General features: G+C 39.4%; 1 protein-coding gene and 1 long non-coding RNA gene across 2 annotated transcripts; one reads left to right on the top strand and one right to left on the bottom strand.

Moving 5' to 3' along the window:
- Positions 1–21,732: 21,732 nt before the first annotated feature.
- On the bottom strand, positions 21,733–64,535 carry TAF1B (TATA-box binding protein associated factor, RNA polymerase I subunit B). The gene is made up of 15 exons (XM_081943654.1): positions 63,876–64,535; positions 62,795–62,893; positions 62,513–62,603; positions 61,230–61,327; positions 59,947–60,045; positions 57,080–57,203; positions 54,194–54,347; positions 53,501–53,600; positions 36,207–36,354; positions 34,598–34,775; positions 33,804–33,850; positions 32,962–33,052; positions 27,708–27,778; positions 25,246–25,468; positions 21,733–22,587 (listed from the first exon to the last, which is right to left on the bottom strand). Exons 1-15 carry the CDS (start codon positions 63,891–63,893, stop codon positions 22,395–22,397), a joined length of 1,734 nt encoding a protein of 577 aa, XP_081799780.1. The 5' UTR covers positions 63,894–64,535; the 3' UTR covers positions 21,733–22,394.
- LOC309387258 lies at positions 63,970–97,360 on the top strand. Its single transcript, XR_014174568.1, has 7 exons — positions 63,970–64,020; positions 66,608–66,662; positions 67,735–67,821; positions 79,219–79,461; positions 88,436–88,569; positions 91,281–91,425; positions 95,246–97,360. It is a non-coding gene; the product is annotated as an uncharacterized lncRNA (long non-coding RNA).
- The last annotated feature ends 29,360 nt before the right edge of the window (positions 97,361–126,720 follow it).

A 126,720-nucleotide genomic window follows, 5' to 3' on the forward strand; every position in this document is an offset into this window, starting at 1 on the left:
TAAATCAACATTTTGGTTCATTTGATTCATACATGTATGCGTATGCATTGTATATAGGGTATGTATATGTATGTCAATTCTGAGTCTTGGACAAACTTTTTGTAATCAAACTTAACTGTTTGTAATTTTTCCAGAATTTCCATAAAATCATCATTTTATTGGTAAAAATAAAATGCTTTGTTCTTAAGGAGCTCAGAGTGATCCATTATTTGATCCTCTCAACAAAGGATGGGGCTGCAAGAGAGGGATTAAGCCAAATCATCCAGTGAGACTCGTGATGATGGGAGGACTTGAACCTGATTCCCCCAGTCCAACTCTTTAGCCGCCCCAGTAGCTCTTTGTGGCCTTTATCAATGGTATGTATCTCACTCATAAAAGAAAAAAAGAATGCTGTCTCTTATAGTAGAAGGTGGCCATTCAATTAAAAGTTTGAAACAGCACCCTAGAAAAATCCAATGGCAAACCACTCCTATATTATCTAACAAAATGATTTTTAAATGCTACATTAATTTTAGACTTCTCATGCCATAACCGTTCCATCCAAATCTCAATTCATGATGTTCTAATTCCAATTGCCTTTTATTTTTTTAAAGTAACCCCCTTTTTCAGCAAGGAAATATGGACAATGTCACCCCAGGTGCAGAGAGGAGGAAGAGGAGGAGGAGGAGAAAAATAAAGAAGAGGGAAGAGAGACAAAATGGGTTAAACCAGGGGTGAAATCCAGCAGGTTCTGACAGGTTCTGAAGAACTGGTAGCAGAAATTTTAAGTAGTTTGGAGAACCGGCAAATGCCACCTCTGGCTGGCCCCAGAAAGGGGTGGGAATTGATATTTTGCAGTATCCTCCCCCCGCCACACCCACTAAGCCCCGCCCACAGAACTGGTAGTAAAATATTTTGAATTTCACCACTGGGTTAAACTATCTTCTCACAAAGAAGTGCAAATCTGGGAAAGTACTTAGGTGGTTGTTTTTACACTGCCTTTTCATATCTCCCTCTATTCCCAAAATGCCAAACACGTGCCTCTAAATTTGTTTGAATTAAACGGTCAGAAGAAAGCTGCAGCTCCCACGTCAGCCAGGCTGATTCATCAGTGACTCCATTCACAGAGCTGCTTTCAGTGGAGTAACACTCTTTTATTGCACAGACTGGGTGGCTGCAACACATTTGACTAATGGGCCAAGCAAAGGTAAACGGCTTGTAACATTGTTGTAATTGCCCTGCAGTTGAGAAAAGTTGTTTAGAGCTCTGGTTTTCAATCTTTCTTTCAATTCCTATTGATCATTTTCTGTGAAAGCATGTTAGGTGCCACAGTGAGAGAACCAAAAGTCCTCCTTCCCCAAGGACATTTGCCTGGTATTATTATTTGTGGCTTAAAGATTTCATTGAATTCTACATGACTTATTTAACAGATTAAGAGAGTTGGAAGGGACCTTGTAGGTCATCTAGTCGTCCACCACCCTTGTCCAAGCAGGAGACCATACACCATTTCTGACAGGTGGAAGTCCAGTCTCTTCTTGAAAGCTTCCAGTGGTGAAGCTCCCACAACTTCTGAAGGCAAGCTGTTCCATTGGTTGATTGCTCTCATTGTCAGAAAATTTCTCCTTATTTTCAGGTTGAATCTCTCCTTGTTCAGTTTCCATCTTGTGTCCCACATAGATTACTTCTGAGATTCACTGATAAAAAACATGTTACCAATTGAGAACTACTGTTTCATGGCACAAGGCCGCTCTAAAGACATACTGTAATTACGATTGCACGTAGAAACCTCCAGCATTCACAGATTAGGCTGGTCCTTTCTAACTCATCAATAGAGGAAGAACATTACCAAGGAAAGTGAAGCAGTCATGATAGCAGCCAACTTTTATTTTATTATTGTAATAGATTGGGCAATGAGCCATCATATGTCTTTATATCAGTAAATCAAATAGTTTAACCATTTCAAAACATTGGAGCATACTTTTTTTGAAGCACTTTTTTCTCTGTAAGGGCTTGGTGTCCTTTGAGCTTGGTTGTTTTCTCCCAGACATTTCATTACCCAATGGTAACATCATCAGAACATTGATGATGTTAGCTAGTTGGATAATGAAATGTCTGCAAAAAGACAAGCAAGCTCAGAGACCACCAAGGACTCCATAAAAGCTTCCATGAAGCTCCATGAAGAAGCTTCTTGGATGAGAAGCGAAACATCTTTAAAGAAAAACCAGAAAGTCCAGTTGCCTCTTGAAAAAGCATCTTTGGGACAACCATGACCTGGATGACATAGAATCTCCATAGACAAGGACTCCATAGTTCAGCTACGGAGCTACAAATATTCTCTTCTTTTGCTATTATTTTCTCTTACTTCTTCCAATCTCCACTGTCTCTTCTCAATTCTGTCTTGTTTGCAACAGGGGAAACAAGCTGTCATGGAACAATGTTCACAATTTGATTTATGGTAAATCAGAAAGGTCGGCAATTTGGCGGTTCGAATCCCAAAGTGCCACGTAATGGAGTGAGCTCCCGTTACTTGTCCCAGCTTCTGCCAATCTAGCAGTTCAAAAGCATGTAAAAATGCAAATAGTAAAATAGGAACCACTTTTGATGGGAAGGTAACAGTGTTCCATGTGCCTTCAGCATTTAGTCATGCCATCCACATGACCACGGAGACGTCTTCGGCAGCACTGGCTCTTCAGCTTTGAAATGGAGATGAGCACTGCCCCCTAGAGTCGGGAATGACTAGCATGCATGTGCGAGAAGAACCTTTACCTTAAATTTATTTAATAGTTATTTGAATGCACCCATGATATGCTCTGAGAATTTCCAACGTACTCAAAGATTATCTCCTTTTCTAGAACAAAAAAATCAGCCTGCAGTGCACATAAAACCTTTTTCATGCTGATCAACTCTAGAAACACAGGGTAGACCTTGTATTGGCATAGTTACCATAATATTTAATCTTTTTCTTACAGCCAGCATAGTTATCTCGTTTTTTGTTACTGAAAATAAAATTGGCAGCAGTAGCGCAGTGTGCCCTCTATTATTTTTGTTAATGATTTAAGCCTGTCGGTTTGTTTGACTCATATTGTTCATATTGCTATTAGAATATCTTCAATTCATCACTCATCATTTGATGCTCACAGCAATCACGTTACTATTGGAAGTGGAATCCCCAAGGAATAAGTGTTTGAAAAATGTGTTACTGTTGGATATTTTTAATCTGTGACTTTAGTAATCTCCTTCTCTCCCTTTTAATGTGTCTTTGTTTTGCCATCAGAAATGGCAATCTAGTTTTCTGCTTATGGTAGAGGGTATTCTGCTAACTCTATTTAGAAGAATTTGGAACTTCTGCTCTATATTCCTGCCTTGATGGTAACCTCAGCAGAGAAAGATGCCAACAGTTGCTGATTCTTCAGAGGATTCCATGTGACTGCAGTGGCACTGTTTCAAGTCATAATCACACAATTTTTAGTTCTGCATAATCAGTTCCCAAATGGAGCTAACCCAACAGATTCTCTACTTGATTACAGTTTGATTTCAGGCCAAACAACATCCAGGTTTGTTCCTGCGTAATTTATGTAGGAGACTTGTTGTGAAATTCTCAGAGAAACTGCAATCTCAAATGTGCTTTTTAAATATAGCATTTTCCAACTGCTACACACTGTTACTATATGGGATTTTCTGCTGCACATTGTTCTCGCAATTTATTCTGTGTAAAAGGAAAATATGGATTTAAAATTAAAATTGCTCATTTGCAGCTGTTGTTATGTGGTCTTCTTCCACCAGGTGAATTATACAGTATATCTTATTGATCTTTAGATCCTTTTTGGGACTCACAAAATGTAGACAGCCAAGTAATGGGGGCATATTTAATAAGGGTATCCATACTTCAAAAAGGTTTTGGAAAAATCTTCAGGTCTCACACAGACACTTTTTTCAGGTTTCTTGCACCTAGATTGGTTTAATCAAAGGTAGAGAAGCACTGGGCTTGTGCCTGGTCCAAAATAATGATTCCATATAATTTTCAAAGTGTGTATAGTCCTAACATTTAACACATTACTCAAAGCTGTCCCATATATTACAAAAGAAATCAACATTAATGTTTTTATTGATAATCCATGATGTCTGGAGGATTTTCCTTTCTAGAGGCAGGGGCACTGCATATTGTCCAAGGTCAAATATTGTAAGAAAAACATACATCAACCTACAGAGAAATGGATATTTAGTCTTTGTTTTAAAGTGTGATAAATGGGAAATATCTTAAAGTTAGCAATAGAATTTGCCAACGTGTAGAATATTTGTTAGTAGTCTGTTCAATCATTCTTCAAACTTTATCAGAGGCCTTAGGATGGATGGATGTTGGACAGATTTATGTATTCTTCTATTTATACTTAGAGGAATTAAACATTGGTTTATTTATTTTTTTCATTATAAATGCAGACACACAATGAGATCAAACCACTAATGTCTCTTTCATAAGTTTACAGGGTGTAACTGCAATTTTATGGTAAGCTGAGCCAAGAGTAAAGTTATCTAAATTCACTAAGGCTTTATTTATTCTTACTTCATCAATTCATCTTTCAGAACCCACAGAAGAACTTCAGCCACTTTTAACATTGAATTGTTTATATCAAAATTTGTGAAATGGTACTATTTACGATAGAACCTGGCTAACGCGTCTCAAAGAAAAAAGGAATATCTAAGCTCTGCTTCCTTATGGGCTGTGCTCTTGGATTTCCCCCCTTCTCCCCCCCCCCACTTCTGTGACGAATACATCTTTTCCTTCTCTTGGGACAAATACAATTGGAAGGTTTTCTACTAGTTTATTCACCTGCTAGCACAAAGAGAGACTATTACCCTACTGATTTGGGAGATAACACCATCCTGCTTTGAAAAATGTCCTAAAGCTTTGTTGTCCTCCCACTTTACTCTATTTTAAGAATCTGAAGATGGATCTTGTTCATGGCACCCCTTACTGTACCGCTTTACGAAAGTATGAAAGAGCTACCTACATCCACAGGGTGAGAATTATCTGAGCCTCGTTTTGCTTCTGAATGCTTGGGTGTCATCTCCTGGCTTTAGGAACTGTTGTCAAGCTTAAGCTAGATCAGACCAGGTGATGGTAATCTAAGCCTAACAATATACTCCCATGTATATCTAATCAGAAGTAAGTTCTATTTTGTTTCCTGCCTTATTTCCAAATAAGCATAGGACTTCAACCTCACTTAGACATCATTGGACTGTTGCAACACTCAGAGGTGGGTTACTACCGGTTCGCACTGGTTTGGGTGAACCGGTAGTGGAAAGTGCAACTGGGTCACTGAACTGGTAAGGACAGCAGGCCCTCCATGCCCCCGAACCGGTTCCCTGGTCACCGCAGCATGGTGGTTTTTTTGACATTTTTAATGTTCTGCTAATGCGCAAACATATTTACAGACAATTGCGCACGCATACGGAGCAAGTCGTGTGCGCACCGAACCAGCACTAATGCCGGCAGAAACCCACTCCTGGCAACTTCCTCTTCATAGGACTGTCATTCAAAGATTTCAGCTGTGGAAATTGTAGCCAGCAAGAATATGGCGGCAAAAAATCAGAACTGTAGATCTATACCTGTAATCTGTATTACAATGAATTTCTCCCAATGTACTTTAGCTATAAGTGCAATTTGTAGTATTTATTACTGCAGTTAGTACAGATCTAGGATACCTAACAGGTTATCTGAGCCATGGTGGCCCAATGATTAGAATGCAGTATTGCAGGCTAATAGACTGCTCACTGCCAGGAGTTCGATCCTGACTGGTTCAAGGTTGACTCAGCCTTCCATCCTTCCGAGGTTCGTAAAATGAGGACCCAGATTGTTAGGGGCAATAGCCTGTTTTTTTAAACTGCTTTGAGAGTGCTGTAAAGCACTGTGAAGCAGCGTATAAGTTTAAACGCTTTTGCTACTGGGCCCTATTATTCCTTTAAATCTATGTTTTTCAAAGTTGGCAACTTGAAGACATGAAGTTGGGGAATTCTGGGAGTTGAAGTTGGCACTTCAAGTTGCCAACTTTGAAAAACACTGCATTAAATTTAGTATGGGAAATTATTTTATACATTCTGCTGATTATCACAACATAGTAGTTTGTTGCCCAAATCTAGACAAATTATTCTCTCCAGATGCGCCTGATTACAGAATGGAATTTGCTTCCTGGGAAACTCAACACAGACACACCCCGCTCCTGTTCAAGATGGAGTTGTTCTAGCAGGCATTTTTCTTAATGAGCTGAATAGTTTCAATATGCAAATGTCATTTCTTAAAATCAGAGTTTCCTTTTCCAAGATGATACATAGTATTTGTCTGTTGCGATAGTTTATTAATGTGGCATGTGTGCATATTTTTAAACTGTTCAAAGCCACCTGGACTTTTTTCTGACAGGAAGATTGATTTTTCTATACAATAGAGTGTATTTGAGCCTAATTAGCAAAGGATGCTAAAATACTGCTTACGGTATTAGTGTTCTTTATCTGAAGCAAGGAGTACTGCTATTAAATCAAAAGTAGAACTGGAGACACACTGTTAAAAAAAATTACCAACAATCATTATTAATGATTTAAATTAATTATAGCTGCCCGCACCCATAGACTCTTGGTGGCTTACAAATACAAGACAATAAAAACAGTTAAAAACATACATTCCTACAGGCAGCCCAGGCTAAAACAATCAAACGATAACAAATCAAACGAAACCAGCCCCCCTCCTCCAAACCTCATGAAGTCTAGGCCTGGGACCAAGGCCAGATTTTAAGAGCTTTCCAGAACTCTAGGAGAGAGGAGGTGTCTGAATCTTGGGGGTGGGTGGGTGGGTGGGTGGAAATGATGTTCCAGAGAGCAAAGATGGTGACAGACAAAGCATACTTCCTTAGTACCACAAGATAACTGTATTTAATAGGAAGGGCGTGCGCATAATCCTTCTGCCAGAACGTACTGGGCAGGTGGAAAAAATTGGAGATTGGTGGTCCCTCAGGTATCCAGGATTCAGAATGCAGCCCAGATTGTCCTCGACATACAACAGTTCGCTTAGTGACCGTTCCAAGTTACAATGGCATTGAAAAAAGTGACTTATGATCATTTTTCACACTTACGACCATGGCAGCATCCCCGTGGTCACTTGATTTACATTTGGATGCTTGACAACGGATTCTATTTATGACGGTTGCAGTGTCCCAGGGCCACGTGATCCACCTTTTGCAACCTTCTGACAAGCAAAGTCAAAGGGGAAGCCAGATTCATTTAACAAACGTGTTACTAATTTAACAACTGCAGTGATTCATTTAACAAATGTGGCAAGAAAAGTCAAAAAATGGGGCAAAACTCACTTAACAAATTTCTCACTCAGCAACAGAAATGTTGGGCTCAATTGTGGGCATTAGGATTACCTGTATAACAGAGCTGGAAGGGACCCTTGGATGTCTTCTGGTCCAATCCCCTGCCCAAGTAGGAGACCCTATACTCGTGATGGCGAACCTATGGCACACGTGCCACAGGTGGCTCACAGAGCCATATCTGCCGACTTGCAAGCCGTAAGCTCCAACACGCGAGTGCCAGCCAGCTGATGTTTGGCCTTCTGGGGGGCCAGCGGAGGCCATTTTCGGCCACCCCAGGCTTCAGGAAAGCCTCCAAAGCCTGGAGAGAGCGAAAAACAGGCCCAATGGGCCAAACGGAAGTTTGGAAATGATCCGTTTCCGGCTTCCGGAGGGCCTCCGGGGGGGCTAGGGTAGGCAGTTTTCACCCTCCCCAGGCTCCAGGAAAGCCTCCGGAGCCTGGGGAGGGCAAAAAACAGGCCCAACGGGCAAACCGGAAGTTCCTTTTTGGACCTCCGGTTGGCCCCTTGGGCCCATTTTTCACCCTCCCCGGGCTACGGAGGCTTTCCTGGAGCCTGGGGAAGGCGAAAATGCCCCCCCCCCCGCCACCAGAGGAAATACCAAGCTCACCTTGGAGGCGAGCAGTGCAGTATGCGTGGGGGGGAGTGTGGGGAGGGGATGTGCATGCATGCGCATGTGGGGGTGCGCTTTGCATTATTGGTGCTGGCACACACTTGTGCATTTTTGGAACCCAACAACAAAAAGGTTTGCCATCACTGCCCTCTACCATTCTAGACAAATGGTTGCCCTGTCATCCTTTTTCCCCACCCACCCACTTCTAACCCAATATAAATGAACAAGTTCTGTCATTCTCAGTTTCCTTATCAACCTCATTGTGATCTTCATTATTCAGTGTTTTCCAGAGAGGTTGAAGCAGAGCACAAGATGACAAAGAAGGAAACAAAAATTCAAGAAATTGTGAAACAGAAATGAACTGCTGATTCCAAAGAAGAGTACATAGGTAGCTCAGGGTTGAATTGTAAAGTCCTTGGTGCTTTCTGAGTTTGGTTGTTCAGTTGCACACATTTCATTACTTGAGTAGGTGACTTCATCAGTGCTAGTTGGGTGTGGGGTTGCTCCTTATTTACATACAACAGTTTGTGTTGGTGAGGGATTAGTTTTCTACTTGGTAGTTCCTTAATTAGAGTATTGTTTTCTGTTTGATTGTTTATCTGATATTAATCCCAGTTTATTTAGCTGTAGGCTGCTGGAGTAGATGTATTTTGGTCTGTTTCTTTCGTAGCTTTTTATTGTTTCTTTTGAATAGTGTGTAAATGTAAATTATCTCTATGTGTCTATTAATGGCTGATTTGGCAGAATACTGTGTTCCCAAGAATTCCCTAGTGGCTTTGAATTTAGCTTCCTCTAGGATGCTCAGTTTCCCATACAAAGCTGTGGTTGAGTCTGTCCATGTGTTGTAACTTTTCATTGTGTCTTGTGACTGTTAGTTGGTATTCACTGTTGTGGTGTACTATCTTCTGTCTTCTATCATACAGAGTGGGTACTACAGTCCTTACATTATATGTTGCAAATAACTTCTGAGGTTTTTTTGTTTACATTTGTATAGTTGCCCACCTCACACGAAAGCGACTCTGAGCAGTGTTGTTCTTGATCTATACTGTGGTTCACTAGAGATGTTTTGAAGGGCTTTACTTGATTCATGTGCTATGGCGTTTGGTTGTTTCTAAAATGTCTTTCTTGTAGGACAGTGTTATCCTTTCCATGACTTGTATTAATTGTTCTGTAGCGAGTTAAATACTGTACTTTTCGGAGTATAAGACGCACCTTTTCCCCCCAAGAGATGGCAAAAATCTGGGTGCCTCTTATACACTGAATGCAGCATTTTTGGCCTCCCGAAACCCTGCCCTCTTCACAAAAATGGACGTGCAGGTTTGGGTGGCCTGCAAAGTGCTCCTGGGGGCTAGGGAGGGCACAAACGAGCAAAAAATGGGCCATTTTTTTGCTCATTTTAATACAATACAATAGTAGAGTTGGAAGGGACCTTGGAGGTCTTCTAGTCCAACCCCCTGCCTAGGCAGGAAACCCTATACCGTTTCAGACAGATGGCTATCCAACATCTTCTTAAAGACTTCCAGTGTTGGGGCATTCACAACTTCTGGAGGCAAGCTGTTCCACTGATTAATTGTTCGAACTGTCAGGAAATTTTCCTTAGTTCTAAGTTGCTTCTCTCCTTGATTAGTTTCCACCCATTACTTCTTGGTCAACCCTCAGGTGCTTTGGATAATACTTTGACTCCCTCTTCTTTGTGGCAACTCCTGAGATATTGGAACAGTGCTATCATGTCTCCCCTAGTCCTTCTTTCTCTTAAGCTAGATATACCCAGTTCCTGCAACCGTTCTTCATATGTTTTAGTCTCCAGTCCCCTAATCATCTTTGTTGCTCTTCTTTGCACTCTTTCTAGAGTCTCCACATCTTTTCTACATCGTGGCGACCAGAACTGAATGCAGTATTCCAAGTGTGGCCTTACCAAGGCATTATAAAGTGGTATTAACACTTCACGTGATCTTGATTCTATCCCTTTGTTTATGCAGCCTAGAACTGTGTTGGCTTTTTTGGCAGCTGCTGCACACTGCTGGCTCATATTTAAATGGTTGTCCACTAGGACTCCAAGATCCCTTTCACAGTTACTACTACTGAGCAAGGTATCATCTATACTGTACCTGTGCATTCCATTTTTGTTGCCTAAATGTAGAACCTTACTCTTTTCACCATTGAATTTCATTTTATTAGATAGTGCCCAATGTTCAAGTTTGTCAAGATCCTTCTGTATCTTAAGCCTATCTTCTGGAGTGTTGGCTATTCCTGACAGCTTGGTGTCATCTGCAAATTTGATGAGTTCCCCATTTATTCTCTCATCCAAATCATTGATGAAGATGTTGAAGAGTACTGGCCTAAAACAGAGCCTTGGGCTACTCCACTGCATACTTCCCTCCATGTAGATGCAGTTCCATTGAGCTCTACACGTTGAGTGCGGTTGGTCAGCCAGTTACAAATCCATCTGGTGGTGATGCTGTCTAACCCACATTCTTCTACTTTATCTAGTAGTAGGTTATGGTCTGCCTTATCAAGCCTTACTGAAGTCCAAGTAAACTATATCGACGGCATTCCTCTGGTCCACTAATTTTGTCACATTATCAAAGAATGCAATAAGATTAGTCTGTCATTTGTTTTTGACAAATCCATGTTGGCTTTTGGCTATTACTTTGTTTGCTTCTAGGTGTTCGCAAATTCGTTGCTTGATTATTTTTTCCAGAATCTTTCCTGGTATTGAGGTCAGGCTGATAGGTCTGTAGTTTCCTGAATCTATTTTTTCCCCTTTTTTGAAGATGGGAACCACATCAGCTCTTTTCCAGTCCTCTGGTAGTTCCCCGGTGTTCCAGGATCTCTGAAAGATATAATTCAGTGGTTCTAAGATCTCGTCTGCTAATTCCTTCAGAACTCTGGGGTGTAATCCATCCGGTCCTGGTGATTTGAACTCGTCTAGGGTAGAAAGGTGCTCACTTACCATTTTCTTCCCTATTTCAATTTGTGTTCCTAATCTGATTTTTGTGGTGCTGCTTTTGATAGGTTGGACTGTTATATCCCTTTGTGTAAAGACAGATGCAAAACATGAGTTAAATAGTTCTGCTTTCTCCCTGTTGCTTGCCACCTTCTCCTAGCAATGGACCAATTGTTTCCTTAACTTTTTTCTTGTTTTTAACATGTTGGAAGAAGCTTTTTTTTGTTAATTTTTACTTTTGTGGCAAGCCTTTCTTCATTTTGAGCCTTAGCTTTCCTCACTTCATCTTTACAGGCTCGGGCTATTTGCTGATATTCTGCCTTAGTTATGTCCCCCTCCTTCCACTTTTTATACTTACCTTTTTTGTCTTTCAGTTTGTCAGAGAGTTCTTTATGCAGCCATGCTGTTTTCTTTTGGGAGCTGTTATTTTTCTTCTTCATTGGTATTGTGCTAGACTGGGCTTTTGTAATCTCATTTTTCAAAATTTCCCAAGCTTCTTGAGTTGTTTTCCCCTTGAGGATTCTAATCCATGGAATTTTTCCCAGGGTCTCTCTAAGTTTATTGAAACTAGCTTTCTTAAAGTCCAAGACTCTAGTTTGACTTTGTTCTACTACTTGTGTTTGCATAATGTTGAATTCCAATATTGCATGGTCACTTGCCCCCAGGGTTCCTATGGCTTCAACACCTTCTATCATTTCCTCTCTGTTAGTGAGAATTAAGTCCAATATGGCTGATCCCCTTGTTCCCTTCTCTACTTTTTGGAAAACAAAGTTGTCTGCTAGATTTGTTAGGAACCTGTTGGATCTTCCACTTGGTGCAGAGTTTGTTTCCCAGTTGATGTCAGGGTAGTTAAAATCCCCCACTACTATTGTGGTGTGCTTCCTACATACCTTAGTTAGCTGACTAGCAAAAAGTTCATCTACTTCCTCTGCTTGGTTGGGTGGCCTGTAGTATAGACCTATGGCAATGTCATTTCCCCCACAACCTTTAATATTGACCCAAATGCATTCAAGATAGTTCTCATCATTGTTGTGCTCATTTTTGCTCCCCCAACCCCCAGGAGCACTCTACAAGCCCCCTAAAGGCTATGCATGCCCTCTTTCTTTTTTTGGCAAAAAACGGGCCCGTTTTCATGAAAAATAGGGTGGTTTTGCTCCCCCCCCCCAGCCCTCTGAAGCATTTTGCAGGCATCTCAAACTCTTTGCATGCCCAGTTTTTCACAAAAAATGAGACGGGCAGAGGGTTTGGGAGGTCTGCAGAATGCAAAAAACTTTTTTTTTTAAAAAATTACCTCTTCAAAATCTTGGTGCATCTAATACTCTGAAAAATGCGGTACCTAATCAGGCACATTTTTTTTGTTTTTTAAAATATTTTATTTTGTTTGTACAAACTTCACATCTTTGCAACACATTGCATTTTTTTACATATCTGTTGTGATTCTTTTATCTATACAGGTAAATCTTTTATAACTATAACTTTATATATTTGTGCATTTACATTATTTCATACATTTTTCCCCATTCTATATATAATATTCTCTATATTCTATATATAACAATTTTTACTACATTTAAGTTATTTTGTATAATATTTATTTGGTATAGTCTATCTCATATTTCTATCCTTTAGTCATTTTCCGGTTTTGTAGTTGTCTATTGATTTGTTAATCTTCCTTTCTTTTTGCTTTCCTGCTTCCCACCCCCCCTTTCCTCTAGCCAGTAGTATTCAGATTCTTCTTTCTCTTTTAGTTCTTTCGTGAGCCTATCCATCTCTGCACATTCAAATATTTTTTTTATTACATTTTCTTCTGTTGGTGTATAATTATTTTTCCAGTTTTAATTATGCATAGAATTAAGCATCTAATATTTTTTTCATAATTTTCTTTTATAATTCCTAACAAAAATAATTCAGGTTTTAGTGCAATTTGGTGTTTAGTAATCTCCTCTAGTCAATCTTTTGTTTTTTTCTAATACTTTTTATGTGCACGTCCACCACATATGGTATTACGTTCCATGTTGTTGGTTGCATTTCCAACAGATAGGTGAACACTCTGAGAACATTTTCGCAATTCTCGCTAATTCTCGCTGGTGGAAGGTGCCATCTGTAGAACATCTTGTACATGTTCTCTCTATATGCTGTTGTCATAGTTAATTTGTAATTTATTTCCCAAATTTTTTCCCATTCCACCAATTCTATACTATACCCAACATTTATCGCCCATTTTGTCATCATTTCTTTCACATTTTCTTCTTCCATTTTGAATTTTAATAAATAGCGATATATTTTTTTAATCAATTTCTTCGGTTCCCTGTAGAATTTTATCCAGCTCTTGCGGCTCCTTATAAAATCCATCCCTTTCTCTGTCTTTCTTATACCTTGCCTGTATTTGTAAATAGGGCCACCAGCCTATATCTATTCCCTTATCTTTCAATTCTTGCCTTGTTTTCAGTCTATCTTTATATCTTATCTTGTTTATGTCCAATACATTTGGGTATATCAGAACTTCCATGGTGGATAGCCAGATTGGGATTTTGTTGTAGTGTGTTGTTTTGATTTTTAACCATATTTGTAGTAGAGCTTTTCTAATTAAATATTTTTGGAAATAGCTATGTATTTTATCTTTCCCATCCCAGATGAAGGCGTGCCAACCTAGTTCCAAATTATAACCTTCTATTGTTAGTAATCTTCTGGTTTTTTTAATTGATCCAGTCCCTTATCCAGATGAGAGCCGCTGATTGATAATAAAGCTCCCAATCGGGAAGTCCAAATCCTCCTCTTTCTCCTATCCTGTAACAATTTAAATTTAATTTGTGGTTTTTTCCCTGACCAAATAAAATGTGCAATTAATGTGTTTAAATCTATGAAAAAGTTTTTCCCTAGGCTAATCGGTACCACTTGAAATAAAAATAAAATTTTTGGTAGTATTCATTTTAACGATGGCAATTCTTCCCATTAATGATATTTGTAGTTTCCTCCAATTTTCCAGATCTTAATTTTCTGAATCATTTTAACATAATTATTTTCCTCAATTGTTGAACACTTCCCTGTCAGCCAAATTCCTAAATATTTTACTTTTTTTACTATTTGCATTTTTTCCTCTAATTCTTGCTCGTTTTTTGGTGAAATTCTTCGTGCTGATCTTTGTTTTGTTCTTATTAATTTTAAGTCCCGCTATCTTACCAAATTCCTCTATTTTTTGAAAATTAATTTAATTCCTGATTTTAATGGATCCTCTAATATGAATACCATATTGTCCGCAAATGCCTGTGTTTCATATTCCTCTTTTTAAATTTTTAATCCCTTTATTTCTTGTTTCTAATTTATGTTAATAGAACTTCCAGTGTTAGTATAAATAATAAATGTGATAATGGACACCCCTGTCTCACTCCTTTCCATATTTTAAATTCTTCTGTAGTGTCACTATTTATTATTACTTTTGCTCTCTGAGCCGAATAAATTGATTCTATCATTTTTATAAATTTTTCTCCAAATCTCATTTTTAACTGTGTGATAATGAAATGCCAATTCAAGTTATCAAAGGCTTTTGGGTGTCTAAAAAGACCAGTGCAACTTGTTTTCTCGGATTCTCTTCATAATATTCTAGTGTGTTTATAATTATCCTCATATTATTTTTTAATTGGCATTCTGGTAAGAAGCTTTTTTGATCTGTGTGAATGATTTCGTTTAATATTTTTTAAATTTGCTCTGCCATTATTGATGTAAAGATTTTATAATCTGCGTTTAGTAAAGAGATTGGTCTGTAATTTTTTATTTGTTGATGGTCTGAATCCTCTTTGGGTATCAATGTTATATATGCTTCCCTCCATGATTTTGGTAGCTTCGCTTCTGTAAATGCTTCATTAAATAGATCTAAAATCACTGTTTCTGTCTGCTCTTGTATGGTTTTATACAATTCTACAGATATACTGTCTGGGCCCGGTGTTTTATTATTTTTTTCTCTTCAATGCTTCCTTTAATTCTATCACCGTGATTTTTTTGTTTAGCATTTCTATTTTCCTCAATTTCATGTAGATTCTTTTTATTTAAGTATTGTTCGATATTGTCTTATAATATATTTTCTTTGCTGTATAATTTCTCGAAAAACTTCTGTACTATATATTTTTTCCTCTTTCTGGTTTGAATGTTTCCCCTTTCATCTTGTAGTTGATGTATTTTTCTTTTTTCTTTTTTTAATTTGTGTGCTAACCATCTTCGTGGTTTATTCACATTTTCAAAATAGTTTTGTTTTGCAAATTTGATTTTTTGGGGCCGTCTCTTCTTGTGTCATCAAATTTAATTTGTGTTTTATTAGTTATTTTTTCTCTTTTATTTTTGCTTCTTGTGGATTTTTTTGCAGGTCCATTTCCAATTTTTTAAGTTCTTTCTCTAATACTTCTTGTTTTTGTCTATTTTCCTTGTTTTTTCTTGACAAAAATGCTATTGTCAACCCTCTTGTAAAAGCCTTTGTAGTGTCCCATAGGTTTTGTAACTATGTTTCTTCTTCCTTATTTACTTTATAGAAAAGTTTCAATTCCCTTTCTATCATTTTTATATATTCTTTAGCTTTCAATATTCTTTGATTCATTGTCCATCTCTTTTTCTTTTTTGGTCCTTTCCATGTTATTTTTATTGGATTGTGATCTGCCCAAGTGTTTATCATTATTTCAATCTCTTCTGTATCTCTTCTCAATTCTTGGGTTGACCAAATCATATCTATCCTTGACCATGATTTGTGGGGATTTGAATAATATGTAAATTGTTTGTTTCCTATGTTCCTTTCTCTCCATACATCTTTCAGGTTCAGTTCCTGCACCATTTCGAAAAAGTTAAATGGTAGCATTCTTTTTTTCTTATTTCTTTGGTTACTCTTGTAGTCATCGTTGATATCTGTTATAGCATTAAAGTCGCCAATTAGACATATATCCTCATATTCTATTTCTTTTATTTTTTGGTGTATCTTCTTGTAAAATTCTTTTTGATTTTTATTTGGGGCGTATATTGCTGAGAATATTTCTTTGTTGTTTCTATTTCTATCATTAAAATCCTCCCTCTGCATATATATTTTTTGCATTATCCATTCTTTAATGTATATTGCAATTCCTCTTTTTTTTGTGCTAGTGTTGTAAATAATTTTCCTAACTTTGGATATTCTAGTAGCTTGTTATATTGGCTTTTGATATGTACCTCTTGAAGGCATACTATGTCCATATTCATTTTTTGTAATCTGGTCAAAGTTTGCCTTCTCTTTTCCGGTGAGTTTAACCCATTTATATTTAGTGAGAGTAACTTAATTTCTTGTTCCATTGTGTTAGTTGTGTGCCGCCCTTAGTTTCCTTGCGTTTCTTGTCTCTATTCCTATTCTTCTTGTTCTATTTGTTCTCCTTCCTGACTTCTTCTTCTTTCTTCTCTTTCTCCCTCCCTATTTTCAACTGACTGTTCTTCTTGGCTTCTACTCTCTGGTTCCTCTCTACTCTCTTGTTCTTCCTCAACGGTGAAGTGATGTTCAAAGAACTCATGCGCTTTCTCAACTGTGTCTATTTTATATCTTTTATCTTGCCAGGTAATCATCCCTCCCTTTGGTGTTAGCCATCTGAACATTACATTGTACCTTATTGTTGTGTAAGAACTGATATTATTAATTGTTGTGTAAGGAACTGATATTAGTCAGGCACATTTTGATAATGTTGCATGGTGATCCATTCTCTTGAAAGATGTATAGGCAGTCTGTTTCCTTTTTCCGGTGTTCTGGGTTAATGCAGTGTATTTGTACTCATCTGAATAATGTTCTTATACAGCTTCTTTTGTGGGGCATTGGTTGTTACCTTGGCAATAGAGCACTTGGTGAGTATGGGTTATTTTTTAATTGGCTTGTTTTTCTAATTTGCTGTCATTTCTTCTGCTGGTCAGGATATGTAGGGAGGGTAGTGAATTGTTGCTTTTATTCATTTCAAAATGCTGTTGATTGCTTTATGTATCTTTTCCAATTGTTCCTTTTTTATTATGATGGAGATGTCATCTACATACTGGATCCATACTTTTAGTTGCACATGTTGGAGTGCTAGTTTCTTGATGTTGGATTAAGGCTCTGCTGAGCCTTAAATGTGATGATCCCATGGGCGTTGCTCTGATTTGTTGGTCTATTTGTCTGTCAAACTGAAAGTTGGTAGTGAGTCAGAGATCGATGAGGCGTATGATTCTGGTTATTTCAGTCTTAGTGTATTGGACTAGGTTGGTGTTGCATAGTTGTGCTGCTGTGGACCTTTCACTCCTTCTAGAATTTAGATCTATAGGAATAAAGAAGGCTGTGACATCAAATGAAACCATACTTTCATTTTCTGTTTTTACATCTTTGATTTTTCTGGAGCCACTATAGTGGGGAGTCGATAGAATATTTGTTCTCCTCTATGAGATGTCCAAGCTTTGGACATGTCCAAACTGCTGATTCTGCATTTGGAAAGAGAACAAAGAATGCTAATCTGAATGCAAACAGAAATGTAGTTAAGTTTTTTTTTTTAGAGTTATTATTTAGAGTCTCACACCTTACCCCCAGGTGATTACACTTTTAGCTGCTTGAGAAATACAGCTCCACCTCAGCATAATGTGAAGTGGACTTAAAGCATTTGGTATTCTAGGCTCGTATACATAAAATCAGTTTCCTTAACTTCTGGGCCTTTCAGAACTACATGGAATGTATGAAGTTTTCTTGGCCTCTTATAGAAGTGGTTTGCTACTGGATATTTTTTCCACTTTCTATTTTCCCTTAAACCTAATCCCCAGAAAGATTATTACTCTGCCTTTTATTTGTGATTTAATTCATAAAATGCTGAATGCTTGAACTGAGATCAATTGCTTAAGAATTGTGGCACCTTTTATTTGTAAATCCTGGATTGTTTACACCAAAATGCAAGGACTAAAAGAAAGTTTTAGTTTTATATACCGGATATTAACTGCTCCAGCATCCCCAAAAGAATACAACAAATTGCTTGGGCCACAACTGGTTTAAGATAAGCAGAAGGACAAATAGAATTGACTCCCTGTAGTTCCAAAATAAAGTTGTATCTGTCATTAAATACACCCAATTTTTCAAAGGAGGTAAGCAATTAAAACACATCTACACAATTAGCTAAAAGTTAATATTGTATCTCAGACACAGGGTGGAGTTTAACTTGAAATTGTAAGGTCCAGGAAAACCAATTTTGAACCTGTAGTAGTCCAGTATTACAAGTTTAACTTGAATAGTGTAAAACAAAAATCTGACTAGGCACGACCGCTGTTCCACACTTATTTTAGAACCTTAAAATACTATAGCAAGAAGAAGCCACTTAGGCCATGGAGCCCAACCCTTCTTCAATTTAGGAAACCAAGAGAACAAAATTCTAACAGAAACTAATACAGAATAAAAGAGAACAAATGGGAGGGGGAGAAAACCCAATATACAAAAGAAAGAAGCTTCCAATTTCCTTTTTAGCAAATGAGTACAAAGCTATCTCTTACCTGATGATACAAAAAACCCCACCTTTTTCTATCCACTTTTTTCTAATCATCAAAACTGAAAATCAAAAGTACATTTTTTGTTTTATGCAAAAATATGAGATTTTTAATCAGCCATAAATGTAGACCATGGGTCATCAACCTGGTCCCTACCGTCCACTAGTGGGCGTTTTGGGATTCCAGGTGGGGGGTGGGGATTTCAGAGGTTAAAACCTCCTTTTGAACTAACGTGCGCGAGAATGCGTGCGTTAGGGATTTTGGAGGTTAAAACCTCCTTTTGAACTAACGCGCATGAGAATGCGTGCGTTGGGGATTTTGGAGGTTAAAACCTTTTGAACTAACGCGCACGAGAATGCGTGCGTTAGGGATTTCGGAGGTTAAAACCTCCTTTTGTGCGAGTGGGCAGGCGAGCGCAAGCGCGTGCACAAGCAAACACATGGGAAGAGGAAGGGGAGGAGTAGAAACTATTAGCAGGGACAGGCAGAAACGGAGCAGAGCAGTTGCAAAATAGGAGAAAGAAAAGGCAGGAGAGAATTGTTGGCTAATAATAATAAGTGGGCTAACTAGCTCAGCCTTACTTTTGTACATAGCCCTAAGGAAGATTTTAAAAAAAGGAGATAAAAAGGAAAAGCACTGTGTGGAGTGAGGATCAAAACATGAGAGTAAAAGTAGTTGTTAAATTGTGAAACAAATTTAGAACCCATGTCTGAAAAAAAGAAATATGCTCGTGGTTATTTACCAGAGTACCTGAAGATGGGTTTCATTGAATCTGTTACAAATAAACAGCTTCCAATGTGTTTACTGTGCCACAAGACATTATCTAATGAAGCAATGAAGCCAAGTCGATTGCGAGAACATCTTGCTACAAAGCATTCGCAAGATAAAGATAAGCCCATTGAATATTTTCAAGAAATCTATAAAAGATTTCAAAATCGTTCAACAATAGCTGCATCATTTAAAAAACAACATGCAAAAAATGAGGATGGATTAACTGCAGCTTATCGTATATCACAATTGCAAAAAGTGGTAAAAGTCATAATATTGGAGAAACTTTGATAATACCCTCTATCAAAGAATTTATCTCAACAGTAATGCATAAAGTAGAAATAAGAAGATAAATGTATGTACATTTCTTTTTTTTTAAAACACCCTCCTTTCTAAAAAATATTCTGCACTTGCGCAAAAACTGGTGGGCGGTAAGGAAATTTTTCCATCAAGAAAGATCCATTAGTGGGTGGTAGGTAGAAAAGGGTTGACTACCACTGATGTAGACAAATGTATTTTCTCTAATCCCCCCCAAAAAAATTTTTTTTAGCTGTCTCTGCAAGTTCCACCAGCGTATGATAATTTTGCTACAAGTGTCATATATAAGAATAAAGATTCATGCCTTTTTTCAAGTTGCCTATTAGTTCCGAAAGAAAGCCTTTGGTTTCAATTGTATTTTAATCTTTAAAACGTTCTTAATTAATGTACTGTATGAATTTTGTACCCATTTTTTAAAGCTTTTTTACATGATAAAATGTCCTTTCCTGTCCTCCTTTCTGCTAGCTCTTTCTATATTCAGTTCTACTCTCACTGATTTACAGGTGAAACTCAAAAAATTAGAATATCGTGCAAAAGTTCATTTATTTCAGTAATGCAACTTAAAAGGTGAAACTAATATATGAGATAAGACTCATTACATGCAAAGCAAGGTAGTTCAAGCCGTGATGTGTCATAATTGTGATGATTATGGCGTACAGCTCATGAAAACCCCAAATCCACCATCTCAGAAAATTAGAATATTACATGCAATCAATAAAACAAGGATTGTACATAGAACAATATCGGACTTCTGAAAAGTATAAGCATGCATATGTACTCAGTACTTGGGTTTGGGCCCCTTTTGCAGCAATTACTGCCTCAATGCGGTGTGGCATGGAAGCTATCAGCCTGTGACACTGCTGAGGTGTTATGGAAGACCAGAATGCTTCAATAGCGGCCTTCAGCTCTTCTGCATTGTTTGGTCTCATGTCTCTCATCTTTCTCTTGGCAATGCCCCATAGATTCTCTATGGGGTTCAGGTCAGGCGAGTTTGCTGGCCAATCAAGCACAGTAATCCCACGTCATTGAACCAGGTTTTGGTGCTTTTGGCAGTGTGGGCAGCTGGAAAATGAAGTCAGCATCCCCATAAATCTTGTCTGCAGAAGGAAGCATGAAGTGCTCCAAAATCTCCTGGTAGACGGCTGCGTTGACCCTGGTCTTAATGAAGCACAGTGGTCCAAAGTCCTGTTGCTCAGTGGTCCAAAGTCCTCTTTTCTGATGAGAAACTTTTGCCAAAAGCACCAAAAACTGGTTCAATGACCATGGGATTACTGTGCTTGATTGGCCTCTCCATTCTTCCTCCATATTCTGGGTCCTCAGTTTCCAAATGAGATGCAAATGTAATTCTAATTTTCTGAGATGGTGGATTTGGGGTTTTCATGAGCTGTACACCATAATCATCACAATTATGACAAATCACGGCTTGAACTATCTTGCTTTGCATGTAATGAGTCTTATCTCATATATTAGCTTCACCTTTTAAGTTGCATTACTGAAATAAATGAACTTTTGCATGATATTCTAATTTTTCAAGTTTCACCTGTATTAGGATACTTTTTCCTTCTAGAATTTAATGGTTATCTACCTTTCTATTGCTTAAATTGTTATACCAGGTCTTACATGATGGAATAATCTGTGCGGCATTCTTTCAGTGTTTGAAGAATCCCTTCAGCCTTTCTTTAACCCGATGGTCCTAAGTTTATTTTATCTTTTGACAGGATTCTGTTCTTAGTCCTCACTGCCCTTCTCTGCACCGATCCAATTCATATAAAACATTATTTGAAACAAGGCATCCAGACTACAGGAGCTGAGGCTGGGGATCTGACCAAATACAGAATAAGTGGATGATTTCTTATGTCTAAGAAACAGCTCTTCTGTTTAATCAGCCTAAAATTGCATTTTTCTGCTTTGGGAACCTCTGTTCACTCACATTTAGTTTGTAATCAACTATTCCAAGTTCTTCAAATGTATTGTTAGGGAGTGAAATATTCCTGATCCTCTCTCAAGTATATTTGATTTGACTCTCCTCCCCAAGACAAACAAACAAACAAAAATCCTTTACCTATCGATGTTATGGCCATGTTTAGCTGCTTTTATGAGTAACCTCATAAAGAGAGAATTAGGAAGGGAATGAGTCTGAAATTGTTCAGAGAATCAGATTGAAAAGTCGAAAGCTGCCTCTGCATTTTGAGACAGGGCATTATAACAAATGACCTTCGGTTTCATTAGATTCAGATTTATTCTTAATTTCCAAAAAGGTAACATTTGAATATATCAAGTTTTATTGTGTTCAGTAATAAATACACTTCAATGAAAAAAATATTACAGAAGTATATAAAGAAAATATCTACAATGTTTATATTATACAATATAAATAAATGTATGAACATTTTACAACATCCTTGGTGTTGCATAGAAAAAAACAACATTTGGTAGTCAGATCTCATCTTTTCTACAATTTACCTGATGAATGGATGTGCAAGATTCAGTTCCAACATATTACTTATCCAACAAATTCAGCTTGTAAACTCAGTTTGTATGAATCACAAACTCAAAAGTTTCCCAAACTGGATGTTTAGGAAATGAGGGTCTTCCCAGTATTATGTGCATTTTGTGGAAAACTGTTATTTAACAAACTGGTTCATCTTTTACAAAACAAAGACTGCTAAGCAGGAGAGACCTGAGAAAACAGAGGTAGTGTTCAAACTCATCATTGATTTTTTTTTTCTTCACAAAGCTTGGTTATTAGATTGGGCGTTTGATTTCTGAAGCTGACCTAAATATAAACTAATTGCAGACAGGATGCATCTATCTTAACCCGATGATTTCCATGGAATTAATGAGATTGAGCATGAAACTTACACGGATTATTTTTGGTTACTATAGGTCTTCATTACAATGGACACTGGTCTTACGACTTTTCACGTTTTTTGAACTTTGAATATTCTGGACTTCATATGCAATTTGGAATGAAACAGTTTATGTTCTATTGTAGATACTTCTTCATGGATGAGATAGGGCTGAACTCTCAGGAGGAAGGAAAACAGATCTAGCACAAAGCGATAGGTATGGGGGAAATCTGATTCATTGTACCGTCCGTGAGGACTGCGCGCCCTAACAAAGAAAGAAATAATGTGGTAAGAAAAGTAGCACAAATGTATTCTAAAATTAAAATGTTCAGAAAAAAAAGACCAAATCACAAATACTAATCATCTTATGGGCTTAAAATAAAGAAAGATTCCCAAGTCAATTTCCTTGGAGGAAAAGCAAAATATAAATACAAATAAATAACAGACAAGATAAGTTAATTAAGACTGAGCTATCTATTTGGTTCTTAGTTTTAATGTCTATGTACTACTTCTGAAATCACAGGAATTATGTCCAAAATACCTGCCGATAAAAGACAACGGGGAAGAGGGCTATTGTTCCCCTGTCCATGTTTATTAGCTTCTTGAATGCATCTCCTTAGTCATAATGCTAGACCAGATGGCCCTCAATGAAACCATTACAGATCATCTGATGCTCTTTACTGCAAAACACAGTAATACAACCAAGAGTAGTGGTATCGGATAGAGGTCATTCCATCAGTAGAACAAATCATAATTTCAGATTCATGTTTCTTCCCCTAAAATATATATTTTCCAAAGCAGAACTGGGATACATTTAGGAAATGAGTGAAAGTAAAGTGAGGAATCCATAATACTGGATGTAGTCTATAATCTTTTGCATTGTTTGCCTTCAAAATAAATCTGTAAAGCCATACAATCCCCATCTACATAGAGATTGTTGACACTCTGAGGCCGAAACTTAGATAAGGATCCAGAAACATAAGTGTTTGAAGATTGTAACTTCAACTCAGTCAGTCATATAAACGGGGGAAAAGATGGAGTGGTTGAGGAGTTGTTTGAAATGCAAACCACACAGTATATACACATTATATGTATATACTACATATAATTAGAAATATTTAGCTGCTTTTGTGTAGAAGTTTTCATTCTCATTTTGGTACTGGAAAATATAAGCTCTCATTGTCTCTAATGGCAAAATTAAAGGAAACGAAACTACACAATTCTCCTTAAAAACTGAGTTTAATGACTAATTGGATTGACAGAGTTGTCTGAGTCTGATTTATTTCCAACAGTCACCATACTATATTCATGTAGATGTATCACAGGCAGAGCATTTTTGTTTGACTGTTCTAACCAGGCAACCCTGTAAATCTCTCAAATTCAAGAGCTGGTACACTAACTGTTTTTCCAATATTTTCCAATATTTTGAGGCACAGCAGACAAAACTATGCTATCAGAACGTTAAGATTTTCAATGATAGTGACAACATAATTTTTTCAGAGTTTATTAGATATGCTTACGTCTATTTGATTGTTTATATGCCATTTTTGTTTGGTTTTCCACTGAAAACTGATGGGAAATCTCTGCTGTTTATCATTTGTCACAATTTTTGCTAACCGCACTTAACATCTATAGTATTTAAAAAATAGATTTGGTGGCCATATGGAGCCCTGGGACTTCCAAATTTATATTATGGACAAAGTTTACAAGACAATTCAAAGTAATCTATTCTATTCATTATTAAGTTCATAATATAATTAATCCGATACTTGTGGAAAATGTCTCTAAGAGTTTCTATGGCCTTATTGGAGAGTACTTTAAAAAAAAATTAAACTTGAATATAAATTTCTATTTATATAAAAATGTACATAAATAACTAATAACAATATAAAAGACAAAATCAAAAGAAAAGCAATGTAAAATAAAACCCAAAATGTATCATTTGCACCTAAAATTAATTAAAATGCTCACAGTTAATAGGATTCCCCTCAGATCATATGATTAATAATATTCCTCATTGGTCATTTTAAAAATTATGTTTATTTGGTTAACAACTCATAGGAAGCAACTCATAAGAGAAGGAGTGGCAAAAACTGGGGGACTGAGTCAAAAGAGAAATCTGCCTAGAGTCTCTATGTGGTCACAAATAGACTAATTGACCCATATTGAGAGCCAAAATAGCGTTAACCATTAGCTGAATAGATTCCTGTGCCATAAGCATGATGTCAGTTTAACTGGAACATCACGCCTCAAACAATTTTTGGCAATCTCTTGATTGGCTCACCAACCACACTAGGACTTCAGTTTGTGTACTGGTGCCAGCAGAGTTGGACACTGAGAAGGTTGGGGAGGAACATGGGCCAGTCTTGGGGGCTGAGGAAAGCTCCGACGAGGGCTCTGTATCGGAGGCAGAGAGGGAGCTAGACAGCAGGGAGGCAGAGGAACAGCTGGAGCCTGTTCCCAGTGTGCACATGAGCAAGAGCTGCCAGAAGAAAAGAACAATTAAGAAAGCAGGGTCGATTTAGGATTAAAGCCACACCTTGGAGGTGATTGCCCCTCCCATAGGAAATAAAAAAGAGGAGCAAACAGGGAGTAGGCTTTTGCAGAAAAAATTCGTTCATTCGGTCATTTCAAGAGTGGAAAGGTCTGTTTGTGACTATATAAAAGACTCTGTGCCAAGTTTTGCCTTGCCCTGAGTTTGGAAACTAGTTATTTGGCAGCTCGCCAAACGAGATAAGGTTCGTTTTGATAAACCTTCCTCTGAAAGACTGTTTGTTAAGCCTTGCAGACTGTGAATGAAAGGAATTCACAGTCATGTAAATAAAAGGGGTTTTGCTGGGACCAAGAATCTGCTTCTTGCTTTTTATGGAAGCGTGGGTCAGAACAAGAACATACATTTTCAACAAAAGCATTAAATATTTACCTCTTGCGCTTTTTAACTGAACACAACCAATAGTCTCTGTTCAGAGGGGTAAAGATGTCCCCTTTTTGTTGCAAAAATGCTCCGAGACTGTGATCATGAAAACAGTCCTTTTTTGTGCTTTCTTCAGTCCAGTTGAACTGGAAAAGGGAAGGTTTTCGCTTCTCAGTTAGTTCCGAGCAGCCTGTCAGGGTACGAAACTGCCTCTGAAGATCCATTACCATCTCTGTTCAAAACAAAATACTACAATAATAAAGTACAACCATTCAAGATTTGTTTTAGGTACATCCAAACATCTCAGATTGTATGAAGGAAACAACCTTCACATAGCACATTCAAATCCTTTGTAAAAATTGCCTCAAGATTCAGACGAGATAGAGGCGGTTAAAGCATTATTAAAACCTGCAAGACTATGGGCGTCTCACAATGTGCATTTTAATTTAATGTCAATTCACACAAATAGTTCTCACAAATAGTTGAGTGGATGCAAACAAACTTGGAAAATCTTATCCTTTTAAGAAAGGATGACATACATTTCCTCCTCGTGAATTTCTGTTCTTGGAGTCTCACAAGTAACTTCAAGAGGGTAGCTCCAGGAGCAAGTGAGGAAGGATCCAATTTCTAATTTTGTCTCATTTGTTTATGGGTTTCAATTTAGCTACTATCTGATCCTAAACCAACCATGGTCAGCTAGAAAAATTATAAGCAATAAAAACAAAATACAACACAAAACAAATGGGATCTAATTGGTCTACACAAGGATTGTCCTAAAAAAATCTCAAAGGGAGCCATCTCAATTCTTAGATCAGACTGAAAGAACAGTGAAGTAGCTCAATCTAGCACTAACATATGTCTGAAATGAAAAGCTCTAACAACAGGAGCTGTCAACAAATAGTTAAGAATAGAATAGTTAAGCAATATAAGGAAAAAAATGCAAAACAGGAATTTCCAAGAATGCTGTTTAATGTTAATTTGTTGTTAAGTTTGTGGTCCTTTGTTGTTATAACTTTCTGGTCTTAGAAAAAAAAAAGATGGCCAAACTCTTTCCATGGCACTTAAGAGAATAGAAATTGACAGTAAGGAAATTATGCGTGCTTCCTGCGCTCGCCTTTTCCCTCTCCCCCTGCTTCAAAAGGAGCATGTGCAATCTTGGGATTTAAGAAAGCATTAGAAAGAAGTCTTCCAATTGTCAAACGTTTCTGCACCACTACTTTCAGAAGAAAACGTATAGCCAAAACAGCTGTAGCCAGGCCAAAAAAGGTTAGTGAAGAAGGGCATAATAAAACTCAAGTCCTGGTCTACATAGCTACTATGAAGGAAGCTTAAACCACATCTAATCTATCTAGAAATGGAAAAGGGAAATCTTAGTAGCCAAGGACCTCCCAGGAATAGCCACAAAAATATGTGGCACAATTCTTTCTGGAAGAATTCAAGTGATCTGTGCAATTGTTGCCAACGCTATATTTCGCTTGAGGAGGAAAAGAATGCAGGCAAAGTTAAAAGAGTACTTTTTTGTGCATGGAGGAATTATACTGATCTCAGCAAGGAACTATCAACTGAGAAATTTCAGCTGGAAGCCTAGTTTCTGGCCAGATGATTTCAATTACAGATGATACAGGGAAACTTCGCAAAGCAATTTCTATGGCTGCCAGAGTTGTTGGCAACCCTACAAACATAAAAGGTAAAGACTGAAAAAAAAAGTTTAATTCAGTGTGACAGACCCTGGATAGTAAATAAAACTAAATGATCTAATCTGAATAAATGGGGGGAATAAAAGGAAAAACCTACTCAGCAGAAGCTATTCAATGCTAATTCTTATATGTTAAGGAATTAAAAGTGAAATCTTTTAACAAATCTGGCCTACAGATTATTACAAAAACCATCTCCTGAGTCCAGCGATTTTCTGAACTGAACACCATGGAAGAAAGCTGTTCATTAGAAATCTCGCAGCCCCTACAGAAGAACGTCTCTTTGATTCTAACAACATTCAAAGTGGTGAGTTCTTGGGGAATTCTATTCCACTCAGCTCACAAAGCAGGACTAGAGTGGGGATCTTTCTGTTGAGTTAAAATGAGAAATCAGACTTTGTTCTTTCTGGAAGGAGATACTCTTCTAAAGTGTTCTTATTAGGGCGCAGAATGGGAAAGAGCCTAGAAATGGATTCCCTGGAAGGAATAGTTCAAGGAAATGCTTAATGTTATCTACTGGGAAAGATTAGAGTGAGTGACCTAGCAAGAGGGGATCTGCTCCTCTAATCTTGATATGGCACACATACTCTGGTAAATCACCTCGCAAGTCACCTGTGTAAGAGGAGCAGTCATATCAATCATATCAATCAACAAATATACAAATGAATAAAATTGATTTTATAATGGTAGAGCAAGTTATTTTGGCTTCTCGTTCTCTGAACAAAAAGTAATACGATGTGTATTTTAGGAAAGGGAAGTAACAGTAAGTATACTCACGTTTCTTCTTGAGGACAACATATTTTTCAGAGGCTGAATATAATAGTGGCTTCTCACATCGCCATAAACGCCTAAAAATGAAATACTGGCTGTGGGTGCATGGAGGAAACATCTAAATAGCCCCAAATGGTCATGTTACAATCAAACCGATATACAGGTCCCCTTCCCTTAAATTCTGAGAGCTGAGATACACGCAGAGCTTACATTATGTCATGCTCCCACATATAGAGTTTTACACGACTTCTAACTTTTATCGTTCTCTCTTTAGTAGCATTATTCTTTCCTCAAATGGAAAATGTTCCAACTTGACTAGTTGACCAGTACTGGCCTCAACTGTTAACAGGGAATATTGCATGCAGGCTTGATGCAACTGAAGCTTATAACTTAGGCTACATCCTTCCAAATCACTGGAAAATATTTGGGGAAAGTTTAATTGGCTAAAGCCGTGATACATGGTAGAGTCGAGTACTTAATGGTCTACCTGGTGACTATGGCAAATGGAAGATTACCACATAGATCAGAGGTCCACAACACCCATCCCATGGCCCACTATTAGGCCGTGAGCTCTTCAGAACAGGGCTGCCCAAAGCAGTGTGCAAGCGCAGGCACATCCGCACTTATGCAAGCAGCGTGCGAGCATGCGCATGCATGTTCCATTTGCACAGGGAGCAGGCACGTATGCCTGCCACTCACACAAATGGAGCTGTGCATGCATGTGGGTGCTTGCCCATTGCTCACACAGAATTATTCCCTTCCCACAGTCCGCAAAGCCAAAAAGGTTGGGGAACTCTGACATAGAGAATAAATGGACTCAATGATAAATACCATTAACTAACAGAAAAAATTAAAAACAGTTTGATGTGTTGTATGTATGTGAAACTAAGGGAAACCAAAAGAATGTCAATCTGAATGATCTTGATATTAAAGTTGATAAAAACAGACATGAAAGCAAAAGTATAGGTTTGATTATGAATGAAATAGCTAACCTGTGGTTTAGAGTAAAACTCCAGAAGACGAGACAAGCTGTGCGTGTTAGGACATTTATTTTATTACATTATATGAATGAGTGGATATGAACAAAATGAGGGAGGACAAAACAAAAGTGCTTTTGGCAATTCAGAGGCTCCAAAATGAATACCAATGGTGAGTATTTGATGAGCTCCTTCTTGGAAAAGTTATCTTCAATAGCAATAGCAGTAGGACTTAGAGTTATATACTGCTTTACAGTGCTTTACAGCCCTCTTTAAGTGGTTTAGACAGTATATTGCTCCCAACAATCTGGGTCTTCATTTTACCAACCTCAGAAGAATGGAAGGCTGAGTCAACTTTGAGCCTGTGAGAATTAAACCGCTGGCGGTCAGCAGAGTTAGTCTGCATTACTGCATTCTAACCACTGAGCCACCACGGCTCATGTCTGTTTAATTGTATGTATAGAAAAATAGTCAATAAATGATAAGTGTATTTAAAAAAGACTGAGTGCATTAATGAAGGATACGAGAACAATGAGCGTTTAAAATGTGGGATCATTAGTTGATACATAGGGGACCTTGGGGAAAAACATAAAAAAAAAAAAGAAATGAAAAAAAAAAACCCAAAATGAAAATTGAAAGCCTGCAGGAAGATAAAATATTAACCCCCATATGAAAAGGGAGTAGCAATATAATTTCCCAACACAATAAATAGAAAATAGATGAAAAGATGTGGAAATCCTTTGGAATAGACTGAAACAAATTAAAGTACAGAATACGATAGAAAACTCCATAGAGTTATAGATATGAAAAAGAATACTAGGCAGAATGACTAAGTGTAAGTCTTTGTGGATGAGGAACAGAACAGAACAGACAGAATAGAATCAGTGAGAGGAATTTGTGAACTTTTTAGAATTATCCATAATGCTGTATAATATTATGGCCTGCAGGAATTGAAATTCGTCCAATTCCACCTAATAGATATTCTGTTTAAATAAACCTCACAGAAGCAGCGCACTTCATTGTTTGTTTAAGCAGACTCTCTTTACTGCGATTCAGATAACCTCTGACACAGTAGTACAATATTACGCATAGTTCTGAAGAATTTACACTATAGTATATTAGCTAATGATTGCTGCAAAATTATAAAAGAAGCACAAATATAATGTGAAATACAGAAGGTTGCAATGAACAAAAACAAACAGAGCAAGAATTAGTTAAACAAGCGAATGCTTAAAGTAGGCTGGGTAAGGGAAAACAATTTCGATTATAATAAAACATAGTTCTTCAAGTGAATGAAAATGGCCAATAAGGAATCTTCGGCAGAATGAGTTGATTTAAAAATAAAAATCATGAAATAATTTGGGATAAAACTGACATGAGGGAATATTTGGAATATTTTTGAACTCCATAGGGGAATGATAATTATTTGCCAAAAAATGGGAACAAAATGAACATCCAGGCAAAACACAGATGAAAATGACCATTGGCTTACCTGAATGGTCGTTCTCTAGGCGCTGCGGGAGTGTCCAAGCATGGGTTAACTTCAGCTTGCTGCCCAAGGACTGCGTTTAAATCTTTAGTGTAGCCACGCCTCCTGCTCCCTTTGGAGGTCAGTTTGAAAAACGAGGAGGTGAAGTCCAGAAGGATGTCGAAGAAGGTGAACTATGACTTCAGGAGAGGTGATTTGGCTCCACCAGATTACCCCAGGGTGGGGTTGGACACTCCCGCAGCGCCTAGAGAACAACCATTCAGTAAGCCAAAGGTCTTTCTCCTAGGTGCTGCTTGGAGTGTCCAAGCATGGGACATACCCAAGCTATATAGTCCCAGGGTGGGAAACAGAAACATTCCATTGTTCCGGAGCCACTAAGACTCGCTGCAGGACTCTCCTTCCAAAGGAGGCATCCGCTGCTGCAAAGGAGTCCAATTTATAGTTATGAACAAATGGCTTATATATGCGTATTGCCCGTCGTACGTCATGTTTGTGCCAGACCCGCTCTCTGGGATGTCTGGGATGCGGGCAGAAATCAGGGAGAAGCACCTCCTGTGACCGGTGGAACAAGGTGTTGACTTTTGGGATGAAGGCCGAGGAATGACCCTGTCCGGATGCACAACACAAAGGTCCTCCCTGATCGACAGAATTCAGAGATTCTGCGAGCCAAAGTGATTGCAATGAGAAATGCAGTCTTAAATGACGTGGCATAAAGAGACAGAATGAACTGGTTCAAATGGAGCAGAAGTCATTGTCTGCAGAACAACTGCCAGGTCCCAAGTCGGGTATCGGTGGACCGTCGGCACCCTTGGCCACAAGATTGGGCTTGCTGCGCTTGCTGCTGGTAGGCCTGCCTGATTTGCGGCCTTCTCCACACTCTTGCTGGCCATGGTGAACTCTCAGCCCTCAAACCTTGGTATTCAGAAGTTTGCTTGGAATAAGTAGAGTCCCAATAAGAGATGAATCTCTGAGGCAATGTCTCAGCAGGGAGTGCAGCAACAAAATGGCGCCAATAGGAGAAGTCATCAGGGCGCTGCAGATCCGCACTGTTAATAAAGACAAGGAATGCCCCAGAAAGCCAACCTCCTTGTGGCCGCCAATCAAGATCTTTGGGGGAGGGGGAGGCCTGCCCGGCGACCCAGAGCAAGGCCACTTGACCAGCACCCCTCCCGGCGGCGATTTCCTAAGGGACCAGGCTGCAGTAGAGTGAACGGGAAAAAAGCGGCTTGGATTTAAAGCACATACTTTTTTCCCCTCCCAAAATGGCTGTCGCGCATTTTGGAGTGACACCGGGCTGCCGTCGGAGATCCGGAGTGCCCAGTAGAGCCTCTGGAGCTAAGATGAGTCTTCTGACGGACTGAAGGGTACCCGACTTCCCTACCTGACCCCAAGGCTCGCCAGCGGCCACTAACAAGCCTCCCGGTGCTGCCAGAGCCTCGTGGAAACGAGGAAGGCTGTAATGCTCCCAGCAGCCTGGTCCGCGTGTGAGGAAGCAATTAGACGAAGGAAACTCTGTTCGTTGGTAAAAACAAAAAAAACCTAGGTCTATCTAAGACTACCAGAGTGGGGGGGAAAACAATAAAAAGGCTATTAGGAGAAATCCAGCTTTCTAGTCAAGGACTGGAAATCTCAAACACATCCTTTTAGGGCAACCGAGTTTTTCAAACTGACCTCCAAAAGGAGCAGGAGGCGTGGCTACACTAAAGATTTAAATTCAGTCCTTGGGCAGCAAGCTGAAGTTAACCCATGCTTGGACACTCCAAGCAGCGCCTAGGAGAAGGAAACATAAATATAGTGGGAATGTTGAGAAATCAGAAGACTGCATGTGTAGAATATATATTAAAGAAATGTGAAAATACACACATGCTTGTAAAGTGGCGAGTTGACATATAAGTATTAAAGACTGTGCCTGAAAATTGAAATATAACACCAACAATATCTGATAGGGAACTTAAACTTAAAGAACAGCAGCAATGGCAAAACTAATAGCATATATCCACAACAGAAGTCTAACATGAATCCATATATACAACTTATCATGCAACTAGGCAAATACAACCATTTACAGGATATCTTCAAAGGAGCTCTAAATGTTTATACTCACTGCAAATTGGTCTGAGTACAAAAAATGGGGAGGATAGAGGGGGGAGGAAATCACAGCAAACAGTTAAATGTAGTAGCGTAGCTTGAAATAATGTTTTGCAATATGTATTAAAGATAGAAAGTGAAGACATTTGAAGATGAGCCAGTGATGTTATGTGATTTTGTTGCAAGGAATAAACCTTTGTTTAAAAAGTGAAATGGCTACATTTAGGAGAAGGCCAGGAAGTGAGAGTTGGGTGTGTCAGGGAAACAAGTGGAATGTCGTGGAAAGCGGGTATTTAAGAAGGCTGACATGCAAAATAAAAAGAGATAATAGTCATGACTGAAGAAGATGGTCCAAATATTAAAAGTGAGTGATGTACACTAAGCCGGTTTAGTTGTTCAAACAGAATGAATGAGGGTCGAGTTCCAAAAGAAATATATGAAGGATGAATAGGTTGAGAGTAACAGGAAGACCGATAAAACTATTATTGACTGAAGTTGATGAGAAACTGAAAAAAGGGAAGATTAAAGGAGTGAAAAAATGGATGAAGCAGTGTATGGATATAAAGAGATGCAATGATTGGTGTTGGTATAAACTACATTAAGCTGTATTTTCTTTTCTTATAATGCCCTATTTCCTTTGACTCACTATTTCTTACTTCTTTGCTTTGTTTTGCATAACTAGGAGAATGTATTTTAAGAAATATACCTGATTCTTTCTTCATTATATTTTTTCTGCTCCACATCCAGAATATTCTTTACAACCATGTACCATTTTCTAATATCAAAAATGGGACAACCTGTAGAATAAGACAACTTGTAACTCTCCTCTTAAAAGCATTCAATAGAGAAACAAACTCAGAAAGAGACAGGCCTTATTACACAAACAAACCATGTTAACTCTCTCCACTTTGTAATTAAATGTGCTACACTGATTTTCCAATATCCTAGGATTAAGCGCATATATTAACTAATATAAACAAGTTACTTCCTAATGCAGATTTTTAAAGATAATGATTTAATCCCAAACAACCTACACCGAAGCCTATAAAATGATTTCACCAGCTTTGTCACCCTGTGACAAAACAATCTTCATTAAACCATAATAGCTCTCGGACACACAGCGCTCCATTGACCAAAACATGTAGGTCATCAAAACAGTTTAATACTGATCACAGCTATGGACAGCAGGAACGTTTGAGGGGAAACTGCCTCAAAAGAGTGAGAGACTGTGAGAAAGAAAAGCATAAACTTGCAGCCAGTCTGTGAATGCCTGTGACTGAAGAACTGGTTGATTCATATGATCTCTGAAATCACTGACTCAAAACTTATACTCTATAAGTAACAACTCTAAAATTCAGGCAATCCCTTGAATATTTTTAAAGTCATCTGCCAACATATTACAAACATTGCAGAGTTTTTTGGTTTTCTCTTTCCTAATTTCGAATATTTTTCAGATGAGTCTTCACAAGTATGCCATAGATACTTTAAGAGGAATGGTTGAAATTACAAAACGTAATCTATTTTGCTCTTTTTAAAAAGCTTGGTTACCTTCTTCATTTTTTTTGTTTCTTTCCTCCGCGTAGTTTGCTAGCAACCTGGAAGTACAAAATACGAATCAGATTGGCTTATTTATTGGAATCATGACCCTGAGTTTAAACTTATCAAATGTATTTAATATTTGAATTACTGCCCCTGGGCTGTTTAAAATTTTAACCGGCTAGAAAAGTACTGTCGTCTGTCAGCCTTATATTTTACATTACGTACAAATGAGCACCTGCGGCCATCAAAGAGAGGCATCGCTAAATTTTCACATGTAGAAATTCAGGTTGCCAGTGCAGCCCAAATATTAAACTTCACTGCATCGAAACAATTTTTATCTGCCTGCACATAAGATAAATAATACTTTGATTAATATTCGGTTCAATAAATTCTGACACTATTAGAGCTTTAATGAACACAATTTGTCGTAGGAAAATGGCAAAAGGAAATGCAAGTTGCAATTTATTTATTTATTTATTATATTTATTAGGTTGGTGTATTGTCTCTTGTATAGGAGCTCAAGACTGTACCTAGTGCTGACTCCTTTTTTCCCTACAATAACAATCTGGTGAAGAAGGCTGGGCTGAGAGAAACTGACTCACCCAAGTCAGTATCCAGTCAGTATCCAGTCAGAGGCATGGTTGAAAATTAATATTAACCAAACAAGAAGCTATCTTTTATCTAAACCATTTTCAATTTTTAAAGATTTTTATAATTAAGAACATTTGACTAATAACTTTACAATTCAGAGTTGCAAAGTTAAATATTCTTTTTTAAAAAAAAATAAAGATAAGGACACTTACCACTCATATTCATCATCCAACAAGAATAGAATTTTCAGCACTACTATAATAATAGCTACAGCAAGTATATCATATTTCACTTTCCAAGTGGATTTATTGCCAGGATGAAGTGTCAGAAAGTCTGTTTCACCAACACCAATTTTTTTTATCACTCTACAAGTCCATTTATTCATTTCATCTGAATGGGAAAAAAAGATTGGGAGCAGCCTCAAATGTTACAGAATGCAACATTCTGAAATAGTCACACCAACCAATGAGTTACATAGTGTCTCTCTGAAATAGTTACATAGTTGCAAGTAAACGTGTTTAGCCTTTAGGAATTAGTATTTCAGATAAAATGGATAATCATATTAGAATATCTCCCAGCACAAAATAGCCCAGCTCAGTAAAAATAAAACTCTAACAACTGGTTATTTTGGCACTACAAAACCAAAGTAAAACTCCATAAACTTCCAACGAATTTGTTAGAAAGTATAAGTAATCAGAAACTTAACACACTAAGTAAAATTAAATTACAGTTCACGGTCAGGTCAAAAATTAAATTTAAAAAAGTATGTGTTGAGGTTTTATAGACTGATAGTATGATAGCTTAATTGTTCTTGGTTTTCTTTTTAAGCTATTACACTAAATTCAGAGCATAATGTAAGAATCTTTCTGACTTTTCAAGTTAGCAAGGATGTCACAAACCTTCACTAGATCCAGTGATGGTCTGAATAGATGTGATAGATCAGTGATGGCGAACCTATGGCATGCGTGCCACAAGTGGCACGCGGAGCCATTTGTCAGGGCACGTGAGGCGCTGCCCTGATGCGCGCGCTGGCCAGCTGAGTTCACCTTTTTAAAAGCTATTTTTTGCCTTCCCCAGGCTCCAGAGGCTTTATAGGAGCCTGGGGAGGGCGAAAAGAGCCCCCCGCCCCCCCCCCGGAGGCTTCAGGGACCGTCCAGAGGCTTCCCTGAAGCCTTCGGAATGCTTAAAACGACCCTCTGAGCAAACCGGAAGTGACTTCCGGGTTGCTCAGAGGGTCGTTTTAAGCGTTCCGAAGGCTTCAGGGACCGTCCGGAGGCTTCCCTGACGCCTTCGGAGCACTTAAAACGACCCTCCGAGCAACCCGGAAGTCACTTCCGGTTTGCTCGGAGGGTCGTTTTAAGCGTTCCGAAGGCTTCAGGGAAGCCTCCAGATGGTCCCTGAAGCCTCCGGAGGGCCTCCGGGGGGGTGGGGGAGGCTCTTTTCGCCCTCCCCAGGCTCCTATAAAGCCTCTGCAGCCTGGGGAGGGCGAAAAAAGCATGTAAAAATGGGGGGGGGGTGTCACGCACTGTGCGCGCATGCGCACTGGGGGGTCATGCGTTGCATTATGGGTGTGGCACGCCTGCACACAACCCCCCTGCGCTCCCCCTTGTGGCACGCGAGCCAAAAAAGGTTCGCCATCGCTGTGATAGATGATAGATAGACAAAGATCTTTATTTTTGTTTTGTAAAGGTCCAATTGCCTGTTCATTGTACCCATTATCTTGTTTTACTATAGGATCCCCTGTTTCAAAAAATAAGGTTTTGACCAAGAACATATAAACAACTAGAAGATACTAAAGTAGACTACTAAATATTCCCTCACCAGGCAAGTTGATTTCCATCATGTATTTCATGCAAAGAATATTTGGATGAAGAAAGCTGCCCTCTGTTATATCTGGAAAACAAGGCAGGTCCATGAAATCTGCAAGGGCATGCATTTTTTTATAAATATCATCATACTTAGGCCAAGACTGAAAAACAAAATATGTAAATAAATATTAGAATGAACAAACTCATTTTCTACAGGATCTTTTCCTCATCTTGCTCAAAACAGATGCCTATGTTTTCTTAGCTACCCTACAGAGCTCCAAGTATTATGCAGAATTCCTCCAGCATCAACTTTAATCCATTATGCTCTTTTGAAAAATACATAGCCAAAACATAAATATCACAGGAACAAATTAAACAACTTTAATTTTAAATTATTTGTTCGCAATAGCTTCAGACTATATAATCATTATTATCATGCACTTACTGATATATACTATAGAAACATACATAGATACATTTACACACACAGGGGAACAAATTAAATAACTTTAATTTTAAATTATATGTTCGCAATAACTTCAGACTATATAATCATTATTATCATGCACTTACTGATATATACTGTAGAAACATACAGAGAGAGAGAGAGAGAGAGAGAGAGAGAAGCAGGATAAATGTAATATTATTGTTCGCCATACAGATGTTTAAACTGGATTTTGAATTTTTGTCTACCTGTCCAGGGAAAGAAAACTCTATGGGATAGATCCAGATTACCTTAATTTCACAAAGGTAAAACAGAATAGGAAAAATATCCCATGGATATTCACAAATGTTGCCTTTGCTTTTTTAGACACTTATTTTTTGTGTTATCACACCATTTCTCCTTTTTTCTCTGACATACGTATCTAGAGTGCTCCGGACACACAAGTGACCTGTTATTATAGTTGTTGGTCAGCAGACATGATAAAAACGCCTTAATTTCCCAACACATGGACAGACTTAACATACTTTCCACTTGGAAACTCTGAGCATCTTAGGCCAAGCCAAGTTTCAAAATGCTAGAGGATTTCTGGAAACTTGGTACTCAGACAAATTGGCCATCAACAGACACATAGAAATAAATAACATCTACATACCATTCAAGAGAGGCAACCAAAAAGGAAACAAAGACCAAAACACTTTCTCACTAGCAATGAAAATCCAGATGAACAGACATTAACACCGAGATTAACACTAGACAAAAATCAAGAATACTCCAATCAAGGAAACACAAAATAGAAAATACCATTCCCAGCAATACTGACAGTCAACCACTAGTACATAAAACAAGAGAAAACCCCATTCCCTTCTAGAACTGATGATGTTATCCAGCATGATAATGAAACATCTACAAGAAAACAACCAAGCTCAGAGAGCACCAAGGACCTTATAAGAGCCAGCTTCCCCTGGCCTTTTCCTACTCAAGAGATACGTATTGGTGTAGCATAAGCAGCAACGGAATAGAAGACATTTCACTAAAGAAGCTTCCATGTGCTGAAGATTCTCCATTCCCATTTTACAAATTATGCGACTGAATAAAATACTTACATTACCAAATTGGACAAAAAAAGGGGAAACAATGCAGAAATATTTTTATCTATGACATAACAGTTTTTCTTTCCTTGTTTTTTGTTATTCAAATTTTTATTGGTTTTTAAAAAGATTTCAGGGAAAAAGGGTTATAGGGTATAAAACATTTTGACAGCTACATCATGCGGGGAGAAGCCCCCCCAGGTCTTGCAACTTACAAACAATGATAGAAAAATATCAGCATTAACCTAAGTATTAGCAGTTTAAAATTAGACACAAAATCATCAGTATGTTTCAATCATTTGTTTTGTATCACTTCCATAAAATACATTGTAGCAACAATTGCAATAGTATTCCAAATCACTTTTGTGATCTGAGTCTTCTAGCTGTTGCATCCTCTCTCCCATCCACCGGCTGAGCCTCAGGCCCTCCCTCCCTTGTTTCTTGTGTGACATCCCCCGTTTCACCTAAAATAGCACTATGTTTTTTAGCGAAAGCCTCTGCTTCCGCTGGTGTGTGAATTCTAATTCTGCTGCCCTCCCAAAGAATCAGCATGCCTTCTGGAAAAAGCCATCTGAACCAGACCCCATTATTATATAATTTTTTTGCTAAGAAGGAATATTTCCTTCTATTATCTCTTACTTTTTGGGGGATCTGTTTAAGAATGGTTATCTCTTTATCTTTATATTTTAGTGGTCCTCCCCTTTGAGCTCCTAGAACCTCATCTCTTGTAGTTTTTCTAAGAAATTTAATATGAGCTTCCCTTGGGACGTTATGTGTTCTTGCGTAGGCCGAATTAACCCTATAAATCAGGTCAATGTCCCACCAAAGCTGTTGTTTCTCTCTATTAATATACTCTGCTAGTATTGTGGTCATAATCTCCTTGAGATCTTCATTCTCAGCTTCTGGCAAATTTTGGAACCTAAGAAAAAAAGACATCCTTTCAAATTCCATTTTTAACATCTGGTTCCCAAATTCTGTATTCCCCCTCTGGATTGTCTTCATCTCATCTCTAATCCCAACCACCCCCTCCTCCAGCACACCAATCCTCTGTTCATTCCGTGTGGTTTGCTGGTTCGTCTCTCTGAGCTCTTCCTTTAAGTCCTGCAATTGTTGTTTAATTTCGTCCTGTCCCTTTAAGATGTTTTGAAGCATCTGCTGAGTAGACAGGTCTTTTGCACTCTCTTCAGAGGCCTTGGGTTGTAGGAAAGATCCCATTTGTGACTGGTGTGCAGGGCTAGACGTTGAAGATTTTGGGGCCGACGAGGCCTTACCAGGTGGTAATTTCTTAGGACCCATCATAAGGCTCAGAGTTAATTGTTATTCTGTACAAAGAAATGGTGTCTGTGGGAGAGCACAGGCGGCAGGGATCACCAAACAAGCAAGTCCAAAGGAGAACAGGTCCTCTAGCAGAGAAGTTAAAACAAATAGGTGGGTCAAAATATTCCAAGTCCAGGGGAGTAACGTATTTGAAGAGGGTCCTGGAGGTCTCTGGGGTGGAAGTTAGTTGAAAGCCATAAAGTTTTCCAAGGGAGGAGTCTCATTCATAAAGACAAAGAAGAAGGAGGAAGTTGGCCATCTTGGGTCAGCCAGTATAGGTGATCAGAAAAACAACAAAGTCAAAATTTCCATAAGTAGTTTAAAAAAGAATCAGTTCAACCATCCTTTCTCTCGCAATTGTAGCCAAAGAAAAAGATCCCCCCCCCCCATTATTTAAAGAAAAGATTTATACCCGAACATAAATAGAAGCTGTATTACTATAGTCATGAATGTTCAGATCAGCAACTTTTTTTTCAAAGTATCTTTCTTATCTGGAGGTTTTTCTTGAAAAACCAGAAATATTTGTATTACCAGACTTTTGTGCATTGGGTTTAGGCTGGCCTTCAGACACGTCAGGACATTAGTTTAAAAGCAGGATTTAACCATAGGAATTACAAGCTGGAAGCAACATCCTTTCCTAATATCTATGACATCTCTGTACATAATCTCTCCAAAAATTTTAAAAATATAAGATTTTAATTAATATAAAATGAACCAAACGTGTAGGTTTTATTCTGAAACATATGAATTGAAATAGCATTTTTTCAATGCTAAACAATGAGGCACATAAAGATTCATGTGTGTATTGAAACAAATGGTTTAAGGAAGACGAATATTTTTTTAATAGAGAAAATTATACAGTCATTTTCATGACTATAAAAGTTTCTAGGCTTAGGCAAAACTGTAAGTAGTCTATTGCTTTAAGTGGAAATCCCTGGAGTAAAAGTGACACCACTATACTGTAGGAAACCAAAATTGCCACCAAATTAATTTGTGCATATTGTAGGGAAGGCATATTTTATTCCATCATAGTCCACCATTGGTGGAAAGAGACAGTACACATGAAAAATGTACCCATTTAGTAGTCATTCACAGCACCAGTCTGATCTCATAGAAATTCAAAGGGAAAGAGTCTATAGCAAATTGCAACAGGCCCCCACTCTACACACACCTACACACACACACACACACACACGTACATATCACATATATTCAGAAATACAATTTCTTACAATTCAGCTTGCCTTAATATGAGAGAACTACAGCAACATACAGTACATGAAATTTCTGAGCTTTTGCTTTTATAGGCAGCTTAAATATACTTTCAAGAAACAACTATCAACCTATCTCCAGAACAAAATTTCAGAAAAATCTACAACTTGTCATTAAGATAATTAATACGATAATTATCTAAAGGCTTTAAAGAAGGCTTTAGAGAAATATTTAACGTAATTTTTAGGTGCTAAACAATTCTACTGGGCTAGAGCCATTCATTTAAAGAAAGCTAACTAAAAGCCATCATGAACATTTTAACTACAAAAGGCATTTAAATATATACCAAGCCATATTTTTTTAAAAAAAATGGTATATACAGGAAATGGTGAGGACCACATTCATCCCACCCAAAGCTACGTGAATAATTTTCCTGTTCACATCCATAATACTGACATTTTCACTGACATTAGCAAAAATTAGTCACATTTATAATGTAGCTACAGACCACCAGAGAGACAGGAGGCATAATCCAAGCAAATCAGAGATTTCTGTAAACAATATAATTTTTCTGCAGCTATTTAGCTGCCAAGGCTTTCTCTTCAAAAACAATAGAAGCAATTTGGCCATCCAGCAAAGTAATGAAATATAGTAAGACTGTTCAAGCAAAGAAAGCATTTATACAAATTTGGATATGCCAAATATATGCACACTAAGATGAAGTTCAGAACAGAAGAACTTTAAAGCCCAACACCAACATTTAGAGCAACCTATAAAAAATTGATTAGCCTATTGCAAGCATGGAACTGTGGTCTATTGACAAATGAGTTGGAAGGAGCTGGAAGAGCCAAGTTTTAGTCCATCTTCAAACAAGGAAAATCACCTGATGGCTCTAAACTAATCTCAGGCCCACCTTCCTCATAGGGTTGCGGGGAGAAATATATATATACCGCAGTTAGATGTCAATATGTATTTTAAAAAATACCAAAATACTACTGACGAGACACATCACTAGAAGCCAATCATAAGACTACATCTGATTTATCTTGGCCATGTCATGCATGCAAATTCATTGGAGAATCAATGATGCTAGGAATAGCTAGTGGAACAAGAAGAAGGGGCAACCAGAGAACATGCTGGCTTGATAACATGAAATCTGATACAAAGGTGAGCATCCAACAACTGAAAGAAGCTGTACTTGACAGGGTAGCATGGAGAGTCCTTGCCTATAAAATCACCAAGAGTCAGACACGACTGAATGGTTAAAACAACAACAAACAAACAAACAAAATGTGAACAGTAATTATACTACTTCAGTACAAGCAAAAAGATTATGTCATTACATTTGACTCTTCGCAATCGCATAAGATACATTTTCTCTGCAACAATCTAGGCCAGTGATGGCTAATCTTTTTGTCCTCGCGTGCCCACACCCATTATGCGCACCACTCTCTCTGTGCGCACCGACCTGGCACATGCCTGTGCACCCCCGCATCCCGTTTTGGGCCTAGCAGGCCTCCCTGAAGCCTCCTGGGACCAAAAATGGTTTGCGGGGGGACATCCACCCCAACCCGTGCAAGATCCCCCACTGCTGCACATGCATGTACATCTCCCGCATGCAGAGACCCGAAAATCAGATGGCTGGGGGGAGGCATGCGCACATGCACGGTGGAGCCTCCATATGCCACCTGTAGCACGTGTGCCTTAGGTTCACCATCACGGATCTAGGCTTAATCATTTCTTTCAGATCTCCCAACAATGCACTCATTGCCACCGTGGTCCTGGTCATGCTCTTCTCTTTCCTTCCATCTTTCCCAGCATGAGAGCCTTTTCTAATGAGATAGGTCTTTGCATAATTTGTCCCAAGTTGGATAATTTGTCATTTGTATTGCAAACTGCATTGTTTTGTTTAATGATCCTCTGCTTTGTTTTCTTGCCGGTCCCCAATATTGTCAGGAGTCTTTTCCAATACCCAAGTTTAAAAGTGTCAATATTCTTCCTGTTTTACATCTATAAAATCTAACTCTCACATCCAATAGAGTGTCACAAAGAAAACCATGTTTGCAGATTGCTGATCTTTGTAGATATGGACACATCACAACACTTGAGTATCTTTTTGAAGACCTTCTCCATGTTTGCTTTACTAAATGCTAATCTTCAGTATATTTCTTGACTCCTTGTTCTTTTATTATTGTTGATTGGTCCTAAAAGCCAGAAACTACCCAAGAAACTTCCTTAGCTTGTTGCCAAATCTAAGACTGGCTGTTCTACTTGTATTCATTGATTTGGTCTTTATGTTTTAGTCCCTTTATTTTTTCACTGTACTCTTTGACTTTTGGTATTAGGGTTTCCAGAGCCTTTGTATTTACAGCTATCAGTGCAGTGTCACCAGCATAGCACATGTTATTGATGTTTCTTCTGCCAGAGGGATTCATAGACATAATACTTTTTAATTAAGTCTAGGTATGAGTCTTGAAAACTCTATTTTGTCGTACTGCTCAGATAGTTCTGGTTGACTATCCAGTGCACAGCCATTCCAGAGACTGCTTCTCTTTTGTAAGACTTAATACTTAAATACTACGAGAAATGTTGCAATGTTGCATTCTCTTAAGATCATCCCACATTATATTACTCAGTATTGATGTTTCCATCTAATAGGATCTGAGCATTTATAGCTCTACAATGTCTTTCTTTGTCTAGTTTACGCTCACTAAATAAAATTCGTTCTAAGTACAGGTAATCCTCCACTTACAACAGTTTGTTCGTTCAAGTTACAACGGCACTGAAAATAGTGACTTATGACCATTTTTCACATTTATAACCATTGTAACATCCTCATGGTCACATGATTTAATTTGGATGCTTCACAATTGACTCATATTTATGACGGTTGCAGTGTCCTGGAGTCATGTGATCTTCTTTTGTGACTCTCTGACAAACAGTCAATGGGGAAACAGATTCACTTACCAACCATGTTGCTAATTTAACAACTGCAGTGATTCACTTAACAAACGTGGCAAGAAAAGTTGGAAAATGGGGGGAAAATCACTTAACAAATTTCTCAATAAGCAACATAAATTTTGGGCTCAAGGGTGGTCGTAAGTTGAGGATTACCTATATATATATGAAGAAGCAACAATTCTAGGCTTCTCTTCAAAAGTAAACCAACCTTCATTGCTAGCAGTAAAAAATTCTAATTTTCATACTTTTCAAGTAAGCCTTGGCTATGTGTATCAACTTTATGGAAATAACTGATAATTTGGGAGGGGATTTCTACAGGTTTGCATTATCTCCATTTCCGGCTTCTCTAGAGCAAAATACTGACGACTGTGTGTTTTAGTGTACGTGGATATGACTTCTCCTTTTTAGACATACTATAGTACTATGGGAAAATGCCAGGGTCTTGGCTCAAAGGAAAGCATTCTATTTCCTTGTGCCTTGAAGCAATGTTTATTTTTTTCTTACAGAAACACCACTTTTGTCCCCTATGAATGTTTCTTTGTTTTTATTCTTTTGTGCCTTTGAGTCAGTATTGACTTGTGGCAACTGCCTGCACTAATCCTTATAGTTCCCTTGGCAAGATTTTAGAAGTAGATTGCTATTGCCTCCATCCTAGGATTGAGAGAAAGTGACTGCTCAATATCACCCAGCTGACTTCGTGCCCAAGGCAAGACTAGAAATCCCAGTTTCTAGTCTGACACCTTAATCACTACACCAAACTGGTCCTTGGATATGTTTATTTATTGTAGTACTGGAAAACTCCATATACAGAAAGCTGTGATACAAGGGCTTCTAGTGCAGTCAGCTGACAATTATGAAAAAGTGTATTGATAATATCATCAATGATTACACCAGATTTAACACTTACACCCAAAACAATACATGACTTTGTGACTTAAGCTCACACTGTAAAATATAGATCAGATTAAAATTCCTTGGCTATGCATGTCATTGTAATCTTATTTTTCTGTAGCTCATCAACCTGATGAAATAGAATGCAGCTGGTATTGCATGAACTATGTAACATCAAAAGTCAGAAGTGCTCAAAGGATACACTGCTGTTTTGTAATGAGGCATACTGATCCTTTTAAGAGCCATCTTTTCTTTACAACTCTTCATTTACTTTCAATGACTATGGTGGCAATTTTGTTTAGTTGGCAGTAAAACATATTAATATTCCTATATTTTATATGGCAATATACCATTTTTCCTCATTACATTCAATCCCAGAATGGTTAACCAAATAATATTTTAATTTCTCTCTAATATGGATATTTCTGGAGGTTTTCTTTCAACTGATATATTGATGAAGGGTTTTTAATTATTTCTCCTTGGCCAAAACAGCAGAGTACTGCAGGAGGCCGTCCTGGCCAAAAACGGGGTGCGGGGGGGGGGGGGGGGGAGATACATGCAGTCCCCACACCCCGGTTTGGCCGGCAAGGTGCTGCAGGAGTCATCCATCCCATCTCCCTTCCCCCAAGCTGGCCCGTTGAGAACTACAATGCTGATCCCGTTTGTGTGTTGGGCTGTTTTTCGCCCACTAGAGGCTTCAGGGAAGCCTCCGAGGGAGAAAAACAGGCCAACAGGCAATCCAGACATCCATTCACAAACTTCCAGTTTGGTGTTGGGCTGTTTTTCGCCCTACCCAGGTTCCTAGAAAGCCTGTGGAACCTGGGGAAGGCGAAAAACGGACCTACCAGGCCCACTGAAAGTTGGAAAATGGGCTGTTTCCAGCCTCCAGAGGGTCTCTGGGAGACGGGAGGCCTTTTTTGCCCCCACAGGCTCCAAAAAAATCTGTGCGTGCATGCGCGGAGCAGGATCACAAGTGTATACACAGGGGTCACAGTGCAGGGGGGGGGCATTAAATTATTGGGCACATGAGCGCACGTATGTGTGCTTTTGGCACCGAAGGCAAAAAAGGTTCGCCATCACTGTACTGTTGAGAATGAGGCTGCAAATATTGTCTACCACAACTGAATTCCTCCAATATCATTAATGTTAATTTTAATCTCAACTCTAATTCACCCTCCTTTTATCCTTTATTGTTACTTTTACGGGGGATTGTATGTGTATTTTATTCATGCAGGTTGGTGTAAGATTATAATAAACCTTATACTCCTTTTCCTTCCTAGCAAGTGTTTGGAATAAGAGAATAGATTTCTCCATCATTTTTTTTTAACATTCACTGTAGAAATCTGCGTATATTAAAGTGGTCTTTCAGTAACCTAGATCCCAAGCCATAGAAGGCTTTATAGATTCAAACGTTGAAGTTGTAACTTAAAAACCAGGAGACAGTGACATTCTTTTAGGAACTCCTCAAACCTATAGCATTATTCTCTTTTTCCATTCATCAGCATAGTTACTGTATGTTGGAAAAAATGTCACTTAAGTACAGGTAGTCCTCAACTTAAGACCACAATTGAGCCCAAAATTTCTGTTGTTAATGAAACATTTGTTAAATGAATTTTGCCCCATTTTATGATCTTTCTGGCCACAGTTGTTAAGTGAATCATTGCAGTTGTTAAGTTAGTAACGTGGCGGTTAAGTGAACCTGCCTTCCCCATTGACTTTGCTTGTAAGGAGGTTGCATAATTGGATCACATGACCCCCCCAGGGCACTGCAATTGTCATAAATCAGGAGTCAGTTGCCAAGCATCCAAATGTTGATCATGTGGCCATGGGGATGTTGCAATGGTTGTAAGTGTGGAAAATGGTCTTAAGTCACTTTCTTCACTGCTGTTGTAACATTGAATGATCATTAAATGAACTGTTGTAAGTCAAAGACTACCTCCTTGACTTAAAATCAATTCACAATGCTATCAAGAAGGGATGTGTTGAACATAACGCATGAATGTAGGTTTCAAACAAATGAAGAGTTTGCACCTTCCCATTCTTTCTCCCTCCACCCCAAAAACAAGCAAAAAAAAAGAGGAGGAGGGGAAACTGGGCAAAGACAAAAATGAGCTTTATGACACCACCTTCAGTGCTTAGAAAATACTGTAATACAGCCAGTCAGAGCTACGTTTGGTATGTATACATTTTTTCATGTCATACCATTTAATCTGGCCAAACAGGTTTGGCAGATATTTGTAAGGCTTCGCAAATGTGGTTCATTAGCAATGACAGTGGAAGAAGAGAAATGAGCAGATGTAATGATTGCATAAATAGGCTATCATACCACCTGCAATGTACTTGACAAAAAAGAACCCAAAAGTGCCACAAAAGTGAGAATACCGTAGCAGTTCGTGATCTTACATTATATTAAAGCTAATTACATCTTTATTTTGATTTGATAAAAAGGCTAAACATAAAACATTAATATTGCCTTACCCTGTCAATGTGATTAGTGATGCTTTCAAAATGCCTTACAATGAATACTGACAATCTTGAGATAATTTTGATTGATCTATTTTATTTATGATATGTCATGTTTTCTATAGTTTGCTTTTATTTCCCTTCTTCCTAAAAACCAACGCTGCTTACGACAACTACCAAAACAAAGCACAATAATATGCTAGGGCCTTTGGCACGGGAGTTAATTCCTCCCTCAGTGGGACTGTGAATATTTTTTAAAAAGCCATTCAACTGAAATGTTGCATTTATTGTGATTCATCTACTGGCAAAACAAAACTTGCTGGCAGAATAATTCTATCTTCTTTCCCTATATAACCTAAACTCCAAAGATGAATCCACCCATTTTTTTATATATATAATGAAAAAAAATGTATACAAAACCAGACTCCACCATATGAATAACTGTTTACTATTTTTTTAAAATGTTGTGTCACATTTGGCTCAATATTAAAAACTGCTGTAGGTTTCTCATCGTCCAATATGATTATTTTTAAAATGCTAAATACAGAGCAGGTATGAATTACTTAAGGAATACAGAGAAGGAAAGAAAAGGAAGACCCTTACCTTCTAAGACTTAGGAGGCACGTGCTCACACGATGTAACAACTTAGGGTGTGCCATGGATTATTAAAGGACAACTGAGGGTAGAAAAGAACAACTATGTGGGCGAAACACCTACTGCTTAACTTGGAGAACTGCTTAATATCCTGAATCGCTCCAAGGAATAAGCAATATATAGTACAAAGAGCAATAGAAATAGCTCATAGACAAAATTTTCTCAATGTCACAAATTACCAGGCCTGGCAATACCAGTGAAATGCAACTGTCTTGAGAGGGAGGGAGAAGAAGAAAAACAAGTGACAGAAAGTGACAGTGGGAGAAGCAAACATAATTCATATAGATCAAGGCTTAACAAAGGAAAGCAAAATTTGGAGTGGGGGGGAATATTGAACTTAAAAGCAATTCAGTTGTGTTGGGCATGATCATTTTAATAGCTAAGTCTGCTCTCACCCCACTTTTAACCCATTCTTATTTTAATCTGGAGCAGATGTTCCATCCTAATTGGGATGCTTCATCAGTCACGAGAGGTATCAAAAGACTATCAGGGTCCAATTCAGATTATGAAAATATAACTGCTCTGTTTAAGGCTCATTGTGTCTCTCACATGCTAAGCTTCTTTGTTGCCTTCAATTCTGCAATCCAAATCACAGATCCTTTAGGCAATCTGCACCATTAGGAAAGAAATGATGTATAGGGGCATCAGTTATGCCATGCAATTCTAAATTACCACCACAACTACATATGAATTCTAGTGAGCAGAGGAAACATGTAAATTCCACATGGATGTTTAGAGTAGCAGCCACTGTTTACTGCTATTGACAATGCTCGGATTAACGTTATTTAACTAGCAAATATATTGGGAAGCCTATAAAGCCACAACAGTTTTTAAGGCAATAATGTAGCGTCATTCCCTCGGAGACACAAAGATAGATATTAAATGACACACGTCTCAGTCAACCCATTTTCCTTCTCTATTAAGCAACACTTCAACAGGTAAGGACAAGCAAGAGTTTCTGTTACACAACAGCAGATCCCAATGATAAACCTGATTAAAATAAATGTCAGAAGTGAACTTCCTCCTCAGCTCTTTTTAAAGAGCCTCACCCTTGCTTACTGTCATTTTTGAAGTTGCTTCAAGAGAGAGAGACAATGAAATGCTACCTGTCCACCTTCTGATTTCATGATTATAAATCTTAGAAAATAAAGGGTCTTTCCTTTCATTATTGGTCTATATTTCTTAAATACAGCAAGAGAACATTTGAAAATACAGACGAAAAAGTGCTTCAATTTCCAAAATATTAATTGGATAGATGAGAAAGTTATTAAATGGCATGAAAGGAGAAAAAAAAAACAGAATTCTGATTACTTGACTTGCTAGCTCATATAGGCATTACAAGAAAATAGCACTGGCCAAAATGTAGATAGTCTCAAAGCGCGTAAGCATCTCATTAAAATGAGCACAGTATGTCATGTTAGGGAGAACTTTAAACATTTAAAATGACAAACACCTGCACCCGGAACTTCCTGTTTATCTCCATAGAGCCACCTCACATTGAGCTGGCAATCATGCTCTATTGACCAACTTGCTAAATGCTATTGACTTGGAGCAGGAGGAAGGTATTGGGGGGAAAAAACACAGCTAGATGCCGGCAAACTGGACTCTAATATGGACCTATGATCTGACCATTTTTATAGTCCATCAAAATCAAGACTCTAGATAGGTTATAACACGTTAAGAATTGCTTTTAAAAAAAGAGCAACAAAACACACACACAAAGACAAACACACACACCACCACCAGGGGTCAATGTCAGGTTTGAAATCCCAGTGGAATGTGAAATACCAGGGGAAAAACAGCTTAATGAACTGTTTGGAGCTACGGAGTGCCAAAGCCGGAGTTTTCCCCACAAAAAGTATATCATCTCATCCACGGAGTCACTTCTAATGAGATGGGCAACTATAATAGATAGATGATAGATAGATAGATAGATGATAGATAGATAGATAGATAGATAGATAGATAGATAGATACTGACTGACTGACTGACTGACTGACTTTCAATAGAGAGGGGGGGTCTTAACAACTCTTCTCAAGATGCTTCCATTGGACAGGGAGATTCAATTTTGGAAGGGGTGAAACAGGTTGTGCAAAAGAATCGACTTTTGGGGGGAGATGTGTTTTCTTATAATTTTCAAACAATCCTTTTTTTCTCAAAACTCAACTTAGAGAAAGTGAGCGTAAGGACCTGTAGCACAAAATGATTCTGACAGACAGGGAAGTAGCATGGAAGGTTCAGCCAGTTGTACAATTCTTATAAAAAAATAAACAAAATAAATGAGATGATGATGCTTTACTGGAAGAGAAAGAATAAACCAAGAAATGTGGGTGAAAACTATAGTCTGTACAGGCTCAGCAAATCATTTTGTTGAAGGATTGACGGGCAGAATATTGTACATATAGTCCCTATTAAGCAACTGCCTCATTTAGCAACAATTTGGACCTACAATGAGGATGAAAATGAAACTGTATGACCAATCCTTGCATTTACAAACGTCACAAGTTTGTACAAGTAGTCCTCAACTTACAACCACAACTGGGGCTGGAAAATTCATCAGTAAGCAATGTGGTCATTAAATGAGACATTACATTCTACAACCACTTTTGCAGCAATTGTCATACAAGACATCACGTGATCATGATTTACAATCTTCCCTGCTACTTCCCCGTTGACTTTGCTTATTGAAAACTGGCTGGGAAAGTTGCAAATGGCGATCGTGTAACCCAGGGTGCTGCATCATAATCATGTGATTGTGAGAATACTGCAACAGTCGGGTGAGGTCTGATCGTAAGTAATTTTTTTTTAGTACTGTTGTACCTTCAGACAATTGCTAAATGAATGGTCGTAAGTTGAGAATGACCTGTACAGCAAAGTTGAAGTGAGATCATGAGTACAGTGGCGGTTTTATTTAATGACTGCTTTGCTTAATGACTTCAGTTGCTGGGCTCAACTGGAAAAAAAAGACTACCTGTAGTTTTACAAAAACCACATGAACAAAGTTGTAATGAATTGACTTCTTGTATGCACTATGGCAAGAGAATAACACTTGGCAATAGCACTTAAGACTTATATACCACTTCACAATGCTTTACAATTCTTAAGTGGTTTAGAGTCAGCATATTGCCCCCAACAATCTGAGTCCTCATTTTACTGACCTCGGAAGGATGGAAAGCTGAGTCAACCTGGAGCCAGTCAGGATTGAACTCTTGACAGTTGGCAGAGTTAGCCTGCAATACTACATTCTAACCATTGTGCCACTTTTGCTTTGCTGCTTTTATTGGTTAATCATACAGTTTTGCAAATGGAATAGCCACTGGATCCAAGTTGGTGTAATCTCGCCAGAATAAAGGAGAGATCATTGAGATTATTCATGTTATTCAGGCAAGCTGCTCCTCACAAGTAGACCGCAGAAAGGTGTTTTTTTTTTAAAGAGTTGGCTTATGGTGAAGTGACTGAGAGTTACATCAATTTCCAAGTTTCAACTTGCAAAGTAGCCTTTATGGATACTAGGCTTGACCTTAATCACTTTTTTGGATTATTTTCTGTACTATTTGTATTTTGCAATCTAAGATCCTTCAGCCTGGCAAGGTTCTATTGCATTCGTTGGATGAGTTTCCTTCTCCTTAAAAGATTATGATGCAAATTTGATTTTGATGCACAGATTTCACAATAAATCTTCTTTTGTGGTGAAATATCTTTTTTTCTTCTGCCTTGTTTTCAGTATATAAATTACAACACATAGGGATTTATGTATGTCGTAGAAGCAAATGCGAGAAGGATCTAGGACTCCTAGTAGACAAAATCACTTAAATATGAGACAGCAGTGTGCTGCAGCCACCAAGAAAGCCAATGCAATCCTAGACTTCATTAACAGAGGGACAGAATCAAGATTGCGTGAACTGTTAGTACTGCTTTATAAAGTCTTGATAAGACCATAGAATAGAATATTGCATCCGGTTTTAGTAACCACAATATAAAAATGATGTTGATACTTTAGAAAGTGTGCAGAGAAGAGCAACAAAGATGATTAGGGGACTGGAGGTTAAAACATATGAAGAATGGTTGCAGGAACTGGGTATGTCTTGTCTAATGAAAAGAAGGACCAGGAGTGATATGACAGCATTTGAGGGGCTGCCACAAAGAGGGGTGAACCTATTTTCCAAAACACCAGAAGACAAGAAACAATGGATGGCAACTAATCAAGGAAAGAATCAACCTAGAACTAAGGAGAAATTTCCTTAGAACAATTAACCAGTGGAACTACTTGTCTTCAGAAGTTGTGGGTGCTCCTTCACTGGAGGTTTTTAAGAAGAGATTTGACAGCCATTTGTCTGAAATGGTCTACCTCAGTGGTGGGCAACCTTTTTTTTCAACTGAGCCAAATCTCGCCAAAACCACGATTGAAATTTATTTTAAGAGCCACATTTTTAAAACCGAAAATACATAGGATGGTACACTGTTTTTAGTTTCAATAAACTCTGGCATTTGAAGCACGCAAGTTTTAAAGCTGTCAAGTTACAAGATCCTTGCATCCCTAACCCTTTAGGAAAAAAACACCAAGGGGTCTTCAAACCTGACAGCTTTAAGACTTGTGGACTTCAACTCCCAGAATTCCTCCTCCAGTCATGTTGGCTCAGGAACTCTGGCATTGAAGCATGCAAGTCTTAAAGCTGTCAAGTTGCAAGACCCTCACACCCCCAACCCTTTAGAAAAAAAACCCAGGGTCTTCAAACCTGACAGCTTGAAGACTTGTGGACTTCAACTCCCAGAATTCTGAGAATTGAAGTCCACCAAGGGCATCAATCATATTAGCCCAGGGATCTGCAAAATTGGCTCTTAAGACTGGTGGACTTCAACTCCCAGAATTCTGAGAATTGAAGTCCACCAGTCTTAAAACAGCCAATTGTTACCTCTTAAAACTCCCCCATTGGTGGAGCCCCAAGAAGCAAGGAGGGAGAAAAAGAGACGGAGGCCAAGGAGCTTCCCCCCCGCCCCCTCCCAGCAAAAATCTAACTGGGGAGCCGGGCGGGCAGTAGCAAATTAGCCGATCACGCACGCGGCATGATCGGCTAATTTGCTACTGCCCGCCCGGCTCCCCGGTTAGATTTTTGCTGGGAGGAGGCAGGGGGGGGGAAGCTCCTTAGCCTCCGTTTCTTTTTCTGCCTCCTCGCTTCTCGTCCCGCCCAACTTCAGGATCCTCCACACAGCGTGATCGGCTAATTTGCTACTGCCCGCCCGGCTCCCTGGTTAGATTTTTGCTGGGAGGGGGCGGGGGGAAGCTCCTTAGCCTCCGTTTCTTTTTCACCCTCCTCGCTTCTCGTCCCCGCCCGACTTCAGGATCCTCCCTAATCATTGTGGGTCGAAAAGAAAAAAGGGAAAGGGGCGCTTGTTTTGAAGTGCCCGAGAGGAGGGAGGGTAGCAGGCGCCCGGCACACAGAAGAGCCGCATTAAAATGTGTAAAGAGCCGCGTGTGGCTCGCGAGCCGCGGCTTGCCGACCACTGGTATAAGGTTTCGTGCTTGAGCCCTCCAAGGTCCTTCCGACTCTGTTATTTTGTTATATAACCAGTATACACTTCAGTAATAGTTGGGATATATAAAAACCTAATGCAAATAATTCATATAGAGGAACACTGAAAGATTATCATTGTTAACAAAACTGCATGATCAGTTGTTGACAGTTGTAAAAAGCGTGATCAAATGACTAGATTGAATTTTATGACCTTTTTTGTGGTGGTTGTAAAATGAATGTCATGGTCATTAAGCGAACCCATTGTTTACTAAAGGCTGGTTTTTGCAGAACCAGAAATAAATGTCTGCTTCCAGCAAAACTATCATAAATCACGCTCATGTGACTGTGGAGCACTGCAAATGGCTGTAAACAAATCTCAGTTCCAAGTGCCCTAACAGCAATAGTATTCATATACCTCTTCATAGTCCTTTGTAGCACTCTCTGAGAGGTTTACAGAGTCAACCTATTGCCCCAACAATCTGGGTCATCATTCTACCGACCTCGAGAGGATGGAAGGCTGAGTCAACTCTTGAGCCAGTCAGGACTGAACTCCAAGCTGTGGGGCAGAATTAGCTTGCAACACTGCATTCTAACCACTGCGCCACCAGGGCTCTTTACCTAACCTGTAAAAAGATGACTATGCGGTACTTTCAATTCAATCTCAAATCAGCTATTTTAACATACCCCTGTGCCCTCAGAAATTGAATCCAAAATGCAGTAGAGTCCTAACAAATATTCATATATTACGTATCAGTAAGTCACCTGCACACGAAAGATCTTAAAGTCAGATCCATACATCTTCATCTCCTCTGGGAACTCTTTAAAAGCATTCAAGTAAGGAATGTGATCGTCCATTACCAACCTGGGTTAAGGAGATTAAAGTAAAATCAGCACATGCATTACAGTTTAGTTCACAACACAGAACAAATGTTAGTTTTATAAACTTTTTTAAAGATGTGCTCATTTCTGACATTCCCTAATGCATGATAAATATTATATTAAAATATCTTAACTTATCAGGGCTAGTCTTTCTGGCTGCATTCTACTAGCTGAGATAGCTCTACATGCCAGGCCTGTTTCACGCAGCACGGACTGAGTATTTGGAGACAGACCAATGCAGAAATGTGAATTAGTTCAATGACCCCTTTTCAAAGGCACTTTGAAAGGCACTTTTGTCCTGCTTGGAGTTTGCAATTAATGACCAGTACTAGTTCATATTATTTTGTTTGAATAGCACATACGTGTATTTGTAATTGATCCTGTAAGTTAAAAAGGCAATCAAAGAATATTTTAAGTATGTACTGTAAATCTACCAATTCACAGCTGAATAAAGAAGTGACATGTTTTACTCAGTGCAACTAATGATTTTCTACCTGATGCATAACACTGTACATTCAATGCAGAAGTAGAAGTAGGATTATAACCCAAATATTTATTAGACGTTACTTTTATTACCTTAAAAGATCTGCTAATGTAATGGATTCCCTCAGCCATAGCAATGCCAGAGAACAGAAAGCCAGAGTAAGCGGCATGGACAAGCTCAGATCCCCTTTCTTCTTTTTCTGTAAATACGAACCGCCGTCCACTGATCCGGACCAGCCAGACTTTGCTAAGGAAAAGAGTTCCATAAGGTAAAGAAAGTTAATCTTTCTACAGTGCATCCAAGTTGAAAAAGGCTGTGGGAATAACACACCATGCCTGTTTTAAAAGGATCACATTAGCATCTCTTCACTGGTTTAATTTTTCAGCCAAGCAAGTAGGATAGCAAAGGGGCATACATAAACTTTAAAGATTAATACACATAATTAAGCCTACATGGCTTCACTTGAAGCACAGCTTGCATATTACCAATTAAACTGATTTATACAGTTAAAAGTAAGGATCATAAGTATTTATTTGTCGAAAATAAAAAAAATATCTATAGCTACAAATAATCATTTAATATGCATACAACAGAGGAAACATTTCATCAATGAAATATGAGCATTCAATCGTAAGATCAGTAGGAGGAAAAGCAGTAATTCTTTCTTGCCTCTGCACCCACAGTATAAAAGGCACTATAAAATTAGCATCTGTTCCACCTTAGGAACTCCTATTTAAAATTGCAGGGAGATCTATTGGACAGTCAATCAACAAGACACAAATCGCACAAATAATGTTTCAAAATTATACCTGTTCACAGCTTTTACAATAAATATATGGATTATAAGAAATGCGTATGTGAATTAATTTACATATAGAAAGAGTAAGCTGAGAATCCAAGACAACTTCCAGATAGCACATCAGTCTTGAGAAGGAACTGCTACCTCATCAAAGACCAGAAATAATGGAATTTTAGTTCAAAACATCTGGAAGGTATCCTATTGGCCAATTTAGCAAATTAGCTATAAAGGCTCATTTTTTTGATGTATACAGTACATTTAACCTCTACCATAAATAGTTTGAACATATATTTTATGTATCTTATAGCATATTTAATATTAATCACACTGAGAGACATTGCAATTTAGTCGTTAACAAGTCTAACGGTAGGGAGCCCCATGTCCTAGTCCATCTTCAACCATGCAATCTATGGATTACTCTTACAGTTCAAACCCAAAGGTGTTTTTTCAGTAGGCAACTGGACCTTCTTGTTTTTCTTTTGAAGATGTTTCACTTCTCATCCAAGAAGCTTCTTCAGCTCTGACAGGATAGTGGGGAATGGAAGAGTCTCTACAGACTCTTACAGTTCAAAGTACCTCACACCATTGGGGTGGTGGGTAAAAAACAGGAGGAGGAAACATTATGCCTTATGCTTTTGAATGAAATTCGGGACACAAATATAACAAATTAAAAGCTAGCAACATCTTACCCAGAAACATATTACAAAATCTCAATGGGACTATAATATAGCTTCCCATCTTTTCCAAAATCTAGCAATGAAGATTGCAAGCTATTCATATGTTTTATTTTTGATGTATTTAATTAAATCCATTAATAGCAGCTCTATCACAATATCAAGCTGCCTTTACTTGTCTCTGTTTAAACACAAAGTCCCTTTGTTTAGATTGAATATAGTTACTAAGAAAATATTCTCTAGATCATGGCTTCTAAAAACTAGAAGGAAGCATAAGAATTGTTTTGGGTATGATGCATATATGACTCACAAAATAAAAACTATGAAGCCCAGTTAATCTTTTCAGTGATCTGTTCTGCCTTTTTTTTTTTTTACACACAGGCTCTGTCTTTAAAATATTGCTGATATAACTCCTATCACTAACTCCAGATTAAGTTCAAAATGCAATTGTGCTGTTTGTAGCCATCATGCTAAATACATCACGCCAACAGTCTTTCATTTTATTTGTTCTAGGTTATATAAAACAAATTAGACAGTCAGCGCTAAATCTAATTCAACATACTATATGTCTTGACAAGCCACACATTGAATGTGCTTCCCAATAATGTCTACGCACCTGCATCAGGTGGAAAATTTCAACTTGCCATTTTTGTTAACAGTAAAATCAACATTTTAAAAACCCAAGATCCCATAACACCTAACTGGTAGAGAAATCTCCCAACCACAAGAACAGTATTAGAAAGATGAAATTAACTTTTGAGGATTCAGATTTAATTTTCCCTGCATTATATTTACCCATATAATTTACTTTTAGACCTAGATCCTAATTTATTCAACGTACACAGTAAAAAGAACGATTACAGTGTTGATGGTCTTCCAGATTATATTATTAGAACTCCTACTGTAATAATTAGACGGTTTACATGTAATTTTATACTACTGTTTGTTAATCCTATTGGACAGCCTGCATAATTTATCAATGCATATTAAATGAACCTTCAGGTAAAAACACACATTTTGGGGCAGCTGGTGGCAATGTAATAGACTACACCTTCAGGTGGCAGCATGACCTATAAAACCTATCTTCTCCCTGGTATTTGCTTTAGCACTTAGATGAGCCACAAAACTGACTTGTTCAAGCAGTGCTCGTGTGCCTTCCAAATGGGTTGGAATATGTCTTCCTTCATCTCTAGATAGATTGACCATACTTTGAATTGTGTGCCTAAATCTACTGAGAGAGTTCTAAATGGGAAATATTGCTCAAGAAGACTTTCCTGGAGCTTTCTGCAATGTACAGGAATTGCCAGTCTGGAAATCAAAAAATTGTTTCTGTATAATTTGTTTATTCCCCCATTATTCTTCGGATTCTTAGATCATGTTGTCTATAATTTTTCTACGTAGATATGAAGACTGTTTGCTTAAATCTCCAAAGTAATCAAATCGAAATATATTTTCGTATCTCAAATAACTACACAAGGAACTAAATAGGGTACATTTGCTCTTACCTGATGCTTTGCTAACAGAAGAAGAAGCAGCAGCGCTAAATTCTGATATCACATCTATATCACTTGTTGAACAAATCAAGTTAATCGGGCTAGTTCTTTCAACTTCTGTCTCAGTGTCTGTGTGCTGTTTAAAAAATAGTTGAATAAGAATATTGTTAATCTAGAATTCAAAGGGATTCTTTCTTCTTTATTAAATCAAGCCTTATTATTCAAAAACTTTAATTTGCTAAGCAAAATATCAATACAAAATGATTTCCGTAAAAACTAAAAACTGTCAATGAGTTGCTTGCTTTTTACTGATTTTCTTACCAGATGCAAGTAGAAATAAAACAAAAAACACAAAAATGTACTATCAACAATTCAACCAAAACTATGTATTAGGAAAACTAAAGACATCAAATAAGATACCCAAAAAATGGAATAAACATTTTATACATAGAAAGTGTAAATTAGTTGTAGAATATTTTAAGACATCCTTACATCTATACCAACTGATACATGTAATGTATCAGATGTAAGAGTAAAAAAGGCACATTGTTTTCTTTGAGTTATTAAGCTCATGTCAACACAGGTAGTCCTTGCTTAACAACCCTAATTGGGACCAGCAACTCTGTCACTAAGCAAAGTGGTCACTAAGTAGGAAATCATGTGACTTGCCATTGTGCTTTTGACTGGAAGGAGACAAGGCTAGTCAATTCCACATCTTCTGCTTTTGTTTGCCTCCTAACTCCTCCCCACCCTTTGGAATGCTCCAGTGCCTGCTTATTGTCTTGCACATCAAAAGCAACACAATCATGCCACAGCCTGGGACTGGAAGCCATTGCCATGCTACTCAAATAGTCTCTTATTCTTTTGAAATACCTTGGTTTCCAATTTCTCCAATCTGGATGGCAGTGAGAGGGAAAAAAGCAAGTGAATTCTCTCCTTTGCCTGATTTTCTCACTGCCAGCATGAATTTCTGCGGAGCAGAAACATCTTCCTTTCCTCTCCAATTTCTTTACTCTGTGTATGTGTGTGTGTCAGGCAAAACAGAGATTGCCTAGAGAAATGGTTCTACCTCCACCCACAGAGCAGAGAGATTAGAGAAAGGTATTTCAAGAAAGTACTGTAAGCTGTTTGCATAGCGTGCCTATGGCTTCCAGTCCCAGGCTGCTGGCTGAATTGCACTGCTTGCGAGAAGAGGAAATAGCTTGTTTTTCTGCAATCCCTTTCTCCAGATTTGCTGCTTTGAAAGGGAGAAAAGAAAGAAAAAACCCCAAGATCAGGCACAGGACATACTGATTCTACTGATGATCATGTGATTGAGGTATTTTGAAGGTCGTAAATTTCAATACTGTTGTAACTTAGAAGAGTGGCTACATGAGTAGTCAGTAAGCAAAGACTACTTGCAGTCTCATGTGGTCACAATTATAAGCATTTATATATAATCTATGTTTACATTACTGAATTTAATAAGAGCATGAATATGCTTCGATGGCAGTACTCTTCCCATCTACAGGTAGTCACTGCTTATAACCCAGTCAAGGTTATAACCATTCAGTCATAATAGCCAAGGAAGGGCTGTTTGATCCCAGATGTTGTGTTGCCCTCCCCCAATGATGTGATTGCATTTCGGGTGCTTGGCAAGCTCTGCATTTACAAATGGTTGCCAAGTTCCCTGTGATCGCCATTTGCAAAATTCTCTGCCAGCTTCCCCAGAAGGTTAATGATGAAGTTCAGCATGGGAAGGGTTGCTGTGCAACTGCGTAAATAAGCATGGGAGAAGGGCTGCATCACACAAGTGTGGGAATGTGTAAGTTACAGAGTGTAGGTGGTTAAGCACATGCTATGGAGTGCAAGATTCCTGAGCGCCTCCTCTGGAGGAAAAGCAAGGAAACGATTTATAGGAATGACCTTTGACTTTCCCTGCCAGATTTCCATTGGCTTTGTTTGTGGGAAGCTGGCAAAAGTCACAAATGCAAATCATGTAACCGCAGGACACTGCAATCATCGTTTAAGTGTGAGTTGATTCCAAGCACCTGGATCACGATCACAGGAACGTATGGGTCCTGGAACAGCCAGAACTTTGAGGACTGGTTATAAGCCCCTTCATGCTCAGCCCCATCACAATTTCAGTTGCTGAACAAGTGTAATTAACTGAGGACCACCTCATCATTGTACCTTTCATCACTAAAGTACCAATGTACTTAAAAAGCAACACCAAGCAGTATGGAATCTTAAAGGATGATAAACTATGCAACAATGTAAATTTTCATGGACTTCAACCCATCTATGAATTACATCGGATGATGTACACAAAAGGTTGTGCTTCAATACCTGTCAATACTTGAAAACATCACAAGCACTGCTGCTTTTGCTACATCAAATGAATAGCTACCTTCTAGAAACACATATTTTAACTATTATCCAATAAGACTTTGGAAAATGTTCTGGAAACCAGAATATTTAAGAATTGTTAAAATGTACTATAAAATTAGCTTATTTTCTCAAATATAGTAGCAAATGTACATTTTCAAGGCACTGCAAGGTAAGCGTGATTTGTAATGTAAGCGTTGGATGTAATGTGTTTATATAGCAATAGCACTTAGACTTAAACACTACTTCACAGTGCTTTACAGCCCTGTCTAAGCAGTTTACAAAATCAACATATTGCCCCCAACAATCAGGCTCTTCATTTCACTGACCTAAGAAGAATGGGAGGATGACTCAACCTTGAGCCAGTGAGACTCAAACTGCTGAACTGGTGGCAGTTTTAGTCTGCAATACTGCATTTTAGCCACTGCTCCACCACGGCTCGTATATAAGTGCTATATAACTCTATAGGTGTAAAAAAGGTAGTTATTATTTCTCTTGAATTTTATACTTACAGATGAAATATCATGAGTAACATCACTGAGAGGCTTGTCATTATATCCCTGTTTGCTCTTGTGAAGATATCGTCTCCAAAAATTATACAGAACTTCATCCTGATAAGAGCCAGCATATTATTCATTAATATCAGTACATAGGAGGCTTTCTCATTCATCCATTTTGATGAGGTTTTAATGCGATGGAACTCAGATTAAACTATGGATTTTAATATTTTAATACAGAAAGGGAAAAAAGGAAAATATAAAAAGGAAAAAAGTGGATATACAGTATTGCTAGTTTGCAATATTCCTCAACCAATAATTCAAATTGGTTAGAAATATCGATGAGTAATAAGCTCACATAAAGCATTAGTATCTCTGTTTTTATTTTTATTGCCCAGAGTCGCTCTGTAAATGAGATGGGTGATCTCTAAGTTTGGTAAATAAATGTTAACCCATGAATTTTAAAAGGTTTACACACTTGAGTGGGAGGTCCTTAATTACTCATGTCCTAACCATCTCTCAACAACTCCATCACTAAAGCAATTACTCTTCATGGGGCTGCCCTTGAAAACCACTTTACAGCTGGCCCAGACAGCAATGGACATGTTATGTTCTGGTTATATATCAACTCTGCTTCATGAACAGCACTGGTTGCCAGCTGGCTTCTGGGTTCAATTCATGGGCCTGGTCACTACCAGGGCCTGTTTATTTGAGGGTCTATCTGTGTCGGATAATTTCTGACTGCCCAGTGAGCTCAACCAGAGTACATACATTGCAGGTCCAATCAATTAAACTGAGTCTTCTTAAGACCTAACCAAATAAATATTATTGTATTGTATTGTCTGTTTGGTGTTTGCTTGGTTATTTATTTTTTCAGGCATGGATGCTTTTTTATTGACTGATCTTTCTGTTTTTATTGTAAGCCGCCCATAGTTTTCTGTAAGTTGGACAATGTGCAAATTTGATAATAAATAAATGCTATGACACCCCAAATGTCAAATAATAATAATACAAACAAAAAACTTTTAGAAAACTTTTTCTTTCACATAAAGCGTTCCTACAGGATATCACTTACTTGAAATGTGCATAACAGATATTTGGGAGATTTTTCCTTATTCTAAATCAAGATTCCATATTATATATAAAAAACCCTGGGCTTTTTATGTTTTGGTTTGCTTAGTGTATGTTGCAGGAACCTAGCCATAGTCTAGCAGACTGTGTAAACCCAGAAAAGTACTTTATTTTTCAAATGCTTAAGCAAACTGTGATTAACTTCATTACTGAAAACAGCAAAATACCTTCATCTGAGAAGAAACTCCTAAAGATTGTAGAGCCTCAGCTTGTTTTCGAAGAATATACTGAAAACCTTCACATATAAACCATTCCCAGCCTTTATCTGAAAATTAAGAAAAAGTGAGATCTTATGAGTAGCTTATATTTGTCAGAGATCAAATTATATCAGTTAGAAACTTTAAGAATAGGTTCGTAAACATACTTACTAGGGAGCAAATATTGAAAACAGACAAAGATAAATTGCACAATCAACATCTACCTACCAGATAGATCTAAAAGATGACAATGACAAACCACCTTTGTACAGTATCATACCAAAAATCCTACATGATGTGTATTATCAGCATACTGGTTATACCCTATCCCAAAATGGCAGGCGATCTTATCCAGGAGATTCATACTGATTTCAAACAGAAGGGGCAAGAGTTTCTAGCCTTATGGCAGTCTATTTCTCAGGGGCGTTAAGCTCAATTTCTGCCTTCCAACAATATCTGAAAGCAACCATGAAGAAAGGAAAACCCATGTACCAGTGTCTCCTATACCTCATTCCTGCAGGTGGTCCAGAAGGATACCTTGATCTATAGTTAAAGCCCTTGAAGACTCTTCAGCAATCAATAATTAAGGTCCTTGCACCACCCCCTTCCCAACTCCAATAGAAATAACTGAAATAGATGATCAGTGCTGTTTCAGCTAACACAGGTGGTCCTTAGCTTACAACCACTTATTCAGTGACTTTTCAAATTTGCACAAGGGAGACTTCTGATAGGTCCTGCGTTCTGGTTGTTGTAGCAAGCTGCCATAACGTTATCATGACTGCCAACATGCCCTGCATCACTTAGCAATGACTGTTCCAGGCCCTATTCCTGTCAGAACTCGAGAACTACCTGTATTCCAATCCAAAACACAATTGAAAAGATTTGAGATAATCCATTTTCTCCAGGGGGGGGGATTGTTTTCTGCATACACCTGCCGCTTGTGAAAAACACCCCCCACACACACACTGCTTGCACAGGCCAGTTCTCAATGGGCCACAGCCTAATACCCCTGGTCTAGTTACATAAGCTAATGCTAAAACTCCAGTTATGAATAAACCTATAACCCACAGATTATATTTATTATAAACTTATAACCTACAGATTGTTTTTATTACCCCCACTGAAGAACTGATATAAACAAGCCCAACATATTGGATGAGAAGGCTGTAAACCTGTTCAGCATTAGCTGTTATATGATGAGAAAAATCAATATTTTATACTTTTATAACAAACTGATAAAAAATAAAACTTACCAAATTTATTCTTCCTTTTTCTTAATCCTCTAGAGATAGACTGTGCCCTTGCATTAGTAATAACATCACCAGTTTGAACTTCTCTAGTCTTCTGCAAGTTTTGAAAACATGCAATTGTTAATACACATGCCCAAACTTATTCAGTTAAAACAACAAGACCAGATCTATAACTACTGTATTTAAGTTCATAGATTGCATTCATGTATTTGATGTTAATAATTAATATTTAAAGATGTACACTTAGTGAGTTTCAAAATTGGAAAAAAATAACAGAAACCTTACTTCTATGACAGTGTGGCAAGATGTGCAGTAAAATCTGCCTTCTTCTGTTATGCTCCAGCTGACAGCAGAACAATATCCACAAGGTTCATTGTAGTCTCTCTAAAACAATGTGAAAATGTCTATATTTTTCATTTTATCCAAATGCACAATGCAATAAATATTTAAGGGGGAAAATCAGTATTAACAACAAGCATCCTATTTAGTTCTAATATACCGTCTGCATGTAACATGGCTTTTTAAAACTACTATAGTCCTGCATATCTGCAAATAAATTCAGGGCCATTTCCTTCAACTAAGCATGAATAAAATTGCACTTGATTTTTGCGGCATACAACCCTATGTATGTTTACTAGACAAGGGCCCCTTCATTGCAATGAAGTTTATTTTATAAAAACAAAGCGCTACCACCACTATTATGCAACTAAATATTTACTCTCACAACTGTGCTTCTTGGCTTTGCAACTCAAAGCCACAAAAACCTGTGTAGCACAATTGGGGGAAGGAATAAAACGGTGGAGAGGGAATAGTCAATAGATACAATCAATTCCACTCCACTATTAAGATGCATGACTTCATCACACAGGTATACACGGTTCTGAACAAATTTTATTCTCTTTTCCCTGATCCAAACCATGCAAGGAACAGCAGCCTAGGAAGAGGTTGGCAACCCTTACAGAGGGATGAAAATTCAAGCTACAAACAGAAACGATGAAATTAGTGACACGAGATCCAGACTATCATTATTAGATGACCGTTAAGAATGTTATTCTGTGCCTCTTTATTGCTGCAACTTGGGTCCTCCACAGTTTTACATCCAGATCGTAGTTCCTAGATTAAATATGCCCTCAAAAGAGTCCTGAAATCAACCAATTAAACTTTCTCCAGTTTGGCGGTAAAATTAAAAAGAAAAAGAAGTCGTGCTTTTAATAATATTTTTTTTTAAAAAACAGATCCCACCTACATTATTTGTCCGCAACTGAATACATTATTTTCTCGCCTCCCCCCCCCTCCCCATGTGCCTGTCCGTTGCTGAAATGCCGCCATCTGTGCCCCCCCCCCCCAAGCTACACCCCAATCTCACCGCGTCCTCTTCCTCCATCGCGCGCGCCCCGTTTCACGCGGAAGCGATCATCGCGACTGCGCCATAGCAACCAACTCGGGATGCCGGGGAGCAACGGAAACAGCTGCCGGCCGGGGAACGAGACCTCTTGCTCTTGGGTTCCGAGGTTAGTAATAGCAGCGTCCGCTTTCTTGCTTGAAGATTCAAGATTTTAAGCTTGTTGTTGTGGCTCTTAAATCGAAGCCCAACGTATCTTGGTTGGGTAGACATGTAGGCATGTTTATTTTGAGTGAAAGAATGGATAAATGGCTATTGGACACGTGTCGTTTAGCGAAAGCCTAGTGTCAGGCAGTAGTTAGTTACAAGCAGGGAGGCCTAGTTAAGAGAGAGCAATGTTGCTTAAAGTGGGGTTTTAGGGCTCCCCCAAGATCTTCTCAGAGACCTGCAACATCAAAATTATTTGCCGGCCTATGTTGAAAAATAATGCAATATTAAAATCCCACCAATTTTGAGAAGCGGTAGCAGCAGTGGCGTCTTTAAAAAAATTTTTAATATGGTGCATATTGATAAAATAACTCGCGAACATAAGCTGTTATGGGGTCCTCCACATTTTTTAAAAAAGCAACAAGCAATCCTGAGAGAGACAAAGTTTAAAGAACACAGAGAACCAAGTTTATATTGTGTGTGACCCCCCCCCCCTTTTCATTACAGCTGCTTTAATAAGGAGCAATCCTTGCCCCTCCCTCCCTGCCAGATGCCTCTGAACTACAAATCCTGGCCTATGTCACCATTAGCTTTACAGACTGAAGTGCTGGGAATTGGAAGTTTAGGAAGAATTAGAAAAATGCTTATTTCTGCTAGAGATTAAAAGCATCTGATTCTATTTATACATTAACCAGTGTTGGAAGAAATGTCCATCTGGTTCAGTTCCAAGTGGGGGAAAAGATACTGGATTCATGGAAGTTGCTTGGAAAGAAGTTTTATTGATGATGGACATGACCACATGGTTTGAGGTCCTGGGGGAAAAGGGCAGAGATGCTGAGAGTGCCCTGGTTTTATGCCCTTTCGGGGCTCTTGAATTTGAGCTTGTATTCTGATTGGTTATCAGACTCCCATGAGGCTATGCAGGGACAACTCTGTAGGCTGTTTTAGGCTTTAAGTAGCCCCAGGATGAGCCTTGCTGGATGATGTAATCTTCCCAGGTGCCACGTGGTGAGATGGGTAGAGGGCTTTGGGCAATTCCTACTATGGCTCTGCCTGAAAGAGGTAGATCTTTGTTATGTAGAATAGACCGGCTCGGGCCTTAATGGCCCATTGACAAAGTGTGTGTGTGTGGGGGGGGGGAGAGGACGAGTTTCTGCCTGCCTTTTAGGGGAAATATTCTGTTCTTACTATTTCCTAAAATATTTCATTTTTCTAGGAGAGGGGTAGGTGCTAACTTCCTACACCAGTTTTGTTTGAACAAGGGACTACAGTTGGTTTAAATTATGGACAGGTGTATTATTTGGCTTTCTTGGGAAAATGCAACGTAATAAACTGAGTTTAATTTAAAATAAACATACTTCTAATCACCTCCTTGCAGCAATATTGTAAGCCAGAAAGCGTATAAAGGCTCATTAGTATTTTACAGATACAATCCAAATATTGCTGTCTCTCTACATTAGGCTAAATTTTATTTACATTCATTTAGGCGATTTATAATCGCATTTCTGGCAAGCAGTGAATATTCAAGGCAGCTAAAAACATTAAGGAAAGAATCTGAAAAAATACAAATGTAATTTGATCCTAAAAGTAACTAGCAATTAAAGGCCAGAGAAGGAGGTATATCTTTAAACTAAGCTGTTTCACTATAAGATAGTGATGCATTTTTTTCAAACAATTATCATTATGATACTTTATAGCACTGTGTATTATAGAAATTAAATAGAAGATTATGTCTTTTTATGTTCCTTTTCTTCCTTTTATGATTTTACTTCTAAGAGCAGAAATTGATTTCACCAGTTCAAAGATATTATCAAATGTACAGTTACTTTCTTATCTATCTGATATTTTAGGCCTCTAGTACCTTTAACATGCAGCATTTTATAAGTAATCAGTTTTTGCCTTTTGTTGGAAGAAAAATCCAGGTCCAGATTCAAGCCAGGAATAAAATGGAGGCTGCTTAAGGAAGAATCATAGGCTGGTTCTGTTCATCAATAAACATAATCTTTCTTTCCAATCAGCCTCCATTTTATTTCCAGCGCCTTTCTCCCAGCTTGAAACTAAACCAACACTTTCATGCATATTAATATTTTACAGATGCAATTAAAATCTGTATATTTATTTTAAAAATAAAATTACAATTTTGTTTCCTTTTCATAGTTAAGAAGTCAAAAATATGCATTTGCTGTTGGAAGTGTGAGTGTTCTCAGAATTATATTCTGTAATACACTACATTTTGTGCATTTGCTTCATATATTGTCAGCTTTATCAAACAAAGTTCAAGTCATAGATATTAACTATGCAATCTTTCTCCTGCACTTATCAATATGAGATTAGTTTTTCTAAATCCTGTTTTTATACTGCAATCCTATTTTTATTTCTTAGATAATGTTGTTTGGGTTTTTACAAATTAACTGACTTAGTAGTATTAAATGGAAAAAGGTTTCCTCTGCGGGTTCGGATTTCCCGGCTGGGAGAGCGTCACCAGCTGAGTGAATGAATTTGGGATTGAAGCAGCTGTGTTTGAAAGCAAGTTGTCTTTATTATTTCAGGAAAGCAAGACCGACAGTGATGTGGATCAGCGTTCCTGGGTGACCCCGACATACAGTAAGTGTACATTTTTTATACCATTTTCCTCTTTGAAGTCCTTTTGTTTTCTTTGTACTATTGTTTTATCCCTTTTTGTGTGTGCCTTTGCTAATGGTTCTAATTCTTTCTTGAGTTTTGTTATTCCTCTGCCCTAAAGTACTTCCCATGGGGCAGGGATGAGCCCTAGTGTCTTCTACTGTATTTCCTATTTTTACATCTTTGCCCTGAGCTAATCAGTCTTTGTTGTCACTCTGACCTTCTTCTTCTCTTAAAGGTAGCTTCTTCCTGCACTTCCTGGGTCTTTTGTATTATTTGTACTCTGCAGCTATTTCTAATTGTCCTGATATCCTGGTAATTATTCTCAGGATATTTCTTTCAGAATGTATGCTGTTGTATGAATGTTGTTATTCTAGTGACTTCCAGTTTGGTTATGGGCTGTACTGGTCTTCCTAATACAGCACTGTCTTGGTGAAGTTCCCTTCCCACAGTAGCAGGTAAAATGCATTGCTTATTGCTCATCTTGGTCATTGTACCAGAATTTGAATTACTAAACTACTGCATTGCCTGCACATTTTTTAAAATTTTCATTTATTTTACCAAGGTTATCTGGAGTCCCAACTATTGCACAGTCTGTTCCTTGACTGGCTGGTTTCTCTTGATCCATTACATATTTTTAAAGGGGGATCAGAATAACAGAGTTAGAAGAGATCTTGGAGGTCTTCTAGTCCAACCCCCTGCTCAGGCAGGAAACCCTATACCATTTCAGACAAATGGTTGTCCAATGGCTTCTTAAAACCTGACAGTGTTGGAGCATTCACAACTTCTGGAGGCAAGTTGTTCCACTGATTAATTGTCTTAACTGTCAGGAAATGTCTCCTTTAGTTCCAGTTCTTTCTTTTCCTTGATTAGTTTCCCTCCATTGCTTCTTGCTTTGGAGAAGAGGTTGACTCCCTCTTCTTTGTGGCCCTTAAATATTGGAACACTGCTATCATGTCACCACAAGTCCTTCTTTTCATTAAACTAGACATACCCAGTTCCAGCAACTGTTCTTTTTAACCTATGTTGATATAGTGTTTTAATTCTTTTACAGCAATTAATATATCAAAACTTGAAACCCGCCATCCTGGGCCCAGCATTTGGGAAACCAGGCTCTGCCTGTCACAAGCCAGGACAAAGGGTGAGTGATGGAGGAGTAACACCTCTTTAAAAAAAACCTTGGTCCAGCTGGCCCGGCTGGTAGCACCTTGTAAGGGCCCCTTGCCAGGGTTACAGAAAACAGTCAATGGCTTTGAAAGTATAAGAGGACCCTATGTCCTAACAGCAGAAAAAACACCAGAACTACCTTCACTTAGCAGCATCTGTACTTCAGTGAATGGCTGCAAAAGGCATCTTCTCCAGTAGAACGGCCTCTTGCAGTAGGTATAAAATGCCTTCCACAATAGATGGAGTGATATGTCTGTTAGAGTTGGAGTGCCTCAGTTGTATTAGTGGTAATATCTAGTCAAATTCTGAATCAGGGTGCAGCCTCAGCAACTTAGGCAACAATTTGGAAGGGCAAGGGTGATGTGGAAGAATGCTTGAATTATTGGCTGATTCAGCTCCTGTGTCACACCATGAAAATATTTGAACGTGTTATTGATGCTAGGTTCTGCAAGATTGTCTTCATCACTCCGAATCCATGTGGCTTTCTGAAAAGGAGTGGAATGATGGACGCCACACTGCTTAGTTGCTTTTGGAAAAGTGCTGTGAGATCACCAAGGCCGTTCACATGGCATTCCTTTATCTGGAAATAGCCTTCAGTGACATCCCACACAAATTAATTTGGCATGCCCTATAATCCCACAATGTCCCTGAATCCTACATTCAATGGATTCAACTATTGTACTGTGGCATCACTAGCATGGTCTGATGTGCAGTAGGAACATCACCTCCCTTCTCCATCAACATCAGAGTACATTAGATATTGGTGCTTTCATCTCTACTATTTGTCCTTTGCATGGATACTGTGAGGCTTGACCTCCAATCTCCCTATCCATGGTCACTTCTCTGTGCCAACAAAGTCTTGTTGGTGATTAAGCAACATGAACACCTCTGAAAGCAAACATGGCAATGGAACGAATGGCTCAGCGAATATGGCCTTTGAACAGTAAAAAATAGAGTACAGGGAATGTGTCCCCCAAACCGATGGAACCATCATATTTGGGGGAGAAGATCTGAAAAAGGTAGAGCAATTCAAGTACCTTGGCTTCTTCATAGGCAACAACGGCAATAGTTTTCCGGATGTGCACGCCCATGTCAGTGCCCCCTGAATGAAGTGGCCCCAGGTGACTGGAGTCCTGTGTGATGCCTCTATGCCTCAAGTCAAAGATTTACATAACAATAGTGTGCCCAGTTGCCCACTACAGATTGGAGTTTTGGCCAGCAACAGCAAAGCATGAGTCGGGCCTACATGTGATGGAAATGCGAAGGCTCTGGTGGTATCTTGGAGTAATGTAATTTGACCACGCCATGAACTATGATATCTGATGTTGACTGGGAGTCGCACCAGTTGTAGAAATGCTGGAAGAAAGACTTAGATGGTATGGAACACATCATATGCAGAAAAGGTAGACTTTAAGACTACTGTGCATGCCCAAGATGGTGTCCTGTTGCGTTTGAGGAGAACTTTGGGGAGATGATTTTCCTTCTCGGGGTATGCAGGGGGTACCCTATCCCATTGTTGGTTCCAGGCCCAACTATGGGAACTTCCTGGGACCTCAGGGGGTCCTGCCCTGTAGCTGGAACGTTGTGAGTGAAACGGGGCGGTTGGCGGAGAATGGAGATCATTTTTATGCTGCTGGCGTGGGTGTGGGTGGCGGCGGTGGGGTTCCCTACCTGCCGCCATCGCTGCCGCTGCCCACGCCATGGTATTATACTGGTTGCTCCCCCCTGCTTATGGACGTGATAGATTGGATTAATGGAAGAGTGGCTGAGGCGGCTGGCATGGGCATTGATGCCAGCGGAAGATGGCCTCGGTAGTTGGCGTGGGCGCGGTTGGAGGGGGTGCTCTTGCGTTGTGCCCCCCCGCTATCACCGCCGTTGGCTGGGCCACCATACTGTGCCATTTGGCCCCTCCCCTTGTGACACTATAGACTGGGTTAACGGAGTGCGGTCCCGGCGGCGGATATGAGTGCGGCTGACTTGTTGGAGTTGTTGGAGCAACTGCCGCAGCCACCACTATCCTCACCACTGCCATCATTGGCCTCTTCACCAACCCGCAATTTATCATCTGCTGCGATTTCGATATCTGACCATTTACCCTTATACATTGTCTTTAACATCGACCATAGCTAAGATGGACATAAGCCTCCCGCTACCCCCTTGAAACTGTCAGATGCCTCCCCGTGGATATGTTATCTCCCCATTCCATCTCCTTGTGATGTCACTCCATTTTGGTTGATGCCACACACTCCTCTACATTATACTGCGACAGAACTTTACTCCCTTCGGGAACTCCCCCTTTCCCGGGGATGGCCTTCTTGCTTATCAAAACGCTTCCTTAATGATGGATCTTGGGATCCTGAGAGGTGGCATGCGAAGAACAGGCTTCTTAAGGTTTTTTTTACAGGGTTTTTAAAATCAAATTTTAAGGGGTGGGGGGGTTTGATTCGGATGGCTCAGACAAACTTGGGGGAGAGTCTGCCAGGACACAGGCCAGAGCTAACTAATGGGCGCGGGTTGGGAGTGCTGGAAAGGGTTGGGATTCCGGGGGAGACATTAAACCATTCCATTGGGGGGTTTGCCATCTCTACTGTATGTGGGAGGGGCAGATACGGTGGGCGCCTAGGGCCAAATTATGTCTGGGAGACGCGGGTTTGCTGTTTAAGAGCAATCGTCATTGCCCCTCTCGCACCCCTGGGTGCTCGGGATTAGTGTCTCCGGATGGTATCGCTTAATGCCACGTCCGTGGTACATAAGGCTTCCTTCATTTACGACCTCATACAAGAGGGGAGAGCGGACCTGGCATGCATTGCGGAGACCTGATTGGGCTATGAGGGGGGTGTTTCTCTCATTGAATTATGCCCACCAGGCTTCCGGGCATTTCACCAGCCGAAAACCCAGGGGCGGGGGGGGGGGGGTTGTGTGCTGGTTTCATCCCAATGCACACAAAACAATAAAGACAGCTACTTACAGAGGAAGGACCATTGACTTGCCGGTCTTCTGCACACCACCTTATCACTTTGCTTCAACAACCTGCACAAAGGAGAGACACAGAAAGCAAGACTTTAATCGCTTGCACTTACACCTTACATAAGAATAACACAATGAAAGAGATACACTCAAGAACTTACTTGTGTTATTGCTTTCCTGGTTGTTAGGTCGGTCCAAGTAGCTATTCAGAAGTTAGCGGTTAGAAGCAATGGTAAAGCAAGATATGGAATTAAAATCAGAAATATTTTGTTGGCTATTTGAAAGGGAGTACAATATATATTTAATTTTACACATGTTAGCAGCTGCTGGAATTGTGTTTGCACAACAATGGAAAAACAGATATGAAAATGAATAAATATTACAATGTGCAGGAATAAATAAATTGACAATTAAAATCAAGAAGACTTTGAATACTTTTTCACGTGGGATTTGTTTTAGCAATTGCTAACTAAAAGAAGCGGAAATTAGAAATCCCAAAGTATGAAAGAAAACAATTATATAAAGAAAGGTCACTAAAATGTATAAGGAAATATTACTAGATCATTATTAATGCGTAGATAACTGCGGGACATTGCACACCCACACAAACTATGACAGTGCCAGGAAAACACCAAAAAAATAAGAATTCCCCCCCCAAAAAAAGACTGCTAATGAAACCAGTTTATTTTCCCTAATCCTAAGGACAGGAAAGACAAAGCCACTGGAATAAAAACCATCAAGGCATTGTGGGAAATTATAAAGGACAGTGCCAGGAAGCTCACAGAACCAGCAACCATCTCACAATTACCTAAACAACAAGGGTGAAACACACTAAATCTGGCAAAGCTGCCTTGCACCAACCCGGTCTGCCCATAGAAAAGCAGCCTCATTGAGACACATAAACCTGGTCTGAACACTTAAAAGCAACATATTGCATCACAAAGAAAACATTTGCAAAAAGGAATAACATTTCTTGTAGTAAATATATTTTATAAACAATTAAAAAATAAAAATTCCCTAAAAATAATTTAAAAAAAAGATATTCTATAAATAAAAAAATCCTTAAAATTGTTAAGTTTAATTTTAACGATGTATATTATTGTTTGGATGGGTTTTTTAAATTTATACCCCTCCGAGGAGAGGGGGCGGTCTAGAAATCTAATTAAATAATTAAATTAAATAAATAAATAATAAATGAGTATTCCACCAGCAATAATTTATACTGTAACCATTTTAAGGGTACAGCAATAATTTATACTGTAACCATTTCAAACTATTCCACACACAATAATTTAAAATGAAACCATTAAAAATATTCCATACACAATAAATTACAATAACACAATTTAAAACAATTCTATGCACAATACATTTTAAAGTATTGAGTATAGAATTTTTAAAAATGGTTTATTTTAATTTGTTCTGGATAGAATCTTTTTTTAAATATTCTAAGACAGGAGTGTCCAAACTTGGGAACTTTAAGACTTGTGGATTTCAACTCCCAGAATTCCCCAGCCGGCTGGCTGGGGAATTCTAGGAGTTGAAGTCCACAAGTCTTAAAGTTCCCAAGTTTGGACACCCCTGGTCTAAGACAATGTAAAAAAAGAATCAACACAAAATAAATTGAAGTAAACCATTTTAAAATATTCTATACTCAATACTTTTAAGTAAAACTATTTTAAAAAATTCTATGCACAATAAATAAAATATTATTTTAAAATACATTAAAAAAATAAAAGAAAAAATAACCTGGTCACTTACCAGCAGGCAGAATCAGCAACTCTCCGATGCGATGGATCAGATGCGATGGATGGATGCAGCAGGGAGCAGGCAGGCAGCGAGGCAGCAGGACAGGTCATCTGGCAGGCTTAGCCATCTGGCAGGCTTAGCCAGGCAGGCAGGCTTAGCCAGGCAGGCAGGCTTAGCCAGCCAGGCGAGGCTGGAGAGGGGGGGGGGGGGCTTCAAATTTTGGGGGAATTCAAATTTTTTTACGACCGGTTCTGTGGGAGTGGCTTGATGGGCATGGCTGGGGGAGTCATTGTTGTTTTATATGTACTGTCTGTACACCGCCCCGAGTCCCTGCGAGGAGAGGGGGCGGTATATCAATTTAATAAAACTCAAACTGCGTGGTTTGCATGAAGGAATAAAGATAGTAACAGTAAAATTCAAAACTGTAACAATCAATTTATTCAAAATCCAATTTAAAAACCTTTGTAGTTAATTCAACAAAATTGTTGAACATGATCCAGTGATACCAGATTTTCAAAGTCTGATAGTCATTTATCAAGAACCTTAGTAATTAGTAACTTAGTAAACTTAGCAAAATTTAGTAACTACTTCACTGTTCAGTAAATTCTTAATGTGATGGATGGGCTTGATGAAGTGATACCAGTTTCCCAATGTCTGGTTTTAAGTCACTTAGCAGGAGTCTTAAATCACCACATTCAGTAATCTGGAGTCATTTTCTTTGCTTGGAGACCACACTGAAGCCATGTTCCACCAAATATGATGTTGGAAATGCAACAAGGAGCTTCTTAACCACTGTCCATAGTGCAGGATAGCGATCAGAAATTTATTTCTGTAACGAAAACTCTTGGTACAATTTCTTGAACTTTGGCTTCAGCTCAATGTCACCAACATTTGCTTGAATTATTTGATGAGATTGTTGTATGGTACCTAGGGATTCCCAATATGGAAAGTGAGAATGGGAACATTTTAACAGATCTATATGTTCTTGGGTTATAATTTTCACTAAAGAACCATGGGGATGGAAAGGGAAATATAGACAATGGAGTCCAATCCCCCTCCTCAACAGTTTGGAAGCAAAGAATAACTCTAGCAAAATGTAGCCTTTTACCTCTTTGGGGAATCATTATTATTATTATTATTATTATTATTATTATTATTATTATTATTATTATTATTATTATTATTATACAATTGTATCACAGCGGCCAGTTGATTCGCCGGATTTGGCATTGATTACTAGTCGGGCCCCACCCAGGGGCCTAGGACGTCGTAACGTATTTTCGTAATATACGTGCAGATCCAAGCAGTGCAGCTTTTTGCATTTGACTGATGGTGATTTTATCAAGTTTTAACTGTTTTAAATGTAATTCCAGTGCTTTTGGAATAGCACCCAGTGTGCCGATTACCACTGGAATTACCACTGCTGGTTTGTGCCATAATCGTTGGATTTCAATTTTTAAGTCCTGGTATTTCGCGACTTTTTCATGTTCCTTCTCCTCAACCCTGCTATCACCTGGTATTGCGATGTCTATGATTGTAACCTTCTTTTTCTCAACCAGTGTGATGTCTGGTGTGTTATGCGCTAGTATTTTGTCTGTTTGTATACGAAAATCCCACAGGATCTTGACCATCTGATTTTCGGTGACTTTTTCAGGCTTATGTTCCCACCAGTTTGTTGTTGTTTTAATATTATAATTTTTGCACAAATTCCAGTGGATCATTTGTGCTACTGAATTGTGCCGCAATTTATAATCAGTCTGCGTGATTTTTTTACAGCAGCTGAGTATGTGGTCAACAGTTTCATCAACTTCTTTGCAGAGTCTGCATTTGGCATCATCAGAGGATTTTTCGATTTTGGCCTTAATGGCATTTGTTCGGATAGCTTGTTCTTGCACAGCCAGGATTAGTGACTCTATTTCTTTCTTTAATGTACCTGTTGTTAACCATAACCAAGTTTTTTCACTGTCCACTTTATCTTTTATTTTTTCCAGAAATTGACCATGTAAGGCTTTGTTCTGCCAACTCTCCATTCTTGATTTTATCACATCTTTTCTGTATTCTTGTTTCGTCTGTTGGGCCTTCAGTAGATTTTTGTTCTTTACTTCGATTAATAGATCTTCTTGACTTTCTTTTAAATAATCAGCCAGTGCATGTTGTTTTTCTTCAACTATTTGCTTCACTTGCAATAATCCTCTGCCACCTGATTTTCGGGGCAGGTATAGTCTATCAGTGTCACCGCATGGATGTAAACTGTAGTGCATTGTCATTAGTTTCCTGGTTTTTCAGTCCAAAATGTCCAAATCAGCTTGTGTCCAGTTAACTATACCAGCTGTGTATCTTATAACTGGTATTGCCCAGGTATTTATGGCCTTGATTGTATTTCCACCATTTAATTTAGATTTCAAAATTTTCCTAACTCTGTTGGTGTACTCTCTCCTGACAATAGTTTTTACTTGTCCATGTTTGATGTTATCCAACTGCAAAATGGCTAAGTATTTGTAGGCTTCATTTTCGTTGCATTTAATTAGTTGGCCATTGGGCATTTCAATTCCCTCACAGGTAGTGATTGTTCCCCTTTTTATGGATACAGTGGCACATTTTTCCATGCCAAACTGCATTGAAATATCGGTGCTGAATACTCGGACTGTGTTTGTCAGTGATTGGATTTCTATTTCTGACTTACCATAGAGTTATTATTATTATTTATATTATATTAGTTTATATTTATATTATTATTTTTATTTATTTATTTATTTATTTATTTATTTATTTATTTATTTATTTTTCCCAATACAACTCATGCAAAGGGTCATCCCTTATTCCTTATAACTACATTACATTTTCCACACTCATATTTGTGATTCCTTATAACTTCTTTAAACTAAACATTTTTAGTACAAATCAACGCATTGACATATATATCACTAATGCAGTTTCCTATCCCTTCCATTGACATAATTAACACCTTATGTATTGAATACAAGTATATCAAGTATAGGTTAAACATGAATTGAATAACATCTAATTCAAATGTTTAAGCTGTGAATTTATTATATAATCACAGGCAAACATTGCACTTATGCCTAAGTCCTCTACCCACGCACATTATAAGACAGATAAAACTATCTTAGCTGGCTGTTGTAAATATTACTCTGCTAATTCAACAAGAAATGCTACTGCATGAATTCTTCATGCAGAACACAGCTAAAAGTGATTTTAGCAATTTTCTTCCCAAGTTAATTCAAAATGTATATCCAAATGTTCCTCTTATTTTTTCCCCAAGCACTAGGGAGGATTATATTCAAAACCAGACACTTTTGCTGTGTGTGTGTGTGTGCTTGTTTCTGATCTCCAGAGTCAGAAGAGCCGGTGGGGACCCCCAGAGGTCATCTAGCCCCACCCCAGACAGCACCTCCCCGCCCCACATTCCCCAGCCCCACCTCCTCTGGGAAGGCTCCGGTGGGGGGGGGGAATGAAGAGCCCCTGCAGAGAGCCCCTGCTGCTCTCCCTCACCCTTCACTCTTACTCCCTCCCTCTCTTCGCAGGCCGAGCGGCTGCAGCGTTACTGGGACGGTGATCATGGATGTGCTGTCGCCCCGGGCAGGGGAGGTCTGGCCGCCAGCAAAGGGCTTCCGCCGAGGCACCCCATGCAGGCAAAATAGCAAGTGAGCGAAGGAGGATCAGGCAGGGCACCGAGGCCACTTCGCCTCCCACTTTGTCTTGATGAGGTCGCTGCAACTTCTGGGCGCGGACGGACGGACGGAGGTAGCCAGAGTGGTGGGGAAGCCCGGGGGGCGGGCGAGTGGGCGAGCAATGGAGGATCAGGCAGCTCTCTCGCTCGCTCGCCCACCCCCCAGGCTTCCCCACCACTCTGGCTATCTCCGTCCGTCCGTGCCCGCAGCTGCAGCGACCTCATCAAGACAAAGTGGGAGTGAAGGGAGGCGAAATGGCCTCCCTTTGAACACTCACTCCCCCCACCTGTCCGCACTATGCTAGCCCTGCACTCACTGATTGGCTGGCTCACCAATCGTCCCGCCCACCTCTAAGAGCCCTATCTATAGAAAGCCAAGCAGAAAAAAAGTTAACTGGGTTTAGATAGGGCTCTTAGAGGCGGGCGGGGCGATTGGTGAGCCAGCCAATCAGTGAGTGGGCAAGGCTAGCATAGTGCAGATGGGCGGGGGAAGCGAGCGATCAAGCAGCTTCTGGATGGGCGGGGGTGAGTGAGCAAACTTGTTCTGAATAGCTCGCTAGAGGAGGCCACCTCCAGCACTCCTTTGCCACCCCCCTTGCCTCTTACCGCCCTCCTGCCGCCCCCCTTGCCTCTTACCGCCCCCCTAAGCCATCTCACCGCTCCCCAGAGGGCGGTAGCGCTCACTTTGGGAACCACTGGATTAGATGGTTCCACCCCAGGTGCCTGATGGACCCTGAAAGATTCTTGATGGAGCTTGTGACTTTTCCTGAATCCCTTGCTCACAGTTCGACCGAAGCCCTAGCGGAAGTCTGGGATAGGGCAGCCACTGAGGCCTTAGACCGCATTGTGCCTTTGCAGCCTCTGACCCAGTGCCGATCCTGGGTAGCTCCCTGGTTTACCCAGGAGCTCCAGGAGATGAAATGCCGGAAAAGATGCCTAGAGAGTGATTGGAGCGCCAGCCGGTCTGAATCCGACCGAACACTAGTAAGAATTCATATTAAATGCTACTTAGTGGCGATAAAAACGGCAAAACGGCAACATTTTCCCGCTCTTATCGCGTCCACAGATAACTGCCCAGCCGCCCTGTTTAGGGTGACCCGCTCCTTACTTAATCAAGGAACTGGGGAAGATCCTTCCAGGGTAGGGCTGAGGAATTTGTTCAGTATCTGCAGGATAAAATCACTCAGATTCGGACAGGCTTGGACTCTGGGTAGATTCGGGTGAGTTGACGGAGATGAATCTTGTGGAAACGATCTGGGATGAGTTTGATCCCGTGACTCCCGAGGGCATGGACAGGATTAAGGGGAGACTCAGTGCTGCCACTTGTGTTCTGGACCCGTGTCCCTCTTGGTTAGTTTCGGCTTCCCGGAAGGTGACATGTGGCTGGCTCCAGGCGATTACCAACGCTTCATTGAGAGAGAGTTTCTTTCCCACCGCCTTGAAGGAGGTGGTGGTAAGGTCCCTCCTTAAGAAGCCTTCCCTGGACCCAGCCTCTTTAGCCAACTATCTTCCGGTGTCCAACCTTCGCTTCGTAGTGAAGGTTGTTGAGAGCATGGTAGCATGTCAGCTTCCCCAGTACCTGGACAAAGCTGCCTATCTGGATCCCTTTTCAGTTGGGTTTCAGGCCCCGGTACAGCACGGAGACGGCATTGGTCGATGATCTCTGGCTGGCCCAGGACAGGGACTGCTCCTCTGTCCTGGTCCTATTAGACCTCTCGGTGGCTTTCGATACTATCGACCATGGTATCCTACTGCGATGACTCAGGGGGTTGGGAGTGGGGGGCACCATTTTACGGTGGTTCTCCTCCTACCTGTCGGATTGGTCGCAGTTTGTGTTGACTGGAGGGTAGGAATCGACCCTGAGGCGCGTCACTTGTGGGGTGCCCCAGGGGTCGGTTCTCTCACCCCTCCTGTTCAACATATATATGAAACCACTGGGCGAGATCATCCGTGGTTTTGAGGTACGGTATCATCAATACGCTGATGATACCCAACTTTTCATCTCTACCCCAAACCACCCAAACGATGCCCTCGACGTGATGTTCCAATGCCTGGAGGCTATACGGATCTGGATGCGGACGAAAGGCTCAAGTTCAGTCCCTCCAAGACTGAGTGGCTGTGGTTCCCGTCATCCCGATTTGTGCATCTTGTTCCATCTTTGATGATAGAGGAAGAAATTTTAGTCCCCTCAGAGAGGGCCCGCAATCTGGGAGTCCTCCTGGATACGCGTCTTAGTTTAGAAGAACACCTGATGGCTGTGACCAGGGGGGCCTTTTACCAGGTTCCCCTTGTACGCCAGTTGCGCCCCTTCCTGGATCGGGATGCCCTGTGCACAGTCACTCATGCCCTCGTCCTTTCTCACCTGGACTACTGTAACACTCTCTACATGGGGCTGCCCTTGAAGAGCACCCGGAGGCTTCAGCTGCTCCGGAATGCGGCTATGCGAGTTGTCATGGGGGTATCTAGGTGCCATGTTACACCCCTTTTAGGCGGCCTACACTGGTTGCCGGTTGTTTTCCGGGTGCGATTCAAGGTGTTAATTATGATCTTTAAAGCGCTCCGTGGCTTAGGCCCAGGGTACTTGCGAGACCACCTACTGCCACCGGTAGCCTCCCACCGTCCAGTACGATCCCACAGAGTTGGCCTCCTCAGAGTGCCATCAGCCAGCCAGGTGTAGGCTGGCGACCCCCAGGGGGAGAGCCTTCTCTGTGGGAGCACCTTCCTTTTGGAATGAGCTGCCCCCGGAGCTTCGCATAATTCCTGACCTCCGGTCCTTCCGGCGCGCCCTAAAAAATTGGTTTTTCCAGCAAGCCGGGCTGGCCTGAATAAAATAAATTATTAATTTTAATTGTTAATTTTAATTTAATTTCTAAATCTCATTGTAAATGTCTATTGGTTTTTTTTTGGATATTCTATTTAATCTTTCTTTAACTTTTGTAATATGTGTTTTTATGTTTTACGCAGGGCGGCATATAAGTCCAATAAACCTAAACCTAAACCTAAGACTCGGTGGCAAGGACAGCCAGCGTCTGGATCCTGGTGGCTGGTGACCCCTTGGAAAACCAAAGAATCAGTGGATCGATCGCATCAAGGAGAACATGAAATGCATGGGTGAAGATACCCTGGATTGACCCAAATGGAGATGAATATGCTGACACACAGACCTTGCCATAGAGCAGGAATGCTAAGACATATCAGAACTTAACGGTATGTAATTTATCAACATACGTAATTACTTTTCATAGAGAAGTTTCACACAACATAGTAACTAGTTTTACTCACCAACTAGCCTACCATATTTTAGGCTGTTGTGTTGCATGAATAGAGCCTGTGTAATAAGTTTATGGTTTAATGGGTTCTGTGTACAGTACCTAAGTTTAACTGAGTAAACCAGTGGTTAATACAACCATGCAAACATTTGTCATGCAAATACAACCTTTTAAGTAGCAAACTAGCTAATTACATATCAGGTGGTGATTTGTGAGTATAAATGAGCTGCAGAAGATTGGTATCGTGTTGTCTAGTGTTTCTTCCTTTGGATGAAAGCTGAACCAGATAATTTGATTGAAAAGGATACACCTATGTTACGTCCACCCTTTTTATCTATTTGCTTAATTGCATCTTCAAGGAAGCATTTAAACTGTGAAAATAATACGGAGGAAGTGTTTGGTGCTGGTTTAATATGCCTGGAAGTATCCAGGGCATAAAGCCAGGCTCACGTCATCAACGTTATAAACTTCCAAGCATTCAAATGCCAAGTAAACAATCTTGAAAAAGGGGTATTTGTATTATCATTTGATAACCATAGAGATATCTATAAAACTCAACACATCACCAGAGATGGGGAGCAAGCTGGTGCAGTTGGTTTCATGGTGACATTTCCCCCTCCCTCAAAAAAAAAAAAAAAAGGCATACTTAATTTCATATTGAAAAGTGCTTATGAGTGAAGAGACATTGAAATAGTTGAAAATATTTGTCAAACTGAAAAAATAAAATATTCAAATTTGAAACGCAAAATAAATGCATACAGGGAAAAATAATCCTGAAACAGTTACATATTGGAAATCAAATTAATCATTTCAGTTCCACCTCCATTTATCATCTGACCTAATATGAGTAGAGACTTACTTTCTGTCTTACATGCTCACAAGGCTGCTGGGGAAAGCAAGTCCTGCCTTTGAATAATGGCACGAATATAACTGGTTATTCAACATATAAAATTATGTGTTAACCTTTGTCCCTAATTATAAGTTACCCAAGCATACTGAGGCCCTGATAGGAATATGATAATTTTGGAGTTAGGAGACAGCCTGTCTTCTCGCTTCAGTTCAGTTTCTAATTAAAAGGATTGCATGCAGCATATTCAAGTTGATGCACACTTGATAAATATATGCCCGGTGGATTCTAACTAGCTACATTTCTAATGAGCAAGGTTCCATGGTTAATATTAAATTTTGATCTTTGTTTTCCCAAACCTGCAAAGCTGAATAAACATGTATAACTTGAAATCAAAACCATTTATCTTCTTCAGTGTAACGAAAGTCTGCTTTTGAGCCATATGGTTAAATGTAGCATTTGCTTTCAGAATACAGTCAGGCTCCCTCAGATGAAGCTTCAAAAGAAGAATTTCAGGGAAGAGTCCCCAAGGATCATACCAATTATTTCTTGCAAGTCCCTGACAAAGAAGGGTTACAGATAATCGCTTCTCATCATAGATTCCTGAGTTCTGTACGTCTTTCTGATATACGGAGACGCCATTTTCTTTGCCTTGCAAAGCAGGATGTATTTTTCACTTTATAGATTGCATAATGCGGAGCAGAAATACTTCTCTTGCACGCTGGGCTTCTTTCTGGCTGATAAGTAGCAATTGCTGTCACTACAGACTACTTCTGCAAACGTATTGGATGGAATGCCAATATGGGGTATCCCAAATGCTATATGTATTTAGCAACTGAGTGTGAACCTTGAGTTTCTGTCAAAACAGGCATTGAAGAAAGCTCATAATAGTTTTTTTTTTTAATTGGCAGGAGACAACAAGCCAGTCAAGTTTACTATTAGTAGTAAGAATACTATTAAAAACATAGGAAACACTGTTAAAAACATCGGTAACAGAGACTACACCCAACCAATTTAAGCCTGATTCAGCTCCAAACCTTGCTTACTCACCAAAGGCTGACCAGAATTTTTTTTAAAAAACAAAACAAAATAAAACAGGATTTTCTTGCCATTCAGTGGATAACAGGGAGGGAACTTGCCTGATCTCCATCACAGGGAATTGCAAGGCTTGTAGCAACCACCAAAAAGGTTAGTTTTCAGGTGTGGGTGTTTGGCCTACCCACCACCAGAGACTTCACATCATAAACCCTGAATGGGATCACGCTTCCCTGTTCAGGAAAGGTGTGCAATTTGAGATTTTTTTCCTTTTGGTTGAAGAGCAGATGACAAAATATGAGCAGAAAGACTTCATCCTCTGAACCATTTTTTCCTGTTTCTGGACTAGGCGGATCCCCAGATAGCTGTTCATACCTTGGTCATCATGCATGGACTATTTGACTGTAATAATGGACTATTAGCAGCACATTTTTCATGGTACTCTTATTGAGGTCCACTTGAAAGTTGCAGCCAGTCTGATATACAGCAGTACAGGGAATTATGGTAATGCTGTGGTTTGCCCATGATACATTTCTGCTTTGTGAGTGCACTACTGATGCTGTATAAAATGAAAACCAATATTGGACCCGTGAATAAATTCTCGGAAAATTATTTCCAATCTATCAGTCAGAATCATTGTAAACAATTTGTAGTCATTATTCAATAATGATATAGGCCATAGTTTATTGTTATAGTCAAATCTTGTCCCTCTCTAAATATTAGTCCTATATTGGCATCTTTCCAGCTCTCTGGCATCTTTCTTTGCTGTAAGATAAGAGTTCACCATAGTTTGAAAAGGTTGTAAAAGTTCATCTTCCAAACATCTATAATAGGAACCTGTAATCCATTTGGTCAAGGAACTTTTACTGATTTAATCTTTTTTATAGCTTCAGAAATTTCATTTGTATAAGTCCATTCGTAATCTGTTTCTGTTCCTTTATAATCCTTGGTAAATTTTGTTACTTTAGATATTAATTTATCTTCTCCAAATAGTTATCACTTGTTTTATACAGTTTAGAATAATATTGATTAAATACTTTTTGCATAGCCATACTAGCTGTTAGTACAATATCTCCCTCTTGCTTTGTCAATATAATTTTATTTTCCTTTCTTAATTTATATGCCAACCATTTCTCCGCTTTGTTTAGCAAACTCAAATGTTTTATTCCTTTACATATTTCTTCCATTTTTATAATTGTTAACATGGATAATTATCAGTGTAAAAGCTTAATTTGTTGAGAAATACTTATTTTTCTCTGGAAATTTTTTTAATTATTCTTTTCTCTTTATCTCAATCAAAATACCTTGTGTTTTCTCTTGACTGTTCTTTTTGAGTTCACTATTATGTTGTTCAAAATAACTTCTGACAAAAGGTTTTCTTGTGTCTCAACTCATTCTTAAATCAATACTTTATTACATTATTTTCAAAAAAAATCTTTCAATTTCTTTTCTGCTTTTTGTAACTTTTTGTTTAGTCTCATATAAAACTGATTTTCCTTTTACAAATCCAATTTATAGGATTATGACCTGAAAAAGTAAAAGTAATATCTCTACTTTAGAAAACTTGGTAGCTAAAATTCTTTGAAATCATATATTTATTGTTGAAACGTATCTATGTTTTTTAGGAAAAAAAAGTATACTCTCTTGAATGGCCATTTTTCTGTCTTCATACATTCACTATCCCTAAATTGTGCATCAAATATAAGAAATATTTTAGTAACTTCCCCTTAAGTGAACTTTAATATTTTTCTTAGAAGTTGTATTCAGTTGTGGGGAGATCACTCCATTCTAACCCCCTGTCAAACTCCAATTTCCATAAGAGAAATCTGTTATTGTTCCCCTAAATCCTTTATAGAGCAATACTTTTTCTAGGGGCATAGTTTCCAGTGTCAGTCTTTTAGTCCCATGCAAATTAACATCCACTCCAATAAATCTACAATGGTCATCAGTCAATACAAGTTCTGATTTTACTTTGGGATTAATATAGAAAACAATTCCATTTCTTTTCTTTTTTTGTTCCTGATGAAATACATTTTATAAATGAAATAGTTATGCCTTTTTTTCTAATACAGTATGTGTTACTTGCAGGTAAAGCATTTTGTTTAATGTTTTCAAATCATGATTTTTTTTTCTCTTTTGAGGATAATTTGTTCCACTTAGATTCAATGTTAAACATTTGTAATCTACAAACAAGCCAAAAATTCAGCATCGGCATGTGATCAAAATTTGAATGCTTGGCAACCAGCTCATCTTTATGATGGTTGCAGTGTCTTGGGGTCATGTGATCACCTGTTGGGACCTTCTAACAAGCAAAGTCAATGGGGAATCCAGATTCACTTAACAACCATGTTACTAACTTAACAATTGCAGTGATTCACTTAACAGTGGCAAGCAAGATGGTGAAATGGCACAAAACTCACTTAGCAGCTGTCTTGCTTAGCAACATATGTTTTGGGCACAACCCCTCAATTGGGCACAAACCCTTAGAACATTGCTGAGAGGCATTTTCTTTTTTAGCTTTACCTGTTCAGCTGTTATATTGTAATTGGGTTTCATAGGAGCATCTCACTATACTAGATTGTGGATACCTCAAGTTCCCTCATACTTGGTAGAGAAACTGTTGGCAATAAGTTAGTAAACTGGGTTATTGTTTTCTGAAAAGGGAGGCGTTGCCACCTTGTGGAAATAGATGATATTACAGTAATTGCACTATAGATAACAGCTCAGCAATTCTTACTGTAGAAGAGACTGACAGTCTTATTTGTTTTTTAATGCAGATCGTAATAGAGTATTGGCGGTATAGTTCTGTTCATTTAATTCATTAAATGAATATTTCCAATTTTCAATTCCAGGGAGGAAAGAACGGTTTAGTGATTACATTTGATGTCATAATAGTGGACACCATTCATTCATTCATTCATTCATTTATGTCACTCATGTACAAGATAACAGGAATAAGAATAAACATGAATAAGAACACAGGAAATGGGTACAAATAAATGGGGACAATAGGACAGGGACGTTAGGCATTAAAACTGCAAAACCTCAATTTAGTAAAGTTGTTCATTTCCTTTTGTTAACATTCTAATAAAGCTTTTCGTAAAAAATAATATTTAACCATATGAAATAGCTAACTGGCCAAATTGTCAGGAATGTACAAACTTTTAATTATTATAAAACACCCAACATGCTCTCTTAGGATTGTAAAGTATGTCCAGTGTTCAAAACTGCAAAAGTCTTTCCAAATTATACACAATTACCAACATGCCTGATAATGATGGAAATCTGATGGAAAGATCAATTTGAAAAGTGAGTGTTAAATCCGATGGAAAGCAAACAGACTTCAATAATAAAAACCTCATTTTTATTATTAAAATAATAATAAAATGAGGTTTATTATTGAAATAATAAAAATGTGATTTTTATTACATAGGTTTTTATTATTGAAATTAATTACTTTCCTTCAGGTTTAATACTTTTTTTTTAAACCAGTCATTCATATATATTTTGTTAAATATCTGAAAGGTGATCCAGATTTTGGGGGAGTGGGAGTAACATTTGAAATGAGCATCAATGTTTTTCTTAGTAGCCAATGGTTCTCACCTGGCTACTCTCCTGCAAATCCCATTTTTACCATGCTTTCCTGATGGTAACCTGTCTTGAATCAAAGTAAGCAAGACTTGAGATTTTTTGTGACATTTTTGAGAAAATTGAATTTGTTGTGTGTTTGGTGTGATTTTCACATTGTACCAGTTTGGTCTAGTCATTAAAACACCAGACTAGAAAGCAAGAGATTATGAATTCTAGTACTTCCTTAGCCATGGAAGCCAATGGGTAACTTGAGCCAGCCCAACTCACCTGTTATTATTGTGGTAAAAAGAGGAGGAAGAGGAAATCTTAGATACATTTGCCAGTTTGAGAGATTTATAAAAACAAAGGCAGGATACAAATAAATACCATAAATAAAATAAAATAATCCCTTTTTTTGAGTGAGACATGACAGATTTATGTAATTTCTATGGCGACAGTTTCACTATGATAAAGGGAGCTAACGTTTGTGAGTTAGAAAGGTTGAACCAAAATACTCCTGATTGTATAATGAGCTATACACTGGTCCCAATTACCTTTTCAATTGAATGATGAGGATTATTGCTTTTTTTTTTACTGGTATGCCATATGTTGCAAGACTTTGTTTATGAAAGTGTTAAACTACCATTGTGTTAGCTAATAAAATGTTAGCATCACAAAATCATGCTATTTGACATTTCATCTGATTGGATGGATCATTCAAGAGTACTAAGATGTACCAGGGATTCAACAGGAAGTTCTCCAGCTGGACAGACGGGGGGAATGTGAGCTCTGAAGAGCCTCACATGAACCTTGTCTGACAAACCAACTCCAGGGATCCTTTTTTGGATCAGAACCCCCCTAGTGGGGGGGCTGAAGAAGGGGCAGCATCTCATCAGACCCAGGAGGAGGCAACAGGTCCCTTGCAGGTTGGAGATTTGCCCTCTGAATCAGAGTAGGGGCAGCAGCATGGCAACATGGCTGCACAAGAAACTGGCTTCCAGCCAAAGCAACTGAACAGGAGAGTGAGATCGAGATGAAAGACCAGTAAGAAAATTCATTTAACCTACAGTCATAAATCAAAACTTGGAAAAGGCAAAGAATCTTGAGAGTACAAATAATATTAATAGACAGATCTGGATTTTGGCAAAAGGAAAGAAAGAAGGGGAAATGGAGGGTTGAAACACTAACTCCCCAAAAAAGCCATTTGCTTGAAACAATTCGGACAGAAAGAGAGAAAGCAGAGGAGTGACAAACCCATTCAAATACAAACTCTAAATTTGGTTTTGGATTTGAAATAGAAACTAAACATTCCAAAGGAATTATTTCGTCCAAATGTCTTCCAACTAATATATCTGTCAGGCCTGTAGTTATGTTCTTTTTAGGATCTTTGGCCTGCCACACTTTCTTATAATTTTCTATGCTGTTTCATTAGTGTAGTAGTTGGGAGGGGGGAATAGAAAGGAGTAGGATTGTGGAATGTATGTTGACATTCTTTTATAGAAGCCAAGGTCATCTTTTGTCTCCGCACCTCGACACCTGACCGAAACCAGAGGGGTGTAGATGCCAGCGTGGAAGATGATGATTGGAACATGTGATGGATTTGTGGGTGTGGGGATAGATCATGAACTTTCAACTGGGTGGAATTCCAGGATGCAAATCAGAGTTGGAATTTTTCCATAGAGGTGCTAACTTGCCTGTAGAATAAATTGGACCTTTAAGGATGTTTTGCCTTGGACAATTATTTATTTCTGCATGGTATTTAGAACCCTAACAATATCTTAAGCAACTCCAATTAATGAGAGGTGGAATGCAACAAGGGAGAAAGATTAAGAAAAAAGCACTATTTTCTCACTGACAACTAATAACCTAATCTTGCCTGTGCAGGAAGTTTTAATTAACCAACTGCCATAAATCAGAACTTGGAAAAGCAGGAGGCGAAAGAAACATACCCGAGTTTGGTTGTATGCAAGTGTGTTCCAATCAATATATTTTGAGCAACTGTAACCAATGAGAGGTGGAAAGTAGCAAGGGAAAAAATAATAACAAAATCAGAACTGAGAAAATGCAAAGTTTTTTTCTTCTTTTTTTCTGCAAAAGATCAAGATGGCTCCAGCTTCTCTTCCATTTTCACATTAGTTGAATTAGCTAAATTTAAGGTGGACCAGAACTTTGAAATAAGATCTGTATAACTAACTGCAATTTTTGAACTGGACATTAAGGAAGAACAAAAGATTAAGATGGCTCCCGTCGCTCTTCTCCACAGCAACTGAATTAGATAAATTTAAGGTGGACCAGAACTCTGAACTAAAAACTGTATAATTAACTATAACTTTGGAACTGGACATTATGGAAAGGGGGGAATTTGAAGAACTACGTGAAATTATTTTTTAAAAAATCATTAAAATCAAGCCTAAATAGAATTCTAAATTCAGAGAAGCAGGTATTTAAAGAAGAAGGGAAGAAAGAAGGGGGGGAGGGATAATGAAGAAACAGTGGGAAATAAAAAGCACACCAAAAAATTCACTGAGTTTGGCAGTGGTATAGAGAAAATTGAAAAGGGGGGATATGTCCCAACAAAAGGAAATAAATAGCAGACAAAAGATTGAGGTTGACAGTGGCATCAGGAAAATTGAAGAAGGAGGTTACGCCCCAACAAAGAGGAATATAAAAAATTTGTTTGACAGTGGTTTGGGAAAAATTGAAGAGGGTGGATGTGTGAAAACAAAGAAAAGGGAGAAGGCAGGAATAGAGAAGTGGGACAAAAGACTTACTAGGAGAAAATCAGACAACTATAAATTGTCATATGGGAAAATACAAAGTTGAGATAACGGGTTTACTCCTAAATATGACAATAAAATTAAGTTGCTAACTGATTGATTATGATCATGGAAAGTTAATAAAGGTTAAAATGAAATATGGACAAATATGAAATTGATATGAGGAGATTGTAAAGCAGGTGTTTGTGATTCACTTTTATACACGATAATTAAACAGTTGCTAATTGATTGAATATAACAATAGAACAACAATTAAGCATGGGTCAAAATATACGAAACATGGACATATATAGAACTTCTAAGATGATGAACAAAGTGAGATGTGTACCGTTTTTATACCTACTATTTGTATTCTATAATAATAGATTAAGGGAATTGTAATGAATATTCAACAGTAAGGATTGCTATTTATAGACAATTAAGGGTAATCTAAACTAAGATATGGATAAATGGAGAAGGAGCATGAAATATACTTACAATGGGAAACTCTTGAGATTTAAAGACAGAATCACAAGATAGGGGGCATGTAAGGATGCATAATTATATAAATATAATGATGAGAATAGCTGGGAATTGTAACCACGTCTACATCTCGGCCAAAAATAGGCTCGGGGGGTGGGGTGGGGTGTTTAAAAGCACAATGACTATATATGTATACTTTTCTGTTCTCTTTTTTTTTAAAGGAGGAAGATATGTGTCAAAATTAAATATGTATATTGAAAAGGAATTATAAATACCATCAACATAAAATGGAGCTCGCCCAGAGGCTGAAATACACCAAGTAAATGAGATGAAGAGTCTGAAGTAGAGGAGAGAGGTAAGGGAAGAAGAGAGGGATAGGAGAGGGGGAGGGGGAGGGGACAAAGGAGGAATGGAAAGGGGAGAGAGGAGAAGGAGAGAGGAAGGGGAAGTAGAGAAGGGAAGGATGACAGAGGGAAGAAAGGAGGTAGGGAGGGGGAGGAGAGAGGGAGAAGAAAATGATGGATAAGGTACAAATATGGTGTATAGAGAGCAGAAGAGCCAATAATTGTTTTTGGGAGTTGATGGCAAGATGAAATTGTGTCAACATTTAATAATGCAATACGATGTTGGCTATGTAATAGTATACATGTGGTTATATGTTATGAAAATGAAAAAATAAAAACTTTATATAAAAAAGAGTACTAAAATGTACTCTGAGGGATCAGAGCAAAGGCCAATATAATCCAACATCCCTTTCATATGCTTTGTATATCCAAACACTGTAGTTATGAGGGGCCCAGAAGAACAAAAAGGCTGCAACCACCTTTGATCTCTGTCATTCTTTTGATAACTGAGTGCCACTTAATCAGGAATAAATTTTATTTTGATCTCATTTAGCAGTGGCCCAAGTTGTCACTGTGAAGTGGGTCTTTGATGCCTCCTTCCTCCGCTTTGCACATTCCTTCTCCTTTTCATCAAGGCACTATGGGATTGGGGAAGGAAATTGCTTCTCTTATCAATTAGCGCATAAATGGAATGCCTCTAACGATATACTTCCAATGATGTACTCTGAAAAAAAGAACTCTGAGCAAGACTTTTCGCCTTGGTGGGAGCTCCGGTGAGCCGCACAGGCCACTTTTTTACAGTCAACGTTGCCTCCGTTAGGAAAGCAATCCAGGTACTTTCCCAGAACATCTGTCCATCCATTTTGGTACTTTACTCAGAGGAGATTGCAAAATGAGTAGTCTGTGAGTATGATTTGCAACATTCTTTGACTGAGACATAGACATAGGTGATTGGCAGCTTTGGAAGCACAAACAGATAACCAAATCTCCAGAATGGTCAATCATACCAATAGCTAACTTTGAGAATTCTTCATTAAATGTGTGGAACTCTCCTGGCTGGAGAGATTCACCAACTGCTTTCCTCTTGCAGTAGATAGTGTAACTGTGTAGAATCTATGTGTGGCATACAACGCTCTTAACGGTAGGTGTGGGAGAATGTGTAGTCGACAATCCTTCTGTATCTGCCACCTGAGGAAAAGGTCTCTCTTTCTGCCAAACAGGAAGATAATCTTGTTCCAAAATAAACAAGTATGCATTTAGTCAAAGATTGACAAAGAAGAACTTTGTCAATCTTTGCTCCCATCATGAGTTGCAAGTATCTTTGTATATTTACAGATAATCAGGCATCTTTTCCCACAAAGCATTCTATTAAAAAAAAAAAAGAACAATGCCAAAGAGGAATATTCAGTGTTGATAATTATTCATGGAAATAATTTTCTCTGCAGACAAATCAGCTTGTTTTCAAAAAGCAGTTTTTGTTGCTCTCCTGCTATTAAACCTATCTGCATTCTCACCACACATTTATATATTTATAAGAGATAATAATAGGGATCCATCAACTTCCATTCTTTAAGTTAACTGTTCTCAGTCTAAATCGTTTAGTGTCATCCAAGTTCAACACTATTGTGTTCTACTATATAATTTACTATACTTTGAGTGAACATTTGCTAAATATTATTGCAGCTAGCTATTGTAACTTTCTTAATTTCTAGAGAACATTGTGCTGTTGATAAGTTCATGGATAAATTATATGTTCTCATTCTTATTCATACTTCTGGGATCTAGAGTTTGCATAAACAGAACAAAGGATAGCAACTATACAACTTCCCATCTTGATGGGAAGCTCCACCATAAGTCATATTTATTTTAAAACATTTTGAGTCTTGTATTAATCCAAATAATTTTTGGATTAAGTGCAAATATATAACGGAGAAATACATGTTCTAAGGTAAATATGACCACATACTAAAATAATAAAAATTGAGAAAAATGAGGGGCTTCCAAGGAAGAAATGGTGATGATCACTGTGGCAGAATGAAGAGCTGTTGAGTATGAAAACTAGCTCATCATATTTGCTCTCCAGACAAGGAGAAGACCTGAGATTGCCCTCAAGTGCTTTAAAGGTTACTCCTTTTGAGAGGCTGCAGTCTTTGGTGGGTTTAGAGCTCTGGGAGATGAGGAAACAGCCACCTTGCTCAAAATACAGTCAGTACCTTTAAAAGGACATTAGGTTTGCATGTTTCCTTTTCTAATCACTGTTTGAAATGGCTTGTTAATTGTTTTTCAGCTAATAAGCTTTGATTTGATAAATTGGAACACTTGAGTGTGTATTCTTCAGTCCTCAGCAAAAAAAAAAATTAAGGATAAGGTTAGAATGCAAAACATTTTTTTAAATAAACAGCAAAAGGGGGAAAGAAATAATCCTTCCCATGGGAAAATGCTTTTGTTTTGAATTCTTAAAAAAAAAACATGATAGGATGGGACTTTGAAGGTTGGACACTAGACAGAATCAGAAGGAACTAAAGATTAAAATAAAAGAAGACTTAAACTTACAGCTACAGAATGAAGCAAAACACTTTAACATTGGACATATTTAAAAGTATTTTTGAATAATGAATTCAGAAGTTAATTTTAAGAATGTCAGTATTTAAAAATTCCATCAAATATGAATTAGGAAGAAAATCTTACATCTTGATATACCTTTGTATTCCTTTTCTTCCAGAGTTCTGACTCATATCCCCGAAAGACAAAAGAAAGACTCTTCCTGAATATGGAAGAGTTGGGGAAAATCTCTTCCTCTCTATGTAAGCAGCCCAGGTCACACTCAAGGCCATGGGAAATAGTTGTTAGTCTGGTGCACTGTGAAGGTAAGCTGGTTCCACAATACCACCTTCAATTGTACCACTATAATCAGCCCAGAGGTGGCATTCAGCAGGTTCTGACCAGGTACGGAGAACCAGTAGTGGAAATTTTGAGTAGTTCAGAGAACCGTTAAAAACCACCTGTGACTGGCGCCATCCCCATCTATTCTGTGCATCCTGAGTCCCAGCTGATCAGGGGGGAATGGGGATTTTGCAGTAACCTTCCCCTGGAGTGGGGAAGGAATGGAGATTTTACAGTATCCTTCCCCTGCCATGCCCACCAAGCCACACCCACAGAACCGGTAGTAAAAAGTTTTGAATCCCACCACTGCTTCAGCCATTTTGCCTCCATGCTTTGGTATCACAATTTATGGGTACTGGTGGAACATAAATAGGCCACTGGAGGCCGTATGTGACCTATGATTTGCTCATCCTTGCCCTGCAGCCATCAAAATAGCAAAGGTTTCAATAAAAGACTTTTTAGTATCCCGGTGCATTGTATTGTGCTTTGCATGTTGGCATTTCAGAAAACAGTTCCCAAAGAGAACTTTAAAACATTTGGTTAACACAATTGAAATCAACAGAAGGGGGGGGGGAGTAAATAAAAAGCAATACATTTGGGAAATGTTATAAATAATACTTATGTAGGGTCTTTAGTGCTCTCTGACCTTGACTGTTTTCTTGCAGGCATTTCATTACCCAACTAGGTAATATCATCAGTGCTAGAAGGGAGACGGGTTTGCTTTCTGTTTATATATTAGTGCTTTGCACTATCAATGTTGGTGGGAGTGTTCTTTGGCTTAACAACTATGGCATAAAAGTTACTAGATAACTGCCTTACTTAGCAATGGAAATTCTGGTCTCAATTGTAGTCGTAAGTCAAGGACTTACCGTAGCATATCATGTCCTTAACTTACAACATAGCATCATATAGTATTTTACTGACTCAGTTTCTGAATCATATTTCACAAACAAATTGTGCCTAAACAAATGTTGAGAGTTATAACATTTTCAAATTCATTTAATTTTCTCAATAATCCCCCTTGTTTCCATAATTCTTTTTTTCATTGTGTTGCTTATTGAGAAGTGTCAATTTAATACATAAGAACATCCATGCAGTATGATTTTAAAAAAAGATGCAATTACAGTACTGCAAAATATTGCCAGATTCTACCTTCTCTGCAGCATGCTAGTTTGGTAGAAGGCAGTTAATAAGAATTGTAGAGTAGTCATAAGGGATCAGTTGCACAAAATCTGGAATCTGGGTGAACTGACTGTATATACTGATTTATTGGTAGAATTCACTTGCAGATAGAAAATTTAATGTCGATCTAGATCACACATGCCTAGTCACAAGTGTGCCAAACTATAGTGCTATCAAAAGAATGTCATGCATACAGTGATATTGTCACCCAAGTGACACCATTGCTGTATGTACTTGCATCCCAACATTTGACACAAATAAGTTCAGTCATGGCCATTTGCCTATTCTCTGTGGCTCCATGCAGACTTCTGTCTCCAGCACTTTCAGGTCTATTATAAACACAGGGGAATCTACATTGAGCCTAGTGGCTAGGAATTTAGGAAGTTTACACTTCTGGGGGTGCTGAAATGGGAAAGGCAGCTCTAGGGCCTCACAGAGGGGCTGCTGTTTCTGACAACACTGAGGATCAAAACAGAGGCGGTAAAGCCTCAAATGCCTGGAATACGTTCTTTGTCAAGGCTCTTCAAATTAAAATCTGATTATGAAAACATTTGTTTAAAATATGCAGTGCAAGTTGGGTTTGCACTGTCAAACAAATCACTGGATTCGCTAAAAGCATTGTAGGAATTTGAAAAAACAAACAGCCCTTATCGTATTTATCAATGTTTTTTTTTTAAAAAAAGACTGATTTGCCCAAATGAGAAACTCTTTACGTTATGTCAAAAAGAATGCCAAGTTAAAGTTATGCGTAAAAAGAGTAAAGTCTTTTTCAAATCAAGCTTGACTTCTGGTGACTTTGTCGGCACAGCCATGCAGTTTTCTTAACAACAGGACTGAAACGACTTGCCAAGGCTTTCTTGGGGGATGTTTTTCAACTTTCAACTAGCCTACTGACACTCTGGTATTTCCTAGAGATTTCCCATTCAAACACTAGCCAGGCACAACCCTACTTACCGTAGTTTCCAGGCCTAGAAAAGGTACTCGTGGCTACTGAGATTATGCCTTAAGGGGGGAAAAATCAACTTAAGACAAAACTCAGTTTTTCATTCTGTACGAAGTCCTTTGACACTCAGGATTGTTCCATAGGGGCAGGTATTCAGTTGTTGTTCGGCAATAAATGTAGCAGAGAATTACTGAACCATAAAAGAGGTAGGCAGGAAAACAAGATTTTGTAACCTGGCAACAATGCAAGGTTTCTGCAAGATAAGAAGAAGAAAAAAGATAATTGGGGAGACATTTTTGGAAACAAAATTGGCCGTTGACTATATAGCTAAAGAAAAAAACACTCTAGGAGGGCTACAGTCATTAAAGGAATGAAAGAAGGTTTGCAATCAAGTTTTTCAAATGCTAAATGCAGATACAGCTTTTTATGTATTACAGATAGATCGTACTTTCTCTGCTCCAAAACAGATGTTTCAGAAAGCTTCTACAAACACCCACCCACACATTATTGTATACTTGGAGTTAGGAGAAGGAAAATCACACACACTAGACCCATCCCGTATGTTGACATTGGATATTAGTATAAACAGGTCTGGTGCCATACAATCACTGTTATGTTTTAAATCAATGTAGCAGTATCGTGTGCCTCTAGAACTGAGAGTTAAAACAGTTTTACAACAGCATACAAATCTGATTTTAGGGCATGTGTGAAATAGCAATGTATCATTGCTCTCGGTAGTGTGAAGATGATAGAAGCTGCATTCTCACACATGCTTAACTTGGATTCTGAATTAACCCATTTTCTGGATTCAAACAATATATCAAAGCATAAGCTAGCCAAACATTATTGGGTTTGTACAACACAGTAAGTATATATATAAAAAAACTAACTTTAAGTTAACAGTGACCAAGCTTATGACTGTTGTCTGCAGATCAAGCGTATGACTGTTGACTGTTGAATTTTTAAACAAAATATTGTGAAAAATGTGTCACTGGAAGATAAGCTCTTCCACATTTTTATGGTATTTTGGTTTAAAAGTTCAAGGGGCTGCTTAATGGGGATGGGCTTATACATGAGTATATAAGGGAAATATAGGTACTTATTTCCATGTTTACTTTGTGAGGATGCACATCCATGGCTAAGCCAAATCCAGTTTTTGTGGTGCATTTTGACATCTAGAATTCTGGGCTTATCCACAAGTAAGTAGATTATATTAGGCAAATATACATGCTAGGTGTATTTATCTGATGTGCATGTTATTTGAATGCAACTGAACTGTTGGGGATCCTGCTATATGTTGCTTTGATTTCATGACAAAAATAATCTACTGCCTCACTTAAAATTTCATAATAAATATTAAAGGGGATTTAAATAATATAAAGCATTGTTTCATCTTATTTGTACCAAAGAAGATTTGGATATTCATTGCGTTAATGTCCTAACTTTGCTCTATCCATATGGCTAAGGTGCAAAGCTGACATCACTAGAAATTTGTATTTCTTTCAAATGCTGTTTGTTTTACCCTTTGCCAGAAAGACTCCACCATTGAAAACTTGTTTAAAACTAAATCAATACAACTTTTGAAATTCTAAATTATTATGGCTGGGCATGCTCTGAATATAACACAGAAGCAGCACTTCTAATGAAATCACCCATGTTTCTTTTTTCTTTCTTTTCAGATTTCCATATGTGTCTGAAAAAAAGAGGTGACTTCTTTACGGCGATGACTTATTAAAGTGATAATAGCATCTTGTCAGATTTGTTTGAAAAGTGATAGGCTGCTTTAATCAACAGCAGCATTGGGACTCATAGAAAGTTCAAAGTATGTTCTCCAAGTCAGTTTGGAAACATGCCTCCCCCTGATAAATATGTATAATAAATTTTCTTTTAAAAAAGTACTTTCTATGTATCATGTTACGTATGTGTAAATTTTATTGGAAAAAAATAGCAATTATTTTCCATTTTCCATGATATGCTGTGTGTCAATATTTCTTCCCTGCAACTTATACCCAGTAGAATGTAAACACTATTGGGATAGCTCAACATTGCTTTCATCTATATAAATAAAAATGTAATGTTTGTTTGTTCAAAATCTCAAATCTCCAAAAGTTCTTCACCGATTGCTTTGAAATTTTGACACAACGTTGCATTCGAATACGCGATGTTTTTATATATGTATATTATATAGATGTCACACCTGTGACAGGTAAAAACATGATTTTCTCCCCTCTTCTCCCGCCGGGCCTTTGCTGTCTGAGGCAGGGTGGTGCCTGCGCCATCCCTCGGCCGCCTCCCCCTGCCCTTAAGCCAGCCTCCCCCCGCCCAGCTCAGCAGAGCTCCAGAGGAGGAGGAGGAGGAGCATCTCCTCAGCCTGGCCGGCTGCGCGCGCTCTCCATCCCCCCTCACAGCGAGTCAGCTACGGCCTCGCCAAGGTGGCTCTGATGGGGGGCAGGGGTGGTGTCAGCCTGAGGTGCAGTGGGGCTGGGGCTGCAGCGGCGACAACATCTCTGGATGGGGTCGCAGCTGGCGGGTGCTGCCTCGCGTCCTTCCTCCTCCTCCTCCTCCTGCTCCTCAGGGGACGCTGGACGCCTCCTTGTCGCTGCCACTGAGGAAAGCTGGGTCGGGGGCAGCGGCCACCTTCTCCTCCTCCCCTCCTCAGCCCGGCTGGGCTGGCACCTGAGGGAGGTGTCATCATCGTCGGTGGCAGCGTCGGGCCTTCCGCCAGCCCCAATGCAGCAGCAACCACAGCAGACTGACTCAGCGGCGGAGGCGTGGGAGAGGAAGAAGATGGCGCAGCCTGCAATGCTGCCTTGGTGGGCCGGCAGCAGCAGCAGCAGCTTGGAGGACTTCCCGCCTGACCTGCTGGCCCAGCCAATGCCGCCTCCCCCGGCCTCCAATGCCGCCTCCATCTCGTTCTCCTCCTGCCCTCCTGGGGCATCTCCGCCGCAGAGCCTGGTGCTGCTCTCGCAGGGAGGAGGAGGCATCGGGGTTCCGGCAGGCGCCCAGTTGAAGAAGAGCGACTTCCAGATCACCAGCATGACCCCAGCGCAGATCTCGGCCAGCCTCAGCTCCAACAATGACATCGCCGAAGACACGGAGAGCTACGACGACCGAGGACTTCTCTTCCTCCAAGATCCTGGACGTCTCGCTCTCCTGGGCCACCAATTTGGGGGAGCCCGAGCGCAGCTCCTCCGAGGAGACGCTCAACAACTTCTATGAGGCCGACAGCCCCGACGCTGTCTCCCCCAACCAGCCTCGCTCGGCCCAGCAGTCCCGAGGCCTGACCAACAGCAGCACCCACCTGTCACCCCACTATGCCCACGGGAGACACCCCCAGCCTCCCTCCCACGCTGGGGTCTGGAGGGGCCCCATCCAGCCTGTCGTTCTGGAGGCTGCCCATCGCGGGGAGCTTGGAGGGCACCAGGCCGGGGCTTGGGGGGGGGCGTCCTCCATGGCGGCTCTTGCAGGGGCCACCGTGGCTCACTTCCATGCATCTGCCTGGGGAGCTGTGGCTAGTGCAGCAGGTGGCAGGGCCCGCCAGGTGGGCAAGACCCTCACAAATCTTGCCGCTGCTGGTAACGGCATGGCCCTGCCTGGAGGGAACCAACCTTGGAATGTTTCTTTCTTCGCATGCTTTTTGTAAATGTGCCCGGTCCAACGTCTTTCCAGCAATTGAAAATTGTTTCTCACATGGACAATTATATGTTGCATGTTCTAGAGTTGGCAAACCAGACAATCTCTATATTTGCACAGACAATGGAACAACAAAAAATATTGTATACCAACAAGCATTGTGAAATTAAACATATTAGAAACTTGCGTTTTCTCTTTTCTTTCTTTTCCATTTAACTAGACTAGGCCACAGCAATGCGTGGCCGGGTACAGCTAGTAATTAATAAGAAAGAACATTAATTTATGTTGAAATGATTTATTTCCTGGATATATGAATAGAGAGAAACTGCTCTCCAGTTTATAGATGACGTTTTACACAAAAAGCAAACTAGTTGTCCATTTAAAAAAAAATCCAAAATTCCTATTAGGGTGATTGTTTTCATCACTCTGTAGTTTATGAAATGACTATAATTATTCCTAATTCATTTCTAATAAAGGCTTTCAACCCTTTTTGGAAATTTTAGTTTTTGGTGTTATTTTGAATAAACAACAATAATTTTCTTCTGAAATATACATTTCTTGCTATTTTATATAAACTGTAATCGACTGTAGATCCATCGGACTGCATGGATATATAACAATGCAATCAATTTTGCTTTTAAAATCTGGTGGTAACTTTTCCCACTCATATCAAGTATCCCAAAATAGTCCAAATACACAAGATTTTTTTCTTTTTTTACCCATACATACTCTCAGTCTTCAGACATCATAATTGCACCCTGTCCAGTTCCTTACAACCAGTTCAGGAATTGCCAGTAATAGAGAAATTCAATCAATTCCCACACCCCATTCAAACCTGCATTTCTATCATTTTTCCAGTTAACCAGTATATAACTCTATCTTTCTGTTTAAATGTTTATAAACTGAATTGCAATGTGACTTTAATAAAACACAGCTATTCTTCACTTTCCGCCAGGAAGAAGATAAAGTTAAATTACAATGTTTTATTCCTTTTTACAACAAATATTTAACCCCAAGGCAAGATTTATAAGAGGCTGGAAATAAGGATACATTGCGTTTAAGTAAACCATCACTTTTCTTTCCCTAAATTATTCTCAAAAGTTTAATAGTTCTGAAGCATTGTTTGAACATAGATCAACAGAAGTGGAATTAAAAGCATTTATTCTAGCCATATATTATCCATCAGTATATTCCCCCACAAGGCTCTTTTATTAACTCTCCTTTACAAACAACAGTTAAAACAATATTATCTGCTATTTCATTCTCACTTACTGATGTCTTCTAGTTTCACTAACTGGATATTAGTGATACCTTATCCATCTGTATTATTATTTTAATCTCTTCAGCTCATTCTCTGCTACAGTTTCCCAGGTGACCTTTGACCTGATACTCTTTCAGAATGACTTGTCAGTGTTGTAAAAGTAAAAGGTAGATAGCAATACTCACAAAGCATGCAGGATAAAAGTAGAACATTTCAAATGAATCTCTTTGGGTGTTGTATTTATATATGTATAATATAGGTAAATTACATCTATTTACCTATCTCTTTATAAGAAAAAATAGATAACAGCAGTTGCTATTCCAAGGTCTCATAGTGTAAAAAGGCATGGAAGAGAAAGAGAGAAAATGTGCCAAAACAAGTTTCAGTTATTAGTCTTTTGGGTTTGTACACTGAATTATAGCACCCACACAATAATCTTTCTAAGTGCTGGACTGTGGACCAGCACTGGACTGTGTCATGCCAGAAACCGGGCTGCACAAACAAGCAAAGCTCATCTGAAAGATGCAGGCAACATGCGAAATTACGGCCCCTCGGGTCCGCGGAAAAACCTTTCTCAACAGAAACAATCCCTGGTGTCCAAAAGGTTGGGCGTTCTAAAGAGCAGTGGTTTTAGAGGAGGCATGTAACAGAAAGGGTCTCTCTTCCCCCTCCCTGCAATTCAGGCATAAAGGAAAATTAGCAAACTCATTTATGGAAACAGAAGAATTGATAAAGCAATTGGAGCTAGATAAGAAAATTATGTGTCAACAATGAGGCCTCTGGGCCATGGGAAGGGGGAGGTGTCGGCGCCCTACAGCCCTACAGCAATCCTTCCCTGATTTGGGTAAAGATAAAGGGATCCAAAATGGTGGCCATTTACGTTTGGGAAAAGTGCTAAGTGTGAAAGAGAGAGAGGGCACAGTGATATGACTACTAACTGACTTCTTGCTGATCATGTGCTAAGAAAGCAACCAATGTTTTACAAGTTAGCTCGTCTCCCTAGGCCAGTGGTGGGCAACCTTTTTTTTCAACTGAGCCAAATCTCGCCAAAACCACGATTGAAATTTATTTTGAGAGCCACATTTTTAAAACCGAAAATACATAGGATGGTACACTGTTTTTAGTTTCAATAAGTTTTTATTGAGAATATTCTGCATGCAAGTATCCACATAGGTTGGGAGGATACAAATAACACAACTAATAAAACAAAAACTTTAGAACGATATTATTTATCGATAGCGTTAAATTCCGTAAAATTTGCCTTACAATGTAGAGAAAATTACATCCTGACAATGACTGACAAAGTCACAACCACTAATGTGAACATTGGCCTTGCATTTCCTTGGATAGTTTGAGTAAGTCAGGTTTGTATGTTGTTGTTTTTAATTTCATCTCTCTCTCCCACTTTCTTTCTTTTTTTCTTTTTCTTTCTCTCTCTCTCTCTGGCTCTTTGTCTCTCTCTCCCTCCCTCTCTCTCTCCCTCTGTCATTTTCTCTGGGTGTCTATCTGTCTCTCTCTCTCTCTCTCTGTATCTCTGTCTCTCTCTCCTCCTTCCCCCATCTCTGTCACTGTGTGTGTGTGTGTGTCTGTCTGTCTCTCACTCACTCTGTGTGTGTGTGTGTCTGTCTCTGTCTCTCCCTCTGTCTCTCTCCCCTCCCTTCCTCTCTCTCTGTCACTCTGTGTATGTGGGTGTGTCTGTTTCTCACTCATTCACTTAATCACTCACTCTGTGTGTGTGTCTCTCTCTGTCTGTCTATCTTTCTCTCCCTCCCTCCCCCTCTCTGTCTGTGTGTGTGTGTGTGTGTCTGTCTGTCAGTCTCTGATTCCCTCCCTCACTCCCTCTCTCTGTTCCTCTCTCTGTCTGTCTGTCTCACTCACACACACACACACACACACACACACACACACTGTGGTCACCTTGTTGAGTGTTCCAATCACATTTGAAACACTCAACAACTGGCCTGCATTTATGGTATTTTGCAGCATTCTGCAGTCATAGGACCAAAATATATGCTTTTAACCATATATTTTGGTCCTATGACTGCAGAATGCTGCAAAATACCATAAATGCAGGCCAGTTGTTGAGTGTTTCAAATGTGATTGGAACACTCAACAAGGTGACCACAGTGTGTGTGTGTGTGTGAGTGAGACAGACAGACAGAGAGAGAGAGGAACAGAGAGAGGGAGTGAGAGAGGGAATCAGAGAGAGACTGACAGAGTCTGACAGAATCAGAGAGGTACTTTTAACTACCTGGCAGTGGCGTTTTGCCTTGGGGGGCTCCTCAGAACATCCCAAGACTTCGGAGGGAAGCTTACAGCCCGGAGCAGGAGCAAAGCCCCTTTCCCAACTGGCCCTTCCTCCCTCGGAACGCTTCAGAGGGAAACTTCTGCAAAAGCCCGGGCGAGTGACAACAAGTTCCCGCCGTTACGAAGTCTCCGAGGCTGTAATTTTCTGAGCTGTGCGCGCGCGCCTGTTTTCCACGGCGTAGAGCAGCGGCGAGATTCTGCGCAGCGAGTGATGATTCCGGGGGCCATCCGGGAAGATGAGGAACGCAAGGGGGGACCCTGCCCCACCACTGATGGCCTCCGGAATCATCGCTCGCCGCTGCTCCACGCCATGGAAAACAGGCGTGCGCGCACAGCTCAGAAAATTACAGCCTCGGAGACTTCGTAATGGCGGGAACTTGTTGTCACTCACCCAGGCTTTTGCAGAAGCTTCCCTCCGAAGCGTTCCAAGGGAGGAAGGGCCAGTTGGGAAAGGGGCTTTGCTCCTGCTCCGGGCTGTAATTGCGCCTATGTTTTCCACGGCGTGGAGCAGCAGCGAGCTCTGCGCGGCCAGCGATGATTCCGGAGGCCATCAGTGTGGGGCAGGCCATCAGGCCATCAGTGGGGGGCAGGGTCCCCCCTCGCGTTCCTCGTCTTCCCGGATGGCCCCCGGAGTCATCGCTGGCCGCGCAGAGCCTCGCCGCTCCTCCACGCCGTGGAAAACATAGACGCAATTACAGAGGCTAGCTGCAGAGTCCTGACTTTTGGGGCGGCCGCCCGAGAGGAGGGAGGGGAGCGGGCGCCCGGCACACAGAAGAGCCGCATTAAAGGGTGTAAAGAGCCGCATGTGGTTCGCGAGCCGCGGCTTGCCGACCACTGGCCTAAAGCAAGCCTGTGAGGTAGTTGGGCTGAGAGTGACTGGCTCTAAGACGCCCAATTGGCATTCATGCCTAAGGCGCGTCTAGAACTCTCAGTCTCCTGGTTTCTAGGCCAGCACCTTAACCTAAAGAATGGAAGATCTACAGTATCTTACAGTGTAACTGGGAAATGCTAACAGCACTCACATATGATTACACCCACCCACATCTGAGGTTCAACCAGGATTGTTCAGTTTACCTATTGGCAAAATAAAAATTTGATGACTAGGGTACATACATTAAACTTTTGAAACTAGGGGAAAAAACATGAACAGGGAGATTACTTTATAAATGTAAGAACAGATTTCAAAGGAACAGAGGAAGGGAAATAGGAAGGGATGGGGAAGAAACAATAGGAATGAGAGTTGGAGAAAGGATAATGATAGATACCAAAATATTAAAGCACACTTTTTAGGTTGATCAAAAATACATAATCATGTACAGGGGTGGGATTGAAAAATTGTAGCAACCAGTTCTCTGCCCAGTTGCTGGGTGGGCGTGACCATGGGGGCGTGGCCTAGTCAGCTTCCTGCACCATGGCAGGAGGGGCGTTTTGACTCTTCCCCAGGCTCCGGAGGCTTTCCTCAAGCCTCCGGGACAGTGAAAACAGCCTCTCCCAGGCCCATTTCTGGACTTCCAGTACATCTGGTAGGCCCATTTTTCACCCTCCCAGAGCCTCCGCACAGGCCCTGCACTTACCTTGCATCCAAAACAGGCCGTGTGGAGACTTCTGGGAGGGGAGGGATGAGCAGGGTCAGCCAGTCTTGCAACGACCAGTTCAGTGAACCAGATTAAAATTAAAATCTGGTTCGCCCTAACTGTCCGAACCAGCTGAATCCCAATCCTGATCATGTATATAAAGATGTACTGACAGATTTTTATGCATTAATAGTTAGATTGTTTTTCCTCTGATCAAAAGGTGGTCTTTCTTAAGAAAATTGTGGGAATTAGGACTTCTTAGTTGACTCTAGACACAAAGCAGGATCCAATTCAACCTGTAATTGCATGATTGCTACCAGTAATCATCTGAATAATCTCTAGGTTCTTATGCTAACTATGGTTTATGGGAGGAAGCCCATTTTCTGAATCCAAATGACGTACAAACCACACATTTGGATCATAGAGCAAATTAGGCAAAAATATGACGGATTTGATTGTGGTTCAGTGTCTGTTGTGAACTCAACAAATCTGAATGCCTACAAATAAACAGAATTCCTCTCCCGTATGTTTTGAAACAAGGTCAGATCGTGAGAGCGCTGCTTAACCAGGAACACTTTCAGAGAAGCCAGAGGTCTAATTTGTGGACAAAGAGACGTTTGTAACTGAATTTACCGAATCACAGGGACAGAACTCTTGAATAGTGTGGGCTGGCTGTGTCTAGACATCCTTGCATTTTCCCAGGATAAGTTAAGTGAGGGGCCTTGTGGAAAATTAAAAGATAGCTAAATTTAGCCAGCAAGTGGCGTTCAGAGTACCAAGCCAAAAAAAGGGGGGAATCTTCCTAGAATAGGTCTTAATTCATGGGCACGTAAAACATAGATTTATCTTGATCTGTTGTGTATGGCTATAGATCAAGATCTACCTATTGGGTCTAAATTCCTCATCAGTAAAAGAAATACATCTGTACAGGTGTGTAATACTGTACATATAGTTTTTTTAATAACTCGATTGGGCGTAGGAACTTGTTACCATCTTGTTTTTTCTTTCTTTTTCAAAGGATGGCACCCAAGTAGTCTTATGTTCTGAATGAAAAACTGAAAATATGACATTATGCATGATGTAGTTTTATGGCAATGAATTAGCATTTTATTAAGTCATTTATTTATGTATTTGCCCGTCTGGGAAAAAAAATCTCTGGATAGTTTCAGATATAACCTCCAAGGAAAAGGTGAAGTTCCTTCTGAGTAAAGTTCAAATCCCGATTGCATAAAAATGTCCACATTACCAATAAAGGAGAATATTTGTAGCTCGGGGTTAAACTCTGAGGTCTTTGATGCCCTCTGAGCTTGGTTGTTTTCTTGCAGACATTTCATTATCCAACTAAGTAACACCATTAGTCCACTGATGTCTGCAAGGAAACAAGCAAGCTCAGAGAGCATCAAGGGTCCCACAATGTCCATGGTTTTATTTGTCTTACTTCCAAATTTAGCCTACAATCCTCCTATTTCCTGATGCTCTTGTCTCCAAATATTAATGATGTTGCTATTTAGCTTTGCCCAGTAACTTTACTCTAAAAGTCATTTGAGTGTTCACCACACAAAGTATTTATCAGACCCATTTACACTCCACTTATTTGACAGTGTTCTGAGGATGGCCAGAATGATAGAAAACCACAACCAGTTTACAACCATTTAATGAAGGCTTCTAGGTCTGTTTGAGACACCATTTGTCTCAAACTGTGTAGGGTCTTCTGTTTGAGAAGAGAGTTGGACTAGAAGACTTCCAAGGTCCCTTCCAGCTCTGGTTGATTGATTGACTGGTGTACAATCACTCAGAAGTTGGCTTCATTTTCTTCAGTGGGACATATTTGGGCATTTGACAGCAATCTTGGGGAAGTAAAATTTTTCAGCTTATTTGTGTTTTATACTGAAGTTGCTATATCTTAAACAGAGTATTCTGAAACACTTGGAAATTACTCAACTGTACTTGACTTTGCTCACATAAAAATGGCATATGTTGAGAATTAGAGCAGAAAAATAATATTTCCTAGTATTTGGAAGAAATTTCAGAGGTCAACTAATCTTCAACTATATTGATGCAACATATAAACAAAGTTTCCTGTCTTTCAAAGATTATGCAATATATCTGCCTTATTCCAGTTCTTTGGTTTATTTCATAAAAAGAAATAGATTACGGTATATTTTGTAATGCCCGAGTGCATTAATTTTGACATTCTTTTAAAGGCCTTCCTTCCTCTAATTTACCTCTTTCTATTCATGCCTCAAATTTCTTATCAGCAGTGCACTTTTTCCAATCTTCATGAATGCAAGTCACTGCTTGAAAAGGGACTTATAACTGTTTTTCCCTCCCACTCACATACAATGTTTTTCCATAAATACAGTTTCTTCATTACTATAGAAACCATTGTCTCGCCAGGCTAAGCAAATCTGACTATTAAAATTATCTATTTGTCAAGCTCATTCCGATAAGCCATGTTGCTTATTCAAGTAAAGAAAAAAAATTACATTGGACTATACATTTATATCAGGGGTGGGTTTCTGCCGGGGTTATGGCCGGTTCAGTGCACACACAATTTGTGCGTGCTCCGTGTGCGTGTGCAGTTGCCTGTAAATAGGTAAAAATGTCAAAAAAAAACCAAAACCCAACATGCCACGGCGACCGGGGAACTGATTCAGGGCCGTGGTGAGCCTGCCACCCTTATTGGTTTGGCGACCGAAGTTGCAATTGCCAGTACTGGTTTGCCCGAACCAGTGCAAACCGGTAGCAACCCACCTCTGATTTGTATATAAAATTCCATAAACTGTCAGTTTATCAGTATTTTAACCCTTAGGACCTCTTTATATATGACATTTTATGTTCTTTATGTTCTTTAAAGATACATTTTTGAGGGGGGGGAAGATTCCCAGCTGACTATAGGTTACAGATAGATAGATGATAGATAAATAGATGATAGATAGATAGATAGATAGATAGATAGATAGATAGATAGATAGATAATAGATAGATGGATAGATAGATGATAGATAGATAGATAGATAGATAGATAGATAGATAGATAGATAGATAGATAGACAGACAGACAGACAGACAGACAGATAGATAGATAGATATGCTTGACTACTATAATATAGTCCACATGGTCTATGCTTGAAAAGATTCCAGAAGGTGTAATTGGCGCAAAATTTAGCAACAGGCCTGCTAATCAATGTAAGGCATAGTGATTGTGAATGAAAGGATCAAAGTATAAACACCATATGATGCCTGTATGAAAAAAGCTGCACCGGATATCCTCTGCTCACCAGCTACAGTCTGATACAAAGTGTTGGCATAACCTTTCATACCCTAAATGGGTTAGAACTTGACTATGGCCACCTCTTCCATTAGACACCCATCCACTTGTTAAGATCTGCTTTCGTGGAGATGCTTGTCCAAAGCACATTTTCCCACATGGGGACAGGGTTGCTTTCAAAAGCCGGTGCTAGGAGTGTGCATTACAGTTTGCCAAAGTCCCAACCCTGAGTGAGTAATAGATTTTCAGTTAACTGGATTGAGAAAAATCAGTGGTAACTTGCTGCATTCCAACTCTAGATTTTTATCAAGGGCTACTCCTATAGATTTCTCTGGATCTCAGGCATATATGAAAGAGCAGCGCTGCCTATTAAAAATAAAAGTTGCTGTCATACCATTTTTAATTAAAATGGGGAAGAGATGGCAAGGGAGCATTTGATTCAGTGATTTGAGGGTGAGAGACATTTTGAATTGTTCTATTTTCTCTACCTCATTGTTATCCATCTCACCTCCTGAGTGGTTTAAAAGCTATTTTTAACTGAACTGGTCCAGTGGTGGGATTCAATTTTTTTTTAGTACCGGTTCCGTGAGTGTGGCTTGGTGGGTGTGGCTTGGTGGGCGTGGCAGAGGAAGGATACTACAAAATCCCCATTCCCTCCCGATCAGCTGGGACTTGGGAGGCAGAGAATAGATGGGGGCGGGGCCAGTCAGAGATGATATTTACCGGTTCTCCGAACTACTCAAAATCTCCTGTACCGATTCTTCAGAACTGGTCTGAATCTGCTGCATACCATCTCTGAACTGGTCCAGTGGACGTAAAGGAGACAAAAGCCTCTCTTGGACATTCAAGAAGAATTAGGGAAAGTCCTTTCCTTTGCAGGAAATTCCCTCAAATTTGTCTGAAGAGGTAGCCCCAACGACATGAAATCACATCACAGTTCACCTGTAACAACGTTTTGAATGGAGCTATGAAACTCAGACACTCATGCATTGATTCTATATAATGATTCATTTTTCATTTTTTCATTTATTTATGGTGAGTCAGGTTTTTTTTTTTACTTTAGGGATTGCCTGCAGTTTTCTTGATAAAGTTTTTCAGAAGTAGCTTGTCCTTGCCTTGATCCTGAAAGGGAGTGCCTGGCCCAAGGTCATCCAGCTGGCTGTGTGCCTAAGGTGGGATGAAACAGCCTCCAGTTTCTAGCCTGATGTCTTAACCACTGCACCAAACTGGCTTTCTTAATTATTCATGCTATTATAAATACCTGGTGTGTCTGCAATTTAATAGTATTTGGTTGTGGAGTGGAATTGCATGTTTTCCCATAGTAAGGAAGGAGTCCAATACACAGTTTTCCTCAAATTTGTCTGGCTTTCAAAACTGACTTGGACTATCCGGACTAGATCAACTTATTTGGGGGGATCAGATAACGTGTACACTCTATTCGTGAAGTTTAATAATAAATTTCAAGAGTTTGCTCAAAGTCATCTTAGTCATATTCTTGTTCTCTTCTTGAAGAGGCTTCTTGTCTGTCTACTGATGTGTTATTTCCCTTATTTTTTTTCAAAACATGGTAATAAGGGAAATGTCTACATGTTGGCATACGTTCAAATATTTAACATAAGTGCAAAGATTTAGCCATGTCCATGTGCCCAAGTTATTTATGTTGGTCTGGTCCCAAGAATTGGATGATATAACTGAATTCCATTGAGGAAAATAATAAATTTTAGCTCCTCTTTGTACAAGCATGGAATATTTTTTCTGGAGAAAACATATCTATATTGTGTAAAACAATATAAAATTCAAGAGTCATACTGCATGGAAGGTAAGCAATTGCAATCTTTTATTTTATATTTGAATATTGCAAACTTTAGGACCAATTTTAAGAAAGGTACAAAGAGTCACTTTCAAGGAAAAACTTTAAATAGAAAGGTTGCTCCTACAATAAAAATATGATAATAAATAACTAATGGGGTCTGGAGCACGACATCAGAATGTTTATAAAAATTGTGGAAAAACAGACTGAGAACAGCTAATTTTGGATTGTCCTTAATAATTGGTGGAATGAATTGCATCAGTTTGGGAAAAATATAAAAGGTGCCCTTCTGAAAAATAGTTCTTGCTATTGCAGTTCTTAGCGTTCCGAGTAACACATTCAAGTAAATCAGAACTCCAAGGCAGGAACATTCCTCAGAGAACATGTTTATTGGACACATCATATCAGCATAGCTAATGAAAGCAAACTCTAAAAAAGTTTCCCGTGGTTACCATATAATTAAAAGAACAAAAAGTTTTCCACCCCGGGTGTCACAGGCCACATTGTCCAATCAAAGCAGGTGGCAGGCTCCCTTGATCACTTCTGCTTCTCCTCCAATTGCCACCTTTTGGGATGACCTTGGTTCCCCCAGGAGAGCTCTTCATTTTGTCTATGAGACGGTCTAGCTATTTTCCCCTCATCCTCCCCTCATAGTGCATGGTAACTGTGAAGCAGCATTCGATTCAGAATTGACAGCAGACTAATTTAGTGTCAGGGTTCCAAGTAACACCCCTAATGAAAGAAGACTCCGAGGCTTGAAGTTCCTCAAAGTTCCATTTTATTAGAGATGTCATATTGCTGTGATGGCGAACGGGCAATCCGGAAGTCCGTTGCCTTTGCGTGTTGGGCTGTTTTTCGCCCTCAGGAAGGAGACAAACAGCCCAACTGGCAACCAGGAAGTCGTTTCTGAACTTCTGGTTTGTGTATTGGGCCATTTTTCATCCTCCAGAGGCTTCAGGAGGCTTCCCTGGAGCCTCTGGAGGGCAAAAAACAGCCCAATGCGCAAACCAGATGTCTATTTCTGAACTTGCGGTGAGTGTTTGCTTTTGGCACCCAAGCCGAAAAAGGTTTGCCATCACTGTCATATTGGCACATCTGGGAAAACCAGAATCTGAAAGCTTCCAGGTTTTCCCCACCCAAATGAAAGACCAAGCCCCTGCTCAGTACCCACATGTCAGTCATATCACCCAATCAGGCACCGTCCCAACTGGAGATGCCTCCCAGTCATTCGCTTCCAGGTGCAGGGCAAGATGTCTTTGACTCTCTGGGAAAGGAATGTTATTATAACTATATATCTCCCATACTCCATATAACCCCCCCCATCCCATTTTCACACAGCATTGAATGTGGCAGGCCTGAAGGTCCAATGCAAAAGATGGCTTCTAGGCCTGACACTTAGGTGTGTACATACAGATGTACATACAGATGCCAAGTACTGGAGAAACTTCTAGCAGCCAGGTATTCTGGTATCAAAATACGAATTCCACTGTGCACGGTTAGACTACCTGGGTTACCAAGTGTCAAATGAGGGAATAGAGATGGACCCAGCGATCCTAAGCTGGCATCCCTCTCGCACCCACAGACAGCTACAAAGCTTCCTAGGGTTCGCGAACTTCTACAGGCAATTCATCCCCTCCTTAGCGAAGATTGCCAAACCCCTGACAGACCTCCTGAAGACAGGGAGCCCAGGAACGAAACCTCATCTGGGACAACCCCTACCATGGGACCTAACATGCCAAGAGGCGTTCGAGACACTAAAATAAATGTTTTCAAAGGAGCCAGTGCTGAAGCATCCTGACCCCGAGCAACCTTTCGTGATCCAGGCAGATGCCAGCGTTGTGACAGTGGGAGCGGTGCTACTCCAAAGAAATAACCAAGGAAACTTATAACCCTGCGCTTATACCTCCCGCAAGCTCACAGACACAGAAAGACGATGGGCCGCATGGGAAAATGAGGCTTTCGTAGTGAGACGGGCACTGCTAACCTGGAGACACCTGTTGGACGGGAGCCAGAAACCATTTGAAGTCTGGACCGACCACAAAAATCTGGAGGCGCTTAGGACCCCACGGAAACTATCACCCAAACAAGTCCGATGGGCTCAATACTTCAACCATTTTGATTTTGTCTTAAAGCACATTCCAGGCGGGAAGAACTTTCTAGCTGATGCCCTCTCCCGCATGCCTCAGTACAAATGCGAACCGGAGCACGTAGTGGATGCCATCATTCCCTCTATTCAAACAGCTGCCCAAGTAACCACTAGGCGGCAATGCCGTGACCGGCAAACCAACCCACAAGCGACCTAACCATGAGATTCAAAACTGAACTGCTAGCAGACCCCTGGTTCCAAAACAACCAACACATCTTGATGAAAAGAGATGAATTTGCATGGAAGGGGATGAAACTCTACATCCCAAAATCCCTACGTACCCTAGTTCTCCAGAGGAGTCATGACGCCAAACCGGCATAACATACAAATGTTATGGGCAGACGTTTCCACTAATTAACTTTTAATACACAGTCATAAAACAAACCAGTATAGGTTAAGTGCTGTGCATTGTGCTATAGGGTAGTATCTATATATGGTAGCCATACCTACACAATTATATCATTGGGAGTATTATGCAGTCCTGCACTGACATAAAAACTCACGTGGACAAGTCATTCCCATTTGTGGAAAGGCCTGAAAATCCAAAATTATATTTATACTGATAAAGTTTGTACAGGGTTGAAATGAGGGACCCTTTCTGCTCTCTGGACTTGTTTTTCTTTTCTTTAGGATGTTTCATTACCCAAAATAACATCATCAGCACTGATGACATTACCTAGTTTGGGTTATGAAACGTCTGCAAGAAAACAACCAAGCCCAGAGAGCACCAAAGACCCCTTAGATTCATACTATTTTAAAAAAATTAATTGACCCTGAGACTTGCAGATTCCTTTCGGATCAGTTTTCAGGTTGACTTTAAAACAAATACCTGAAATGAATTAATTTTAAATTTAGCCATATTCCAATACGCTCCCCGGAATATGCCTTTTTTAAAAAATCCCCAAGCTGAAGCAGTACTATTGCCTTTGTGTAAGGAAAACCTGCTTAGCCCAGCAGTCTGACAGCCTACATATGCTAGGCCTTTGGCACTCCCTCCTTCTTTCTCTGTCTGTGTCATGCTGACTCATTCTGCAGTGACATTATAACAAATGATTTGAGAGCATTGTGTCTTGATACAGCATGCCCTTTGGAAAGAAAGTGCCGGTATTCACAGCCAGCAAAGCCTCCTCTTGGTAGCTCTGGCAGACTACAGTATTGCCCTGCCCTAATTAAGGGTTTATTGCCCAACAGTCAGTGACGGCATAATATACTCCACTTCCCTTGCAGTTATTTGTTTGAAGCAGCCAGTGGAGGAGATTCTCAGCTTCCACTTCATAAATGCTTGGACATAGTTTGATATTCGATCTCAGGGTTCATTCCACGTGCTATCCGCCCAAACCAGGCTAGTAAATAACTATATCAGCATAAAGTGTACTGTATTCTCCCTATTAATAATTTCTAAATTGTCATAGAAAGCCAATGGTGATGTTCAGAGGTGATATTTAGCCAATTTGGACCAGTTTAAGTGAACCAGTAGCAGAGATCACAGGTGGGCCTGCCCATCCACCCCGGCACTAAGCCGCTCTATTTAGCCACGTTTGTGAGGCTGGGCAAAAAGCACACACGCGGAAGGCCGAGTGCATGTGCGGACTGTGCGCACATGCATGAAGCGAGTGTGCAGCATGCACACAGCGAACCGATGGTAAGAATAAGTGAAACCCATCACTGTCGATGTCCTTATGTACTCTAAATCAAAGTTGGGGAACAATAGCCCCAGAGGTGGGTTGCTCCCGGTTTGGCCCGGTTCGACTGAACCGGTAGTAGAATTCTGTTCTGGGCCGCAGAACCAGCAGCGACCCAGCCTGCTAACCCCCAAACTTGTTCCTTCGCCACCACTGGGCCACTGCCATTTTGGTTTTTAGTGACTGTGCATGCACATGCACAAAGAACAATTTACATTGAACAGCGCACATTGCGCACAGGTTGCGAATGATAGTAAAACCGGCAGCAACCCATCCCTAGATAGCCCCTTTATGAGTTGCGGACTTCAACTCCCAGAAGTCCACAAATCATAAAGGGGCCATCATTCCCTACCCCTAAATAGGCCCTGTTAGGGAAAGCAACGGGTAGATTCTCCTGGTTTTCTTTGTTCTTCTTGCCACAGCCCAGGTACTGTTTAGAAGAGAAGAGAAAGCACTGGACAAAATTACAAAATACAAAGACCTAAAAATAGAAATAGAACAACTGTTTCAAAAGAAAGCAAAGATAGTATCAATAATAATAGTGCAGAATAGATCCAAAACAACTAGATCACCACTTGAATGCCTTTGGCATTGACAAAATTGTTATTAGTCAATTGCAAAAGACAGCTTTACATGGAACAGTTTACATCCTGCAATGATATATTTAGCATCTTCAAACAAAAACATCTGCCTATTCAAGTTCTTGGGAAGGATTCAATAGGTTGATAAAAAATGCCAAATTCAGTTTAGCATCTGACTGACTAACCATAACAATAATATCCAATAATGAGAGACAGTTTGGTAGTAAGGTACTAGGACTAGGATGCAAAACAGGAGAGTGTGAATCCTATTTCTTCCCCAGGTGTGTAAATCATTTGGGTAACTTTATGCCATTCACTGTCTCTCAGCATAACTCCATTCAAAAAGTAGGCTGAAAGGAGATCACTTCCGGTTTCCGAAGGCGACGGACGTTGGTCCGCTGTTTGCTTCTCCAGTGGGCTCCTTTTAGGAGCACAGGTGGTCTTGGAGGGACCACGTGCCATGGGGCAGCTTGCTGGAACCCCCCGGATAGGCAGCAGCCATGGGGGGGGTCTCCAGTTTCGCCTTAGGAGCCGGGGAGTGTAGGGGGTGCATAACAGCACCTTCGCTGAATGGATTCCGGAAGGAAAGAGTTAACTACATGCAGCGGCTGAAGTGCTGGAGGTGAGAAATTCGCTCCAATCTCCTTAATTGCTTTTAACTGACGAGTAGCAGCTTTTTTACAAGTTGTGGATTCAGTCTGTTTGAAGTAGGAAGATTGGAGGGGGGTTGCTTTTTTTCTTCTACCCTTCCCAGGCAAAGCGGCATTTGGACTGTCTCTCAATCTTGGAATGGAGATAGAGAGCAAAAAATTGAATTAGCCACTTGAACTAACTATATGAAAAGATTTATATCATAACTGCAGGAGCTGATTGCTGAGTTGTTTTGAAAGTTTTATGGAAGGTTTTAATGTCCTGCTCCTGATCCCGAGGAGGAGCCAAGATGGCCTGCTTCCTTCTTCTTCTTCGCACTTATAAATGAAGTCTGCCTTTTGAAACTACCTTTGAAGAAAGTCTGGCTTTATATTATCCCCCCTGAATGACTCTTGGAGCCTCTCCTGTTACGTGGTCTTTCTGGATTTGGACTATTTGATTTCCTTTTTTTTTTTTTTGAGTGACTTCTTGGCTTAGAACTGTGACAGAGGGTTAATTTTCACTTTTGGATTTGCCTGTCTTCTCAGACTTGCTTGGCTGCATGCTTCACAGACGCCATTTCTTTTGCAAAAGATTTATACTCTTTCTGAACTTAGACAAGGGGGGGCAGAAAACCACCTACAGGCAAAGCAGCCTTGGCACCGACTTCTACTGCATCCAGTCCAATGATTCAACAGACAAAAATTTCATCATTTTTACAAGAAAAGACTGGAGAGAGTTCAAAATATTTATCTGTTATTCAAATGTTTCAAGCTATTATGCAGGGACAAAATGAGTTGAAAAAGGAGGTAGCAGATTTTAGAGATGAGCTTAAAAGTGTGCAGCAACAAATAACAGAAAATAAACAGAGAATTGGTGTGCTGGAGGAGGGTGCCGCTGGGCTGGGGGAGGAAGTTAAGGCAGTCCAGAGGGGGAATATAGAATTGGAAAATTTTATGGTAAAGATAGAACTTGAAAGAATGTCCTTCTTTCTCAGATTCCAGAACCTACCGGAGACAGAAGATGAAGATCTTAAGGACATTATGAGTACAATTTTAGCAGAATATATTAAAAGAGATAAAGAACAGTTGTGGTGGGATATGGATCTGGTTTATAGGATTAATTCAGCATATGCCAGAACACATAATGTTCCAAGGGAAGTACATGTTAAATTTCTTAGGAAGACCACGAGGGATGAGATTCTAGGGGCTCAGAGGGGGGGACCACTAAAATATAAAGATAAAGAAATTGCCATTCTTAAGCAAATTCTGAAAAAAATAAGAGATAAGAGGAGGAAGTATTCCTCCTTATCAAAGAAATAAGGGAATTTGGTTTAGATGGTTATTGCCAGAAGGAATGCTGATCTTCTGGGAGGGAAACAGAATTAGAATTAACACAGTCGTGGAGGCAGAGGCCTTCATTAAAAAAACATAGTGCTCTCCTGGAGGATGGAAATATAAGAAGTAGTGAAAAAGGCGACGACACACAAGACATGAAGGAGGGAGGGGCTGCAGCTCCGCCTGGGGACAGGGGGGAGGGAACAATAATGGAAAGACTCAGGTCACAAAAATAAATATATCTGGAATATCATTCTAATTGTTGATATATTAGAAAGTGGCAAAAGAGATGATTGAACACATGGTTGATACAATATATAATAAGATGCTGTTTCTGCTTATCTTTTATTTATTTATTTATTTTCTGTAAAAAGTTGTGAGAATTGGAGAGTTTCCTACCTCTAGCACGATGGAGCTGCCCAAAAAAAATTTTTTTTGTATATCCACCTACCCTTTCCCCCAAATTTTTAAAAAAACCAATAAAATTATTTTTTTAAAAAAAGTAGGCTGAAAAAAAATCTAATAAATATTTTTTTTCTGCTTAGGTCCCCATGATGTTGCCTTCATTCCATCCTCAATCTATATGCACTGGAAGAAGAGAGCCTATTTATATCAGCAGACGTCCCATTACCTTCTGTGCCTTTAAGTGTTTGCCTAAGGGTTTTTTTCTTTTCTTTTGGTGGCAATTGGAGGGACTTAGAACTATTTACCAGATTGCATCCATAAGCATCTACCTGTCTTTTAGTTTGATTAATGCCATGGGTCAGAGATGCATTTAACATTTCCTAGATTCAGTGTAATGGATAAAAGCACTGTGCTTACCAAATAAGGACATAAAAGCTGTTCTATCAGCATAAGAATAGATATAATATGAACCTTTAAAAAATCCTTATTCATCCTATATCTTTCTCACATTCATAGCCTGGAGTGATTTATTCTATGCTGATCAAAAATTTACAGTGTCTGACTTTGCTAAAAAGGAGGAGGAGGGGGGAGGGGGGAGGAGGAGGAGGAGGAGGAGGAGGAGGAGGAGAAGAAGAAGAAGAAGAAGAAGAAGAAGAAGAAGAAGAAGAAGAAGAAGAAGAAGAAGAAGAAGAAGAAGAAGAAGAAGAAGAAGAAGAAGAAGAAGAAGAAGAAGAAGAAGAAGAAGCTTGTCTTTCAACAGCCATCCACTATATAGTTCCCCAACATATTGGCTATGTAACCATTATTTAATGAAAGACGTATGCCCTTTTAAAAAGAAACCTATCCTTGAGCTAGCTCTATCTTTAACCATTTTCTATTTTGTGATCTATTTAAATTCAGTACTGGATGTTGACATTCTCCTAAAGCAAAATGTAGTATTGCATGGTGCACTGTGCAGATCTTAAAATAAAATTGCTGTAACCCTCAATTTTTCTAATAGTCAGCATTTTTTTAAGGTGATGAAAAATGAACCATTCTTCAGCCTAACAATGCTCCCTGTAAGAAAGCTGACAATTCTCATATAAATGACTCGAATGCTTTGAATACCCCGTAGATGTCACAGGAAGCAGCAATTATTTTAATACAAAATAAATAGCACTCTCTGACTGCTTTTTCAGTGTTGAATTTATCCTGCTGTGTATACTTCATTTTGTAGCGCATTTTCATCAATGTGTCTAGGCCCTTTTCTGAAATGCTGTACTAGTGATGGTTAGATTTGACAGAGTTGCATGATGAAATGGCTTATTGATGTGACTCTCCTTGTGACGGGAGACGACTGGAATTTCACACAACATACTAATGATCACAATATTTATTCAGAATGCATGAGAGCATTTGGCTGCACTGCTAAATCAGACATCACAGGCTAGAGACAAACGGCACTGCACTCTTCTGAGGGCTATGAAAACACATACAAGCTGGAAAGATCATAGTTAATACTGAAACATTCTAATTAAAAAGATTATAGTTAATACTTGGTTTGTTTATACCTACTTCATTGACATGAGGAAATATGTGCACCATACTGTGGATGAAATTTACAGATTTAAAAAATAAATTAAATGAAAACCTATTGTAATTACCAGACAAAACATACCTGCATATTCTTTTCATTTAATCATATGCATTTTTGTACACTGTTTTCTTTAAAGCTGTGGAAAAATAATCCCTTATTCCAACCAAGATGGGAGGCTATTGATATTAGTCAAAGTACAAGGGGAGTTGAAATGAGATAAAGACAGAACATCAGAATATAGATAGAATCTTAGGTAGCCAACTCTATCATACTAAAATTGAAAGGTAAATCCCAGCAACCTGAATAGGATTTATTTCTTAATAGGGACAGACAAACCTGACCATTTTAGTTCTTCATTTTTCCAGATCTTTCCATTTTTCTTTTTCATGATTTCTCATCTTCTACGTATTTGTAACAGTTCTCTACTTAAAAAACACCCCCCCCCCCAAAAAAAAACAACCCTGCCTTTAAAAGAGGTCTGGCCTTTGGTCACTTTTATCCAAACATTTACCAGTGTCACTTTAGCACTGACTGGCACTGATGATTTTACCTCCTAATGAAACATTTGCAAGAAAACAACCAAGCTCAGAGAGCACCAAAGACTTCTCATGTATAATCTTATGCTAACATTTTCCCTAATATAATCATTTTTATACATTAGATTAATTATAATTACCCATATTTTTCGGAGTATAAGACGCATCTTTTTTCCTCAAAAAAGAGGCTGAAAATCTGGTTGCATCTTATACACTGAATATAGCATTTTTGCCTCCCAAAACCCTGCTTCCTTCACTCAAATGGCCGTGCAGAGCTTTTAGGAGGCTTTCAGAGAGCTCCTGGGGGCTGGGGAGGGCAGAAATGAGTGAAAAACAGGCCGGTTTTTGCTTAATTCTACCCACCCCAACCCCCAGGAGCACTCTATAAGCCTCCTAAGGGCTATTCATGCCCTTTTTTTGACGAAAAAGGGCCGGTTTTTGCTCGTTTTTGGTGGGCCCCAGGAGCACTCTACGAGCCTCCTAATGGCTATTCATGCCCTTTAAAAAAACAGCCCTGTTTTCGTGAAAAATGGGCCATATTTGGGAGGTTTGCAGAGTGCAAAAACTTTTTTTTAAAGAATTTACCTCTTCAAAACCTTGGTGCATCTTATACTCTGGTGCGTCTTATACTCTAAAAATATGGTAGTTTTTACAATTTTACATAAGGTTTCAGTAAGGTTTGCAACAGCAAAAACGGCAAAATTTTGAGAAATGCTAATGTTGAATCTTTCAGTACTGGTTCCAAAATGAAAACTGCATGATTATCTCCTTCCTCTGTTTCTTTGGGAAGGAGGTTTAATTTAGCAACTTTAATAGGTAAATGTTGAGATTTCGATGATATAATCAGGGTAAATTGGAGTAAATTATTGAAACTGCAAGAATTAATCTTCCAGAGCCCAGAAACGGATGTATGAGCAGTCACTAGGATATAATGTCCCAGAAAGACTTTAGATTAGAATTTCAGGATTTGAAATTGATTTTTGCAAATGTGTTCCATCACAATTCTTATGGTTGGCCATACCAACTGGGAGATGCAAGTTATAATGAGATGGTATCAGAAATATGACCTCAAGATAAGCAAACATGTCTTAATCTAAACACTGGTGCCAAATTGCTAATTCCTTTCTTACCTTGCTAGTGTTTCTGAAAGATAATCCAACCTTCCTCTTATTGTAGGTACTGTATTTCCTCTGTAAATTGCATGCCAGATGATTAGCTTCTATTCACAGCCCATCCAATGTCTGGGATCATTTTGTAATTTTACAAATACTATATTCATTTGATGATGAGACCCAATAGTTATCTAACTTATATTCTCGAAAGATATGATAATAAAAGAAATTGTTATTAAAAACAAACAAATGGAGGTACAAAAACTAAAGCTGCTGTTTTTAGCAAGATGAGCAAGTATATTGCTCCTGTCCTCTTCTTATCATTATCCTGTATCCAGGGGTGGGCGGGCTGCTACGGATTTGCCCAGGTTCGGGAGAACCTGTAGCTAACGTTATGGCCAGTGTGGAGAACTTCCAAATCCCACCTCTGGCTGGCCCCACCCACCCCTCCTCTCCCAGGAGTCGCCATGCAGCCCATTTTGGATGTGAAGTAAGTGCAGGACCCACACGGAGGCTTGGGGAGGGGGAAAAATGGGCCTCCCTGAAGTTCCGGAAGACTGGAAACTGAGCCCAGGGGAGGCGGTTTTTGCCCTCCCAGAGACTCAAGGAAAGCCTCCGGAGCCTGGGGAAGGCAAAAATGTCCCCCCACCGTGGAGGCTGATTAGGCCATGCCCACCATGGCCACACCCACCCAGCAACCAGGCAGAGAACTCATTGCTGAAATTTTTGAAGCCTACCCTGCCTCTATCCATGGAGGCTTTCTACATTAATAAAAAATCACGATCCTGAATTGCTTGACAGATACTTATCCTGAAAATGTGGATACCAAAGGACTAAATGTCTTCAACATACTAAGACTAAGAACCATTAAGCCTACAGATATTTACTACAAAGTAAACATGTATAGACTTTTCTAGTTGTTTGCAATCCAGCAACAATACCTTTGTTCCCTAGAAAGTTTCATAATAGGTAAAAAATGTTCTTTTCCAAAAATTTTAAAATTCAAAGTATTAGAAGACTGGTATTGCTCATCCCTATATATGTTTTCTTACATTTCTGGGGGAGAAATCATATTCCATAATAATATATTTAAAACAAACAATTATTCCGTTTGATTTTTTTTTTCAGCTTGAGGATCAACTTATACATAAAACATTATTACTACTGGTTCTAGTCAACAGTCTTTAACTATTACAAGCCTGGATGTTTATTGGATCAATTATTCTAATAAATAAGGCTTGCTTCACCACCTTGCTTCTTGGATAGTGAGGTCTGAATGACACTCTCTTTGCAGTTCTTTCATTGCTTCCATAATAATTAAAAAAAAAAACCTTTTTAAACCCTCTAAACGTATCTGTTTATACAGAGGGTGTGATGGATGAGGAGACCACACAACGGGCTAATGTTAAACTGATATGAATATAAGTATTATACAAACATATCACGTATGGAAGCAATTAGGTATGCACAGATTCATTGCACAAGACCACATATGAGCATCCTTGAAATAATCTTTCTTGTTCCAGAAAGTTGGCGGTGACAAGAGAGAACAGATGAAACGAAATACCAGGAAAAGTTTTCACACTAGAAATCTGAAGCAGCTTTGCCTGAATCTATGAGGTAAATCCTGGTCTACAATGTCAATATGAACTTGTTTCTCTTTTTTGCTTTCTTTCATTTTTCCGTTAAGAAAATATATATTTATTTATAGTATTGAGATGTAGTCAATAAAGCACCCTACTGAATGTCTGGCTATATAATCCAGATTTTAGGGGGGAAAAGAGCTTTGTTCCTAAACATTGACATCAAAATGTCTAAAATAGTTTATAGTGAATTTCCTGCAAATGAACAAAGTATAGCATAGTAGCAATCATTTCTGTTGGCTTTTGGCTAAAATTTGCAGAATTTTCTCTTGAATCAAAAAGATTTGGTGGCTAAGATGCTGAGCTTGTCTATCAGAAAGGTTGGCAGTTTGGCGGTTTGAATCCCTAGTACTTCATAACGTTACTTTTCCCAGCTTCTGCCAAACTCGCAGTTTGAAAGCATGTAAAAATGCAAGTAGAAAAATAGGAACCACCTTTGGTTGGAATGTAACCGTGTTCGGCGTTTAGTCATGCTGACCCCAGAGACTTGTTCGGACAGTGTTGGCTCTTTGGCTTTGAAACGGAGATGAGCACCACCCCCTAGAATCGGGAACGATTTGCACATATGTGCAATGGGAACCTTTATCTTTACATCTTGAATCAGCACCAGAAGATGACAAATTCAAGGTGCCCAAAAACCAGCCTGCATTTCAAACATGCATAAAGACAAAGTACTTCAGATGTGAAACCCATATACAACAGTCTGCATGCTTTTGTTCTACTGATTGGTACATGTTGACTCAAATTGACTCAGCCTTCCATCCTTCCAAAGTGGGTAAAATGAGGATCCAGATTGTTGGGGGCAAGATGCTGACTCTGTAAACCGCTTGGAGAGGGCTGTAAAAGCACTATGAAGCAGTATATAAGCCTAAGTGCTATTGCTACATGAATTGAAATCAGACAGACTCCCAATCTGTGGTCTTCCGCCTGGATAAGTCCCATAGAATGCTGACTGGACATCAGTAAAGTCTTAATTCTCTTTCTGGGGAAGAAGTGCAACTGACTTCCATACCATCAAATGAGAAATAATCTTGCTTTAAAACTATTGTTATACTCCTAATGACTAATGTATTGGGTTGTTAAAACTTTTACTGGAAGCTTTGTTGCACAGCAATGTTATAGTTGTATTATTTTGATATACCATCCAGGACAACTGTGAGAGCAAAATGTAGGAATAATACTTTAATCATTATTTACTTACTTTGTTCATTTGTTCCCCACATTTATATAGCCGACCATCTCACAAATGTGGCTCTGGGTGACCATAAAACAAAAACCAAAATATTCCACAATAAGAACATTAGTATTATTAATGAAGACTAGAAGAGAGGATCCTTGGTGTTTCAAAAATGAAACCATGGATTGCAAAAGATTTACACAGCCTTCTGTGAGGTTACCAGTATCTATATATTTAAAAATGGCGCTGTGTGTGTGTGTGTGTGTGTGTGTTTCAGGATAACTCTGGAACACCTTGAGCAATTTCAACCAAACTTGGTACACAGATGACTTATTTTCTGTAGAAAAATACTGTGGGGATAAGACACCCTAACACCCCTCAGTGTGTGTGTGTTCTGTTAAAATACAGGCTGTTGTGCCTTAAAATTGATTCTACTGTACGCAGTGAAGTTGCCATGGTAACAGCTTCACAGTATTCCACAAGGGGGCTCCCTCTGGTAAGGGGGGAAATCCAACATTAGAAATTACATTTGGTCCGGACATTTCCCCCTATAAATAAATACCTGGGCAACGGCGGGTTATCAACTAGTATGAAATAAAAATGGAGACACTATTAGCCTTTGGGGGAGAGGGAACCAGCCCTTCTTGATTTGTACAAAGCATATATTAAGAAAGACATTATAGCATTTTGATTGTCTTATCTATATACATTCCTGGCCCTTAACCCAAATGGGTCAAGTTCATAAAGAAGGAATAAAGAAACCTCCAAGGGTTGGTCATGCAGCCCTTTTTCTCACTGACTGGAGAACAAAAATTCACATAAACCGTTCGTATCCGATAGTAAACAAGTTAAGGCAACAGCATGCAGTGCAGGATTACTGCCATCAGCACATGGAAAAATGTCAGTGTTTGTGAGTGATGCCAAGCGTTCTGACAAAACACATCAACTGCTCTTGATTCATTGTGGGTGGTTTATTGCAAATCCGAAGACAGAATATTGGTTGCCCGTATTCTTATCTTCTCCACCAGTAACTTCTCCTCTTGCTTTATCAACATGGCTCTCTCTTAAATAACCACCTGTTCTATATTTGAAACATTCTCTAATGTAACAGAAGCTCTGTGGTTTCTTTCCTGTCTGTCTCCAAAGTCATAAGCTTTGCACCAATGCCACCTTCACCTGAAACAACCTTAGGTACACACAGTAGCCTTTACTGCTGTTTTTCTTTCTCATTCCTTTCTTCCTGATGCTATTCTTTTCAATCACTCAGGGCAGATTAAATAGAGATTAATACTTCTTTAAAGAAAAAAAAGATTCATACATTATGTACCAAAATGCTCTGCCGTGCATGTTGATGCAAAATGTCTCAAAGCCTACAGGTTGTTAAAACTTCAAGGTTTACGTTCCTAAGCTTATTATCATTGTTGTTCATTATTATACAAATAATGGCATTTTTTAAATTTTTCTTCCTCCAAAAGGAGCTCAAAAATGCCCCTCCTCCAACAAAAACAAACAAATATAATGTAAACTCTTAAACTCTCCTCCCACTTATGATTATATCTTTGTTGCTTGAATCATTACATTTATATTGATTGTTTCCTAGTATGATTTGATTGCATATTTGTACCCTATGACTATCATTGTGTTGTACCTTATGATTTGTGACAAATGTATCTTGTCTTTTTATGTACACTGAGAGCATAGGCACCATAGACAAATTCCTTGCATGTCCAATCGCACTTGGTCAATAAAAAAATTCTATTCTATTCAATTCTATCAAGGCAGTACCATTAGTTCATAAGACCTTTTCGCACCATTGAGCTGAAGTGCTATTCATCATACTTAAGCCAGCTGAAATTTATATCAGTATGAAATTGGTTCTCCTGATTGCAGATCCCTATCCATACATAGGGATTTCAAGTCAGTGAAACTGGAGTAGAATTCAAATCACTAAAAATTTATTTGATGCTACCTGTACACAAGAATCTGATCTACTAACAGTCAAGCCAAATTGGTGTGGGATTCACAAGGGCTAGATTTAAGTCTCTTGTGGAAATGATTCTAAACTGATGGTGTGTTTGACCCCACTGTTGGGCTCTGCCTGGTTACCTCCTACAGATGATTTTATAATAAGGAAGAAAACACAACTTGAACACCAATATAGCTAAGGATAACTTAAAGATGTCTTGCTCATTGGCTGGGCAAGTTGAGGGCGTCAGGCTGCCCTCGAAGACTTCTAAAAACTTCAAGGAGTGCAAAATACAGCAACATGTTAACTTAAGGGATACTTTTCTGGATAATGTAGAACATTGCTGGCATAAGAGCTGCATCATCTCTTAATAAGTTTCCTAGTGTAATTCAAGATACTGGCAATTAACCAATATAGCCTATGTTTCTCTGATCTTAAATATCTGTGAGGCTACCTATCCCAGATAAATTCTGCCTCTCCAATCAGAGTCAGCTTGCCAAAACTCCTTGCCTGTCAAGTTGGCATGCTCTGCAGGAGCATTTCTATTTTCAAACCGCTTGACCCCTGAAAGAAGAATAGCCTCCAGCCTAGAATGTTCTGAAAGCTTTGAAATGTCGGGCTGTTTTAGAAGGCTTTTGGAGTTCCAGTGCTGTTTAGCTCAGATATTTAACAGAATAACAGAGTTGGAATAGACGTTGTAGGTCATCTAATCCACCCCCGCCCAAGCAGGAGACCCTATACCAAGATGGCAAACCTTTTTTGGCTCACGTGCCATAAGTGGGGGGAGCGCAGGGGGCGTTGTGAGCAGGCGTGCCACACCCATAATGCAATGTGCAAACCCCCCCCAGTGCGCATGCGTGCATGACAGGCACTACCTCCCATTTTTTGCATGCTTTTTGCACCCTCCCCAGGCTCCAGAGGCTTTATAGAAGCCTGGGGAGGGTTAAAACAGTCTCTCCCACCCCCTGGAGGCCCTCCGGAGCCTTCAGGGACCTTCAGGCGGCTTCCCTGAAGGCTCCGGAGGACTAAAAAATGACTCTACGAGCAAACCAGAAGTCCGTTCCCGCACTTCTGGTTTGCCCATAGGACCAGTATTTTGTGCTCCGGAGGTTTCAGGGAAGTTCTTGAAGCCTCTGGAGGGCCTCTGGAGGGGGCGGGGGGCTGTTTTCGCCCTCCCCAGGCTCCTATAAAGTCTCTGGAGCCTGGGGAGGGCGAAAAATGACTTTTAAAAGGCTGCATGCGCGCTGGCCAGCTGACAGGGCAACGCCTTGCGTGCCCTGACAAATGGCTCCGCATTCCACCTGTGGCACACGTGCCAGAGGTTCGCCATCCCGGCCCTATACCATTTCTGATAGAGGGCAGTCCAGTCTCTTCTTGAAAGCTTCCAGTGATGAAGCTCCCACAGATTCTGAAGGCCCGCTGTTCTACTGGTTGATTGTTCTCACTGTCAGAAAAGTTCTCCTTATTTCCAGGTTGAATCTCTCATCTCTTAGTTTCCATCCATTATTCCTTCTCTGGCCTTTGGGTGCCTTGGAAAACAAGTTGACCACCTTCCTCTCTGTGACAGCCCTTTACATATTGGAATACTGCTATCATGTCGCCCCTGGTCCTTTTCTTCACTAGACGAGCCATGCCCAGCTCCAGTAACCGTTCTTTAAGTCCCCTAATCATCTTTGTTGCTCTTCTCTGCACTCTTTCTAGAGTCTCAACTATATGTTGCTTACAGCCATTCAGACTGAAGCTATGCTGTATGTAAACCCTTACATATAAATAAATACATAAACCCTTCAAATAAATAGACGTCCTGAGACATGCAGAAAATGTCTGAGAATATGTTTGCAGCATGATTAAAGGCAAATGGGGAAAACCCCTTCGAAGAGATATCAGGAGGGAGATATTTCCAATGTTGACTCTAATCTTCCTTCCCAGAAACCAGTATGCATTATATACTCCTAGATGACGTGATCTTGTTGGAACTCTAGAAATACTTGGCCCATAAATGCCAATAGAGTAAAGGTCTTGTCTGTGTTAGAAAGGGAGAAAGGCGGGTTTCAAATTTTTGAGCTTTAATAGAAGCTTAAGGTTGCCAGAGGTCGGCAACCTTAAACACTCAAAGGGCCACAAAGATCCTAACCAGAACCACCCTGTTCAATTCTGGAGCCGACCGGAAGTCCGGTTCCCCCACCATAGAGTCTCTCCTAGCGCAGCATCCGTTTTCCTCTACCTGTCCTAACCAAAAGCCCTATCAATTGTGGAGCTGACTGGCGACAGGGAGCTGCAGCAGAAGAATGAAAGAGCCACATGCTGTTCCAGATCTGTGAGTTGCCGATCCCTGACCATGGCCATATTTGGCATGGCTGCCATTTTGGATTTGTGGAAAGATGATCCAACTTTGTCATTCATTTTCTCTCTCCCATTTTGCCAAGGAGTTGACAGAAAAGTTTCCTGGAATCCTTGGGAGCAGTGAGAAGATGAGGCAAGTTGACTCTTGCCCTTCCCTTTACCTAATGTAATAAGAAATTAAGCTTTGCCTTCCCTTTACTGGATGGAATTGGAATTCATTTGCTGAAGCTAAGAGGGCAGTTTGCAAACTCACTATTTTGACCTAGTCTTGGAATTATCCTTGTGTATTCCCTTTTGTGATTGAAGAATTTAGAAACATTGAAAATCAATGCCGGAATAAATGGCCCCATCGCTAATTCTAAAATTAGGAAGAAGCAGGTAATGTTTTATTAGTGCCAAGCCTTTTCCCACAGCCTCTCTAATCCAGTTCCCACCCTCACTTTTCCAAATAAGCGTTACAAAAAAGGTGCGGTTTCACAATGACTCACGGGTGGATTCCTGCCAAATCACAGAATGTAAAGCAACAACGTTCTGCTTCCTCCTAGTAAAATGAGATTGTTCAAATCTCCAAAGCATGAGTTATCTGTACGCAAATTGTATTCCTTTGTTATCACATCCTTCCTTTGAAGAACAAGGGTTGGTGTAAACGGCTTGCCCCATTTTATCACCACAATAGCTAGGCTGGAATGTCAGTCATCAAAATCATCTCTGAAGGGATCTGAACTCAGATTTACCTTCGAAACCAGCTTATAGCAATTAGCTTTCATAAACCGTTGGGTCCTAGAAGGTATTTTTTTGCAGGAGTGAAAGGTGAGCTAACAGTTTTAAGTCAAATCATGTCTACATGGGTGTATCTCTTGTTATTTTCAGGTGCCGTTCATACTATCCTTTTTCTTTTTTGCATCCTGAAAAGTATGAATGGATCTGAAGGTTTTATTTAAATTAAACTATGCTTATAATTGGCGTTAATAAAACCTTCAGATCCATTCATATGACAATAAAAGTAAACTAATTTAGTTACTTTTATTGTCATTGCACCTTGTATAACGAAATTAAATGCCATCTTCAGTGTACATTATAACTATAAAAATAGAACACAAACACACATCCTTCACATTTTATACAATTGAATTGAAAACCTGATATTGCATTAATATTGCGCTATACAGTAGAATTCAATATAGTTACTGCCCTGGGATAGAAGCAGTTTTTCAGTCTATTTGTCCTTGTTTTTATTATCCTGTACCGTCTGTCAGGTGGCAATAGTTCAAAAAAAGGGTGCCCAGGATGAGATGGGTCTTTAAAGATGCTTTGAACTTTCTTAAGGCAGTGGGAGCTATAAAGCTCTTCCAAAGAGGGGAGAAAGCAACCAATGATCCTCTGGGCAATGACGTTAACCCTCTGGAGTGCCACTGTGCAATTGGCAAACCATACACAGGAGCAGTAAGTTAAAATACTCTCTATGATGCAGCGGTAGAAGGTCACCAGCAGTTTTTCATTCAGTTGTTGTTACCTGAGAAGTCTCAGGTAGTATAATCTCTGCTCTTTTGACCAGTGCTGCAATGTGAGTGCCCCAGGTCAGGTCCTCTTTTATGATAACACCTAGAAACTTAAAATTGGCTACTTGCTCCACTTGGTCTCCATTGTCTATACCAGTGGTTCTCAACCTTCCCAATGCCGCGACCCTTTAATACAGTTCCTCATGTTGTGATGACCCCCAACCATAAAATTGGTGTCTCGGTTCCTAAGACCATCAGAAATATGTGTGTTCCGATGGTCTTAGGCGACCTCTGTGAAAGGGTCGTTCGACCCCCAAAGGGGTCCCGACCGACAGGTTGAGAACCACTGGTCTATACAAAATATCATTTTGTAATACTGGTAATGTTTAAATTTAGTCAGGATATCTCAAGAAAGATACAACACTGCCTAATAACATGCAGAAATAGCACTGTACTCTAGATTTGTCCTCTTCACCAAAGAGCACACTTCAAACATTTTACCTCCTGTGAGAAATGATAACATGATCATTCTCCACATCATAGTCTGATCTTACCGTCCCAGCCTACTCTTCTAACTTGGCTTAATTCAGCCTTGGCTTAATATCTACTATGCAGCCACATTTTGCTGAATATACTGATGCATTACGTTGTGACTCACTTTTAAG

The sequence above is a fragment of the Natrix helvetica genome (genome assembly GCF_964273705.1).
Source record: "Natrix helvetica genome assembly, chromosome: 2".
Lineage (NCBI taxonomy): Eukaryota > Metazoa > Chordata > Lepidosauria > Squamata > Natricidae > Natrix > Natrix helvetica.

Excerpts from the sequence above, each read along its gene's own strand:
- TAF1B (XM_081943654.1), bottom strand. Across the intron at positions 34,776-36,206 it reads GATGGAAATCAACTTGCCTG|ATGAAATGAATAAATGGACT; the intron begins GTGAGGGAATAT and ends TTTCCCATTCAG. Across the intron at positions 25,469-27,707 it reads TGTTGTCCTCAAGAAGAAAC|AGATGGTAATGGATCTTCAG; the intron begins GTGAGTATACTT and ends TGTTTTGAACAG.